The 143356-nt window shown below is 50.8% G+C and overlaps 1 protein-coding gene across 2 annotated transcripts; it reads right to left on the bottom strand.

Annotated features, from left to right (window-relative positions):
- Positions 1–18204: 18204 nt before the first annotated feature.
- On the bottom strand, positions 18205–91361 carry Nkd1 (NKD inhibitor of WNT signaling pathway 1). 2 transcript variants are annotated; one of them, XM_052166882.1, is made up of 10 exons: positions 91107–91361; positions 90941–90973; positions 90206–90339; positions 38411–38477; positions 29312–29418; positions 27531–27626; positions 23615–23762; positions 23082–23166; positions 22078–22205; positions 18205–21481 (listed from the first exon to the last, which is right to left on the bottom strand). In XM_052166882.1, the coding sequence occupies exons 1-10, from the start codon at positions 91129–91131 to the stop codon at positions 20889–20891; spliced, it is 1416 nt and encodes a 471-aa protein (XP_052022842.1). In that variant the 5' UTR covers positions 91132–91361; the 3' UTR covers positions 18205–20888. The 2 variants fall into 2 exon arrangements, with proteins under 2 accessions (XP_052022842.1, XP_052022843.1); XM_052166883.1 differs by lacking the exons at positions 38411–38477; positions 90206–90339; positions 90941–90973; positions 91107–91361 and adding an exon at positions 34532–34630.
- Between the last annotated feature and the right edge of the window lie 51995 nt (positions 91362–143356).

A 143356-nucleotide genomic window follows, 5' to 3' on the forward strand; every position in this document is an offset into this window, starting at 1 on the left:
ATAACCACCTAAGTAATCTTGTATCCCGGAACCCAGATGGGGCCTGGGCCCTGTCCCACTGATGTTTGTCCATACACAGATATGGTTACAAAGCTTACGACAGGACGAGGCAGGCCACCGTGAGAAAGCTGGGTGGAGTGGCTGGTTAAAACCCAGAAGGGTTGTATCTGCCAGGCTGCACACGTAGCAAGGCTGAAGGCATAGACAGTAAGCATTGTCATCTTCCAAAAGATGTCTCAGACAGATGGACAGAGCAACAGTTGGTGTCTTTCCTCATAGCATCAGCCTCTCACCAGGTTCTCCTCAGGCTCTGAGCAGCATCTATTGCATGAGCTGTTGGACGGGGTTTGGGATGCCACTGTGTTATGCTGACTCCTAAGCCGGTGTCATGCTAGACTTCTAAATAGGCGAGTGCTTATTAATTACAGTTTGCAAATCAGCAAAGGGAGCCCTCATTACCTTAATTGCCTCTTCTAGTCTATCAGGAAGTTGTGTTCCACAATTCCTAACCCCCCCCCCCCCGTTCTGATACTGCCAGCTATAAGTATGTGATGCTTGCAGACTGTTTAGAGGGTGCTGTCTGTCCTGCCATCTCCACGCCCTGCTCCCTCCCCACTTACCTTGTGGAGCTGGAAGCACCCATGCCCCGGTCCAGGGCAATCTGGTCTCCAGGTCAGAAAGAACTGGATCTAGGTTGACACGTGTTAGAAGATAGAGAGGAGATGCTGAGGTGACGGCCTTCTGCATCACCATGGACTGTGGACACCCACATTCTTGCCAGTGGCAGTATGGGGATGTCTCTCTCTCCTCATGCTGACCAGTGGCTTATATGCTATCACTGAATGGTAGAAAGACACTAAGATATGCAAAAGTAAAAAAAAAAAAACCTACCCAGGACTACAAAGTAAATGGGTGGCCACGGAAGGTCTCCCTCAGGTAGGGTGTCACCCACAACCTGCTGCATGTGAGACAGAGCAGAAGGCACTGCTCTTTGAGGTCACCCCTCACTTCAGACGCTGTACGCCGGGCCATGTGACCTGCTTCGACTAGAGTCACAGGAGCCAATGAGAAGGCCGTAACAGCCCTCCGTCGACGTGGTCAAGAGATGCTAAGAGAGGGGAAGGATGAGGAAGGCCTGAGAAAGGAGGCTGGGGCGTGGGCACAGATGCAAGCTCATGCCACAGGGCAAGAGCTTTTGATCTGGCTGGGCAATTACTGTGGCTGAGTGATGGCATCTCCTGGTCTGCATTCCTCATCTGTAGAATGCACATGATAGAAAACCTGCCCAACTCAGCCTCTTCAAGGATCACATGACAGGTTTCCCAAGGGCTGCTTTGTCTCCTGCAGGCTTTGGGCACCCGAGGAAGGAAGGACCCAACGGCAGGGTCACGGGCCTGTCTGCCTTCTCAGGCCTGGAATAGGGCATCCCGGAAGCATTGAGTGTTCAATGAAGTGCACCCCAGACCCACAGAGCTGCAACAGCCCAAGGCAGTTTCTTTGTCCTGCTCTATCCAACTCAGCATCTAGTCTTCCTGGTAATTCTACGGCCTTCTTCCCAACAGGAAATGAGCGGGCCACACCCTTAACATCACACAAGTCACAGGCCAGAGTGACAGGTATCTGCAATCATCCTACTTCCAGCAGCTAGGCACCCAGAGAAGTTAGTCCTGGTCTGAGGAGGCCACTGCCCCCAGCGGGGTCCTCAGCAGCACATCCTCAGACTGATTCTCTGGTCTGCATCTTGGAGAACTCAAGCTAAGACCAGGGGTGGGAAAGGCAGGATCAGAGAAGGCAGAGTAGGTACAAGATGGACCGGCAGCTGTGCTGGGATGAGAGTGGGATCAGAGAACCAGAGGAAGCCAGAAAGTTCAGGTGAGAGAGAGGAGGGGAGAAAAGGCAAGGGAGTCACACTCTGGCCCAGCCTGCTGTGTGAGGAGCTGAGCCCCTGTCCCCAGAGCTGTGGGATGAGTCTCTGTGGGGAAACACCATGGGCACATTGGCGTGCAGAGCGTGCTTTCTGTCTGTGGGTCACAAGAGAAGGGAGCAAGCCTCTAACGTAGCTGTCCCCAGGTTTGGAGACAAGGGAGGAACCAGGGGTAAGCTACTGGGAGGACTGTGTTTGTCATTTGCTCAATTGGGAACAAGTTGTAGCCTAAGAGAGTGAGTTCAGGGCACATGTTATTAGAATTCTGTGTTAGAATAAAGTTAGCTGCTGGAGTCGTGGGCAAGACAAGACCCAGGAAGTGAGGTCTGTGGGAAAACCAAGGGAGCTAGGCCTGAAGTCTGAATGATAGCACTATGCCAATAGTTTTTATTTATGAATAATTATATGGGTACAGGAACCAGCAAAGACACCACAGACAGGTGTCATGCACCTGTGGTGGTGTAAATATACTTGGTCCATGGCAAATGACACTATTAGGAGATGTGGCCTTGTTGGAGGAGGTGTGACCTTGTTGGAGGAAGTGTGTCACTGTGAAGGTTTGTAGATACTTAGCTCAGGGAGTGGCACTATTAGGAGGTATGGCCTTGTTGGAGTAGGTGTGTCATTGTGAGCATAGGCTTAAGACCCTCACCCTAGCTGCCTGTAAGTCAGTCTTCTCCTAGCTGCCTTCAGATGAAGATGTAGAACTCTCAGCTCCTCCTGCACCATGCCTGACTGGATGCTGCCATGCTCCCACCTTGGTGATAATGGTCTGAACCTCTGAACCTGTAAGTCAGCTCCAGTTAAATGCTGTCCTTATAAGGGCTGGCTTGGTCATGGTGTCTGTTCATTGCAGTGAAACCCTAACTTTATAAGACTTGCCTCGGTCATGGTGTCTGTTCATATCAATAAAACCCTAAGACAATCACTGTGGGGATAGGCTTTGAGGTCCTATGCTTAAACTCTGCCCAGTGTAGAAGAAATAGTCTCTCCTGGTTGCCTTCAGATCAGGATGCAGAACTCTTAGCTCCTTCTCCAGCACCATGTCTGCCTGAAGCTTCCCACCATGATGGTAATAGACTGAACCTCTGAACCTGTAAGCCAGCCCCAATTAAATGTTGTCCTTTATAAGAGTTGCTTTGGTCATGGTGTCTCTTCACAGCAATGGAAACCCTATCTAAAACACATGTGACATCATGTTGTAAGGAAGTCTAGGTCAAGTCAAATGCTATATATCCCGGGCTGGAAGAAATGGAACAGCCTATGATATCAAGAAGGTGATTTCAGCTGGGAGTTGGTTTGGCTGCAAGTGCGTGTTCAAGCAAGACTGGCGCTGGCTTCTTCCTCACAGAATGGTCTAAACACAGACACCCACCCCTGGCCCCGAGACCTTGCTCCTCTATGTCCCTAGAGACACAGCCTTCTTCCCACCACCCCAGCATCTCTACATAATCTTTGTCCTCATGATCCATTTTGGTGGCTAAAATCGTAGCCATTACATCTGCTTTCCAGATAACGAAATGGAGAGAGGGAGAGGGTAGAAGAGGCGATTGAGCATACTATGCTATCTCTAAGGGAGAATCCCCGGATCTGCCCTATTGACCAGATGTTAGTCACAAAATTTAATTCTGAGGCAGGCTGAGAAGTGTCTTTAGTCTCAGAACCAAAGGCTGCATTACTGTGGCGTGAGGCAGTCTGTAGCCTGGTTGAGCAAGGCCACTCCGGAGACCCAGTAGAACATTCTTCTACAAGGGACAGAACCTGTGAGCCATGCTCCCAGACTGCTGACTCCTCAACTCCATAATCCTGTGGCCACCAGTCACATATGGCCACGCCCCAGGCCCCTAGTGTTCTGGCTGAACTCCACCCCTGCAGTCACCTGGCTACAGCCAGGCTTTCCCTGCCCCTCTGGCTGTTGCCAGGTAACCCAGCCTACTGTAAAAGAAGGCTTCTTGCCCCTCCTCGCGCTCTCTGGCCTCTTATCTCTCTGTCTTCTCTTGTTCCACTTTCTCTGTTCTTTTCCCTCTTTCCAGGTGGTCATGATCATCTCTCATCCCTCTCTTCTCTTTCTCTATTTATCTTTTTATCTTCTTTTCTCTTCCTCCTTTCTATAAGGATCCAGCCTTGCCTCAGTCAAGCTTCCTCAACAGGTACGGGGGGGGGGGGGGGGGCGTGCCAATGGCCCCACCTTCTGGACAAAGGCCTCTCCACAAGCAGCTTCTCACTCCACAGGTATTCAGGTGCCCGCTCTCCCTACCCTGGTGCGGTGCTCAGGCCTGCCAGTGTTCCCCTATCCCCCTAGGCGGGCTCGCCTGCCAGAGTTCTTCTATGTGGGGACCCCCACCCCGACTCCCCCCCCCACATTACTAAAGAAGAGGAGAAGAGAGACAGAGAGCGGAGCGGGTGGGCGCCTTTGTAGACTCTAAGTGCAAAAGATCCGGACAAGCAGTCAGAAGACCAGGAGACCTAGTTACGGGGCGTTCCCACAGGTTCAGAGACAAGGAAGTCCACAGCAACCTGGCCGAGATGATAACCACTGCTCATCTGACCTGAGAGCCCTTGACACTAAGGTCCTTACCCTTTCCAGCCAAGTGTCACGAAGACAGGAAGATGAGGATAATTCTTAAACAGAGATTATAAACGGAGATCCCAAAGACTCCAGTACAGGACAGCAAGCAGGAGATGAAGGAATGGTGGCCACCACAGGGTGGCAGTCAGGAGGACCTAGCAGGAGCACAGGGAGATGGAGGACATTGTGCCTTCTTTGAAGGTGGATCTAGAATGGCGCACAGGAGTGGGTGGCTACAGGAGACAGAATGGGGAGTCTTTGTGAAGATGTTAGGTCATAAAAATGAGACCTGGGGTCCAGGCATGTTGGAAATCCTTAACAGGTTGTCTGAGGGTAGTGGTCAAGGATGTCTGAGGGTGGTGGTCAAGGATGTCTGAGGGTGGAGGTCAAGGATGTTTGAGGGTAGAGATCAAGGATGTCTGAGGGTGGAGGTCAAGGATGTCTGATGGTAGTGGTCAAGGATGTCTGAGGGTGGAGGTCAAGGATGTTTGAGGGTAGAGGTCAAGGATGTCTGAGGGTAGAGGTCAAGGATGTCTGAGGGTAGGGGTCAAGACTCTCCTAAGCCATCTCAGCATCTCCAGCCTGCTGCTGAATTCACTTCAATCTCAGGCTCACTGGATGCCTCTCCAACACTTGGATGGGCTCCCCAGGAAACAGACTCCTCCTTCCCCTGCCTTCCCCCAAACCCCAGCCCTCTGAGCCCACCCACCCACCCTCCAGCCTTCCAGGAAGCAAGGATTAGGATCCCTCAGCAAGGACTCCTGAGCCATCAGCTCTGCGCCGGAACCATTTGTGTGTTGTGTTTGCAGCACTTCCACTGCCCACACCTGTTTAAGCCTCTGCATCACCACAGCGCTTCCTGTGCTGGGGGAGCTAAGCTGCCCTCAACGAGTGACTGACAGGCATCAGTGGATTGACAGGAATCACCCAGCTCCTTGGCTCTGTTAGGTGGGCTGCAGCGGCAGGGGGGTGGGAGTGGGGTAACTCCTAGGAGATCTTCTTACTCTATCGGAGAACAAGGTCATGATGAAGTGACCATCAGCTGCTCCCCGCCTTCTGCCTTGCTTCCTCACTTCCCTCCTAGTGTTTCACCTCAAAGTAAACATGTACTCACATTATTGTCTTGAAACCCTCGCCAGAGAAAAGCCACATAACTGGGCGGCCGCCAGCTAGAGCAGGAGCCATAGCTCAGTGGCAGCCTTTAGGCCGCTCTACCTACTGTGTTCAGGCAGCTGGCCGGGGGGCTGCAGCCTCTGCATTTACAAGTACCTCGTGGGCTGCACCTTTACAACAACTAGGCCGCGATCCGGCCACATGACCATACCCAAATCAATCACTAGCAAAACTAATCCGCTTTGCCTGGGCTGGTGTAGCATGCATATGTACCTACGGACAGAAAGGGTCGCAGGGTCGCCGTAAGTGTGGGGAACACAGCCGTTTCATCCATGGGGGTACAGAAACTCATGGAAAAGTTGACCCTCATGGCCAGGAAGCTCCAGTTTTTCATCTCATCTCATTCATTCGTTCATTCATTCATTCATTGACTGACTGAGCACATCTGGAGTGTTTTGTAGGCTCCCTCTTAGGAACTGGCTAATTGCTGGGGGCGGGTGAAGGAGTAAATCAGGATGATGAAGTGAAGGAGGGAGTCGGTGAAGGAGTCAGTGAACACGGACATGGTATAGAATAGAGTTTATTCAGAATAGGGGATGGGAGTTAGTGGGAGAGAGAGAGAGAGAGAGAGAGAGAGAGAGAGAGAGAGAGAGAGAGAGAGAGAGAGAGAGGAAGAGAGAGAGTGGAGGCCGGCCATGACCACGTGGAGGGGGGGGGAAGAGCCCCAGGGGCAGAGAGGTGAGAGTCTGTGGGAGAGCGGTGAGCAAAGAGAGAGAGGAGGAGCAAGTAGCCCTTCTTATAGTGGGCCAGATCTCTGGGGCGGGGCATACCTGGCTATTGCCAGGTAGGTGTGGGGTGGAGCTTACACAAAACCCCAACAGCGGGGGCGGGGCGCTTCGAGTAGGGTAGGAGTTGGGGGGTGGGGCAGGACAAAAACAACACAGAGAATTGTGTATGGAAGGCGTAGGGTGCATGATCATGCTGCTCCCACAAAATGCCTCTCCCAAGGCTTCCCCAAACCCTTCCCGCCTGTGAGCCACACGGGTGTCCCAGGACTTGTGTTGACACATCCTTGGCTGGCTTAGACGCGTGCAGTGAGGGTACCTTGGAAGCCGAGGCTGTCTCAGCAGAGCTGACCTCTGCCTGGACAGCTTTACATTGCCTTTTCAGACCCCACAGGGGGGCACACACACACACACACATTTGCCATCGAATTCTCATAAAAATCAATTTCTATCCCGTTTTCGCAATGTACATAAAAGGCTGTGGCATCAATTAGCCTTCGGTCCCTCCCATCCTTCCCTCCTGTCTTTTTTGGAAGCCTCTTTGTAGGAAAATCTCATATTTCAGCAATTTGCATCATCCACACATTCCGCTTTGAAGTTCTAAGTTATGGTAAGAAAACGACCCACTTATCTGCCCATAAAAAATGTTCAAAGCTTATAAAGTCCTGAAACAGATGTACATTATCATTGGATTTGCGGCCTTTTTGCTGGAGCGTGCCTAATAGTTTCCGCCGCCCCTGGCCCCTCTCCCACCCCCATGAGCACAGCCTCTTCACAGAAGCCCGTCCGCCCCTCCCCCGCCCGCCCCCAGCCCTCCTGCATCCAGTCCGCTCAGAACCCCGCCCCCAGCTCCTCCCCGCATCTCTTCTTCACAGAAGCCCGCCCCTTGGCCCTGCTCAGCATCTCCTTTCCACAAAAGCGGGACCCCGCCCCTCCCACATCGCCTCTCCACAGAAGCCCTCCCCCTCCTGCATCTCTCTCGGCAGAAGCTGCTCCCCACTGGGCCAGGCAGACTTCAAAGGTCCCGGCCTGCCTGTGAGAAGCAAAAGCACAAAGTCGGAACATAGGGGCTTTTAAAATCCCCCACGTTAAAGTCAATACTGTACCTCCCCCTCCCCCACCTTGCTGACAGAGGGGCGCAAGTCCGTTCTTCCCTTCATGCCTCCTACCGCCAATTCAGCAATTACCAGGTGGATAGGCAGGCTCCAGATGTCCGTCCTTGCACACCCCACCCCCTTCTTTTAAAAAGATTCTGTTCTTTGCCAATTTCTTATGTGTATATAGTGTATTTTGATCAAATTCACCTCCATCTCTCAAGTCTCTTATCCTCTCCCACGCCCTTTGGAACTCTTCCCAGTAACTCACTGAATTTGTTTTGGATGATTGCATGGATATGGCTGTTTATTGTACCAAGGGTGACTTACCAGCGTCTATGTCCTTAAAGAAAAATGACTTCCCCTCCCCCAGCATTCATTAACTGTCACTAACACCTTAATAGGGACTTGGTTTCCGGTACCCTACACCACAGAGAATGAAATGTTGACAGGCTCAATCTCATGCAGGTAACCACAGCCTCTCTCATTTGTAAGTGCAGTGGCCGACCCGGCCGTGTGACTTCCATCAGACAGCATCTCACAGTGCTCATTCCTAATCTCTGGTTCTTAACAATTTTTTCTTGTCCCCTCTTCTGAAATGTTTCTTGAGTCTTAGGGTCAGGGATTTAATGCAGATGTCCTGTTCAGGGGTAAACACTCAACAGTCACTTGTTTTTAACACTAACCAATTATGAGTCCACTTTCACTGCTGACCCCTGCAAAAAGAAGCTTCTCTGACCTTTGAGAGCAGTCAAGATGCTTTGACAGTGTGTTCATTTATCATCTTCATCGTAGGGTTAGCCTGCCTATTAGGCACATTAGGAGGTGTGGCCTTGTTAGAGAAAGTGTGTCACTATGGAGGCCGGTTTGAGGACACCCTCAGCCATGGGCTTTCCGTGGGTTTACAGTACCAGGCATGAATCCCTCCTGTAGAGCAGGCCTCAAATGCACTCAAAACAGTTGGTTATCCCTGTAACTTCATGCCATTATTAGATCAGTAGGCACATCTTCCTGGAAGGTCAGTATTGAAGCATTCAGGGTTCGATGCTGGGTACCACCGATGATTTTTCTTCCCAAGTAGTCTGAGGAACACCCCTGGCAGTGTGAAAGCGAGTCACCAGGGAAGAAGTTTCCAGGAGGTCAGTTCTAGTTTGACTTCTCTGTCTCAAATCTAAAGCATCTTGTGTCTTCTACAATAAGGTATTACTATCCAGTTGTGAAAGCAACCAAAGGCCTTGACAATACCTGTATTTTAGGCTCTCCCAGGCCTCCCTGTCTAACAATGGATAAAGAGGTAGCCCCAAACCTGGCACTTAAAACATTATGGCTTTTGGGAGTGACATTAACCACTCATATATAGAATACCTCTGTTCAAACTCCTTTTTCTTTTCTTTTCTTTTTTTATTTATTTATGTGGGTTTTTTTTTTTTTTTGGTTTTTTGTTTTGTTTTGTTTTTTGAGACAGGGTTTCTCTGGGTAGCCTTGGCTGTCCTAGAACTCACTCTGTAGACCAGGCTAGCCTAGAACTCAGAAATCCACCTGCCTCTGCCTCCCAAGTGCTGGGATTACAGGCATGTGCCACCACCGCCCGGCTCAAACTCTTTTTTCAAAAGACTTATTTTTAATGTTCTTACAAAGCAATGAATTTTTACCAGTTTTTCAATACACTCCTAGTTTTGCTTAACCTTCTCCACTCTCCTTTCTCTCTCTACCTCTGAATGTGGTAGTTTGAATAGGTATGACTGATGTGTTTGAATGCTTGGCCCATGGGGAGTAGCACTATTAGGAGGTGTGGCCTTGTTAGAGAATGTGTGTCACTATGGAGGGTTGGAGGTAATTATGGGCTCAAGCTCTGCCCAGTGTGAAACACAATATCTCCTCCTGACTGCCTTCGAATCAAGATGTAGAACTCCTGTCTCCTCCAGCTCCCAGTTTGCCTCCACAATGCTATACTTCCCACCATGATGATAGTGGACTGAACCTCTGAGACTGTAAGTCAGTTCTAATTAAATGTTTGCCTTTATAGGAGTTTCCTAGGTCATGGTGTCTCTTCACAGCAATAAAACCATAAGACAGAAGTTGGTACCAGGAGTGGGGTACTGCTGTGATAGGCCTGACTGAGCTTTTGTTTGGAGGAGTCTGGATTTGGGAACTTTGTATTAAGAAAGCAATGTAATGCTTTAAGCCATGCTTAATGGGCCATTCTAACAGTAACATGGAAGACAGTTGTGCTGAGGGTGATTTGACCCATGGGGGCTTGACTCAAGAGGTTTCAGATGAGAAGAATTTTAGTAGATTGCCTAGATATCATTTTTGTGATATTTTGGTGAAGAATGTGGCTGTTTTTTGCCCTTGTCTGAAGAGTTTGTCTGAGGCTAATGTAAAAGGATTTAGATTAATTGCACCGACAAAAGAAATCCCCCCAAAAGTCTAACATAGACGTTGTCCTGTGGTTCATGCTCATGAAGAACATTTTGATTAAGCATAGCAAGCCAGTGAGCAGCACCTCTTCATGGCCTTTGTATCAGCTCTTCCCTCCAGGTTCCATGCAGCCATGCTTGAGTCCCTGACCTGACTTCCTCCAATGATGGTCTATGATCTGGAAATGTAAGCCAAAAAAAAAAAAAAAAAAAAAAAAAAAAAAAAAAAACCCTTTCCTATTAGACACCTGAGGACCCAGCTATACCACTTCTGGGCATACACCCAGAAAGTGCGCCTACATGTAATAAGGACACATGCTCCACTATGTTCATAGCTGCCTTATTTATAATAGCCAGAAGCTGGAAAGATCCCAGATGTCCCTCAGCAGAGGAATGGAAACAGAAACTGTGATATATATACACAATGGAGTACTATTCAGCTATTAAAAACAATGAATTCATGAAATTCTTAGGCAAATGGATGGAACTAGAAAGTGTCATCCTGAGCGAGGTATCCCAGTCACAAAAGAAAGCACATGGTGTGCACTCACTAATAAGCAGATGCTAGTTCAAAAGCTCAAAATAAACAAGTTGCAGTTCACCCAGCACAGGAAGCTCCAGAAGAATGACTTAAGTGAGGGAGCTATGGTTCCTCTGAGAAAGGGAACAAAATGCTCACAGGAGCAACAAGGGAGGCAATGTGTGGAGCAGAGTCTGAAGTAAAGAGCACCCAGCGAGTGCCCTTCCTGGAGATTCATCCTATAAATAGTCAGCAAACCCCGACACTACGATGAGAAGTGTGTACCAAAAGGAGCATGCCATGGCTGTCTCCAGAGGGGCCCTGCCAGAGTCTCACAAATTCAGAGGCAGAAACTAGCAACCAAGCTTGGACTGAGCTTGGGGTCCCCAACAGAGGATCTGGAGGGTGTTCCAGAGGAGCTGAAGGGTTATATAGCCCCATGAGAAAAACAATGACTTCGGACACCCAGACACCCCAAGACTCCCAGGGACTAAATCATCAACCAAGGGGTACACATGGTTCCAGCCAAAAATGTGGCAGAGGAATGCCTTGTTGGGCATCAGTGGGAGGAGCGGTCTTTGGTCAGGTAAAGGCTCAATAGAGGCCACAACAAAGGGAAACAGGTGGTGGGGGGAGTTTGGGGGAGGTGGGACTGTGTTGGGTAGAGGGACATATACATGGAGGCAGGGGGAGGGAGAAGGGGGAGGGAATCGTTGGGGAGGGGGGCTTTTGGGAGGGGGAAATTGGGAAAGGTTTTACCATTGGCAATGTAAATGAAGAAGATACTCAATAAAAAAAAACCAAAAAAACAAAAAAACAACAACAAAAAACACCTTTCCTCCTCAACTTGCTTTTTGGTCAGGGTGTTTTGTCGCAGCAACAAAAACCCTGACTAAGACAACCCCTCTGCCTCCATCCTTGCTTAGACTCATCTACGTCTTTATGTTTTCTTCCTACACTTAAAGAGATGTAGTTTGAGATCAGGAGCAGTAGTACTGGCCCAGGATGGAGACAGACAAGTGCACCCCGAGTACCTTCACAGGGAAGCGTGTCACAGAAGCAAGTCCACAGTAGATGGTGTTGAGTCGCCATGTGCCTTGCCTGTCCAGGGCGGTTTCCAATACTTCCACCATGTGTTGCCAGTGGCACGTGCTGTCTCAGCCTGCTGACCTTCCAATTTTTTATGTGTCTTACATTGAAGAGGACACCATCACCATGCCCTCTTCCAGATCCCACCAGCTCTAGATGGCTCCCTTGGCAGCACTGATCCATTCAATGTCTCACCCTCTCATTTACCTCAGGGCCTTGGCTGGCTTTCTGCCTGGGTAATTCCTCATCAGTCTTGCAGTCTTCACCTCCCTACACTTGGTTCCAAGGAACATCCTCCCTCCCTCAGTCTGTTATGTGCTCTGCTATCCTTCCGTGTCCCCAGGGAAGGCATCCAGGATGTACATATGCAACTATGCGAAACCTGCCCCCACTCCGACTAGACCATGAGCTCTGTTATCCCAGCAAGATGGGGTCTGCTTTGTCTGATATGAGCATTTTTGATTGACATGAGCACTCTTGCCGACTCAGCTGTTGATCACTACATATTGGGAAAGTATATATGGACAGAGGCCTCTGGAGATAAATGTGCTACGGGGGTGGTCCAGGGAACAGCCAGCTGAATCTGAGATGGCCATCTCTGAGCATTGAGGCCCAAATTTGGGAGTCATTCTTCCTACCAAATCTTGTACCAAAAGCTCAAGTTGGGCAGCTCCTTATAACCACGGACTGATAAGTTATAAGTAAACTGTAGTTAGACAGTTGGAACATGAACAAAGCAATGCTCAGAGAAGAAGGAGGAAGGGACGGTTAGACCAGGAATCCCAGGACCAACCATATCACAATCAGATGCTGCACTTGAGGTCAGTGTTAGGGAATGTGGGGCAAATGACCTCAGCTAGGACAGCTGGTCTCTCTCCGCTAACCCCAGCACAGGACTTGGTGGGGTCATCCAGGGCTCTTACAACGTGGACCCTGCTAAGATCCCATAAGCTAACACCAAGGCCACACTGTTCCTCTCTTCTGCACCCCAAAACATCCACACCAGAGTCCTAGTTTTCAGCCTGTGCCAACTGCCTGGAAACAGACAGGGCCTGGGTAGCAGGATTCTGTGACAGCAATGGCACTGCCCATATGTGCTTCTAAAGCCAATTAGCAAAGACACTTCTCAGGCTGACACTAGGCCACATGCTGGAACTGGCTGGAGGCTATGCAAGAGCCTAGAAGTGAGAATCCTTTAGTCCCTTTACAAGCTTCTCACGAGTACTCAGCTGGGCCCTTGATCTCTGGTGAGCAGATGGGAGATTTGGTGGAAACCACGTAATTGGCACAAACAGGTATGAACAGAGGGTTCCACCTTTCACAGGCGCCGAACTGTGCTCCCGGCAAGCTGCGGAGCCTCGGGTGCAACTACAGCATGAATATCTACGGCGTTTTCGTGGTCACTCAGGAACATGAGAAAACAGGGAAGTGGAGTTGCCTGGTGCCCATGCCCAGCTGGTGCTGATGCCCTAGTCTCTGATTCTGGTTCGCATCTCATAAACACAAGGTCTTGCCACAATTTCTTCCTGGGTTTTGCTCCACGCTGGGGACCTTGCTGTTTACAATGTCCCCTGGCCCTAAGCAGGGCCACTTGGTTTCTCAGCACAGGGAGAGAGCACAGGCTGGAGGTGTGGTGCTATAGCCGAGCTCAGTGTGAATGCCGATATCCATGGAACCAGTGTCTCGGAGCAGGGACTGCACAGAGTAGCGTGCTAGTGTGCTCTGACCGGATGCTGCCAGCATTAGGATAGGCTGGCGGGAAGCTCGCCCACTGTTGGCCCAGGAGCAGCAGAGAAGCACCCACAAGTTGAGTGCTCCAGGCAACTTGGTAGACTAGCTGCAGAGATGAATGAGCACAGGCTAGCCACAAACAAGATCAGCCCTGAGAGAGAAGGAACTGCAGGATTCATGAGCTCGTGGGCCTCTGGGAAGCTGGCAGTGTCTCCAGAACTTTCTCTTATGGTTGTGTGAATTGTGAGAGGCATGGTGGCCCACGGGGAATGACTGGTCCTGGTTAATCTTGGTCAATGCCTGTTGACCACGCTTGTGAAAGATACTACTGCCCTGAAGAAGGGTCTCAGAGGCTTTGACTCTCCAGTGCTGTCCACTTCTGTGGGCTCAGAGCTGTCTGTCACTCCCTAGGACAGAGGTTCGGTGTGAGGGGAAAATGCCCCATGCACTCTGAGGCAGCCAGGCCAGGCTGAGAAGGCTTGAAGCCAGCTGATGGGCCCCAAGTCGTAGGACGTTTGTTCTCTACCTAAAGGGCCAGATGCTATCTAGTGTCTATAGACTGCTGCAAGGAGGAACTCAGTCTTGATTTTTTTTTTTTTTTGATTCTTATGGAAAGACAAAAACCAACCAACTAATCAACAAACAAACAACAACAACAACAACAAAAAACATGCTAGAAGCTTTGATTTTTAGGTGAAAACTTTAGATGTTAGACATTCATTCAAAGTTTTTGAAACCCCCAAAGGAGTCAAACATGACACACTGGACCTTTGTCGGTCTGCCCCCAGCTACTGGGGGTTAGTGTAGGAGCTGAGTGAGCAGAGAGTGGGAAAGGGAGGAGAGGCTGAGCTCTAGGAAACCTGGGCCCATGTCTGCTCCATCCAGCCGCTGCCACGTACCACATGGGCATGTGGTCTAGGGTCCACTGACATGGCCTGGCCATCGCCAGCGTGGCAGTGACAAGGTCTCCTTAGCCTCTACAGTCCTGGCCAGGCCACCCCGCAGGTTGCAGACACTGGCTACCTGGAACACATGTACTCCTCTGTGTAGTCACTCTGTGAGGGGCTTTAGTAAGAAAGGTTTTGAGTTGTTTTGGGGTTGGTTTCTGGGGACGAGTGTCAGTCTGGGTAAGTCTGCCTACTGAAGTCTCTGTTCTTCTGTCTCTAAAGATCTTTCTTACGCAATCACAATCGCATGTTCAAAAACACAAAGAACACTTGACTAAATTTTCACTGGTTCCCAAGGGTGAGGGATGTGTGTGTGTGGGGGGGGGACGGGTAACCAACCAAACAGGAAAAAAACTGAAGACAACACAATGGTGGCTTGTTTCTTTTTAAATAAACTAAATTATTGCTTTTGTTGTTTTGTTTTATTGGCTTTCTGTTGATGTTCTAGAGATTAAACCCAGGGCCTTGCATAGGCTAAGCAGAAGCATGTTTTAGAAAACAAAATAACAAAATAGCAGTGCTGTTGTTATGTCCTATTCCTAACACCCCAGTGAGAGAGAGAAAGCGGTGGTGCAGTGAGGCCACTGTCTTGCAGCAGGCAAACACCTTGTCTCTCTCTGTCTCTGTGTCTCTCTCTGTCTCTGTGTCTCTCTCTGTCTCTGTGTCTCTCTCTCACCTTCCTCCAGACCATGCTCACATTCCTGTTTACTAACTACCTACTGCACACTGAGCCCTGAAGAACCCCACTTCAGGAGGAGCCCTGTCTTCAGGGACTGCAGACAAGACACGACACTCAGGACCAGGTTCTGAGGTTCACACTGCTTGCTGCCCTCTGCTGGACTTGCTAAGGCTCCAGGAAGAGCAGCCTGGCTAGAAAAGGATGACTAGGTTCGGGGGTCAGCTTTGATGAACACACCCTGAATTTTGCTTTTGAAAATGTCGAGAGAAGAGTGATGTTAGTAACGTCGGCCATCAGAACTCTGGTGAAGGCTAGCGTCTCCCGGTTAGTGCTATGGGCCTCTAAGGTCTTTGACTTTCTCTGCTCCTGTCTCTGAGAACTAAGCCCCAAATGGTGTCCCCATCTACCTTTCTTCCTGTGGAGAGGGGTCTGTTCAAACCTGATTCCCAAAGCAGGCTCTCACCGTGAGTGACATAGCAGTCATAAGCTTAGAAACAAAGCGGTGGTCACACTGAGTTCTGTGCTGCCGAACTGACATTGGGCCCGGGTCCCAGGGCCGAGTGCAGAAATCAGGAAGAGGGGTTTTTAAGACTGCACACATATCTTATTAATGCCAGATCTCATCTCGAGTGACAAAGGGCAAAGACTGTCCATGCCAATGTCACATGGACAAACTGGGGGCCACTGGGTCTCAGTTAGCCCAGTTCTCTGTAATGTCTACGGTTTTGTGATGATGGAGTGGGTGGCCTATTCAGAGCCAATGGCAGCACAGCTAAGAGAGAAGCTTGGCCTATACACATGGAGGTGCTAAGCCCTCGGGTCCTCTGCTGTAGTTATACATAGGCCCTGGTTTTGATTTCTGTGGCGTTTTGGGGGTCTCTGATGGAGCAGGGTCAGGGGGGTCTGTTGTTCTCCTCCCACATCAGCACACACACTCCTTGGGCACAGGCTCCTGGGGTTTTCGGACTGACCTGTGGGCCTGATACCCCACCAACTCCAGGGGTGGGAGCTTGATGAAACCACTGTCCCTGTACCCCAACCCTAAGCCACCTATCCTCTTGTACTGGCTGGGTTTGTGTGTCAACTTGACACAGGCTGGAGTTATCACAGAGAAAGGAGCTTCAGTTGGGGAAGTGCCTCCATGAGATCCAGCTGTGTGGCATTTTCTCAATTAGTGATCAAGGGGGAGGGCCCCTGGTGGGTGGTGCCATCCCTGGGCTGGTAGTCTTGGGTTCTATAAGAGAGCAGGCTGAGCAAGCCAGGGGAAACAAGCCAGTAAGGAACATCTCTCCATGGCCTCTGCATCAGCTCCTGCTTCCTGACTTGCTTGAGTTCCAGTCCTGACTTGCTTTTGTGATGAACAGCAATGCAGAAGTGTAAGGCGAATAAACCCTTTCCTCCCCAACTTGCTTCTTGGTCATGATGTTTGTGCAGGAATAGAAACCCTGACTAAGACACCCCCTAACCCAGGGGGCACCTACGAGTCTATATTTACATGCTTCTCCAGTCCTAGAATTCAGGTATTCCTCTCAAAGGGCCTTCTGACGTCACCTAGGGGATGATGCAAGGCTCTAGAGTATGATCTTGCCCACATAGGATGCATCTTGGATCCTGAGTTTTTAATGTTCAGGCTATGTCCCAGACCCCCAAATCAGCATCATAAAAGGTGGGACCAAGAGCCTGGCCTGTGAAACCTCTTCTAGGTGATTCTGAACGAAGCTTCCACACGACAGGCTGGCCTGTGCCCAGTCACATCAGCAGGAACGCAGGCCTGTGTGAGTGACACATAACTACCAGGCTGATGGACTGCATGTAGCAGCAGGATTACTTCTCTTGCTTGGAAGGCCAGGGGAGAGCAAACTGCCCGCCGGGCCGGCTGGACAAGCTAAACTGCCGCTTCCTCCTTGGAAGCAGATGCCAGGCATTGGAGGCCCTTCAAAGGAAAGGGTTAGTCAGGAAAAAGTATTCTAGAGCACCAGCTCCTAAGAAGGACTGGCTTCAAGGTTCTGCTGGCTCAGAGTTAAGCCAGAGCCTCAAATGAAGGGGGCATTTGGGAGAGGGAGACCGTTTAACGATGATGAGGGTGGCCTTCGTCTGCTTCTGGTACCAAGAAAGCAGGTAGCTGATCCGGCTCTACTGTCTCTGTAGGTACAGCCCTGCCAGAGTAGAAAGGGTAGGAAGTCGAGGGCAGTCACAGAAGATAGGCTGCAAGAGAGCCTGGGCTCAGGGCAAGTTAGCCTTGGAGAATCCGAGATGTGCCAGTCGTGAGGCTGGCAGCCCTGACTTTCACACGGAACTGAGGTTCTGGGTGGCGTCCACAGCTGAGCATGAAAGGCAGGTCAGGAGTGGTGGGGACTGTCATTAGTATGACTTTGGACCGGGCAGCCCACTTCTCAAGTCTAGCTGCTGATCCTCAGGCCCAATAGCAACCTGAGAGGTGCCTGCCTTCAAGGGGAAAAGGAGAGAGACAAACAGGTCCTGGCTATCCCCTTGGCCAAAATGTCTAATTAGCATGGCTGGGTGTGTGGTGCTCCCCAGGCAGGGGAGGCGAGAGCACAGTGGTTATCCATCCTCCACCAAGCAGCTAGTGCTGTGCACATGTGTGCCTAAAGCCGCAAGACCACGATGCCTTACATCCAAAAAACCACTAACACTGCTCCAGGCCCCAGGAAGGCTGGGTGCGCGGAGCCCAGGAACTGGGTCACATCTACACACAGGATCCAACCTTGTTTCTTTTAGCTTCCCCCCCACCCCCACCTCTCTTTCTTCCTCACACTCCTTCTAATTATTTGCTATACCTGCTTTTACGAGGTCACTCACAATAGCTTCAAAACGGAAGCCACACTTGCTCTTGAAGGCGGCCAGTTTTGTGCTGACACCTTCTCCTGCTTTCTGTCTTGTGAGTAGCCGACAGCAAGGCAAGGCGCGTACAGGGACCCTCTGTGCCGTGTGTCACAGCAAACGATGAGAGACGAGACACAGGCTTGCCAGGAGATGACAGCGTCTCCACGCAAGAGTGGGCTGAGCAGCTGTTAGGGGGACAGAGTTCAGTGGCTGGGGAGGGGGGGGGGTCCCCAAGTGCCCCGGGCTGCAGAGAATGAGCCCAAGAATGAACACTATGCTGCTTCTTGGGTAAAAATAAAAGAGCAGGGTGGGGAGGGGCTTGAGCATATCTGCAGGGTTCTCCCTCTTAAAAATAGATCAGAAAGAAATAGTGCAAAATGTCAGCATTTGAAACTTCTGGGTGGGTAAGTTCAAGGTTGCTGTTACACAATTGTTTCACACTGTGTTGGAAAAGAAGTATTTTAGATTACAACATTTAAATGGAAGGAATTCTATAAAATGCTTTTATTCTGGTAACGAAGATGGCTAACATCTGGAAAGTACCCACAAGGGAGAAACCAAGGCACAGCACTTCACTTGCAGTGCGTGCTATGAGGAAGGGGAGTCAGGCCTCGAGCGCCCACAGCCAGGCACCAGTTGGTGTTACAACCACCACACTGCACTCCTGGTCCTGGAGGCCACAGGGACCAGGATGTTGGGCTGGATCTCTGGAGACTGAGCACGTGAGACAGAGCCTGCTGACTTACCTTTGACTCTAAGCCTCTAGGCGCTACCTTGATCTCTTACAGGTGAACGCGGTACTATTTTTATAAGTGACTTTTAAGAGTTAGCAAGAAGTTAACAAAATCCTGCAGCAGCAGGGGACCTCCTTTCCCAGTTAGAGGATCTGTGTTCTAAAACCAGTGGCTTCCAGTCCCTAGGCAGCTGCCCGTGGCAATTTTGGCCCTGAAGGCCATTGGTTTTGTGTTTGCTGGTCCCCCTGTCCCTGTCCTCATCATGGTGACCTTGCCTCCTGTAGCAGGTGGGCACACACTAGATGACCAGTGTAATTGGTCCAGGGGTGACTACCTTCCCCAAGCCCAGTCAAGCCCAATTCCCCCATCAGGTTTTGTCTCCCAGAAATTCTTTCCTCTTGGTCTTGGACCCAGAATGTCAGTTGCTCTGGCCTGCTGACACAGAGTGACTCAGGGACAGAAACTGTTTCATTCATACTGGATCCTGTCATCTCAAACCAAGCTCCCACGATGCCTTGCCCATTTGGTGTGGTCGCAGTCCCGTGGGAGGTGGCAGTGTCTCCTGACTTGGATTCTAGCCAAACAGAGACTCACAGCTTCCCATGAGGAAGACTCGGGGCTCATATCCCACCATGTTAGGGATCCTGAAGGCGAAGGCCCAGCACTGCCACCTACCATGTGTGTCAAGTAGGTTCTTGACCCCTCTGAGCCACAGACACGTTCCCGGGACTTCTACTTCCTGCTTCCTCATGGAGATGTCCTGAGGATGGCACCAACCAGACCCAGGCACACCGGCAGTCGGGGAAACTAACACCATGAAGACAACGAATGCTCACTACCTTCAGAAGCACATGCTCATCAACCGTGCTAAACTCAGGAGACAGGCAGCCACATTTCCTTCTGGGGTCAGACTCTTTCTGGATCCTCAAGAATAAAAGCCCAACCCCTCTCAAGGCCTTCATCGGATGCTACTAGAGAAGGATATGAAACAGGCAAGGGAGGGAATGGGGCATTCACTCCCTCTGGATAAATTCATCAATTCATTCATTCATTCATTCATTCACTCACTCACACAGCCTGCTATGTTCTCTGAATTAATGTCATGACTCCTGGGTGCCTCTCGATCCTTCCCTTCATGTATAGAGGTGCAGTGGTCTCAGTGCTGGGCTGGGTTTCGCTGCCCCTCAGCCTTTGCTTCAGTGTTGGCAGTCATCCTTGCTGAGCAATCCTCAAATTACTCAACCTGGGAGTGTAATCTGATTTTTGTCTGGGCCCCAACTACGTGACAGTGAACCTTTTCTGGTCCCCTGGACTCTTGTCAGATAAAACCCTATTCTGCCAAGGATGCTGCCCAGTGTCTCAGCTGCCACCGCCATTCCATCCTAAGCCTCTATACCCAAGCAGGTTTCTCCAAAACTGCAGACTTCAGACCCAGGGAAGTGAGACGGAGATGGCTGCTTTCGTGTGATGGACAGACAGCCTGTAAAGGAAACACACGGGGTACGTCTAGGTTGCAGGAGCTTCCACAGAGCAGTGCAGTGATTTCTGCATACCAGCAAAGATACCTGAGAGTGTATTTATAGAAAGATAAAGAGACACGGATAGGCAGCATCTACCTAGAGCTACAAAGACTGCTGGAGAGCCTCGAGCTATCTGGTGATGGCGGACTCAGGTTTCACACCCTCCGTCACACAATGGTGCCATCTTGGGAAACCCACGCCTCTTTATGTGACTGCTTCTCTCTGTAGTAGTTTCCAAACTGAGAAGGCTGGCTACAAGGACAATCCTTAAACACAGGTGCATCCTTCAAAAGCCAAGGGGGGCACAGGAAGAGGAGGTGCTTCCACACTGTGCATGGTCAAGGAAAGGAGAAAGCATGGGGCTGGCTTGGGACAAGGACTAGTTCCTTTGGAAAGGGGAGGCAATAACTCTGGGAAACACAGCTAGGGTGTCTAGGTTGAGGCATGAGAACACAAGGGGAGCGAGGGCGCAATGGCAGTCCACCGAAATCTCCTGTAGCATGTTACAATCAATTAAGGGCGAAGTTGAACCAGAATAACACTGAGAGGTAGCAGCTGTTGTCCTCTGGAGCTCTTGAGGGTCTCGAAGCTGGGCCAGGCAAGGGTGCTCTCCTGGAAGAGCCGAAGTGGGGGGTTGGGCTCCTGTGGGTTGGGAAGATCTGTGTGGACCCTGCAGCTGGGGTGTCCCAAGGACCCTTCCAAACCCAGAGTCACTTCTTGGGTGAGTTACACGATCCCCACGACGTATAAATAAAAGTTTACTTCCGTGTTTCCACATGTCTTCTACATGAAGGCTGGCTAAATATTAGTGGAGTAACAATAATTATTAATAACAATAATTGCCATAATAACAATAATTAATAGAATAATAATGCCTTAGGGTGTAGGGTGGGTCCTTCCTGTGGCAGCCCGGGGAGGCCTAGGGCTGATAGAAGTGGTGGTAATGGTGGTGATGTTCGTGGTGGTGGTGGTGCTCATGTCTCTGCACGGCCTGCCCAGCCGGGCTCTCATACACCACCACAGCAGGCAGCTCCCTCCCCTGCTCCCGCCCCATGGCGGTGGCGCCTCCTGCGGCCAGTGGGGCCTGCAGGCCCCGGCAGCTTGCCTGGCTCTCCTTGGCTCGATGCTTCTGCTTTCTGTGCCCCAGGGGTGCCAGGGTGGGGAGGAGGGCTGGGCCGGAGGCCAAGTGGGCAGAGGGGGCCACGACGTGGGTGGTGGGCACCAGTGGGGGCTTGCTTCTTGCACCTCTGGCCCCGTGGCCCATACCCATGTTCTTGCCCTGGGCCTTGGGGGACCTCACAAAGTGCTTGCTCCCATCCTGAGTGGCCCGGAGCCGTGGCTGGAGCTCTGACGCCTTGGCAAAGGGGGTGTCAAGGAGGTGGAAGGAGCCCGGGTCCACACCTTGGGGCCTCCGGTGTGGGATGTGGGCGGCTTCTGGCTCGTGGGAGCGAGAGCGAGTGGGGTTGGAGATTCGAGGGGGCAGCTCTGACTTCTGGGCCACCGAAGGGGAGCCTAGGAACCAATCCAACAGACACTTCATGAGCACCCGCTGTGTGTACTGGGCTACCCTGGGCTACCTCTCTGTCTGAGCTAGCAGCCCTCTAATGCCCTCTGCAGCCCTGCAAGGAGAAAAACACTCCCATCTGCTGAGAGGAGAAGAAGGAGAGGTAGGGAAGGAACTAAAAGAGGTGGGTGGAGCATTTTAAGAGAATAAAGGGAAATGCGGGGCGAACTCAGAGAGAGCTTGGCATGAAGAGGAAGGGCTGGAAGAGGGTGGGGGGAATGGGGGGCACAGAGGCTGGCAGAGCAGCACAGTCCTGGACCAAGCAGCCACCAGGGCTGCGGGTGCCGTGGGACCAGGTTTGGCGGCTTAAGCGGGGCTACTCTGCTGGCTTCTCTAGTCTCTCTTGCTCTTGGACTTTGCCTAGCTTTGTGCAAGTATTACTTTGATTCTGAAAATGTCTTTAGTCTTTAGTTAGAGGTTAGCTCCTCTGAGAAGAGCCCCTGACCTGTCCAGTACAAAGCTACCTATGTCCCCAGTCCTCGGGGTCAGTGGCCAACACCCAGCATTGTGCGTCCAGGCTCTCCCCGACAGTGCATCCTCTTACCGGGTCCAAACTGAGACGTGTAGTTCTCTATCCCCGCCAGGTCTAGGTAGTGGTTTCTCCTCTCGATATTCTCATCCACACAATGGTGGTAGCAGTCTGGCTGCTCCAGGTGGCTGTCACCCTGGAACCTATGACAACAAGGAGAGGATGTAGGAAGGCATCTACTGGGAAGCCATCGGGCTGAACGAGCAGCTTATTACCGTTCCTCTGTGACTTGGGAGGAAGGGTCTGAGGCAGAAACCTCTCGGTCTGTGCCTTCATTTCCCCAACGCCCACCGCAATCTGCCTCGCCACCACAAGGTCTGTTCAATGCACCCCAGCCGCACCCATCTCCTGCCCACCCAGCAGTGCCCTAGCATGGTCTGTCTTAGCCATATTCGCATGAAGGACTAGTCACTCTCCAGCCGTGCCTTCCTTGGCACAGATGTTGAAGATCTCCACACTTGCCTGCTGCCCTGGTGCTGTTGTTAGGTGCTTGTCTTTAGACAGCCCTCTAGCCCTCTGTTTATGCAGAAGTCACCACAGGACAGATCACTGCAGATTTATAAGCCCTTACAATTCTGAGAGCAAGAAGCCTGCAAATGAAGATACGGCCAGGCCATCCTAAGAGATAGGAGGCTTGGGATTTTGTCCCTCTGTCGTGAAGGTCTATGCACACACTCCGCAATAGAAATCTCAGTGTGTGAGACCCCAAGGTGCTACCCTAACCTCATCTATGGTGGATAATACATCAGGAACACCCAATACATGCTGAACCCAAACCACATGGAGAAAAATCTAAAGAATTTTTATATAGAATACAGTGATGAGCTATTTCCAGGATTTTGTTTTATTCCTGTGTTTTGTTTGTAAATTTAGAGTCTGATTTGTAAACCTGTGCTTTCTGAAATAAATCCACGGCCCCTGCGGAGGGCCCAGGATGGAACCCTACTACTCAGAGTCCTTCAGATGTACATATCCAGCTGGCGCTCCATACATGTTCACGGGCACGAGGCGTGTCATACCTGAGAGGGACTCGCTGCTTCTTCTCCCAGCCACGCAGCTCCTCAGCAGGTTTGGTGTCTGCTCGGGGCCTTGTGCTCTGCAGATCTGAGTCCCAGAAGCCCAGGAGAGACTCGTTAGTACCTACTCCAGCTCTGCCAGGGCTTCCTGGCATTGTGTCCTCAAAAACCACTCAAGGTAGCTCACTACAGCTCTGCAGCAGGGTTGCCCAGCGAAGACCAAACTAGCTGCCTGCCCCACTCACCTCTCCAGATTCATAAGCTGCCCACCAAAGCCTGGCCTGCATCCTCTCCACTACGTGTTCACGTAGCGTCTTACTGAGCCCAGTCTTAACTCCATGCCTTTGCTTATGCTGGGAATTCCATCTGTGAGCTGCTCCCTTCCCCCACCCCAGAGGCCCATTCCTTCAAGGGCCTGCTGAAGCCCTTCAGTACACCGAGCAACTGTCTGTGGTAGCTGGGTCTCTTCCCTGCTCCCGGGCTGACTTGGGTCCTCCCTGTCTTTTCCATAGTGGGCACCGCTCTGTCCCTCTCACCGGCATGGTTGAAAAGGACACTCCTCTTGCTCTGGCTTCCGTCAGGGGCCACGGTGAGCTTCACTCGCAGGGTCTTGCTTGATGTGGGGGAATGGTTCACAGAGGAGTCCACCACCTCATAGATGGTGTGCAGCAAACTGGTAATGTCCTGTTTGGGAGGAAGCAGACACTCCGTAGATTTAGTCACAGTGCCCTGCCACCAGCAACCCAAGAGCTGGTGATCGCTGCTGCTGCCGTGCTGAAGGCCCCGGCTCCTTCTGGAGGCAAGATGGTGGGCATGGGGAAAAAGCCCCAGGAAGAAGGAATGAAGAACATGGGGCAAAGAAGGTAAACTCACGAATTCAGGGTGGCTTGTAAAGCCCTGGGCCCTTAACGGGGGCCAGGGAACCTCCCTGGATAGCCTCACCCAGGTAGGGGAAGAGCTCTCAACCCTCCTAGGTGAGAGGATCCCAGAGATGCTACATCCCTGTGCTCTTAGAGGGAGAAACAGAAATGTGACAATGTCTTTACACTTGACTGGACTATGTCCCTGCCTGTTCCTCTACAGGGACACCATAGCAGGAGAGAGAGAGGTGCTGATGGTGATGGAGGAGCGGCGTGTGGGAACAGGTGCTGCTGTCCTGTGACTCCTGGAGCTCACTTGGTCTCTCCCTGTGAGGAGGCAGCTGTCCACAGACTGGGAAGGGAGCTCTCACCAGAACCATGCAGGCTGATACCTCAGCCCTAAACGCCAGACTCCAGGACGTGAGGAGGTCACTTTCTATTGGTGAAGCCACTCCACCTTGGTAGTGTGACATAAGTGTCACTGAAGACAAACTGGTCTGTGAGAAACCTGACCGAGTGTTTCTTCTGGGCCTGTTACCTATTATATTGGAATGGGAACTCCAGCAGTGTTCTGTGAGAAGCCTCAGACACTTCTGACTGGGTTTGGGGTAAAAGCACCCCTTACTAGGACTTCTGTGCTCTGGGTATCTATCTGTGGTCAGCTGTCTGAGGGGCAGCCATTTTTTTTAAAAAGCACTGTATCCCTTGGCACACTTGCAGTTATCTTGGCCAGCAATTCTTCATGAATTTTGACATACTGGGCCCCTCCTCAGCTGAGGCAGAGGTGACCCCAGTTATGCCATAGCCAGGCAGATGTGTGATGGATAAAAGGCATGCAGGGTCTCTGGCAGGGAGGATAGGTGTACTCAGGAAACATGGTGGGCATTTCACTAGGCTGACTCTACAGAACGAGGCCACTCAGAGCACCTAGAAAAGCAGAGTCTTCCACCAACTATTCCAACTCATCGATGTTGACAACTAACTTAGGTTTTAGCAAAAGCCTCTGAAAGACCAGATGGGAAGATGTGGAGACAGATGTGGAGAGCAGCAGTTTGAGACCCAGCCTCCAGCTGTTCACCCTGCTCACTCAGCTGCCTCAGTCCCTCCAGGGGAGAGCAACAGGACTCCTTTTCTCTCCATCCTTCCCAGGACTCCCTGCAGAGCCATGTCACCCATTCTAAGAACTGCACCTTCTTCAGGAGATGACGGTGACATCATCGTGATGGAGGTGACAGACAAGGAAATTGAAGGCCACTGCCAACATTCTTCAAGTGTTGTATGGCGCAGAGGCTGAAGAGGCAACTTTGCCACCATCTTAAAAACCAGGGTCTGTCACACAGAAGTGGGGACTGCTACAGTTTGCTTCTAAATGGATGGAATGGAGATGTACTCTTGGGGTAGCATATTGGGAGCTGGTGGAGCTTTTAGGGAATAAGCTTCTAAAGGCCCTTGTGGTGGGCCTTTGGGTCACTGGCGGCATGTTCCCCAAGGGGACCGTGGGACCTGGTCTTCTCTTCTTTCCGCCCTGTTTCCAGGCCCTGAGGTGACCGCTTTTGCTTTGTGACACACACTGGCCAGATTATGCTGTCTTGCTATTGGCCCAAGCCACAGAACCCACTGACCGTGAGCCAGGCCAAGCCTGTTCTCTCTGTTAATTGAGTAGCTCAGCATTTGCTACAGGGACAGAAAGCTGACTGGCCTAGGGGACCATGACTGCTTCCTGTGTGATGGAGAGCCCAGGTCCACAAGTTCAGAACTGGAGGATTAGCCCAGACATGGGCTCCAGGCAGCAGAGGCAGTCAGGAAGGAACCTGCTTGCCTGCGCACACCAAAGCACTGTGCTCACACTACGAAGAAGAGAGGGCAAAGTGGGAACAGCAGGTTTAAAAAGGCATCTGTGGCTAGAGATGAGGCAATCCGCCCGGCGGGGGGATCCTTGACTCAACCAGCTCTTCAGAAAGACAACTCAATGCAAGGTTCACTTCAGGCCGCGGGCCCACCTCCCACGGACAGCCTGCCTTCCCTTGGCTCCTTCCTCTCATCACCAAGGACACAAGTGGCAAAACAGACCTGAACATCTGCCCATGTCTTCCTGCAAAGCCTCTGCAGTAGGGGACACACCCAGGAGGCCCCTAAGCATCTCTAAACTGGGAAGAAAGGAAGAGGGCAGCCACCAAGGGCTGGCCATCTTTACTGTGGCACGTGTGACCAAGATGCCGCAGATGGTCCCCTATGTCCTGTGACATTCAGGCTGGCTGGCCAGGAAGCCAGGGAGATTGGCTCTGGAGCGTGTATGGAAATTCTGAATGGGGGGGAATCCTGAGAGGGAGGATTAGAGCTGACAGTGGCACGAAGAGTCTGTGCAGTAAGAAGAGACGGGCGAGGGGACACCCACGTGAAAGGCCTGGTCCTGCACGCACTGAGCCTCTGGATTCAGCCTCCCGGGACGGACGTCCAGAGATGCATGAGCCGTTGCTACCTACGATTCCACAACAGGCTCTCCCTCCCGCCTTATTCTCATGTCCCCCAAGTGACAGCCTGGGACAGAGGCATGCTTTGTAACCCAGATCTCCCTCCAAGGACTGAAAGGTGACTTCCTATATATGCTGTGGAAAAGCAAATACTTGTCCCAACCAGGATGGGATAAGGAGATACAGAGGCCTTGCACTAATGCCTCTGACGTTGCTGGCAGGCCCACATGTTGGGCCACAAGAGGACACAGAGCCCACCCACCTGTCCTGCTCTCTCCACACATCTCCACACAGGTGCCAAACTCCATTTCTAACAGGCCTCCTCACGTCATAATGCAGGCCTCCTGGAGAGGCAGAGAGAAGCAGCTGAGCCTGGCCTACCTAGGCTTTCCTGGTACCTGGATGGAATCTGGGTTTCTTGCACGGCCTTAAAGACCCACTATATCTATTCTGCAAAGGAGCCACGGGCCAGCCTCCTTCAGTGACTAACTAGGGGTCAGCTGCGCAGGCACCCTCCCCAGGGCAGTGTGTTGCCCGGCTTAGGTCAGCTTAGCACAGGCTGTCCCTCTGAGAAGCTGCTTCCTCGTGCTCCCTTCTGTCCCATTGGTTGTTTTCTGCCTCATCAGTTGTCAGAGCAACACATGGAGAACTGACCCCCTCCTTCCTGCTGAATGCTCAGCCTGGTGCACAGTTGGTGCTCAATTTGCAGAGGCAGGGACTTGGAGAGGGTGGGAGGATCTCGGGAGGGGTTGTAGGAGGACTCTGAACGGGGAGAGGGGCCTGGGCCCAGTCACTGCAGTCACCGCCTGCTCTGTAGAGCCTCACAGAGGCAGTCAAGGGTGGCTGCTATTGCTCAGAGACCACAGGGAAGGAAGGAGAGAAAGGCTGTTGGAACCTGGGGCTCCTCTCTGGGAAGGCCTTGGACTTTACCACTGTCTCCCACCTCTCCCCAGAGGGGTACCCCGAGTCCTAGATTATGTGAGATGCCAGGATACTCCCAACAACCTTTCACAAGTCCTTCCCTAGCCCCACCCCCACCAGGCAGGATGAAGGGACAGCAGACTCAGGTTAAGTCCAAGCCTTGTGCCTGAGGGCTGCCACCTAGCAGGAAGCAGGCTTACCTCACGGGTGACTTTGCCATTGTTGTCGAAGTCATACAGAGTGAAAGTCCACTCTTGCCGGCTGTCCTCCTCCACAGAAACATCACATTGCAGCTCCTGGACAGAGACATGTGGTTTGTTTAACTATCAACCAGAGCAGCACTGTGGGCCCTGGGGTAAAGCCATGGGCACCGCTGGCTATCCCTGACCCTGGCAAAGGGAGAAGGACAGTGACTAAGACATGACCAGCCGGGGAATGAGGCCAGAGCCTGGGCAAGGTAGCCATGTCCCAGGGCACCAGTAAGCTCTAGTGTTCAAAGACAAAGGAGACGCATGGATTCAGACAGGAGTCTGGCCTCACAAGGCAGGCTTCAACGGAGAAAGAGAAGCTTTTGGAAGGCAACAGGGGACCAATGACTTGAGATGCAAGGCAAGATCTGAGGACAGGCAACTGAACTGGGCAGCAATAGGCTGGACATGAAGAGGTGAAACTCCAGTCTGCCTAGACTCCTCCTGGGATATGTTTCTGATGCTGCATCTTCCTTTCATAGAAGTGACAGAAAACAATCAGATCTATCCTTTATCCAATAAAGTCATCAGAATAGTTAAGTCCTTTGCCACATGGCTCTTCGTCAGCTCAGAGTTCCCAGGTCCCCTGAAGTTATGGGGACAGTCCTCATACTCCCACCTCAAGTGTCCTGCTTATCTGCCAAGGGCAGCGCTACAGGGTCAGGCATCAAAGACCCAGAGGTGACCTAGACAATGGAATGATACCCATACCCTGACTCAGAGCGTGGAGACAGGCCTCTGCACCGTGAGGGAGAATAGCTGCTGACTGGAGTGGTCCTGTTTGCAGCTGCTGCAGCCTGAAGCTGGTTTCCTCTCATTCTCAAGTACACCATGCTGAGTTCAAAGCCAGCCTTCCCCCCTCTATGACATGTTAATCTGACACCTGCCAAGTGCCCACCCCTCCTGAGAAGTATTTGATGTGATACGACACATCACTCACACACACACACACACACACACACACACACACACACACCTGCACGTAAGCATCGCACACTGCATTGGCTAGCTATGCCATTTGTCCGTCCTTGACCACACTGCTCGAAGCGCAAGGGAAGGGAGCAGGAAACACACTCATTTTACTGCTGCTTGCCTGGCAAGCGACAGGGCTCCATTAGCACTGGGAAAAGAAAGAAGCCCAGCTACACCAAGCAAGGCAGCCCACTATATACTGTGGGGTGGGAGTACCAAATGGTCCCAGACACCACCCCAGCAGATACTTCTTAACCCCACAGTCCAGGGAAGGCTGAAATGGGGAAGGACTTGGCCTGAACTCACAGCTTTGTATGAACAGCAGAGCTGTGCCCTCTGGTCTCAGAAAGGAGGCACGGCGAAGGCATAAAGCAGTGAGGGTGAGGGTGGCCAGCATCCTCTACTGCACTAGACCTCACTCTGGGCCTGGTGCCTGGGCTCCACTGCTGGGGTCTGAGACGAGCTGGAGGGTGAGCTGTATGCCCCGGGACTCTGAAGATCCCATAAGAGGGCAACAGGCCCAAGGACGAGGGTCCCATCCCCCCATGCACACTCACTAGCCGTAGGGTCCTGGTGGTGTGTACTGGCCTCTCATGTGGAGAGGCCATGGCTGAGGTGTCATGGCCCAGGGGCAGCAGGAAAGATCTCCCCCGGAAGCAATTATCCACCTAAGAGGTGAGAGCTCCTCCCATTTAGATGGGCCTCAGTTTCCCCCTTCTGGAACACCACCATAAAGTCAGAGCCCTCAGAAGGAAACTCACTTCAAACTTGAGCTGCTTCTTGGAGGCCTGGCCGGGTTCGCTCAGTTTCTCCATTCTCTTCTCATCTCCGCTGCCTAGGCTGTCAATCTTCTCAGGCGGCAGGGCCACTGCGGGAGGCACAGGGAGAGGTGAGGAAGCAGGGATCAGGTGGCTGTGCTGTGTCCTCAGGCCAGGAGTGCTGGCCCCTCCTGCCCGGCCTGTTGGCTGAGCTCCACAGCCTTCCATTCTTTGGCCTGGTGATGCCACAGGCTGCCCTGGAGAAAGCCTTTGAGGTGTAGTTACACCAGTTACTCAGGTTTCTCTGTAGCCTCTCAGACTCCTATTAGGCCCCGGCTTTATAGGCTGGAAGAGCAGCCTATAGGCAGATTCAGAACCTTGTTCAGACAACCAGCCACTCGGCAGGGCAGAGCACACGGAGAAGTATTTGGGGGTCCAGGAGCCAGCCACGCCTTTTGTATTCACCGCCTCCTATATGGACACCGTGGTACCCTCAAAGATGCAGATGCGCTTAGTGGGTAGAGCAGAGGGACAACTGAATTGAGAATCTGAGGATGGGTTTATGTGCACACGCTGAAGGGCATTGGCCTCTTCAGGGACTGCACTCACCCTGACCCTGGCCCCTGGCCTCCGCTCACCTGGAGTTCTCCCCTCTGCCAAAGAACATGGTCTTCTGAGTGCCTGTCCTTCAGGAGCAGAGTAGAAATATGAAGTGCGTGGCCTACTGGTGCCATTTTTCCTGTGTCTAAAAGGGGCCAGCCTGGCAGACCCATCATCCTAGACCCAGAACCCAAGCGATAGGTTCCACCATGTAACAGAATGTCCCAGAGGAATTCTTTGATCCTCTCTGTGTGACTCAAAGAAGCTCCAATGTACTTTTCTAGAAGATGTCCCCACCTCCTCCCTCATTAATGCCCCGTATAGTGACTTCGCTGTTGTATTTTGTAGGGAAACAAATGGAGCAGGGCCCCTGACCTAAGAGGCTGGTTTGCCTGGAAGATTGGGAGGGAGACCTGAGATGGCTAGACCAGACTCAGAGTCCAAGTGAACTTTCCTAGGATGTCAAGATCCTGGTAAAATGAGGCACAGCCGGGACAGTGGGGCTCTGTCCCTGCCTCGCTCAATCCACTTATCCCTGTGTTGAGATGGGTACCCAAGACCCATCAGTGGCTGGGGGTGGGGAGTTCTGTGGGGGAGGGGCACACTGCCTTTCTTAGTTCATATTCCCCAGGTCAGAACTCCCTTCCTAGCAGCTATTCACAGCAGTCCATATGGTGCCCTGGACCCTGTGTTCACAGCATGGGCAACAGGCTCGTATAGTAGTCCTGGGCCCCTCAGTCCTCAGCACCGGCTATTCATGAACTGTGTCTTCACTGGGACCCTTTGAAGCAGTTCCTATTATAGCTCCATTTTCTAGATGGAAAAACCGAGGCATAGGAATACTCTGGGTTCCCAGAAACTTCAGCAGCTACAGACAGACCTGGGGCAGTGGTTCATCCCCCAGGGAGCTTCTTTCTTCCCTCTCTCTTCCTGTCTCAGTACAGCCAGTACCCACGAGGGCCTCCTGCCCACACCGCCAGAGAGACCACAGCTCCCTAAGGTCATCAAGAGTGCTGACTGTGGAATGCTCTGTCATTGCACAGGAAAGCCAAGGGAGCACAAAACCAACAGGGCCACCTCCTCAGAAGTCTCCTGGGGACCGGCACCCTTGCTGTCAGGCAGGCCACTAGTCCCAAGTACTTTATATTCCATCCCGAATTGTCTGATCCTATTGGCCAGACACCCTCCTCCAGCAGACTCTGAATCCAGGAAGGCCAGGCTGGTGACTGGCCAGGGACTCAAAGACAGCCAGGCACCGACAACTAAATCTATTTACTGCCCAAGGGCCACAGATGCTGCCATGAGTCCAGACAAGGTGCAAGGTATATGGCTTTACCATTCAGGCCATGTGGGGAGGTGGTCCTCCTGCTACTCCTTGAACCAAAGAGCTCTGCTGAGGCCCTGGCTTTAGTTGTCACCAGCATGTCCAGCAGACACAGCTGGACTGCACAGGAGCATCATGGGAGAGAGCGGCCCTTGCTCCTACTTTTTCAACCCAGGCAGTTTGAAGAGTCTGTATAGTGGAGGCAAGGCTGTATCTCCCTCACAGGGATATTAGTTCTCAGTAGACAGCATCCTCAAGTAAGTTCCAGAAGAGGGCTGTGAGGGGACTGCTGGTCAGAAAATATGGTGGGTACTCAGTAAGTGTTCAATAAGTGCTGACTGTCCCCTAGTCCCGGCCAGTAGCCCAGGTGTGAACAATCTCCCTCGCCCCAATCTCCCCCTCTTTAGGAACTATAGAGGCATCTCAGGCTGCAGACTCCTCCCCTCCCCCTCCCAGAGAGAGAAGAGGAAGCAGAGAGCAAAACAAAGCCCCGTTCCATCTTCAAAGCTGGCTCTGCAGAGGTCCTGCTGCTGCGAGCTGGCCGGGCTTATCGGAACCGACCGACTTCAAGTTCAAAGGGAAGCTATCAGACAAGCACCTCCAGGTTCAATGTTGCCTTTCATGTTCCACTTGATAAGCCCAAAGACAAGGGGCCGCTGTTCCGTTCTCTCCTCTGGAGCTCTCTTGCTGCCGTGCTAAAGAGCAGGTCTTCCTCCGGACCCTCCCCTGCCCCTTCCTTTCTCCTTTCCTGAGGTGGGAAGCACCCCTCTTCTATCCTCCTGTTTCCTCTCTAGAGAACTGAGTGGCTAAGACTGTCCTCTCTTCCCCAGCTGGTCCATCAGGAGGTCCTAGCTTATCAAGCCTCTAGGAGCACCCCAGCCTAGCCAGGGCAGAACTGAACGGTAGGCCTTGGAGACATGTTGCCAGGGTAAGACTCCTTGACACCTGTGCCTTACCAAAGAAGACCTTTCACCCCTATTGTCCCCTGACCAAGTGAGGGAAGAGGTGACGGAGAACCCAGAGAGAGCCAGGTAGGCACAGGGTCAGAGGCAAGGGCTAGGATTCTGGCAGCCGGCACGGGATTTGCAGATGACCTCTTGAAATCAAACCAAGGCAAACCGTCTTGTAGCCCGGCGGCTGAGCAGAGCATCTCCACCTGGCCATGACCCCTGGCATCAGGGCCAGGCAGCGAATGCTGCTCACTGCAGGCCACCCAAGTCGTACACCCAGGGATCAGAAAGATACCATGCTGCCAAGGCGGACTCTGGTAGCCAAGTCTTCCCTTTGCTTCTTGTCCCGGCTTAACCAGCTGCCAGTCTGCGACATCTTCCAACGGCACTCTGAGCATACCCCAGCTGCCAGGGGGAGCCACAGCGCGGCACATTGCCAGGGTGACTGGAGGAAGGGAAGCCCAGACAAGGGAGCCGAGGAAGGAGCGCGGTAGGATGTTCCAATGCCTGAGAAGCATGTTTGGGTGATAAAGAATACGACGCTGAGTGAGCCTTGTGAGCCCTGGGCCTGCAGCCTGGCTCTCCAAGTGAAGTTTAATGAGACACATCTCAGGTCCTAGTCCCTGGCTGCTTCTGCTGCACACAGGAGAGCTCTATCAAGTCATCACAGCTCGGACCAGCCTGGCCCTCCGTGCCCTGCCCAGGCAAAGGTGACCCTCTACTCCTTCCCAGGCACATGCCTGCTCCGTAGGCCACAGCCTGGAAGGTGCCTGTGACTTATTGTTTGGCTAACCGGAAACCCCATGCAGTGCCCAACCTGTCCAACCATTTATAGTGGCCACAGAAGGGAGACAATGTCATTTCTACTTTCTTAAAATTGCTTCTCAGCCCAGAAGACGACGAGGGGCTGCGTGGTGGGGCTCCCTCTCTTTGGGGGCTGCTCTCTGTCCGGCTCACACTGAGGCCATGGCCAGCGGAGCTGGCTGGCTGATTTAGCAGAAGATTTCTCTCCAAGCATCAGCTCCAGCCTGGCTGCACTCCACCCCCAGCCACTGCCAGATTAAATGCATTACTTGACCATCTTCACCCGGTTCCCTTTGAAGTCCCCTTCTCAAGCTTCAAAATACCTTTTGGAGGGAGATCAGACAGCATTAAACAGAATTACTAATTAATTAAGCAAAGTTAAATTTTAAACACTGTTTGTTGTGTTAGCCAAAAGCCTGAACAGAACAGACTTCTTTCCTCCGCTGAGATCAAAGACAGCCTCTTTCCCTCTCCCCTCCCCCAGTTTAAAAAAGGGAAGGAGGAGGAAGAAGAGGAGGAGGAGGAAGAGAAAGGGAAGAGACTTGGGAAACAGGGAAAGGGGGCAGCTGTGATTAGAACCTGGACTTCCAAAGCATTCCCAGGGCCAATAGGAGGCATCTCTGGGATCACATGCTGGGAGAGGTCCCCCATCACTTTCTGGGGACTGTTTACCCTGGCAAACAGCAGTGACCTAGAGAGCAGCCTGGCACAGCCCACCCAGCCTGAGCGCTGACAGCTGGCGCCACCCAAACAGCAGGGGGAGAGAGGGCTGGAAAGCCTAGTGGGCGCTCCCTGTACAGCAGCTCCATGCTAAGCTGCACGGGCACACGCTCACCTAGGGCTCTAGCCCCGTGACTAGGGTCACTTGGGGTCATCTGAAGTTGTTGGGAAAGAGGCTCCGAGAAGCCCACTGTTCAGTTCCAGAAGTGTCATGCACGTGGTGCCAGAGATACGTGTAGCGTGTTATTTCTGACATGTCCCACGCAGATGACAGGCAGGTGTGGAAGGAGGGGTACTGAGCTGTGCCTCTTAATTGGTACAGATGCGTCTGAGCTGGCAGGGCCCGGTCTATCTCCATTCAGTCTGGCAACGCATCCTGTACAGTCCCAGATGGGCCCTCTGATGACCTCACAGCAGGCTCCATATCTGCACAGACAGAACTCGAACTTTCTGGAGGCTGGTCCCTGCTAGCTGCCGCCCCTGTACCGCTCATGGGGGCTGGCATGTCTATTCATCTATACAGAGGAGGGTTTTCATAAGCATGAACCCAGCTGTGCCGTGTATAGGTAAGCGAAGATAGACAGATGCTGTCAATCCTGGCTTGAGCAACTTGGGGACCTAGTGCAGAAGGAAGTGGTTGAAATACGGGGCAAAAATACAAACTCAGGTGACAGCAGCCAGTGCTGGCTTATTTTAACACAGGAGCCTAGTTAACAGCAAGCTTGGATAAAAGCAAGATGTTGGAAACCAGGTTATGACCAAGGCAGAAAAGATTCAGGCAAAATGCAGAAATGACATCAAGAGTGGGGCACGTGTCTTTCCTACCTGGAGAGCCAGCAAGTTTTCAGGCAGACACGAGAGAAGACTGGGTGCAAGATGAGCTCTCCATGCTCAAGTCTGGACGCACGCCCTAACATGCTCCTGATCCCCTGCAACTGTCCACACAAAGATAGCTGTGACAAATATTCTGGTCTGAGGGTGGCTTGCCAGGATGCTTCTGGGCCTCCAAGCCTCCAGCAAGCAGCTGTCAGGGGGAATGCAGATGGATTTTAATATTAGCCTATGCCAAAAATAATTAGGAGGGTAAATCTGCGGCCGCGAGGAGAAAGATCGTGTGTGCATTCCAGGCCAAATGGTTTCTTGCATGATTGGCACAGGCCTCAGGAGGGAAACCGGCTCCAGAGATTCACAGATGCGCCAGCCTGGCACTGCCAGTCAAGCTGGCAGGTACATGTGTTGTCTCATTAAGTCCTTACTAACGCAGTGGACGCGCGTGTATTTGCACTTCACAGCACTGGGGATGAAGCTTAAGAAGCAAAATGGCAAGCCAGGCAGGGTGGCACGCTGGGCAACAGGGTAGCACGCCCCCGTGTGCCAGTGCTTGGGAGGGGAGGCTGTGACAGGACCAAGGAATCTGAGCCCTCCACCCCAATCTCGCCAGGCTACAGTGCCGAGACTCTATTACAAAGAAAAGAAAAGAAAAGAAAAGAAAAGAAAAGAAAAGAAAAGAAAAGAAAAGAAAAGAAAAGAAAAGAAAAGAAAAGAAAAAGGATCTATTTTTCACAGCCTCTCCCTTCCCCACCATTACACTACAATCAGATCTCACAAGCCTGGAGTTTTCCTGGTTATGAGCCGGGCGATGGTGGCACACGCCTGTAATCCCAGCACTCTGGGAGGCAGAGGCAGAGGCAGGTGGATTTCTGAGTTGGAGGCCAGCCTGGTCTACAGAGTGAGTTCTAGGACAGCCAGGGCTACACAGAGAAACCCTGTCTCGAAAAAGCCAAAAAAAAAAAAAAAAAAAAAAAAAAAAAAAAAAAAAGAAAGAAAGAAAGAAAGAAAGAAAGAAAGAAAGAAAGAAAGAAAGAAAGATGAAAGCAAGCCGGCTAGTGGTGACGCACACCTTTAATCCTAGCACTTGGGAAGCAGAGGCAGGTGGATTTCTGAGTTTGAGAGCAGCCTGGTCTACAGAGTGAGTTCCAGGACAGCCAGGGCTACACAGAGAAACCCTGTCTCAGAAAAAAACAAAATAAAACAACAACAACAAAAAAAAACAAAAAAAAACAAAAAAAACAAAAACAAAACAAAACAAAACGAAACAAGAAAATGAGAGCAGGTCTGCACAGAACCCCACGACCCAGAAGCCATGCCTCGCTTGAGACAGTACCACGCATTCCATGTCCACAGGGTGGAGAACTTAGGGATGGAGTTCTGTGTCACTGCTCCAATTCAGATGAGCGGGGGAGTTGGGCCAAGTGATCCTCCCTGACAGGAAAGAAGTCACTAATGTACCCTTTCATGAGTAGATGTTCCTGGTGTGCTCCCCCAAAACCCATGTGAGACTTTCAGGTACAGAGGACAGATGGAGAGGGTGAGGGTGAGGGTGAGGGTGTGTGTGTGTGTGTGTGTGTGTGTGTGTGTGTGTGTGTATGCATCTGCTTGTACTGTGTGGCCAGCTACATTCCTAGGTCCGACCAGGCCTTTTTAGGCAATCCTATCTGTGAATTTTCAGTTTCAAGAGCCTCAAGTTCAAACAAGTTTGGTTGAACATCCACAGAGCCCAGAGTCCTGGATTAAGGAGCATCTGCTGTGAGCCTCTGCTTTTCAGGGACCCACTACCAGCTCCCAGCAGCAGCGATCTGGCCAGCAGAGCTCCCAAGCATTCCCCGGCTCGCCTCCAAATGTGCACACTGCCCTCCCACATGCCACCACCACTGGGCCCGCATCCCAGCATTCTACAGTTAGAGACACTTGTGGATGAGAGGGAAGAGGCAAAGGGGAAACAGGGAAAGGGGGCAAGTGCCTACAACAGTGTCTGGTCCTCATGCTCTGGAGCCTGAAGAGAAGCCAGGGACATCATGAGTGAAGGCAGGGACCCTGGACAAAGAGAGCAGTAAGAGACCGCTATGGTCCATCCATTGTGGCCCCTGTCCTTCCCCCATGAAAGGTCACAGAGGAAGTTAGCTTTCCAACCTGGCCACTGGAGAGACGGCTAAACCTCCCTGGTCCAGCAGAGCCGCACCTCCACTCAGACTCCAGGCACTGCCAGCCAGCCTTGCCAATAGACCTGCCCTAGAGGAGTGAGTAGAACTGCCTGAAGCCATTTCTTGAGAAGCTCTTGCCTTCCCGCTCCAGTCCACTGTCCCTTAACTGCAGTCCCCAACAGCTAGGTGGCCTGGCCGTCCCAGCTCAGCCCCTCCACTCGGCCAGCAGGTTTTCAGCTTGGCACCCCCAACCAAATGCCCTGCACCCAGAATTTCCTCCTTTTACTTGGGCTTCGCTTTCTCTTTAGCCAGATATTCCGTAGCCTTGACAGCCTCACCAGGTGGGAAAGAAACAATGGCCTGCTAGGTTCTACAGAACTAGGTTTCTGCAGCAGATGCTATGTGGGTGCTGGGGTCGGTAGAAACGCTGCTTGGAGCCCCTGAGACAGAAGGGAGTCAGGAGGCTGGGGCGGGTAGGGGCAGTTTCAAGTGAGAGGCAACAAGGATACCCCGGGGACAGGGGACACATCATAAATCAGGGGAGCCCATGAAGGACTCCCTCGGATGCATCATGGACCTGCCCACCACGCCAGTAGTGACTTTCACGCAGGGCGCGGGTCTCATACCCGTAAGGGGCTGGCCCTCCTGTCCTTAGCTGCTGCTACTGGATGCCCAGGAGGAGGGCTCCTTTCCTTTCCACACCTGCCACACAGGCCTGCGGTCAGCTCGGGACCTCTGCTGTTTAGTTTGTTCTTTCCCAAGTTCAAAAGGAGCTCGGGGCCCTGCACACCAAGCCGGCCTTAATCTCCCGCTTCGCTCCCAGCTGGCCGGTTAAGGCGGCTAAGACTCGGGATTAGGGAAAGCTTTACAGAACAACCCAGGAGCCAAAGCCCTCCTCTCCTGGGATGGCCAGAGACTCCTTTTCATCTCCACGCCTCACAAGGCCCCTTTCCCTCCCTTACACAGCTCCCTGGCAGCCAAGGGGCCATGGGCTTGGCCAACAGAAAGACAAAGATGACATTCAGGATCCAGTTCTCTCCCCTGGCCAGGAGAATAGAAGGAGGCCGCAGCCGAGGCCCGGCAGGTGGATGGCCAGGGCTCGGAGGTATCTGCCCTTGGCAGTCTTCCGTGCACAACCATAACCCTGCCCTAGTGTGGGGTGGGCTTAAGTCACAGCAGGAGAGCCCTGGGTGGGCACCGGGACTAAGGTCCTTCCAAGAGTCTCAAAGAACAGACAGGGTCCTTCTTCTCCTGGGCGGCTCAGCGTGGGCCAGGCTCTCTGCCCATTGTGAGTAACGGGCAGAGGAAGCCCTCTCTGTTGCTGGTCACAGTCATGGGAAGTCACCTGAGCCATGTGGGCAGCTGCAAAGCATCTACGGCTGAGGCACTGCCAGAAACAAACCAGCAGGCGAGAGGCCGGGTCCATGCCACTCTCCCTAGCTCTACAGCATGGCATTTCTGCTGGAGAAAGGAGGGTTCTTGAATAAGGGACCAGTGGAGAGAGGGCAGAGGCCGGCGGCAGACACTCAGTCGCTGTCACAGGCACCTCCGTAGAGGGCTAGCCCTGTGATGGCCTGCTTGAAGTCTGTTAGCCCTGAGCACGGGGTGTGGCTGTCACCCTGAGTGCCGAGAAGGGTTTTGCATCCCCTGCCTACACCTTCTGGGCTCTATGGGCCTTCCCACCACCCGAGTGCCACAGGCAGAGCTACTGAAGCCCACGTACCTTCTAATGGGAAGTCGTCCTCATCCTCCTCACCGAGAGCCTCTCTAGAAGTGTCACCCACGAGTTCCTGGGGGAAGACAGAGCAGCAGGTTACAGGACAGCAGGGGGGGGGGGCAGTAGGAACCTACCTGGCTAGACTGCACAGTGGCAGTGAGGACCCATAGGACCAAGCAGATGAGATGCAACCCAGTCATATGATAGTGCAAGTGGCTTCTCGGTGCAGAGCACCCTGGGAAAAACTGCCCAGGACCTACATCTCCTAGAGGCCAAGTCCACACCTCATTGGAATGTCAGGTAAGATCAGTGTCCCTTGTCCCTCCTGTCCAGTCAATCGCACAGCCACAGACTCAGCAAAGGTCCAAAGAGAGACATCAGTCTAGATTCTTCCTTCAAACAAGGTGGGGCCCCCTGCACTCTCTTCTCGATGGATCCCTAGTACCCTCAAGGCCAAACAGCCAGTGCCCTGGGCCTGCATGCTGTGTCCCGGTGATCTTCACTAGGGCCTCTGGATCTTGTCCACGCCCCATCTTCCCAGACATTAGTCTGATCTTGGCACATGCCTGGCCTGTCCCCTCGATGAGCCGGTGATCTAGGATCCACCACCCCCTGCAGGGGTCCTTCCTAGCAGTCTTGTCAAGCTGCCATTCGGATACTGTCACACTGGCAAAGGGAGTGCTGCCGTCCTGCAGGCTAGAAAAGGTCTGAGACATCAAGGGACTAATGCTCCAACTCTTCTGAGTCACCCCAGCAGACTAGAAACACAGAAAGAACTAGACTGTAGCTTACAAAATGACTATTTTTTGGTACTCAGCCATACGTTTTCAAACCTAAGATTATTTAGATAAAGTTAATAAGACCTTTAACAAGCAAGACTTCCCAGGGCCTTCACTAGAGTCAGCGACACGTGAGTCTCCATTGCTGTATACTCCACTGTGGGGCTCACATCCCTAGGACCACATTACCAGCATTAGGAAAATACTCCTCTCTTGGAAAACGAAGAGATCAAAGATGGGCACGCCATATTCTATTTCCTAGTGCGGTTGGCGTGACGGTGCTTCTAAATCCCAGCAAATGGTAAGCGCCAAAAAGACCAAACACGGCAGCTGCCACCAAAGCCTCATTGTGACAACAAAAACCTTTGCTTTGGCAAGCCTTGCACAGAACACAAACCACCCAAACTCTGCACTGCGGATGCTAAATGAACATCCAGGCTCGCCCTGACAAGGCTGCCTGGAAAGGGCTGCTGCATAGAGAGGGCTGCTCAGTGGTTAGAGCCACGGGGTGGCTTCCAGCCTCGACTTCCGTTGTAGAAACAAACAGTTCTCTGTTTGCATGTAGCGCTCTAGACCATTCTAGGCACTGCACTCCTTCTTCAAGGTGGTTAAGCCCAGCTGTTCCTGCCCTGTCGTCCCATTTACTAAAACCCGGGTGACTTTCTTCACACCCCTTCTTGCCAATTATCATAATCACTGAACATTTCCCAGGCTTGTAACCTGGCTGTTTATGTTAACAGGACCACGTTGACAGGGATCTGCAGGCAGTGACAGGAAAGGGACACACACCAGTGGAATCATCAGATGGCGGGGACGCCCCAGCAGCCAATTAAAGTCCAACTTTCATGCCACAGAGACTGCTGCCATCTCTTCAGTCCCAAACTGCTGGCAGGCAGCGCTTGTGACAGGAGCAGGTGGCAGGCTTTAAGGGGGACAAAGGCCCTTCATGCTGAGTCCTCTAGGAGAGACTGGGCTCGGCGCTGACCTCAGGAGCCCCGATAGCACCACAGCCAGGACGCTGACAATGATGAGCCTTTGAGGTCCTGTGACTTCCGACTGGTGTTACTGCCACATCACCCCAACAGAGCAGCCGAGGAAGCCAAGTACTGATGCTACACACCCACCAGCGTGACCGAGAATGACAGACCCAGCAAACCCAGCTCAGTGAGGACTGAGCTCACACAAAGTATATGTCCTTAACACACTGTGGTGCTTCCCTGGGCCACTCCGGGGTCTTAGTATAGAGTGTTCGTGGTCTCAGTGAACAGAGGAATGTGGCACAGTGAACCAGCCCAGGGTTACACCCTGGCTTCTGGGTTCTCCTAGCATTTGAACTCTGGTGGACTTATCTGTACAATGGCCCCCAGTATAAACCACACCGGACACTCCCTAAACAGCAGGCAGCAGGGACGTGTGTGAAATAACCTCCTCTGGCCATCACAACAGTCCTGCTCTGTCCATCCCTCAAGAGATGAATGATCCACAAATACCGCGGTGCGTGTGTGAGCACCGTCATCACGTGGCGATGGGATAAAGAACAAGGGTGCTGACAGTGGCCGAAGTGGTGGCAGCCGCCACGCATGCAGCGCTTGTGCAACACGCCCAGCGTGTGCAAGGCCCAGGATCTCAACAGCATTGCAAAAAGGGAAGGACTGGATGGCAAGGAGAAAGGAACGGAGCAGAACCCTCTCTACTGTAAGTCCGAGACCAGCCTGGGCTACACCTTATCTCAAAACAAAGGAACAGACAAATGCACGCATGAACCAGGGCCTGGCCATCAGCTCGGGGGGGTCAGAGGCCAAGTGCTCCCACCTACTCAGTGGGACTCTGAACAGCTCCTTGCTCTCTGGTACTTGGTCCATGCTCCAGTCTGGCCACAAGCCCAGTCCACACAGCCACAGACCTGAAGCATCCTCCTGCGGGAACGTGGGTGCCGCTGGAACTCTGCACTCTGACTCATCCCTGTAAGGAGCCACCCCCCAACCCCCCGAGGGGGGGCGGAGGACTGCAGCAGAGGGAGCAGAAGAAGGATCAGGAGGGCCTGGGCGGGGCAAACACAGCTCACTGCCCACACTAAGCCTCGGAGGCTCAGTTCTACCTCCCAGGGTGGCTCGGTTCCCCCTCCACTGTCTCAGGGTGATTCTGGGGGGCAAGGACGTGCTCCACCTCTGTGCTGAAGATCAATCAGCAGTCATTGCTCATCGCGTCCTCTGTGCTCACCATCAAACAGCTATGGGCAAATACCGGAAACGCCGGAGCTGACCAACCCTAGCTGCCCTCCCGTGACAACCACCGTGTGGCATGCTGCTATTATACCCACTTTATGGATGAGGAAACTAAGTCACAGCAGTCCTGTGACTTGCCAATGCTACAGTTCTTACATACTAGAGAGTCCAACCCTTACCACTGCACCTTCTTAAGAGGCTTGAGTAGGACGCCTCCCCAGAGAACGATCTAATTCCTGGGCTCCAGGACCTAGGTCCCTCTCCCCTGGCCGCCAGGCCTGTGGGCCTCAGACGTACTCTGAATTCTAAGACCAGAGGCCTGGCTTGGGAGTCTGTCAGGACATATGGTCTACATGTGCCTCTGAAGTTCCAGCGCTGTCCCTCTGCTGCCCCTGGGAGCCAGTCTCTACCCCTCCCTGGGCCCCAGGAAGAGCAACTTCTCAGGTCACTGGTGTGCAGCCGGCCCAGCCCTGAGCTAAGCATCACAGGCATACTGCCTTATAAGGCCTCGGGGACGGAAAACCACATCAAAGTGGAGCCTTAGGGAGCGTTGGCGCGGGCTAGGGGTTTTCCTCTTTGTCACTGGGACTTCATACTCCTGAACTCAGTCTCCCCCACGCAAGGCCCCAGCAGGTCTCTGTCAATCTTTCTGTTCCCTAAGAGGTAACAGATGTGGGTGCCATACACTTTCCAAGCAAACTCTTGGTGCCCACAGAACACGGTACCATATAGACTTTAGGAATGCACAGAGCTGAGACATTCCAGGAAGAGGGGGTACAGCCCAGGCCACCCCAGAACCCTTAGATCCAAGCAGCCTGTCCCAGTTAGCCCCTGAAATGAATGCACAGCAAACTCTTTCTTCTATGAAGTCTGCAGACTCAGCCCAGCCCCACTAATAGCAAGCCCCACCTTCTGTTGTCAGAGTCTGGACAAAGCCAGTCCAAGCTCCGATGCCCAGGTGGGCCCAGCATGGGCTCCAGCCCCTCTCCTCATCTGAGTGGCAATAAGTGTCACTACACTTGTCTGCCCCTATTTTCCTCCTCTGCGAAATGGACATTTTTTATGTCAAAAAGAAGCCAGGGGAAAAGTGGGGTCAAAATGTCCACACATTTTGTGGCATCTGTTACAAGATGAGGTGACATCTTGTCAAGAGTCGAAATGCCAGTTTCTCCCATTCTTCTGCCAAGGCTTCCCCTTGCAGGTGCTCCCAAGTGTTCTCATGGCCTCTCCTGATATCCAACTGACTAGTGCCCAGCAACTCCACCCCCTCCGAGAGCCTATCCAAGCTCAGCAGCATCTGGGGCTAAGATATCCCCCAAAGGCCATCGAAAGCTATGGTTCAATTCTTCACAGTGAGCCAGTAGACTCCTCTCTCTGCCTGCCACACAGTACATCCCCTGGGGGGACTGAGGGAGCAATGCAGGGGACCTGACACCACTACAAGGACCACGAGGCACCCAACAGGCCAGAGAGTATCCAGGACAGATGCCCTCCCTGGTCACTCACTGGAAAGGGAAAGAGAGAGAGGTTCAGTCAAAACCCAGCCTTATCAGAATCCTTCCAGTACTCAAGGATAAGGAGAGCGGTCCTCTGGGCTCCATGGGGACCCAAATCCTAGGACTGTGAAACCCCTTAGATAAAACCGCACGGTATCCGTACAGAGCCTGGACACCTCCCTCGGAGTCTTTAAGTCATGACAAGTGCAGCTGTGTAAGCAGCTGTCACACGGCTCTGTTTAGAGAATCACAGCCAAGGGAAGAGCCTGTACTCGCTCAATACAAAGGCTGTGTTTCCATGTGTGTCTTCTACAAGATGAGTGGGTGGGCGTGGAACCCACGGGAACAGAAAGCCAGCTGCACATCCACGGGTCGCCCTGACTTAGCAAGACCTCGGATGACCGTCCACCTCACAGAAGAGGGGCCCGGAGCTCAGAGAGACAGAAAGAAGGGTTGAACCGGTCAGAGAAGGTGGCAGAGAATGCAGGGATCTTCTGGGCCCCTGTGAGGCTATGGTCTCCTAGTTCCAGGAAATCTGGGGGATGCAGCCCCCAGGGGCACCAGTGGCTGGTTCTTTTCTGTGGCACATCCAACAGAGATTGGAAAACCAAGGCTTCTCACCATCTGACCCTCTACTCTCTAAGTTCTCAGTCCCCCAGGTTTCTCTACCCTCAGAGTCCACTCCTGAGCACCATTAGGCCATAGGTGCTAGAAGCTGCCGCTCAGGCTAACGGTGAGTGACATTCAGGCCCAGGAGACAAAGCCAGTCACCGTCCTGAGGAGCTGGAGATGGACAAGTCTCCCAGAAGCACGGGCTTCCGTGACAGGAAGTTGGAGAACGCCCTCCCCCAGGGACAAGAACCCAAGTTCATTCTACCCCCAAAAGAGGATCAGAGCCAAGATCTCAGCTGGCTGCTTCCAAAGCCGGCAGCATCTCCCCTCAAGTATACAAGAGGAGAAGGCAGAGCCCTCCGCTCCTCCAGCAGTCTGCCAGCCTCAGGTCTCAGCAATGGAGCTGAGAGGGATCAATGCCTCCCTGGCTGTATCTTGCCTCTGCTCCAGCTCCTAAAGTCCACCATTTCTGCCCAGATGGAGATCAGGGAGAGGCCAGTGAAGAAAGGCTATGAACCACCTCTGGAGGCAGGCTCTACATGAGAGGACCTGGCTGGTTTTGTTCTGGAATTGTACCTGCTATTCATTCATTATGTATGTGTCTAACCTTTGACCATCTCAACACAATGTCAACCAAAAACACTCCTGTGATTGTTCCAAGTAAGTTTGCAATTTCGCTCTCGTCAAGCTACATACATAGCTCCCCGGGATGTGGACAACAACCTGTGGGCCATGGGTTGGGGTTGGACATATCTGTTAGGTGCTGGCCTAACGTGATTAAGTGTGTTTTGGGTGGACTGTGGCTCTGGGAACATTACCTTTGCCCATCCTTACACATAACAACCTAGGACTGCAACAATTCCAACTCATTAACCTCTTCACTTGCAACAACATGTCAGGCTGAACTCATCCATGGCTGTTAAAGTCCTGACACTTCCAGACCCAGGACCAAGTCACAGCCTTCTACAACTGGAATGCAAGATGCCCGCCACGCTCGGAGCTAGGAGAGGCTTGTGTCACCCCTTGCCCACAGCCGCTCCCGTGTCCCCAGCTGGGTCAACTGTGCTGTTCAGAGGAGAGAGGCAGCTCTCAGGCACTGGCAGGTCTGGCTTTCTGCCTAGGCTCACAAGGAACAGCCTCTGTGGCTCCAAAGACACGGAGTGGTGATTAAAATTCTTCCCCTCACTCCTATTTTTATCTGCCTAGAATGTAATCAGAGTGGTCCGTGCGGCGCCCCCAGCTGGCCCCCCACAGCTAAGCATGCAGCCTGGACACCTAGTCTCCTGCTAGGGAGATGGACATCAGACATCTGGGAGGACCCCACGGGACACAAATGATCCTCAGGGATGGTGGCCTTGCCAGCTTCTGGTATCAGCCAGCCACAGATTAACAAAGTATACTCCCCAGGCTGTCACTCGGCAAGTAGTGGATATCTGTATGGCAACTGCATGCCGCCATCACCACGGTTTCCTTCAAGACAGTCCCTACCTAAGCTACCTGATACTTCTCCTTCTCCTCCTCCTCCTCCTCTTCCTCCTCCTCCTCTTCTTCTTCCCCTCTCCTCCCCTTCCCTCCCCTCACTGGAGTACTGAGGGACAGAACCCAGGGTCTCTACATGCTAGGCATGCTAACTACTGAGATTCCCAGCCTTTTTATATTTATGCTTTTTAAAAAATTTATATATTTGATGTATATGAGTAACCTGTAGTTGTCTTCAGACACATCAGATTCCATTACAGATGGTTGTGAGCCACTATGTGGTTGCTGGGAATTGAACTCAGGACCTCTGGAAGAGGAGTCAGTGGTCTTAACCACAGAGCCATCTCTCCAGCCCATATCTACACTTTTATTTATTTTGAGGTAAGAGTTTCAGTTGCCAGGCTAGCCTTAAACTTACATCCCTCCTGTCTTGGCTATTGAGTAACTGGGATTACAGATATGCACCTGGCTAATGCTCAAACTTCTCTAAGTATGTTAAATATTCTTATCCTCTCTCTTCCTCCCTCCCTCCCTCCCTCCCTCCCTCCCTCCCTCCCTCCCTCCCTCCCTCCCTCCCTCCTCTTCTCTGTCTCCGTCTCTCTGGGTGTGTGTGTCTCTCTCCTCAATCTTACAAGAAGATCAGCGAAAGCAGGGATATGAGTCCTCATTATATTCAGGGCTTCTGAGGCATACTGTACATTAGACCAATACAGCCATTACAATGCCTGATGTCCACTACTTACCATCGCAAATCCTACCCCACAGAAGAGTGATGCTGGACTTTGAGGATGAAGAGAAGTGACTAGCCCTGTGGTGCCCCATGGCAAGGCTGGCTCTAGCAGGAGAGGGAGAGGGGAGACACGGAGAAGACACGGAGGGGTGCCCAGGCTCTTCCCACATGACAACAGCTACTACATGGGTCATGTGATGTCACAGGTGGAGAAAAGAAGACTGAGGGGGAAACAAGCCCAAACCCAGAGGTGGCAAACTTTGTATGCTTTCGTATGGTGACGTCAGAGTTTAAAGCAGAAGTCCTAGGGCAGGAGAGGCTGTCCGGAACAGCCAGGGCGTAGACCTAGCCAAAGTGCAGCGCCCAGCATGGAGTTCACAGGCCATAAAGACAAAGGACCAAGGATGACAGCAACGGACACGTACTGAGCACAACAGCTGCCTATTGTTCTGCTGCGTCCAGTACCCTCACTGACCCCTCCACAGCACAGGGTCTGAGGCCCATTGCTGTCCCAGCATGACACCCTGAAGTCACCACTGTGTGCTCTGAGACAACATAAGCACTGCCACCTGCTGCCTGCTCACCGGTGTCCCCAGCTGCTGTAACAGGGAAATGACTTGCACACAAAGCAGTGAGTTCACATCTGAAACAGTGGCTGTTATCTTCTGCTCCCGGGTCTTCGCTGTCACCCCCACTGCACTCTCCTCTCTGAGGTCTTTGGGGATCAGACAGCTGTGCCGTCCCAAAAGGCACATGTTCAGGCTGCTGCCTTTCCTACCTCCTGGGCTTCCCTGTCACACTGCTCACCTGCCCAGCCACTGGCCTGTTGCTACATAGCTGAGACCGGATGAGCACCTGAACACCTCTGACCACCCGGCAGCTGTGGCGACTGCTCTAGTGACCTCCAGCCTGCTGCCAGCATACAGCCCCTGTGCCTTGTGGGCTAGGGTGGCTCTGAGCCAGGCCACTCGTGGCACGGTCATCTGTTAATCTGAGCACAGTGCCTCTGAAGCCTCAAGCCACCTTGCTGAGGGGAAGAAGGTGTGCTCTGGCCTAAGACAGTAGTCAGTAAGGCCAGGAGCTTGGGGAGGGGAAATCAGAAGGCGGGGTTCCTCACTCAGCCTCAGAAGTGAGACACTAGGCTTCTAGTTTGTTGAACAGATGCACACATTTAGTAAGAACTTTTCTTTCTGCCCTCACCAAGTGCAAGAACATCTGGAGATGACAGGCAAACAAATGTCTTGGTCAGACTCTGGGATTATTCTTATCTGTACAGACACACAGATGCAAAGAGACAGACAGTCTCTCACACACACACATACACACACACACACGGGGGGGGGGGCTATCCAACTTGAAAAGGCTCTGGGATTGAGCCTGCAGTGGTCACTTCCTGCTGGTCTTGCTCCCAACACCCCAGATGTTCGTTTCCAGCCACCCATTTTACAATCCATCCTGGCCTACAATCCAGCATTGAAAAGCTTGTCAGGCAGGCTCTGGTGGTGCACATCCTTTATCTCAGCACACGAGGCAGAAGCAGATCTCTGTGAGTTGGATGCCGGACTGGTCTACAGAGTGAGCTCCAGGACAGCCAGGCCTATGTAGAGAGACCTTGTCTCCAAAACAAAAACAAATATAAAAAACAGAAAAAGAAAAAAGAGAAAAGAAAGGAAGGAAGGCAGGCAGGCAGGAAGGAAGGAAGGCAGGCAGGCAGGAAGGAAGGCAGGTAGGCAGGCAGGCAGGCAGGCAGGAAGGAAGGCAGGCAGGCAGGAAGGAAGGCAGGTAGGCAGGCAGGCAGGCAGGCAGGCGGGCGGGCGGGCGGGCGGGCAGGCAGGCAGGCAGGCAGGAAGACAGGCAGGCAGGCTTCTTGTCGCTCTCCCACAGGCCAATGTGCCCAGCCCACCCAGGCTGTGCTTCCCAAAGGCCTCCCTCCACCCTTCATGAGAGCATACGTGTCATGGCTCCCTGCCCTGGTCAGGGTGTTCATCCTATTGTCCTGGCCTCCGAGCCACCCATTTGGGCAGAATCAAGAGGCTCCGCCCTGGACTCCCTGAGGACTGATCTGAGCCTCAAAGCCTACTCAACCTTACACATAGGTGCACTAGGCTCACACCACACAGAGGCGAACAGGAAGGACTGGTGGCTGGGGACAAATGAGCCCCAGGCTGGAGCCCTTCCGGCTAAGGGACAAGCGGACAGCTTAAAAGTGCCTGTGTGGACCGGGCAGACCAAGCACCTGGTGCCTCCTCCAGCAGTCTCCACGACCTGTGAGAGATGGTGCGCTCTCTCCCCACCCTTTGAACATGCACTGCCTTTACACTAAAATATTGAATTTTTAAAGGTTTATTTTTTTAAAACAGAGCTGGAGCTTCTGTCAGATTCACTTCACGCTTCCTGCATCCCAAGCCAAGTCACAGTCTCTCTGAGGCATCTTCCCCAAGTCTTCCCTTCCTTCTTGTGTGAGTGTATCTGACTCCACTGCTTCTCGGGCCACACCACAGGAGCAAGCTGACACTTCTGCAAGCTTTCCTTCTGTCCATCCGCACATAATGTGGGCTCCACCTTCAAGCCGCGGGCTGACACTGTGAGCTCTTGCCTCCTTCGCGTCCCCAGTGTGTCCCAGCGTTGGCATGGCACCAGGACAAGATGATCATTTTCTGCCTTGTGCTCCCCACCTCTTCTTTATGATGTGCACCCTCCACAGCACGCCCCCCATGGCTTCCCATTCCCTGTCTCCTACAGTCATGTCACTTACACACACACACACACACACACACACACACACACACACACACACCCTCGCCTTGCTACTTCTGGTGTTTGGCATATCGCTTACTCTGGCCACCACACCTCCTCTTCCTGGGCCGTTCTTTCTCGAGAAAGCCCCTCTCTCCTTCAGGGTTTTACTATTAAATCTATTTAAAACCTCACCCCCTCCCATGACAAACACTCGCCCCATTCCTTATCCTTATCTGGGGCTCGCCGCCATGTGTAATACTATACCAGGCCCAACGGGAGGCACGCAGCAGGCACGTGCTGAGCAACGGAGGCAGATCTCTATTTACAGACTAAGAAAACATTCCCTGCATTTTCTCCCAAGAAGAAAGCACTGGCCCAAGAGCCCAAAGAGCGTGATTGCCTCTGCTAAAATTATCCACGTGTTGCCATACATCAAGGTTACAGAGATGGCACCAAACATGCTCTCTGAGGCTGTGACAACTGGCATGTGGGGTGCCTGATGTTTATCACCAGCAGGCAGAGAAAAGGCAAGGTACTGTGCCAGAAACTCTACCTATGTGGTAGGCAGGGTCTACCTGTACCTATGTGGTAGGCAGGGTCTACCTGTACCTATGTGGTAGGCAGGGTCTACCTGTACCTATGTGGTAGGCAGGGTCTACCTGTACCTATGTGGTAGGCAGGGTCTACCTGTACCTATGTGGTAGGCAGAGTTTACAGAAGTCAGCTGGAAGGGTGCTAAGCTCGAGGTGACAGGGTCTTTAGCCACTACACAGTGTAGAACTCCTCCGTGCCCTCAGCCCCCTGGGGGGGGGGGGTCCTGAACACCTCATCTGCTTCTTGCTCTTGGCTGCACACACTCAGGAAGCTAGGGATTAACTTCTGGCCTGTTAGATATTGAAGACTTGGAATCCAAGTGTCAGGAGACCAATGGAGCCAGCCAGGGAGGAGGAGGGAACAGTCACCCCCACACACCAGGGAGGAGGAGGGAATAATCACCCCCACACACCAGGTTTTATTGTTACATTCCAGAAAACCCAAAACCCAGAAGAAGAATACCCTGGCTTCAGGAAGCCACTGTTTGTCCTGGCATGTATGCCAGGACCTCATGTCAGGAGGACTCAGGAGGACTGTGAGGTCTGGCAGAGGCTGTGTGGCCAGCAGAGAAGGAAGGAGACTGCTCAGGTCCAGGGATGGGAGACACCCACAGCTGAGGCCGTGTGTATCATCTCTCCAAGTAACCCAGAGAGACCAATGGGCAATTATCTCACACACACACACACACACATTACAGCTTGGGGAATGAGGATTGCAAGGGGAAGCAAGAAAGAGATGTAGCTGGAAAGGACCACGTCCTCCTGTGCAGGCCCAGGCCGAAGGACCACAGTGATCCAGGGGAGACTCCAGCAGAGGCCCACACAGCCTCTCATCATGGACTGCCATCAGCGCAGGCAGGACCAGAGGCCCACTGAGTACATAGGGTTTTGTGAACCTCCCACTACCAGGCTATTTGCAGACTTTTTCTCTATTTGTAGACTTTTATAAGAACCTAAGTATAGGTGGGAAAAGAGGCCACAAAAAGAGACAGGACTTGCCAGGGTTACAGAGCCCAGTAGCAGACCCACCATCAGTACCCCAAAGACCCAAAGTAGGAGCAAGAGATCAGCTCAGGATCCCAATCGATTCACAACCAGGAACAGGTTCTGTGCGCAGCCAGTTCAGCCCCGGCAGTCAGAGAGAGCACAGAAAGTATCCAGGGGTCTCCCACATGGACAGTCTCCCACACTTTACTGACGTATGTGTTAGCACCTTTGGTAGGGTGACTAGCCCACCACCCTGGAGGCCCAGCACACTGGGCTCCTTGAGGCCTCTCAGGTACCACTCCTGTGAGGCTTCCTCACAACCCATCCTAGCACCTGATCTGACGCTAGAGCCCAGAGTCCCACCCAGAAATGGAACCTTTGCATCTCAGTTCCTTCATTTGACTGCCTTGGGACATCTTCAAGGTACCAGAGACAATTCTTGCCTTAGTCTGCTTCTGGGGTACCATGACCAAAGCTGAATTCCCACTGAGTTATGTGCAGTTGGGGAGCTCCGACCCCACATGGTGACTTCCCAGACAGTGGACAGGCCACTGGAAGGCCAGCTGCTCGGTCTTGTGTAAACCAGGCCCAGAAGTCATAGTAATGACAGTCTAGTCAGTAAAGGGCAGGATCTCACACCAGGACTCAGCCTCTGCCGGCAGAGAGGAGGAATTTCCACCCTTCATCTTTAGGGGGTCAAACACACCCAAGCCTTCCTGAGCATGTCATTCCCAGAGCTTCTCTCTCTCTCTCTCTCTCTCTCTCTCTCTCTCTCTCTCTCTCTCTCCAAGCATCCATCTACAACTCTAGGGTAAACTTCAGACCATTCTCTAGGGGACCCAAGACTGAAGGGTATCTTTGTCCCTTCTTTTGACTGTATGCACTATATAATCTGTGAGTTAGAAACTCCTGTCCAGCCCCTCCCAGTGTCTACACCTAACCCTCTCCAGATCATCTTTGGATGTCTATCCTGGGCTGTCCAGACTCCACCCAGTGGAGGGCATCTCATACACAGCATATAACTGCTTAGTGTGAGGCTCTCCTGTGCAGGATTTGGAACAGATTTAAAACAAAACTCCTTGGTCTTCTATCTGGAATGCCTACCTAACGAGGACATCCTGGCTCTCCCCTACTCTCATCCACCTGTAAGTCAGGGTTGACCTCTCCTCCTAACCATGATGACAGGCACAGGACGTGACCTAACCAATGAGAACTGTGTAGTGTTCCAAGCCAGGCCAAGGAGACCCGGTGCATTCTCAGGACATCTGTGATAATGAGGCTCGGAATTTGCAACTGCTGGAAGCATTTACTTCCTTACGGGAAGATCCCTGCTGAGTAAGAAGTGAACCCAGGAAACCAGGGTTCAGTGAAGCAAGGAAAAACAGCTTACGCCACCATCTGAACCCCTAGATTAAACCATGGCTGAAGCTGGGTCCCCTTAGGCACTTCGGTGATGTGAACTGCTAAATCTCCTCCTTCCTACTCACCTATTTGAGCCTGTTTTCTGTCATGGCTGCCAAGTCCTAGTTAATGTACCTTCCTCTCGCCAATACATTCTGCCAGGCCCAGAATGTATGTCCCCAGAACACCCAAGTTTACCCTTTACCATAGTAAAGTGTGACAGGAAAGCTCGGGTGACAGAAGGACTCAGCTCACCCACCCTCACTCAGGGGCCTGAAGCCACAGCCTTGGCCTTCCCTGCTATAAACACACACACACACACACACACACACACACACACCACTTCCCATTACTATCACAAATGACAAGTACAAAGGGAAAAAGTGCATTTAGGCTCATAGCTTATAAGCACATTCAGACAAGGGTAGCCACAAATGAATGCATGTCCCACAAGGTCATAAACTTTCTTGAAACATTAATCTTTTTGTGATTTCTTTGGGGGGGGGGTACCTGACCGAGCAGCTCCTGAGCATGAACTTTGTGAATGACAGATATCACGAGGGCGGGGCCCATCGGCTACAGAGTCCAGGCTGGTGAGGCTCAGGCTCCTGCTAGTGGGTGGACCCTGGCTAAGCTGCCCTGGGGACTGAGCGCTCGACATGCAGGCCTATGCACTCACCCCAGTTATGACAGTGTCCCTCGATTATAGCGCCTTAAGTGGAACATCGTAGAGAGAGAGAAGTGTCATGACCAAGGCAAGGAACACAGAGCGACTGGCACTAGGGTAACAGACCTGGGGACGCACCGCCCATCCACCGCTTTCTGCACCTTCCCTGAGCGGGCACCCCCACCGTGCTGGCCCATCTTGCTTACTGTACCACACTCTGCACGCATCCTCCCTTCCTCCTCTTGCCACCTCCTGATGCCTTCCTGCAGACTTCCAGAGAAGCCGTCCTGAGCTATGGCACGGTCCCCGCTCAGCCCTCTGCTCTGGGATGTCCAGTCCCCTGCTTCGCTCCCTCCCTATGCCGGAAGCCCTTCAGACTCCCAAGCCTGGCACGCGCATGCGCATGCGCACGTACACACCACTGGCAGTGGAGACAACAGCCCTCCTTCCTTCGTGCAGACTGAATTTTCTGTGTAGAGGAAACCACTATCAGTGAGGTGCTAGACAGAGGCAGAGACTGGGGACAGGGCATCGCGACTTAGGGCGGGCAGCAGAGGCAGAGCCCTGGGCCGCCAACAGTCTTCACTGACGTGAGGCCAGGGACAGGCACCAGCTGGCCAGGCCAGTGATGCTGGTGACGCGGCCAGCCTCCAGCAGCCCGGCGCTCTGCAGCAGCCAAGTTGCTGCCCAAGAATGCAAACAAGACAGAAGACCACTCGTGGAGGCCAGCACCCCATATGGAGACAAACACCCCAAGCCTTAGATTCTGCTTCCAGGCAAGTGGTTATCTCTAGGGCCTGGTTCTTCAAATGGCTATTTGGGGCTAGCCTCTACCTGCTTCTAGTTTGGCAGGGTTATAGCCTGACGCCAGCTACTTGCTCAGAGGGGAGGGGAGGGGGATGATCTCTGCATTAGCAGGACCCCTCCACTGCTTTCCAGACTGAAGGGCAGAGTGGGCATGGCTGAGAAGCCTGCTTCTAAAATGCTTGGTGTCAGGTTCCCAGGCTGGCCTTGAGCTCACGGTTCTTCTGTCTCAGCCTCCTGAGTGGCTGGAATGGGCCTTCACATAATACCCAGTTTTAGATTTCTTTTTTGCAGTGAAGTCACACGGCACATGAGGAAGGGCTCAAATGTGGGCATTAAATGTGGGCGCTGTATTGGACTCTGTCCTGGATATCAGAAGTAGGAAGTACCCCCTGAGGAAACAGACAGAGAGCAGCTCAAAACAAAGGAAACCCTCCTGCAAGGGGCTGAGAAGCACAGCAGGCTCCACACTCTCTTGAGGCTGTGAACTAGCTGCCTTTGGGACGGAGGGCCAGTGCAGCTGAAACAGCCCTGTGGCCCCTGAAACAACTCAGAAGCTAGGGCCAGCACTGCAACAGGGCAAGCTAGCAATACGACAAGCTGGTAGCAGAACCCCCACTGTAGGGTCCCTGTCCCAACCTGGGCTGGCGTGCTCAGCCTAGCCATTCACAGGAATTTCCCTTTTGCAAATTGTTTTCCTTCCCGGGCAAGCATGCTGCAGAACCTCGTGGGACACCAGAACCCCTACAGTCCAGATGTCAAAGGCTGGTCCACCCACTGGCCACTCAGATAGACCGTCCCTGAGAAGGGGCACCACCCTTCAGGTCCCATGTGCTCTGGTTTGTCACTTCACCCATCCCAGGTCCTGCAGAAGGAGATAAGTGATGGTCTACTCTGAGTCTGTAGCTATGATGCAACACTATGGCTAAAAGCAAATCGGGAAGGAAAGGTTTATTCGGCTCACGCTTCCAGGTCACATCACTGATGGAAGTCAGGGCAGAAACCTGAGAAGGGACGGGGGTTCGAAGCAGCAACCGTGGAGAAATGCTGATGCTTAAGCTTAACTAGCATTCTTTTAAGTAGCTCAGGACCACTTGCCCCAGGAATGGAGATGCCTACAGTGGCTGGGCCCTCCCACATTATTTAACAATCAAGACAATCCCCCATAGCCCACGTAGAGGGATTCCTCCATTGAGACTTCCTCTCAGATGACGAGCTGACAGTCAAGATTACCCAGGAAAAGCAGTAAGCCCTCTCTCCCTATAGAGACTCTTGGATACATCAAGACATGCAAACTGCAGAACAACTTCCCCATGGTGACTACTTCCAACTCAGAAAAGGAGTAACAATTACCTTACTATCAATAATTAGCCTTTTAAACAATATACTCTAAGCATTAAAATAAGGATGGTAGGCTCTGGATTCGGAGAGATCCTCTATTAGGTAGATAGCAACGTGGACAGACGTCTAGTGTCAACTTGGGGCCTCCACATACATATGCAAACATGTGCACGCATGCACACACATGCATGCAAAGGTGAATACACTCATGCATGAGTATCCCCAACATACACACAGTACAACAGCTATACCATCGGAGGTGATGACTCTACTACTGTGGCTTAGAGACCTCATCTGGATTTCTCTCTTCAAAGTCTGAGCTGAGGCCTAGCAGTCTCCACAGAGTCAAGGAATCTGTCGGGCTCCTGCCTGATCCTCGTGCAAGTCATGAATTACCCCCCTGAAACTCATGCTCGTTCCAGTTGGAGAAGCCCTGGTGGAGGAAGAGCCCACATTCTTACCCTTACCATGCATGTGCCCATCTCAACTTAGTACACAATAGGACTTTATATGTCCTAGCCCATTTGCTAGTCATGAAAAGTCTACGGCTAGAACTATTGAAGGGGGCGGTGCTGATGCTAAGGTCCTGTTCTCCAATTGGTTCTTAATTTGTCAGTAAAGAAAGCCAGGCGTCAATTGCTGGGTGGAAGGCAGAAGCAGGACTTCTGGGTGCCAGGGGGAAAAGGCAGAGGCAAGGAAGGAGAGAGGAGTTTCTGCTGTGCATTGGAGGGAGAAAAATGCAGCAGCCATGTGAGGTCTTAGGACCAGGAGCTGGGGCCTGTGGCCACCACGACAGGCGGGTGGCCAGGGATGTTTGACAGGGCCTATGTGGGACGAGCCACTGAAGTTTAGGGCAAGTGGAGAGACGGAGATAATAAATTGGTAAGGGCGTGCTTTTCCAGGAAGGAGATAGCAGCACCCAGCTACTGTGCCAAGAAGACAGGTTGTAAAGAAACAAACTGTGTATATGTGTGTATCCAAGGATTCCAGGGAGGCCACATGGGGGCTGGTAGCACTGCTCATTTCCTGGAGCAAAGGCAGGTAGAGCAAAGGGGAAGCTGGGAAGGAACTGGTAGCACAGTTGATTCTCAAACAAAGGCAGTAGCATAAAGCTACATGCAACAACTATAGCTATCTCCATTTCATTTGTTCATTCATTCATTCATGATTGTCTGAAACAGTGTTTCATGTAGCCCAGGCTGGCCTCAAACTGCTGATCCTCCTCTGCCTCTCCAATCCCGAGATTACAAGTCTATGTCATCATGCCCAGCTGCCATCCCTATCCCGTAGATGAAGAAGCAAAGACTCAGAGAGGCTAAGTTAACTCCCTCTATGACACAGAGCTGGCAGACAGATGAAGACAGGGACTTAAGGAGCAGCTGGACAACCCAACGACCCAAGAGTAGAAATAGCTAGTAGCCTGCTTCCCCATGGGGAGGAATGGCCCCTCTGAAGAGGAAGAAGGCCAATTCAATGCCTCTTGAAGCATTGGTGGGAGGGAGGACCCAAATGCTCTGTTGCTAGCTCGAAGAACCAGAGCAGTCCAACAAGGAAAGAACTGGTCAAGTAGTAAGCTCTCTGTCATAGGAGGCATCCAAGCAAAGGCAGGAAGCCTTCTGTTTAGGATACATGGGAAGCAATTCCTAGCTTGTCAAGGAGTGTGTCTTAACAGATCGGGCTTTCCTCTCCAATCCAAAGCCAGGAAAAATTCTGTCTGTATCACTGAGATGAAGCCAGAGGCAACACGAAGGAGATTAAGAGATGCTACAAGCTTCAACCGCCCTTGAGAGCACGCAGAAGCCTTAGCAGCTGGTCTTTTAACACTTTAGCTCAAACACCATCCAGATCCCTGACACGGGGCACAGGTGGCCCTCGGCGGATCTGCAGGCCTGTGGTTTAGCTGCTTACTCTTCTTAAACTGAGTGGCCAAGGCTGAGCAGACCCCACTTGCTGGCATCTGCAGTAATACAGTGCCATTCTGGTACTCCAACAGGAACCTGCCTTCCAAGAAGTCAAAAGCAGGAAGACGCTACTACACAGGTGTGCATGGAGGAAGGGAGGGCTGGGGCAGGGCCAGCCACAGATGAGCCCAGTCCCACAGAGTAGTGTGTTGGCCTCAGCCTCTGTCCCGCTGAAGATGACTCTCATCCCTGTGGGGACGTGCTGGTCTGAAGAAGCCCACCTCGCCAAGCTGGAAGGAGCCAGAGGGCAGCTTTGAACAAGTGTCTGCTCCAATAATGATGTAGATGATTAAGCTTGTGTCTGCTGCACAAGCAAGCCTGTCCTTGACGGCAGCTGTCATTTTCCAGTCACTGCCAGCTCTCACTGGAGACGAAGCAGTACTGCCAGGCCAGCGTGGTAGCACATGCCTGCAACCTCAGCATGTGGGGGGTTCCAGGCCAGCCTGGACAATATGGTGACCCCCATCTCAAAAACAAACACACGAAACCCCAGAACACTTCCAGAGTCACAGACCCCAGCATCCTGGCCAGGCAGAGTTCTGGAGCCAAACATCCAGGCCTGGAGTCCAGCATCAAGACTGGACTAAGCCATAAAGCCCAGGGTCCGGGTCCAGCTAAGCACAGGGCCCAGGGTGTGCACTTGAGGGCAAGGGGCAGGCCTAGCTGTGTAAACGTTTGGCTGCTGGATTCTGGAGGCAGGGAGGCCTCCAGAGAGCCAGCACCACAGTGTTAGAAGGCAGGCCAGGTTTCCATTCCCAGCATTCCAGCCCCAAGTCCCCGGGCAGGCCTGCTGGCCAGAGCTCTCAGCTCCTTCCAGGCCTGGACATACTTCCAAGGCAGCCTCTTCTCAGGCACAGGCCAGAATTCTTTGGCCGGCTACCCATGCTGACAGACCCCAGCTGCTGGGTACCACTCCTCTCTCCTCCCACCCTCGCAGAGCTCCTAAGCAGACGCCCTGGAAAGGCCTGCTCAGCCTTATCCCTGCCCAATATTCAGTACCAACACTTGAACTTCAGTGACTCTGATTGGTCCTTAATGTCACCGGTCAAAATCTGAATAATGATTGGTTTTACCATCTACCCACTGGGACTCTCTCCAAAGCCTAAGAAGGAATCCCATGAAGAGAGGTCTGAGGTCATCTGTGTCCTAAGACACTTGGGGTTCAGTACTGGCTATATACATTGCCAACAAACCCTCAGGACAGTCAGATGTGACAGGATGTGTTCGAGAGAGAAGGTACTGATAGCCATTGCTGTCCGGTCACAGAGGACTCAGTAGGCCCTTGGCTTTCCATGAAGGCCAAAGAAAAGAAACCAAACAGCCCCAGTAGAGACCAAATATCCATGTGCCTGTGACCTACAATGGCTTCTCTGACGGCTGGTCTTTGAATAATTGGTCCCATCTGCCACACGCTCATCTGGCCAGACACTGCTGCATGCCTTTACCCTTGCAACACCCCAGATTCTATGATCACACCAGTTTGGGGTTTTTTTTTGTTTGTTTGTTTCATTTTGTTTTAAATTGTATGTGTACGACTATTTTGCTTTGCATGTATCTGCGTACCACATGCATGCCTGGTGTTTACAGAGGCCAGAAGAGGGCATCGGATCCCTTGGAACTGTGAGTTACAGATGGTTGGTTGCAAGCTTCTATGTGGGTACTGAGAATCGAACTCAGATCCTTTGGAAGAGCTCTGTAACCACAGAGCCATCTATCAGCCTCTACTACACTGAGAACCCAGATAAATAATGGCCAAAGCCACATTCAGAAAGTTGCCAAAACAAGACTCTGCCCAACCCCAGAGCCTGTGAGCAGTAAAGGCCCTCCCTCCCCCCAGCGGGAGCCGACCCCCAGGTCAGTGGCCACATCTGTTCACATCTTGACTCCACTTTCTTTGCAACAGCCTTACATCTAGGTCTTTGCTTAGCAACCTGACCTGTCAGCAGGACAGGGATAAAAGTAATACAAAACCTGACAAGGGACAGGGGACTTCCCTTTGTCTAAGGCCTGTCACTGTGATGAGAGGCGTCTGCGAAACATACATGAAGCAGCGACTGATCTAAGTCAATCTTACTCTATTCCAGGTGCAGCCAGCCAGCTATCAACTGTCCCCAGATGCTAAAAGTCCAAACTAGTTCAGTCCAGATCAGCCCAGCTCTACCCCAATCATGCCAGCTCAGTCAACCCAGCTCAGCTCAGTCTTAGACAGCCCAGACTAGACCAGCCTAACCCTAGTCGACCCAAACCCTAGCAACCCAAACCATCTCAGCCCAATCCGGATCAGCCCAGTTCAATCTGGACTATTCTAAACCAGCTCGACTGGGCCCCATCAGATGTGCCCCACCCAGATCAGCCAATCCTCCTCAGCCCAGAGTCAGCTTCCCAACCCAGACCAGCCCACAACAGTACAGCCTAGACCAATGATACCGACCCAGCCAGTTTGCCCACGTGAAGAACGAATGGTTGTTTTAAAACACTAAATGTTAGGATGATTTATTACATAGCAACAATTAAGAACTAAACAAACTATAATCACCATCCTCTTCTGACACAGGAGAAAAATCTCTTTCAGTTGATCTTAGCCAAAGGCCATAAGCAATGGGAGAATGTCCCTGGAAGCGACAGGACAAACGTCACTGTAGCCAGATTGCCCCTTGATTTAAATGAGTGGAAGCACCAAATTGTTGTTTTATTCTTTAAATATTTTAACAATTTACGTGTGTGTGTGTGTGTGTGTGTGGTGTGTCCACTATGTGTGTAGAAGGACCCAAAGAAGCCAGAAGAGGGTGTTGGATCCTCTGGAGCTGGAGTCGCAAGCAGTTTTAAGCTGCCCAGTGTAGGTGCTAGGAACCAGCTTCTCACTGCAGAAGAGAGACAACAGCAGCCTTAACTGCTGGGCCACCTCTCCAGCTCTAAGAGGCATTTTTATCTTTTATTTCTTTGTTTTGGAATGTTTACATCCATGTAGGTAGATATTCTTGGAAGGAGGCCCATGTGTAAACATGACAGAGTTCCTTTGTCGTGCATACATGCTCATACATAGTCAGTGTTCTTAGGGTGCTGTGTTTCAAGTACAACCTGCCCACGTGATGAGAAAGTTCCCCATTGTGGCACAATGCTGATGCTCAAAAGGCTTCAGGAGTAAGGAGAAAGCCCAGGCTGTAAATTGTTTGCTCTACCAGTATGAAAACCTAAGTTCAATCCCCTTAAAAAAAGAAAAACATATAAAATGTCCAGGAATGATGGCTCACACCTGTAGTCCCAGTTTTGGAGGAGGAAAAAAAAAGACAAAAAGAGGCCCTGAAGCTTACTGCAGGGCTGCTTGGACAGCTCCAGCCAATGGAGGACACTGCCTTAAAAACAAATAAATAGATAATAAATAGGTTTGACAGTACCTGAGCACTGGTGCTTGAAGTTAACACCTCTCTCTCTCTCTCTCTCTCTCTCTCTCTCTCTCTCTCTCTCTCTCTCTCATTCCATCTCCTCTGTCTCTCTTCCATCTCTTTCCCCTACCCAGTCCTCTGAAACACACACACACACACACACACACACAGTTTCAGATTTTGAAGCATTTTGGATTTCAGCTCTCCAGACTACAGATGCTGCAGCCATTCCCTACTTAAAGGATAAACGTGTTACATCACAGAGGGCTTTGTGTGTGTCCTGGCTATACGTATGTCACAAGAAGAGGTGATCTTCAACCCTGGCACACGTCTGTGCACACATGTGCACAGTCCTGAACTAGAAGCATGGGTTGCTCTTGCACTCTCAGTTACTCATGAAGCAATGCTGCCCCACAGGACAGGTGACAGGACAGACACACTTCTTCCACACCCTGCTGACATGAAGCCATAGGTTTCTGGATCTGTTGTACAAGAACCACTTCGAACCTAGAGGCTTACCCCGGCCCTGTGGCCATCTCTGGATGCTTCAGACCACTGAGCTTTGCTGAGAAATTCTGCAGGTTCCAGCTGAGTCACTGGGAGCTTGGCCTGACTGGCACACTACTGGGACAGCCTAAAGACTGAGACACGTGGGCTCCTCTCTGCTCCATCCAGCCTTGGAGTCCCCCACACGGCTTCACTACTGGCCACTAGGATGGCGGGAGCACCAAGCAGAGTGCTCCCAAGGGTCCCCAGGCATCCCTTTCCACGGCCTCCTCCTATTGGTTAAAATAGTTCCAGGTCCGCCCAAGTTTAAAGCAAGTGAGAACATCCTTCCGAGGACAGCAAGTTCCTCAGCCACAACTTCTGCCCTCCTGCATGTAGTCTAGCCCCAGGTCTTTACAGCCTGGGCCCTCCTGCACAGCAGTAGTGCCTTCTGTCCTCTCATCCCCACCAGGCAGAAAGTTTGCATCGAGTCCACAGCATATTCAGTTTAGTGAGTAATTGATACATTTCCATCTGACCCGAGATGAAGCCAATGGCTTCAGCCCCTCAAGACAGCTGCCAGAGTCCTGCAGAATGAATTCCTACGAGGACCATTAAGTAACAGTGAACCCCAACCCAACACACACAGGTGTCTAAAGACAATGCACCTCTGTGCTCTCTGCCAAGACCTCGATCTGGAAATGAGTGCAGCAAGATCTAGACTCCTTGGGGACCTGGAGTAGGGATCTCTCTCCCAGGACAAAAATGACTCCCCTATTGGCCAGGCTCTGGACCTGGCTGAGGGTACCCACGCTGAGCAGCCTGGGAGAGCTTACCGTCAGTTAACTACAACAGTCAAGGGATAATTAGCAATCGGCTCCAAGTGTGAGATCTGAGGTTCACTTGGTTCTAATGGACTAATTAGCTGAGATATCCTTGGGCAGGCAATGCACTCTGGCCTTCCAGAAACAGATCAGGGAGACCTGCACATCCAGACCAGCATTCAGTCATGAGGCACCTTCCTATAGCTGGGCAGATAATGCTCTCTGGCGTGATCACCAGGCAGCCTCGCCAGCACTGCTCCCACTGCCGCCCTGAGCCACTCACTGGTCTTGCAGCATCTGAGTGTTGAGCACTGAGGGGTACACCTCCTGCCTCCTGCTCTACTTGGCCTTCTCCAAATCAATGCCAGTTAGGATAAGGGATTCACACCTGTACACAACCATTCTGTCTGCCCAGGTCCCAGTTTGCTCCTGTAGGCTCACAGCCACTAAGAGCCATTACATTGTCATGAAGTAGAAAACGACTCATCAGGCTGGACAGGTGGCTTAGTGGTTAAGAGCACTGATTACGTTCAGAGGACCTGAGACTCCTAGCTACATAGTGGCTCACAACCATCTGTAACTCCAGTTCCAGGGGAGTCCACACCTTCTTCTGCTTTCCATGGGCACGTGGTACACATGCATCCAATCAGGCATTCGTACACATAAAATAAATAAGTCTTTTAAAAATAGGAAAGACTGGCCAGCTCTGTGGAACCCAATAGCACAGAGCCCCAAACTCAGAGAAGAGCAGGCACTTGCTGCTCGATTAGCTCTCTCAATCCAACTGCTGAGTTGGGGGGAGAAATCCTCCCTTAAGGCAAGAAGAACTGGATACCTCCATTGTAAGGGTATAGAAGACGGAGGGTCCACAGAGGTGAATCTGGGTGTTTGCAAAGTCCTCAGTGCAACTGGAACCCCAGCAGACACACCCGGAGAACAACGGCGGCGCACATGATGTCAACACAGTATCCAAGGGGGAGTACTCTGGCCCTGTGCTGCTGTTTCAGGGGTTCTTGGGCCAGATAAGCTTGGGAAAGGAGTCACTAACTGGGAGCAACACTGAGTTGAGCTAACGCCCCCATCTAACATTCACAGCATGCACTGACACGATAAAGGTTCTGAGAAGCCCTGCAGGAAGAATTTAATTGATCATTGTTTCTGATGTTTCCCAAATTTATTTTCACGCAGAATCTGCCTTTCCCCAGAACATAGTGGGATCACATATTAGGGGAAGATTGTCTAGGAGCTAAGACAGAATTGGCAAGCTCCACTTCAATCCTACAGGAGCTAGGTTAGACACAAAAAGTGGAACCTTAAATACTGCTCAGGAACCAATATGGTTATTTTCAATAAATAAAATATTAACTATTTTTAATTAATTAATTCTAATAAAGAATTAATAAATAAATAAGAACATTTTAAAAATAAGGCAAGAATTTCTTTTCTAAAGAAAGAACAGAGAGAGAAACAAGCAATTATGCTACTGAACGCCATGGCCTCAGAGAGACACAGGCCCACAGGGCATGGCTGCCCTCAGCTCCAGCTTTATCTAAGGAGGCTTAGAAATGAGGGTGTGGAGTGCAATCTTAGCACTCAGGAAGCTTCAGCAGAAGAGCATCCATTCAAGGCCAGCCTGGGCTACACTGTGAGACATTTAATGCTGGGGGTACAGCTCCGTGACAGAACACTTGCCTTGCAGGCCCAGGCTCTGTGTTCCCTACACATAGGGTGGCACAAAGGAGACGTGTTGTTAAGGCTAGAGATAGCCGCCTTCCTGTCCTCATACAGAAGTCCCAAGTCTAGAAGTCTAAGTAAACTCAGCATTTTAAAATGTGGGTCGCTGGGCGGTGGTGGTGCACACCTGTAATCCCAGCACTCTGGGAGGCAGAGGCAAGTAGATTTCCGAGTTTGAGGCCAGCCTGGTCTACAGAGTGAGTTCCAGGACAGCCAGGTCTACACAGAGAAACCCTGTCTCAAAAAAACAAAATAAAACAAAAAAACAAAAAACAAAACAACAAAACAAAAAACAAAGTAAAATAAAATAAAATGTGGGTCAAGGGGCTGGAGAGGCAGCTCGGTGGTTAAGGGCATCTGCTCTTCTTGCAGAGGACCATGATATGGTTTCTGTCACCCACATCGTAACTAACAACCACCCATAACTCTTTTCCTGGGGATCCGAAGCCTTCTTCTGAGGAAGGGGCAAGTCAGGACAGCGGCACGCAGATGACCAGTCCCATCATGGTGCCAGAGCAACACTCCTGAGGTACTTGTCAGAAACATGATTTGTTCTCAAACGCAAAGTAACAGACAAAATCCTGAGAGGCCATCAACGGCAATATTACACACACACACACACACACACACACACACAAACACACACGGACACTGTCCTTAGTCAGGCGGTTGGACAGTAGCACAATGCACAGGGAACACCCTGTGGGGACCTCTTAGTGGTCAGTGTAACACACGGCCAGGGCTTCCAATGCTCTACTCCCCCAGACCCGGCTCTGAGACAGACTCTCACCATGTTGCTCAGGTTGCTCTCCTGTCTCATCCTCCTGTCTCAGTCTTCTTACTGCTGGGATTACCGGCATGTGCTGCCTTAAATCTTAAATCTGAGGTCATGGATATAAAGTAATTTTCCAGGGAGTCCCAATGGTATCTGCATTTCCAGAGAGAAACAGGGTTCCTCCAAGGTGAGGCATTTCCAAAGGAGTGAGCCAACAGTGGCTGGGTGGTGCCATGGCAAAGCATTAGCCAGCTCTGACACACAGTGCTAATGGTGTGCCCAGGCAGTGTGGAGACCGAGGAGTCCCACAGCAAAGCATCAGCAGCCTCAGCGGCGATGCCACACTGTGTGGTAGAAGAGGTGGCGCCTCCTACAATGTAGAGTTAGACATAGCCAGCTGAGAAAGCCACAGAGGAGGCCCAGACATCTGCAAAGGGAAAAGTACCAAACTGAGTCTTGAGAAGTAACTGCAGCCCTACCACGATCCCCGTTTCCCTGCATAAGATGCCGGTTCAGATCGATTATCACCTAGCCCATCCTGCAGCTAAGTGGGGCTGGGATTAATTTCCACTTAGGGAATCTGGACAGAAATTGGACCTGCACCCGGTGGCCATGAATCTAAGCCGATGATGAGATCTGGCAACTGAAAGAGAGCAGAATGAGCCACAAGATGGAAGTCACCTGGGCCACCAAAAGCCACCTTCAGATCCACACACTTGCTTGTTGGGGCTGGTGCATGATAAAATTCTAACGTCCTCAGCCACTGCATTGCTAAGATTTATTTGTGCTAGTGTTTGTTCATCTAAAACCAGAGCAAAAAGGAAAGAAACATATCAGAGGTGGAGAGACAAATTCTCAGAAGCAGAGAAGAGTTCAAGGCAAGAAGCAGCGAAGGAAAACTCTGCTAGAGAGGACCAGTCCCCACCACCTCCCTGCAGCCCTCCCAGAACAAGGTCAGCTCCCAAACTCCAGGGTTCACTTCTGCCTGCCTTAATCAAAAGTGACTTCCAGGGACAGGGAGATGGCTCAGCTAGTAAAGGCTTTGCTGCCCAAGCTTAAAGATGGAAATTCAACCCTGAGCAGCCAGGTAAAATGTTAGCATGTAACCCTAGTCTAGTGAAGCATGGACGGGTGGGTTCCTGGGTCTTACTGGTCTAATAAGAAAGCCCTGATTACTCTCTCTTAGCTCTTACTCTTACTTCTTATCTCTCTCACTCTCAGCTTCTCTCTTGCCCTTCTTGGGCTCTCCTCCCCTCCCCCCTCTCTCCATGGCCGGCCTCTGCTTCTCTGCTCTCTCCCTCTCTCTGCCTTTCTCTGCCTCCACTACCCCATTAACTCCCATCCTCTGCTCTGAATAAACTCTATTCTATACTAAAACAAAACAAAAGAAAAAGAAAAAAAGAAAAAGAAAAAGAAAGACCCGGTTCGAGGGAGAAGGAGAGGGAGAGGGAGAGGGAGAGGGAGAGATATCTTTTCGTTAAAAGAAAACAACAAACAAAACAAGGTAGACCTCACTGGAGGAATGATACCTGTGGTTGATCTCTGTCTTCAACATGCACACACACCCCAACACCAGCAGCTTACAGAGAAAAGGTGAGGAGGTGTCTCCTGAGATAGACACTAAGCCCACAGACTGAAATGAGGATGGTGGCTGCCAGGGGAAGGGGCAGGGTGGAGGATGCGATCTGTTACTCTGTAACAACATTGTATCAAGATTGTCTAGACTAGTGTATCAAAATGAACAAGAGCTAGCAATATTGTATCAAAACCTTAAAATTTCTGAGCTTTCGGGGCTGGAGAGATGGCTCAGTGGGTAAGAGCACCGACTGCTCTTCCAAAGGTAATGAGTTCAGGTCCCAGCACTCACATGGTGGCTCACAACCATCCGTAAAGAGATCAGATGTCTAAAGACAGCTACGGTGTATTTGCATATAATAAATAAATAAATCTTAAAAAAAAATTTCTGAGCTTTCTGACAGGTGTTATTCACCATCCAGATCTGTATGGTGGGCCAATGTGGGTGTCTCTTGACTATATTGGGGCTCACACCCTAAATCTAGCCCTGAAGTGTTAGAACAGACAGACCCAATCACCTCCTGATCACCACATGATCGAAGCAAATAGGCAAAGAATCTACATCTCACTAGTGCCCAACCAATGTTAAAGCCAGGGATTCTCATGTCTGGAGTCTTTCATCTCCTTTGTCACCTGGAGAAGAAGTGACCAAATTCCTTCATGTCACTCAACTTGGCCACACAGAGCAGCCCTCCAGGCTCTCAAATGGGCTCACTCATGCAAAATACACGTGATCAAGAACCTGCAGCTTGTTCAAGGCAAGGGTAGGAGGGCGCTGAGAGGCAGGGAGGAGTGGGGCCAAATTCGTATAGAATCCCAATTTGAATAAAAGGCAGCTAAACACCACGAAGCTAGCAACCAATCGTAAGGATTCCAATTTTTGAGAAAAGTCTTAAGTCCCAGGGAAGTGGGTGGACACCATGTGGGCTCTGCGGGCAAGTGGAGGCCAGGTGCACCCCAAATAGACTTTTCAACCTTGGCCCTTCTGAAATTAGGCACTAAAGCATTCTGTTATGGATGGCTGTCCTTGGCATTGTAGGATATGAGAGAATCCCCTTCCTTTCCGCCAACTAAATCCAGGGTACTCCACCCAGACAGGACAGAGCACCAGCCCACGGCTCAGGCTCCCCTTGTGAACCCTGCTACAATGGGCACAAAGATGGATGCCCAGGCCAAAACCTAAACCTGCTGGTTTCTCTCCATTTGTTAAATTTGGGTAACTAATTAAATTCACATTTTTTCGTGCTGGGGATTGAATACAGGTCCTCACACAGAGACCAACACCTTTACCACAGAGCGTGTTCCACTTCAAACCCAATTAAACTGTTTTATGCAGTGAGAGCTATAAAACACACAGATGTGACACTAGCCGCCACCTCCACCAGCTCTCTGCGGGCTCCACAAGGAAACACAGTGTCTACTTCCCGACATCAAGTCCCCGAAAGGCCACGCTGAGACCCATGGCCCAGGAAGAAGACAGGCCGGTGGGGATGCCATCCACTTCTGGGGATGCCACCCCAACCTCCACCATTTTCCAGGACTGCAGGCCCACAAGTCCAAAGCCAACTCCCCTTCTCGCCTTCTCCCCCACTACGACCTCCTCGTGCTGATGTTCTGTAGCAGGCCTGGGCCAGTGGCACTCTGAGGAGCAACTGACACTGGCCCATGAGTACATGGACAGGCCTCCCTCAGGAAGGCTCTCTCTTGCCGTCCCTCCCGCCCTCCAAGCTGTAGAGCCAGAATCTGGGTTACTAGTGAGGAGGCAGAAGAACCTAATAAATCTCAGACTATACTTCTTGGCTTAGACACACACACACACACACACACACACACCACTTACTGAGTGTTGAAACAGCTTTGCAGGCCTCTGAAGCGTGGCCCTCAGAAGTCCTTACAGTGCCCAGCTGCATTAAATCAAGCCACAAGGAGCGCCAGGCTACGCTTTTCAAGCGTCCCCTGAGCTGATCTGATGTTTAAAGGAAAGAAAAGGGGAAAGTTTCCGAGGCATCCATAAATCCCGAGGAGAGGAAGTTTCAAACTTGGGTGTTCGCAGTCCGCGGCTCCTGCGTGGAAACAGCTTGGTTTCATGTATTTGGTTTTACTGTTCAAACTTTAGGCCTTTTAACTTTTTATTTTTACAGGGCTCAGAAGAAAAGAGAGACGGAGCCATTTGCTCACTGAGTGCCAAAGAAAACCCTAGCAGCTCCCTCCCAGGGCCTCTGCCTGAGGAGCAGTGAGGCAGGACCTGGGGGGCTCCTGCCACACCTCCTATGGCAACTCCTGTCCCCAGAAGGCCAGGCCCGGGAGGCCAGCTACTCATTAGCTCTGACAAGACTAACTGAGGCCAGTCCTGGGGAGCAGAGACCAGGCAAGGCTATCACGGAGCTGTGGCCACCAGCTCCAGCAGCAGGAACAAAATGGAGTCTCTCCACAAACAGGGCAAGGCCTGCCTGGCCCCAAGGAATCCTATATTTAGTCTTCGGGGAAAGACTGCTGTGTGTGCTCAGCCAGAGCGGCCCAGAGTCGGAGCTAAACCAGCTCCCGGGGCCCTTCAGCCCCAGCCTCAACGTGTGTGTGTGTGTGTGTGTGTGTGACTCAAACCGCTTTCCTATCTTCCCTCTTCCTTCACTGTCCAGGTGCTGCCTACCCAGGCTGGGTAAGTCTACCCATTTGCTAGCTGAGAAAACTGAGACCCCAAAGTAGTAGTAGTGAGACAGGATGGGCACAGGCAGCTCAGGGTTCACACCCGATCAGGGTCTACACCGACCGATCCAGGAAGGAGGCGCTCTGCCACCCAGTGCCTCAGTTTTGTGGACTGGGAAATGGAGGCAAGAATGCCCACTCCGGGATGGTATAAAGGGGAACATGTTAGGATGCATGTGCACATACATGCCTCTTGTTTGTGCACATATGTACATATGTGGGTAAACTTTCCCACAAAGCAACTTTAGCACAGGGAGGCTCTCCAGCGTCCTCCTACCTTGAGTTCCCTGATGACCAGAGGAAGACCTGGAGGTCAGGGATCCAATGTTCTGAAGGGCTGGAGCAGGTGAAACACAGAAGGAAGGAACATGTGATCACAAGGACAGCTTTATTGAGCACCTGGGGTTTACATGTTACACCACACACACACACACACACACACACACACACACACACACACCTCAGTTGCTGCAACTTTTGAGGAGGCTGTGGAACCTCAAGGAGGTGGAGCCTGAACAGGAGAAGGAGGGCACTGGGCCAGGCCTTTGAAGACTATACCTGCTCTGGTTCCTAGCTGCCGCCTCCTCCCAGGCTGTGCTGATGTGAACAGCCTCCTCCACACACTCCATCTACCATGAACACCCAGGTGTCCAGCCCCTCAGGGCAGGCCCTCGCACTCCTGGGTTCATGTGGAGCTGCTAGGGAGGGCTCAGGGGCAGAGACCCACAGAGTTCAAGTGTGATTCTACAACACACAGGCTAACGTCACGGGTCAAAATCAAGCCTTCCGTGTCAACAAGGAAGTTTAGAGTGTAAAGGTGCTTGCTGTCCAAACCTTTCAATCTGAGTTCAATTCCCACACTTCACAATAGGAAAAGAGACCAGCTTCAAAGGTTGTCCCTTGACTTCCACACACATACCACAGCAGACACGCACACATGAGCACACGCACGCGCATCAATACAACGTGAGTTTTTATTTCAACAAATCTTTCTTCTTTAAAAGTAACACAAGCTTGCCCACAAAGCAACTTTAGCACAGGGAGGCTCTCCAGCGTCCTCCTACCTTGAGTTCCCTGATGACCAGAGGAAGACCTGGAGGTCAGGGGTCCAATGTTCTGAAGGGCAGGAGCAGGTGAAACACAGAAGGAAGGAACATGTGATCACAAGGACAGTTTTATTGAGCACCTGAGGTTTGCGTGACCATCTGAGTAACCTTATGTACACCACTGCCCAAGGAGAGGAGGTCCACTAACAGTCTCATTTCACAGATGGGAAAACTGAGACCTCAAGACAGTAAGGCTGCCTAAGCTTGCATTAATAGGCAGCAAGCTCTGGATTTAAATATATACACGTGTAGAGTCCTCTGTCTGCTTCTTAGTGTGGGGAGGCCAGCATCCTTCTCACATCTCCCCCAGTAGGAAAGCCTGGTGGTAATACACCCATGCAGTGAGGAACCATGGGCTCACTGGTACCCTCCAAATTTCTCTGTTTCACTGGGTCAACCAACTGACCTTTGACACACACCTCCTACTCATCTAAAGCATGAAGGACCAGTACAGCGAGTCATTTCCCAGGGGCATCCCACAGACATAGCAAAATCTATGTAGTCAGGAGCACAGAGAGGGAACTGTACTTGCTAAGACACACAGCAAAGCAAGTTCATTTCCTAAGTCCAAATCCACGCCTGTCACACATCCAGCATCCTCGTGGGCTCAGTGGCAATAACGTGTCAGCAGCAGAGTGGACAGTTCCTTCAGCTGTCACAGGAAGAAGTCACTCGTGGCCAGTAGTGACGACCACAGAGAAGTGGAGAAGTAGGTCTGATAAGGACCCACTGTCCCTCAGGCTCTGGGGAAAGCTGCTCTGGCTAAACCCCAAAGGGTGAGCAGGGAAATGAGTGAGAAGAATCAGAGACAGACATGAGCATGCGCAGAGGCTCAGGGGCAGGACCAGAGGGTCTGGGCAGAGCGATGAGGAGCTGCCTATGGGAGGGGTAGGAGAGGAGCAGGCACTGGAGGGTTGCAAGTGACCCCTCTCCCCCTCCTCCTCTCTCTTCTCTTGTTTGTTCCCATTTTCCTGAGTCTTGGAACTCACGCTATAGACCAGGTTGGCCTGAACTCAGATCCTCCTGCCTCTGCCTCCCAAGTGTTGGAATTAAAGGTATATGCACTACACCCAGTGGTGATGCCTTTCTGTACAGTGAATATGCCCTGCCTGGAATGCAGGTGGGGACAGAAGAGTCCTCCATGGGCCATTTGCCAGTGGCTGACACTAGGCTGGGAACAGTGTGGCCATCTGTTGCTCAACCAGGAGTGGTGCCAGGTGTGAGCCCAGACAGGCCTGTCAGGCACTCAGAGGGGTGTGTTGGACAGGCTGTGTTCCTATGTGTGAAGGGAGGAGCCTGCAGAACTAAGCCCCTCCCCCAATCTACAAGCCTGATACACACATGTGTCCTGCTTCCACCAGGCTGAGGACAGCAGACCGAGTTCCTCCAGGATGTGCTGTGACTGGCTATCTCCAGATCACATGTCTGCAGGAGGCACACCCTTGGCATCTCGCAGATAACGGCAGCATATAGCCAGTTTATACAGTGAGGCTGCCTCTGCATCTCCAGGACAGGGTCCAAGTCACCACCAACTCTCAAAGCCTTGATAAGGACCTTGAATCCAACTTCTGGACAGAACAGTCAACAGTCAATGGCCCACTTCTGCAACCTAACACAGCCGCCCCATCGAAGATAGCCCTGGAGACAATTGCCAGCATATCCTGGCCCAGAGAAGCTGGTCGGAACATAGCCAGGAGGTTCTGTCAGAATCAAATGTGGAAATCTAGAAACATCCCAGCAATGTGCAGGACCTTCCCACAAATGCTCTCAGCAACCCGTTTCCCACACGGGAACACAGAAGCTAACAGATGTGGTCGCTCGAGAAGCGGAGTCCTCCCTTCAGACCTGTATGAACTGTGAGTAACCACCTGGAGCTGCCATCTTTCCGAGTGACTCAGAGCTGCCTACACCAGAGCCCTGTGCTCACCCCAGGGTCTGGGTAAGCACAGGTATATAGAGATGAGAAGACATTTGCCCAAAGTCACACAGCCAATGAGTGGTGGGGCTGGCGCCAGGCCTGACTGTGGAAGCCCTGCTTCTCACTGTCCACCCTCCCCAGTATGAGGCCCGTACACATCCCCAGCCTCCACAAAATGCAAACATCACAGGTGACTGAGCATTTGTTTGATAATGACATGTATAGCTGTCCCTTACAGTTTGAGTAGACAGTAATGCTTTCCAAGAGATATGTTCTCTTGGGATGTAAGTTCAAATTCCTATAAGCTACATTTTTTTTAAGTGAACTTAATTCTGATGTTATTAAAGCCAGCGTATCCAAATGTTTACATTTCAAAAGTGTCACCATATATAAAAAAAAGTTATTTTAAAACAAATGTTAGTGCCGGGGAATAGCTGGTGTTGGGAGATGCTCGGTACTTGAGGGCACAAACATCTCTTGCAGAGGACCTGAGTTCAGTTCCCAGCACCACTGGTGCTCAGGAGCAGCTGCCTTCATATGAATACACACAGGAAAAGTAGTAAAAATAATGTCCCAGGTAATGGGCAGAGAGACACCTTGGGAGTGGCAGTGCTCTTATGTCAGTCAGGGGCAGAGAAGATGGCGGTCCTTTGTTCATCCTGGCTTGGTAGCCAAAGCGGACTTACGCCAAGGACTCCTAAAACTCAAATCAAATCAAATCCAGGCAGCACAACATGGGAAAAGGAAGACAGACACACAGAGACCTGTGGACCATCATGCCACCCTTCGCCGTGGCCGCCAGTGCACACAGCACATCTTATTCTCTTAAACTGTAAGGGATGGCTATACATGCCATAAGACCTGTTTGCCACCACACCATGCAGCACGGATGGAGAATGTCACCCAGGAGCCCACCAGCCACATGGCCGGCCCGCAGCGGGACCCATCACAGTGTGGTCAGATGGGAGAGAAGTGGAGCAGCTTGAGCACTATAAAGAGAGATGGAACTGGAGACTCGAAGGTTGAGAGGAGGAGCCAGCTGTGAGAGGCTAGCCCCGCCCCCTGAGGCCGCGGTAAGGTCCAGCCCAAGCTGCTCCTGAGAGCCATGTCTGAGGCTGAGGCTATACAACAGCAGGGGTTGACGTTGATGTCCATACTCATATTACCACTAGAGAACAAGGTTGGGGCAGCCTCCAGGGACTGTGGATGTCCAGAGGCTGTGCATAACTGGCCCCGCCCCTCACTGGATGCTGCACTCTGGAGAGCTTGCCCCATGTCTCCTTGGTATCAGTGGGCCCTGTCCCTCACACAGGCAGCACACTGGAGCCGACCCTGGAGGCAGGGGTGTGGGCAAGCTGGCCCCAAGAGAATGAATATGAGCTGACCCTGCTACTCATCTGGCATGGGCACAGGCACACAGGCGATGCCCCCTCCTTCCTACCCCTTGCCACCTCTAGCAGTCAGGAGAGTTGCCCAGAGTCATGAGCTCAGGAGAGCTAGAGCTAGCCCTGCACCTCACCAACTGCAGTACTCGGGGAACCAGGCCCGGCACCTCATCTAGGCAGCACAGAAGAGCTGGCCCTGATGGAGTGGGCACAGGTGAGCCGGGGCTGAGAGTACAAAAGGGGATCCCTGACACTTATCTGGCATGAGGTGGCATGGATGTGGGGTGATGCCTTCCACCTCCTCCCCCCTCACGACCTGCAGTAGTAGCTGGGAGAGCTGGCCTTGGGGTCATGAGAACAGGGGAGCTGATTTTGCATCTCACCGGCTGTAGTACTCTGAAGAGCGGGCCCTGGCAACACAATGGAGCTGGCACTGAGGGTGTGAGAGCGGGAGAGCTAGCCCAGCCCCTCACAGGCTCCAGCACTGGCAGAGTGGGGCCAGCATCTTGACTGGACACCACAGTGGTGTTTGTTCCGGAGGAGTGGGTGCAGGTAAGCCAGTGCAAGGTGGTGAGGGCAAGAGGGCTGACCCTGACTTCTGCCAGTGATGCAGAAGCCTTTCCGGAGCAGTGCGGGAGAGCTTACCCTGGTGGTGTGGATCAGAGAGAGTCAGCAGGCTGACGGGCTCAGATCCAGGGCTCTGAGTTGACCCACCTCAAAATCTGTATCATTTGGAAACGGTGACAGGGCCAGTCCTGCTGATCCAAACCTACAGGATCTCCATAACACAGGGCATCAGGACAACCAGGAGGAGTCCCAGTGGGGATCTAATATCGATGCTATCACAGAAGGCAGAGATCTCGAACCACACCAATGATTTGTTGCAATGGACATTTGCAAGTGAAGCTGTGTGGACAGAGGGACAGACTGTGGGACACACTGTGACACACTGCAGCTTCCATGGTGAGATGTTTTCTATGCTTTGTTGTTGTTGTTGTTTGTTTGTGGGTGTATTTAATTTACGGGGTGCTGCAAGGGCAGATATGGAGGATGGGGAGATGAGTGGGATTAGGGTGCATGATGCGAAACCCACAAAGAATCAATAAAAGTTCATAAAAATAGGAAAAATAAATCTTTTAAAAACTGTTAACTAGGAACTCTCATCTTTCCTTCCCACACAAAAGCTTTGGGATACCCTGGGCCTCTGTACCCTGAGCCAGCCATATTTCTTTGCCCATCAACCCTGCAGAAGACAGAGGAGGCCTTCATAGTTGACACAGCCCATAGACTCCAGACGCTCTGCTGAAGCTAGGCTGGGTATTTTCCCTAAAACTCTCTATAGTCAAGCTCTGAGGGACCTTTGACACCTAAGAGCCCTGGATAGAGTGTCTCTTTCAAACCCCAACTGGCAGGTTCCACTCTGGTCCTTAGCACCTGCCGTGGGCAAGACAACATGAGGACCAGTTCTTGGGGAGATACAAGGAATGCAGGACACCTCTGCTCTGCAGTGTCCCTCTGCAGGGAAGAGATGAACTGCAGGGCAGCCAGAGACCATCCCGGGAGGACCCCGGGAAGCAGCTTCTCTGAGAGCATGCCCACACTGTTTTTTATCACTAGCCCCTAAACACAGGGAGACAATCGCTTCAGGCATTTCCCTTGTCTCTGTTATTACAAATCATCGTCAGCGTTGGTTAAAAGAATAGGAGGGTGTGTCTATCTTGTCATTTTGTATAAGGGACTTGAGGAGACACCCCAGGGACCAATGTTACAGGAAGGCTGTATTTACTAAAAGCTACTGGTCACCAGGCCCCAAGGTTCCCTGCTCCTCTTGTCCTGGTCAGGAAGAAGGAAGCAGGTCCCTGGGATAAGGCAGGGTACACGTGCTCAGGAAATACAGGACCAGGCAGGCCTGATACAAGCCCAGGACCCACGGAACCAGGCAGAAGCAGGAATTCTGGTGCTGACGCAGGTGTCCTAGCACCAGCCTATTCCCAGGCACTGTGTGAGAAGGGCCCAGAGTCAACCACCTAGTCCTGAACAGCACCCACTACCCACTCCTGGGCCATGATGCCAGCTGAATCCAACTTCCCAAAATATTTACCAGAAGGCTCTGGGCACAGACTCCATTCTGTAAACTTGGATGCGATTCCAGAGCTGAAGAGACAGATCTCCCGGAAAACCAGATAAACTTTCCCTCACATTCTAAATAACGAGGAGGAGGTGGGGAGGAGAAGGAAATAAATCAACCCTCCCCACTGCCCAACTTAAAAGGGATTATGGTCTGGAGCAAGGAGGGGGCAAAGATGCCGCGTCCTTATCGGGCACAAGGCCGCTACAGACACAAACAGAACGTTTGGCAGGCATCCTTCTTCCTCATGGGAAGGGGAGCAAGCCGTCCTCACGCACAGGCTCAAAGCCGCCACCCTGAGAACACTGCAGGCTGATCTTCCCCCAAATTTCTGAAAAAAATTTCTGGGAACCAGGACACCAGCTGTAGCCTGAGCAACAGAATGAGGCCTGTGGGCCTCCAAGGCCCACTGGTAGCTAACCCAGAGTTCAAATCTCTCCCTGCTTGGGCCCTGGTAATAGGAAGAGGAGGGGTGAGCTGACTCAGTAGTGTGGGGAGAGGAAGTCATGGTCCCTGCCTCTGCCTCAGCATCGAGGGTGGAACAAAGGAGACAACGATAGGCTAACAACCCTCTGCCTACCAAGAGGCAGGTACTGCTGCTGTCTCCAGATGACAGATAAGCCAGAGTCCTACAGCCAGTAAAGACAGCACCAGATCTGACCAGGCCTCCAGATCTCATCTGGGCCCTCCCTGCTGGTGTACCCTCCCCCAGTCTCTGGCTCCATCTTCCAGCTCAGCCTGTCTCCATCCCTGCCTGACACCCTTAAGTTGCACAGCCCTAAATCCCCCCCCAAAAGGAGAAGAGACCATGGTTGTGTGACCACCCTTCCCCCTCCCCACCCCATGCCATCTCCTGGCACCCACTCCCACTCTAGAAATGCAGCCTGGCCTCCCTAGTGGCCCATCCAAGAAGCAAGCTTTCCAACATAATATTTTCCTCCCACAGAACGTGAGAATAAAGGGCTCCTTGCTTGTCTCCTGAAATAACTGGCTCTCGCCATAAAGCAACCTCTGCCCAGTAAAAATATTTCTGTAAAACTTGGTAACTCTATCTGCAGCTCCTTTTCTGAAACTCAAAAACCTTGGAGAATGAAATACGGCCAAGGCAGACGTTATGACAAGCTCATGAAGTCATGTCTACCCCAGGCGGTCCTCCCGGGCACAGTGATTAATTTGCTGTTAACCACAGGGACTTTGTGTCTTAATACACTCAAAGCAAAACACCAGTTCACATTTCTGCTGAAACAATACCCACCACCCCAGCTCAGGGGCCAGCCAAGTGGGCAGCAGAGCCATGGCTGGGCTCAGGGGCCTGGAAGGATTCTGGAGAGCAGAGAACTTCTGAGTGGCCATGACACACAGGTGAGTCACCCTCTGTGGCTTGGCCTTGCTCACAGAGGCAGTGAGCATTGGAAAATAAGTTAGGGGTACTGAACTGAGATTGGGGGACCCCTATGGAAGAGTTAGGGGAAGGACTGAAGAAACTGAGGGGATGACAACCCTACAGGAAGACCAACTAACCTGGACCCCCTAGGAACTCGCAGAGGACTGAGCCACCAACCAAAGAGCACACAGAGGCCGTTGGAGGCCCCAGAGATCCTGTACATACACCAGAGGACGGCCTTGTGTAGCCTCACTGGGAGAGAATGTGCCTAATCCTGTAGAGACTTGATGCCCCAGGGAAGGGAGATGCTGGGGGGGGGGGCGCACTCTCAGAGGTGAAGGAGAGAGGAGATGGGGGGAAGAAGGGCGGAGGGACCAGGAGGCGGGGCAACATTTGGGATATAAATAAAGAAAATAATTAATTTTTTTAAGTTAGGGGTGCTTAGGCGAGTATGCAAGTGCTTAGCCTAACTCCCTCCAGGACACTCAGGAAGGCACAGTGCTTCCACAGACCTCAATCTTCCCATTTGTCAATGTGGAAGGCTCACTCTGGAGAAACAGGAGCCCAGCTGACAGGTCCCTCTGAGCCTCTGCACCCACCACACAGTAGCTGAGACTTGCAAATGCTGTTTTAGGCCCAAAGAGATAGAAATAGGCGTACCTATGTGACTACCAGCACAGGCATTACCTCATTGAATCCTAAAAACAAGATGGGGGCTGCCCCCCCACACTACACAGAAGAAATGATGTAAACCCCAGTCCGAAGCTGCACCCCAAGCTCTGTGTCTCCTAGAATTGGCATATCCACACATATGAAGGCAAGATTAAATAAGGTGTGTGTGTGTGTGTGTGTGTGTGTGTGTGTGTGTGTGCATGTGCGGGCCTGTGTGTCAAGAGAGGATAAAGAGAAGAAGAATCAAAACATTCTATTACTATTTTATGTTTACTTGTTCGTTTGTTTAAAGAGGGTCTCACTGTAGCTTTGGCTGGCCTGAACTTTCTGTGTAGGCCAGACAGGCCTCCACTGGCTTGGCCTCCCAAGTGCCGGGATTAAAGGCATGTGCTACCATGCCTGGCGCAAACATTTCAAACGTATATATGAAAATGTCACAATTAAAATCATCTGTTGTTTGGGTGTGTTATTTGCAGTGCAGGGAATCAAATCCAGGACTAGCAGCAGCCTCTTATATCCTATGCAAATCAAGGGAGAGTTTCTGACCTGGGAACTTCGGCTACACTAACCCTACAGTAAGGACCAAGGGGGAGAATACACGGGCTTCAGAGGGCTGCCATCGGCACTCAGAGTGGAGGGATTTCCTGGTATCCCCATACACACAGGTTGGGAACTGGGAAGGAAGAAGCTCCTGTGGACCACATGGGGGAAATGACAAACTACCCAGGCTTTCTGAAACCCAGTGGCCAGCCATAGTTCTCTCCAAAGCTTGGCTATTTTACACAGTAGCCCTGTCCCCCACTGTTAGCCATCCTTTGTTTGGTGAGTCTCCGGCCCGGGGAACTGGGCATACACACTCATGAGCCTCTACCCACCGATCGGCATGTGCAGCCTTCCTGCGAATTCCTATGGAGTTCTCTTATGGACACTCCCAAGGGTCTCAGCATGAGACAGAGGGTCCCGGTGACTCAACTCTGCAGGAAACTATATGGCCCGGGTCAAAACAATGCAAGTGTAGCCTGGAGTTTCCTGAGACTTTCAGGCAAAGGGAGAACCTTGAACTGCTGACAAGGACTCACGCTGACTAGGGAGACAGCCTATGTATGAATGAAGCCAACTTGAAGTGGGCAGAGACAAACACCACCATCCTGCTCTGAGGTAGGGGGCTCTGAGCACCAGACCAGCCACTTTTACCCAACAACACACCTAAGCAACAGATGATTTTAATTGTGGCATTTTCATACATGCATTTGAAATGTTTGGGCCAGGCATTCGGGAAGCCAAGCTAGGTGGATTGCCACAGACATGAATTAAGGTGAGGCCCTCTCTGCAAAGGCCCAGAACAGAAACTGGGGTTGAAAGGCACAAAGCCTGAATCCCAGCCGCTGCACACCTGACACCTTCTCTCCACACTACCGGGATCCTCCACACCTCAGATATTCTTTGAGTCTGAGTATCTACCGCCTGCCAAGCCGGGCCCAGCCCACACAGGACTGCTCCATGGGATCTGAAGCATGAGCTCAGTTTCCCCATGCAAACAATCCTGGCCAATTAATGTATTACTATGAACAAGGCTTTGGGAGCCAGAAAGCCTCTGGTTGATTCCAGTTTGGGGGGCAGCTGCTCCAGCCTAGGGGTTTGCCTTCCAGTACCCTACAGCAAACTCTGTGGTAGGTACCCACTCCAGTCCATACTTGGAAAAAGCCTCACTCACCTCAGAGCTGTACAAGGAGTAGTTAGCACACAGGAGCTCCAGAAGTAAGTATTTGTAATGTGGGGCACAAGTTCTCCCTGTCACTCTTCTAAAAGGAAGTCCAGGGTCACTGAAAACCATAGCTGTGGCTCTCAATGGCCAATGGGACTGGCTTCTCCTGCCACCATACATTCATGCCTCTGGTGGTCCACAGGGAGGGTGGACCAGGGCTTCCTTTCAAAGGTGTAGAGGACATTCTCATCCCATCACCCCTGCTGCAAACATAACTTAGGCACACACACGCGCGCGCGCGCGTGCACACACACACACACACATGTACACAAGCGCACAGGGGTAGGGGATAAGGATAAGACAGATGCAAGGTAATGTTTAGCGGGGTGCATGGCCCCAGTCTTCCTCCTCAGACCAGAGTTGGGGGATGTAGGCACCAGCCATTTTTCTGGAGGTTCCTCAAACTTACATGCCCATCCACTCAAACCGATCTTATCTTATTAGAGCTCTGTCGCTGGACCGTGCTCCCACACAGCACGCACACCACAGCCCAGACTACTCTAATCACAAGAAAATCCATCAGACTGAGCTCCGCCGCCCACTTTTCCTCCGACCACCCCCTTTGGCCCTCCGGTTCAGAGCAGCTCCGTGCCCACTGTCTGTGGAGGTCTAAGGCCTTCTGGAGGCTTAGCCCCAGCCACAGGAGCAGGACAAGGGAGACCGACTCATCCACTCAGAGTCTGACGCCAGTCAGAGTCACCCATTGGTGGGTGGGGCCACCCATTGGCTGCCCTACACCCGGCACCTGCCACTCTCCTCATTTGGTCTTACCCAGGCCAGCTCTGAACTCACATGATCCTCCTGTCTCAGCTTACCAAGTACGCAAATGTGTACCACACCAGTTGGACTCTGCGCTTAAATCAGCACACAGGAGGCTCAGAAGCCATGAGTCGCCCAACCCTCCGCCCCTTCTGGCACCTCCCAGGCCCTTCCAGAGAAGCTCCTGAGGTGCTGTGCCCCTCCCCCTCCCTTCCCTTCTTAAATGTATAGTTTTTCTGAAAAGTGTGAGCGCTACACACTCATTTACCTAAAAAGACAAAGAAGGTAGTGTGCAGCGTGAAAGTAAAAGTCTCTGATCCTTCCAGAACTTTCTCTATATATCTAACTACACTCAAAAACAAGCCAGGGCAGACGTGTGCATAGCTGTCCCCCAATCATCCCAGACTGGTTTTAGGACTCCCCTGCTGTAGACACCAAAACCTGCCACCACCCAGGCCCTTCTTCACAAGGCCCACTCGTCCTGCTGTCAGTGAAACGGCCACATTGCCACAGACTGACCTGGTGAGGGACAGGTGACTTGTAACCAGTTTTCCTCACCCCATGCACATTTCTGAACATGCATGCCCAGGCACACCTCAGTTCTGCTGGGACTCTCTGACCCCTGACCTCTCTTCACCAAATCAACACCTGTAAAACCCAACTGTGACAAAAGCCCAACAAGCCCACCCTACCTGCATCTCATGGACACTGGCCCCTCCCCTTTAAAAACAAGTTGCCTGTCAGTAGTGTTCTCTCCACATACACTGATAGGCTGCAAGCCCTGATAGAGACCTCATGTCCAGTATTTACATCCTGTGGTTCCTTCCCTTAAATCTGGGCTAAAGCTGTGACCTGTTGTATCAAAGAGGATATGGAACCACCACCAGCTCTAGCCCTGAGCTCAAGAGTACTGGCTAGGCACTTGGAGAAGTCACATAATAGCCAATGGATACCGAAGGCTCCTCAAGTAACCATCATGGCTGCTCAGTCACATCCCCTCTGAGATGTGGCTCCTGCCTTCAGGCTCAGATGGTGACCTCAGTACAAGGCCTTCCTCTTCCTCTTCATCCCCAGTGAGAAGGGGAAAGGCTCAGTGTAAAACCATTCACACAATCCCTAGGGAAGGAATCCCTGCCTTGGGAAGAAAGATGGACTCAAAGGCTCTGAAGACAAGAAACCAGAGAGAGGCACAAAGAGGTCAGGAAACTTGGCCAAGGCTCACAGCTTGTGAGAGCTGAGCTAGGCTTGAGTCCAGGTACTCACAATCCCAAATCTAGAGCAGTGACCAAACACTAGTGTTTCTCTAACACCTTGATCACGGTCTAGCTACCATAAGAATTAGACTATCACAGGCTTCTGTATATATAAACATGGGTGTACACATGTGTGTTTAAACCAATACAAAAAGTAATACAGAACAGTAGTCTTCCTGTAAGTGATAGTTTGTCTTACTTTTGTAATTTTTCTATTGCATTTTTCTGGCCACCAGTTGATTTCAGGAATGGAGCTGTAACATATAATTTTGGACCCACTGGCATGTCTCTGAGACGACTCTACAATTTCCCAGCCTGATCTGAGCCCCGGGGCAGACTAGCTCTGCTGTCCCTAACCGGGGTGTTCAGAAAGCCACAGAGAGGGCAGCATCCAGAGTCGGGAAGGTTTGCAGTAGACACCTGATCTCCCCACAGGATGCAACTCACATCACCACCCACCCCAGCAGGCAGGGCCCGCCCCTGTGCCCTGTAACCAGCAGCCCACCTGCCTGTCCTCAGCAACAGCACTGGCCCACATCTCTACTTAAGTCGATGTCTACTCTCCTGTTGTCCTGCCCACCACAGAAACAAGCTTTGGCTTCCCAGCTGCTGGCTACTCTGTTCTGTTTGCAGCCAAAGCCAGCTTTTCCTGCCAGGCCAGCAGTTTTAGCTCAGGAGTAGCTGCTTCGTCTGCATGATGAAAGTGTCCTCAAGAGGCAGATACAAGGATCTCACAAGGAGATGCAGGTGATTCTGTTGCATGCATCATCTAGCCTGCATGCGTGTCTTATCATCACTAACTCCCTGCACCCACAGGGCCAAGTTGGAAGCAATTATAAGCACAGTGTGCAGGCCAAATCCAGCTACCTGCTCATCCATAGGAAGGGATCCCTAAAACTTTCTTTAGTAGACTTGGTTTTTGTTTGGGAACGAGCGCTCATATATAGCCCAAGCTGACCGCAAGTTGTAATCCTCCTGTCTCAGCCTCCTGAGTGCTAGAATCACAGAGGCATGCCATCATGCTCCGCAATGTTTTAAATTTAGACATCTGGATTTTTCTAAACCACCAGATGACAATGTCAAGGCCATGTTCCCCCAGAGGCTGAGGACTGGCTGGGCCTAAGTGGCACTGCCCTCTTGAGGCAGGGTGTGTGTTCAGATGCAGACACCTTCCACCCAGCCTGCTGCACCTAATCAATGTGACTTCTCTGGCTCTGGTTACTGAGATCAGGATTAGCATCCTACAAAGCCTCCTTTGTGTACCCCTACATCTAACCGCACCCCGAGCCCCACCCTTGTCCAGGAGCTACAACCTAAAGAGCCCCAGGTGGGATTCTTCCGAACCGTTCTAGGAAGTGAAGACTATTACCACCCCAGTTCCCAGTAATGAAAACTGAGGCAGTCCCAGTGATGCTACTACCACAGCATATATACCCGGTCCCTACCTTCTCTATGGTACCCCAGGGAAGCTGACCCCTGGGCACCAGTTCCCTAGGACCAGTTTGCATGCTGGCTTCTGAATTCAGCTGAAAGACCGACCTGGATGGTAGAGAGAAGGGGAACTAGCTCTTCCCACACTTTGACACCCCCACATTGTGGCTCTGACCCCAGTTAATCACCTGGGCCTTAGCGGAGGCTGGTGCCAGACCACAATTGTTTCAAAACCCTGCAGGTCTCTCCCAACCTTGCTTGCAACTTTCAGACCTCAGGAATCTTCTCATTTAAACTATCGACAGCGTATCTGTTCCCCTTCGCATTCACCGGCTGGCTGACGCAGAGGCCCGGCTTAGTACCTGAAATCTCAATGAGAAAGCTCACAGGCAGAATTAGAAGCCAACTGCGGCTCCACAGCCCCTGCTCACCTTGATCCTACTCTAGGTCTCCTGGCTTCTTGCCTGCCTCCCCAAGGACCCCTGGATGTTCTCCCAGAGAACCAAGAGCTGTGCTCATCCCAGTGCAGACCTGTGATTCTCACGAAGCCCCAGGACCCTTCTGTCCCTGGCTTCATCTTCCAAAGTGCTTTACAGAGCATCCTTCCTCACACTCTTCCTCCTCCACAGAACAGATCACAGGCTTCTTTCATCACACCGACCTCACACAAGGCTACTTCAAGTTTTCCCTCTGGACAAAGACCTGAGTCTGTAACACAGTGGGAAGGCGGCCAGGGGCTGGCTATGGTGCCTTGTGCTTTAAGCCCCGGCCCTCAGCAGGCAGATCTCTGTGAGTATAAGGCCAATCTAGTATACAGGGAAGGGGAGCAGGCCAGCCACAACTTCCACCAATATCTCCAACTATGCTCTGTGGCTTTCTCCCCGACGCGTATCACACAGGCACCTTGGCACCAGGCACCCTTCTGCTTCTATCCCCGACTCGCCTCTGTTTAGCTCAAACCAGGTTACCTCTGACCCCAGCAGTTCCTGTTCTAGACTCAAAGCTTCCAGCATGTTCCCTAACCTCCCTTTAATATCTCCACTATCCGACATGCACCTTCCAAGTGTGGACCAATCGAACTTAGAAACGCCTGCAAAGGCCCAGGGTACGGCAGCTGTACTGAAAGATACAGCTGCATTCTTCAAAGCCCACAGTACAGCATCTGTGTAACAAGCACAGCTGCATATTAAAAAAATACAGCTGTATCCTGTGGTAGCTATAGGGCACCGGTATAGAGCACTCCCTCACCCTCACTCCTGAATACTGAAATGTACTGCTCAAGTCCCTTATGTAACTAGGGCCATGCATATATATAACCTGTGCACACTCTCCTGTATACTTACATCTCCTATAATACCTAAGGTGGTGGTTTGAATGAGACTGGCCCTCGTGGGTTCATATGTTTGAATGTTTGGTCCCCTGTTGGTGGAGATGTTTGGAAAGGACCAGGGGGTGTGGCCTTGTTGGAGGAGGTGTGTCACTTGGGGTGGGCTTTGAGATTTCCAGAAGACTCAAGTTGTTTTGAGTTAGCACTTTCTACCTCCTACTTGTGGATCAGGGTGTGCGCCCCCAGCTGTCCCTGCCGCCATGCCCTTGCTCCTCCGCCATCATGGGCTCCAATCCCCTGAAACCATAAACCCAAATTACGAGTTGCCATGGCAACCGTATCCTATCACATCATAATAAACTGCTGTCTAGTCATCAGGGTATCTTGTTTAGGAAACAAGGACAAAGGAGGGGGAAAACCCTGATCAACTCAGATGCATTTTTTTCCCCAAATATTTCTAGTTTTCAGTGGAGGCGGGGCCCAGTGTGGGCAGCTGACACCATAATGTATCACCATCAATGGCCTTCCTTCAGGAGTGGGAAGAAGCTGATCACCAAGGAGCTCAGTGCTGTGGACCGCAATAGGTATAGTGGCACTCACTGTCATCTCAGCAATCAAGATGTTGAGGCAGGAGGATAATGATTTCCAGGCCAGTCTGGCCTACATGGCAAGACCCTGCCACAGAATAACACCAGAAACCTAAATCACACACCACACCATTAGGAGAGCTTGGAGTCGAAGCAAGTTATTTTAGCTAAAGAAATAGCACACGTGGCATCTCACTGTTATTAAAGAGAACTTAGGCAACACTCTCATTAAGTTCCAAAAGCAAGGACAGAGGTGTGAGCAGGACCTGCCATCATATAAAATGAACGAGCACACTGACCAGCTCTGAGCCTCGAGGTACCCTGTACCTTACTAAGCAGCTGGCCAACTTGTATTTTACTATTTGCATTTTAAGACATTTGTCTTCTACCAGGCTCTAAGCCTCACAGAAATGGCTTTCGCAGGGAGCATGTAGAGATGTATACTCCACATCCCTGCAGACGCACGAATAGCGGAACAGACGGCGTCCTACACATACTAAGTTAGAATGACATCATCCCACTTCTCAGATGGAGAGGTCAAAGGTCAGGGGAGGGAATGGCCCTTTAGTTGATGTCATGGGATGCAGCAAAACCCACCTTACCCTGGGGCCCTCTAATAACCATCAGCCACATACAGGGCCACACGCCATAGCCAATGTGGCTCAGCAAGCCAGAACAGTGACGCCCAAGCTAATTCCTCAGGGCTGCTAAGCAAACATGGCCCCTCGGATAGAGCCACACTGGTTGGCCAGGGTTCCTGCATGCCCTGCTGAAGCCGAGGGTGACTTCAGCCGAAGGACCTACGGCTTTCCTCCTGAGCCTTGTGGCTGGTGCCCACATGGATAAACATCCCTCAGCTTGCCCAGGCATCTATCAAAGAATTACTTATGCCTCTGGAAGTGCGTGTTTAGAAAAGGCTCCCCACCCACCTGGGCTTGGCAGGGTGCGGCCTGGCCGGATTCTCGGGCTACCCTTTAGAGAGGACTACCCTTCATGGAGTGGGTATGCCTCTCCTCTGATCCAGCCCGAGTGCTTGCCCCTGTCCATGCAGAGAGGCTGAGGCAGCTTCCCAGGATAAACGGAGCAGGGTGACATCAAAGCCCAGCTTCCAGACCCAACAAGCGAGGCCTTCAGCTCTCTGTGGCCTTTCGTCCAGGGTGTTCCGAGCTCCTTCCTCACTTCTCTCTGACAGGAGGGCAGATATTTGGTTTGTGAGGGATTAGAGTCTTTCCTTTCTCAGGAAGAGAGGGCCAGGGAAGAAGCCAGGGGAAGAAAGCAAGAGGGAACCCTAACTGTGAGCACCGACCGAGCTTTAAGAGGAACACAGGAGCCGGCAAGAGAGGGAAGCCCAGAGGCTGCCGCAGGAAGTACCTGAATCCAACAAGCCACCAAGAAGATTTCAAAGTCTGGATAGCTACGCAGTGTAAATTCACAGCTCGGGGCACCTGACTCATCAGCACGATGGACCCCGCCGTGGACTTCATCCCTGACTCTGGGAAACCTGAGCACTTGTCCCTCAGCTCAGACTTGTACTCCATGACACAGGGAGCTCTCGGGGTGGCCTCTCAGCAGCCTCTTTCCCCCAAGCCCTTGAGGTGATCTCCTCCGCCCTCCGGCAGCCAAAGGCACCCCCCAGGTCTCTACCGGCACAGCTGAGCTTCCGACCCTCAAGCTGGCCCCCACCTACAGCCTGCCCCCAGAAGCCACCAACCCAATTGACAGCCGGGTAACGGACCATCCACAAACTGCAGGTTAGCAAATTCCAAGGAATAAGCCGGTGGCCTCGCACACCTGCCTCTGGACAGGGAGCTCAAGCATGCCAAAATGCTGAACAGGGCTTTCCAAGGCTGCGTTCCAGGGGCGCTTCCACTCTCCATGAGCTACCAAGCCGCGGTCTTGGTATAAGGCTTGGCTCTATGATCCCACTAAGGATGGCGGACTCAGGAAAGATAAAGCCTCGCATCAGGAATAAAGGTTTAAAAAGTTGGCTTGAAGGAAAGGAGGCAGCCAGGATCGTGATGAAATTTTCTTTCTTCATTCAAACCCAGCAAGTGCCTGTTATGTACTTCAGAAAACAAATCGCATTTGGGGGCTCTTTTGTGAATGACAGTTCAACTTTGACCACTGTGTCCAAGGAGGCAGGCGGCTCCTGATGAGGGGTGTGGGAGAGGGGGAAATTGGGTTTCCCATTCCAAACAAGGATGCCTTCACCATCCCATCACCTCTCCTCCCCCCACTAGACAAGGACGTAACAGCCTCCAACTCTACCCTTGGCCACATGTAGGAGATGCTGCCAGGATTGCAAATGGAGAGAGACACACGCCCATGGCTCGTAGGGTACAGTCAGCACATACAGATGGGCTGGTTCAAGAAGACCCAATGTCCTTCTTAAAGAAGTTTCAGAGGAAGAAGGGTACTCGTTACGGTGCCTCTAAGAAGTCCCGTCACACAGAGGTACCACCGCAACAGGTGATGACACCCACTTGGCACTGATGTATGGCACCTGGTACAGCTCAGACTTCCCAGGCCAGTTCTTGCTGACTCCCACGGACAGGTAGCTCTCAGGGCTGTGAAGCTGTTCCCAAGTGCCATCAACCAAGGAGACCCTCCCTAGACCACTCAAAGATGCCTGTGAGTGAAGGCACAATGTCTCTACCCTGAAGCTCCCCCCACCCCACCCCCACCATCCTCAAAGCAAATCATCTTTCGATTCTTAAACACCGAGTATTTAATTTATGCTCTACCTCAAATGTCAAGTCCACCTCCCAACACATAGCTTTGAAACCACGTAAGGAGGCCTAACACTTTCCATATGGTGAAGACGTGGGGCCTTTTAATTGTGCCAACTGGTATCATTCAAGGGTAATTCCCCTGGAATCCAGGATTGAGGCAGCAGCTGGGCCAGCTCCCAATCTCATCACACAGCCCCACCTGGCCCCAAGCAGCACGCCTGCACCCTCCTAATCTCCTCCAAATATCAAAATGTGCTAGGTGCCCCCTAATCAAATTACCCAAGTGCCTGGCAGCCGCCTTTGATCTACAGGGGGCTTGCCTGCCCCAAGCCCCGCCTATTTCTGCGAGCAGTCTTGCTATAAAAGAACAAAAGGAGCACGGTGCGAGGGGAAAAGGCTGTTCGGAGCCTGGTTGCACGCATCTGTATATACAAGCGTGTCCGTGCTCACGGCGTGGACACAGGCAAGGTGTCCTCCCTCACGCCGGAGCCTATTGCTCTGCCTACCTAGGGAGGCTGCACCATGAGGCTCCTGCGCACCTAGCACCTCCACTGGGCCTTCTCTTGCTGCCTGGAGCTTTGTGCCTGCCAGCTCTCGGAGACCACTGTCTAGCCTCTACTACTGCTCAGAACATTTGTCTCGGCCATGCCCTGGGCTCCGGCTACTGTCCTTCGTTCAGATGTTCTTCTGCGTCCACTCATTTACCACTGCTCTCCTTTGAGCTTCTACTCCCTGGTACCTCATCAAGCATCCATGGAAAAGCAAAAGCCCAGACCTTAGTCCGGGTTCCCACCAGATGCGCCTGCCGTAGAAGGGTGCGGGCGGAAAGAGCAAACACATCAGGATCCCTACGCAAAGATCAACTCTCAACCAGGTTCTATTCTCATCAAGATTGATCTGCAGCAGCTCAGCTGTGGATGAGAATATTACTGTGCCCATTTGACAGATGTGCTAACGAAGACATGCAATGTTAACGTGACTTGCATAAGGTGACAATGTCCTGTGCAGGGCCTGACCTCATTCACTTCTGTATGTGGGATAGACTGAGTTTCGGGCCTGTGTGGTTATTTATCCTCACACTTCATGGCTCCGTGTGCAACTCGGCTCCTGTCACAGACACAAGGAAGGCAGGGCCCCTCTTGCTTGTTCCTACCTCACAACCAGCTCATGTGGACATGGCGGCAACTGTCTGTGAGCCCGACTGGAAACAGAACAAGGTTTTGCTTCACACAACTCAGTCGACACCGGCTAAATGCAACTCCAGAGGGTTATGGGGAGATTCGGGTCCCAGAAGCAATGTGCTTGGCACGTAACAGGCGCTCAGGCAAGAGCAGTTCTCATGGCAACAACAATGTGGTCAGTTGGATAAGCCAGTAAGGTGTCCTCAGCCTCTTCGGTGACAGGACAGGTAGAGAAGTAGACCCAGAGTCCTTCCCTAAGATAGGCCTGGTACAGGCTTACAGGAAACTGCCAGCCCTGGAAGCCGGCAGACTGCTAGAGCCCACACCCATCTACATCCTGATGATATCATTGTGGGACCCTGCCAGCCGCCCCTCCCATGCCAGTAGGATCCGTGGAAGTGGCAGGACTTCACGGTGCCACCTCATCACTGGCCTACCCACCATCCTCCGTGCCCCCCGACATGTGGGCATTCCTCCTTACATTCCCAACTATGACCACCAGAACTCAGTATTCCACCCCCCCTCCCCTCATATTGACTTTGAACTCACCTACCTCTTTCAACTTTGATTCATCCTAAGTGATATAACATCCAGGAAATCATGCGTTTGATGTCCTAGTTATTTTTCACTGATTAAAAAAGATAAGTATCTAGAAAGATTAAAGATATTCCCTCTAAAGACCACCTGAACTGCCTGCTTCACAGGCCACCGCCGGTGCAGCCCCATTCTTTGACTCAGCCTGGTCCTTCTCTAGGTTGATGCGCGACCCCCACTGCTGTGGCCACCGCAGGCTGGGACCCAGGCGTCCAGGTCTGCTATTAAGATGGACTCTCAAGGAAACAGAGACCTCCCTCCCCCCACTCAACATCTTTGATGGCTGGGCCCACCCTCTAACTATCCAACACATGTCACACTGATGGCTCTATGCCTCACATCTTCAAAAGGACTTTGAACAAATATTAATGACCCCTCCTTTTCGGAGAGGGGGGTGAGGCGGGAAGGCGAGGAAGCACATCCATCCCATGCTGTCCTCAGCTGGGGGAAGAAACCAGGCAACAAAATTCCGTGACTTCAGCAAAGCCACAGGCTTAAGCACGCCCCTCCCCCTGCTTCCTTTCCCCCAATGGCAACTTTTACTGGCTCGAATTCCTCTTGCTGGGAACACTACTATTTAATTAAAAACGACAGACTTTTGTTTTCCTCTCCTTCTTTCCCCCTCCCTCCCATCCTCCCAGCCTGGATGCCAAGGAGACCCACCAAGAACATGCGGGTAACATTTGTTATGGCTTTGAAGATAAAAGTCAGTGGATGCAAGCCCTCACTGTATTTCAAGTTTCCCCTCTAGCATGAAGTAAAAGCTGCCTGGCAGTGGAGAGAGAGAGAGAGAGAGAGAGAGAGAGAGAGAGAGAGAGAGAGAGAGAGAGCCTAAATAAATGTCATTCTGCAGGAATACTTTATGAAAATAAACAGGCTGAAAAAAAAAAAACAAAACTTGATTAATGGAAATCTTCTCTGTCGGCCTGTATTGAGCTGCAAATGCATCTGTTCATATGTCTAAATTGTATTGTTTTCATTGGTCCTTAAATAAATAAGTACATCAAAAACTGGGAATGGGGGGGGGGAGGTTTGCGGTTCTGTTGAAAGGCTCCAACTGCAGTCCCCCCACCCCCACCCACCTCAGACCAGTTTTGACCTTTCCACTAGGATAGCAGCTCCAATCCCAGCCAGCAGCAAACTGGAAGGCCCGGAAGAGGAAGCGCGAGCCGTGGAGTGGAAGGAGAAGGAGCTTATCCCAGAAAGAGAGAGGACATTTAACACACATGCACAGACACACACACATGCCACCTCCCAGCAATGGCACTGCCAGGTGCCAACACACACACACACACTCACTCACACACACGCTCACACTCATATCCAAGACACCGCTCTGCGGTGGTGCTGCCAGGTGCAATACACACACACCTGTACACACACACACACACACACACACACATCTAAAGACTCTACCACCGTCACCCAAAGAACAAGACCAAAGAACTAGCCAGACCTGAGGCTCTGTCTTTTTTCCCCCCTCTAAGTTAAAAAAAAAAAAATTAAATGTCACATCAAAAAGTTGATTCATCCTTTGATCCTCCGCTTGCAAGAGTTCCACGCAGACCATCTGAAAGCCCTGTGCAGAGTTCTGGAGCTCACAGGACATCTGTGAACACCAGTCCCGGGCCAGGCGCAGGGGTTGGTGTCACAGTCACTCACTCCCCTACCCACTTGCTCCTGCAGAACAACTGTAGCCTCAAGAACCCCCTGGGTGAAGAAAGAGGGTGTACCCAGACCCTACAGAGACACCCCTTCCCTCTCAGGGCCACACTAAGGCGACAGCCAGGTCTCGGTGCCTCCAAACTCTATACTCAGATGGCAGATGGCACTGATGAATGCCACAGACACAGTTGGAGGTAGCCACAGATCCTGGGCCAGCAGAGCCCTGCCCTCTACCCAGACACTCCTGTCCCCCTTTAGTCTTAACCCCTCTCTGTTGAAAAACTAGCCACAAAAGCAAAGCAGAGGAGCCCCCCCCCCAGCCCCCAACACACACACAGACACACCACCCCACTGGACCTGTGTCACCTCCTCCCTGGCACTTCCTCCCTAAGCAACTCTCTGTGCCCGGCTGGGCAGGAGACTGGTGCCCACTTAATGGACAAGAGTCCTCCAATGCATGGGGCACAAGTAGGGCTAGTGGGGGCACACAGTGGCTGAGAAGGGATTTTTGGACTTAAGATAACATGCAAGCGGGATGCTAAAAGTTGGCGTGGGGCAGTTCCTCAGACCCTCCCCAAGGCTGAAAGGGGTAAAAGGAGGGAACGGAGTGGGGGCCATACCCGAGTGCCTCGGCCAACAGTGCCTGCCAATCTCAGCTGACGGGGTCCTGAGACGCTGCCTGGACAGCGCTGCCTTCCGATCCACTCCTCGATGCCTTTCCTTGCCCAAGCAGCGCTTACAGCAAAGCTGTCACCTGAGGCGGGAAGAACATGAAGACATAGAGTCCAGTGCCCCCGCCCCCCCCCAGCTAGCAAAAAGTTACCTGAGAGTGAAGGGAAGGAGTCAAGGCTTTACAGCCCGGAGAGTAAAGACTTAGCAAGAAGGGTCAAGCGCCAGACGGAGCAGAATCCAAAAGAGCGAAATAGCCAAGAAGGGGGTTCGCAAGACCCTAAGTGCAAGGAGGATTCAGAGGGTGAAAGGGAGGAGGCAGTAACCTGACTGAAGGAGTTCGGGGATGAGAGGAAGGAGCGCAGGAGGCAGAGACTGCAGAGGAGAGAGCTGAGGGGTCAGCAGAGAGGGTGCAAAGGGACCGGAGACCAAGTTCTCCGGAGAAGGGGCTGGCGGCTAGACGAAGGCGCAAGATCTTGGGGATCTGCCGCCGCCAAAGTGGAGGGGGTTAGGGTCAACAGTGGGAGCACTAGGCTATGGGGAAGGGGTAGGAGGGGCAGAGGGGCCCCAAAGAGCGCTCCCGGGGCGGGGCTGGGGGCTGAAGCAGCCCTGGTAATGAGATCCAGTGGCAGGGCGGTCCGCGCCGCCTCCCTCGCGCCCCCCGGGCCGGTGGCCCGCGCGCCTACCTTCCGGGCTCTCCCTGCGCTTGCACACAGCAGCTGCGGGCACATCGCGCGCGGAGGCGGCGGCGGCGGCGGCGGCGGCGGCGGGAGCCGGAAAGAAAGGAGAGGGAGAGTTAGCACCGGCGGGAGGACTCGGGGCCGCGGCCGGCGCGCAGGCGAGAACACTGACCCGGCTTCGAGTGAAGTTTCCCCATGCTGGGGCGCGGCGGCGGGGCGTCCTAAGCCATGCGTCCGGCCGCCGACCCCGCGCCAGCCTCGCTCGCCTTCTCCTCACAGTCCGCGCGCCGAGCGCAGCCTTAGGCGGCGCCGGGACGCGCTCCTGCCGCCGTCGCCGCGGCCGGACTGACGCCCGGGCGCGCCGAGCCCCCTGCCCGCCGCCGCGGCCCCGCGCCTCCCCAAGCGCCCATTGGCCGGCAGCGGCCCATCAAAGGCGAGGCGGACGCGGCGGGGCGGGTAGAGGCGGGGCCTGCGGGTAGGGGACGGCCGATAGGCGGGCCCTCAGAGGGTTTGGTCAGTGGGCAGGGACAGGGGTGGAGCCTCGATGGGGCGGGGCTTTGGGTCTGCTGGGCCCCAAGCCCCCTTTGCGAACCTCTGGGCGGGAGTGGGGACCGGGCGGAGGCTCTGGCCGCTGCGTGGTGGAGCAGCGCTGCCCTCGCTGGTGACACTGAGACTTCCCTCTTCTCTCCATTTCCTCGAAGCTGCAAGAGTGGAACTCGATGACTCGAGTTCACAGGTGGGGAAACTGATGTCACAACTGGAGACCTCAATGCCCTAGGGCACGCGTCTACTGCTCTCCCACAGTGCTGTCGCTTCCTAGACTTACAGCTCTCAGTCTTCTGCAGAAAGTGGTCCCTGTTTTCAGCAACCTGCCCTTCTCTTTGACTCCTCTGGGTTTTGGGTTTGCTTAATTTTGTTTTTGTGGTTTTTTTTTTTTTTTTTTTTTTTTTTACCCCATTTGGGAGTCCGGTAGAAATCCACTGGGCACCTCGCTGGCTAGAGCGAGTTCAGCCCACTCCTGTTAATGACAAGTGTACAGGAACCCCGAGCTGTCCCCCTAGTCGTTCGCAACTCTTATTCGCCCATGGGCTCCTGTGTGCCCAACTGGGGTCGGGGCGAGCTGCCAAGCTGTGAGGCCGGGAGCGGTGAACCGCCAGATCTTTGATCTTTCTTAGTTTCCGTTTCCCCCTCCCCCCTGCAGTTCTGCAGACCCCAAGGGCCTGTTTGTTTTGTCTGGGGAGGTCTCTGCAAAGGGGAGGGCGACTTAAAGACTTCCAACAACACCTTTGTGGTCCTCAGAAAGATGTCTCTGCTGGCCCCGCGCTAAGCTTATCCTGGTATCTTAGCAGCCTGGGCGTGGGAAAGAACCAGTTCTACTCTTACAGCTAGACTCGTTGCTTCAGCCTCAGTTTTATGATCTGTACAATGGAGACTTAGTTCTTCTCAGTTTTTTTTTTTAACCTGCTCCCCCGTGCTATGCTACTCAAGATAAACAGGTGGGCTACAGTGATTGGTCGGTTTAGACCTACAAGTAAGCATTTTGTGGAAAGGGATCTGGGAGTCAATCCCAAGGCACTGGTTTGACAAGCCAGGACTAGGCAAGCAAATGCTGTTATTGAGCTATGTCCTCAGCCCTAGGCACTACAAGGTTTAAAAAGTTAAACAGGTGTGTCATCCAGATGGCTCAGCTGGTAAAGTTGCTTGCCACCAAGCCTGAGGATCTGAGTTCCATCCTCAGAGACCACATGGTGAAAGGAGAGACCCATCTGCTGCAAAATTATCCCCGACACACACACACACACACACACACCTCCACACTCATGTGCCCTCATACATATTCACATACTAAATAAATGTAAATTTAAAATTAAAGATAAAGGGTGAAGCTGGTTTGACCCAAGATAGCCAAAATAACATCAATACTTAGTAAGTTGTCACTACTAAGTATTTTTAAGTTGTTTTTTTGTTTTCCACTGTCTTTAAGATCTGGTGTGCATTCTACACTTAAAACACATCTGGAACAGAAGAACCGCACTGCAAGAGACCTTTGCATGAGGCTGATGACCACTGTGCTGTGAAGTACGGCTCTGAGCATCTACCTGTCTCAAAGAACAAGGGAACCAAGAGCTGTGTGACCCTCCGAAATTCTTCACGCCTCTTCTTGTTTATATACCCTATCTGGAGGAAATAAAACCTAATCTAAGCACACCCCTAAATCTCATGAGCATGCATTTGTCTAAGCATGGCTGGGACCTTGCAAAATAGCAAACTAATACTGTTGAGGCATCGGTGCTTTGTTTGTTTTGAGTTAAGGGCTCAAACCAGGTTAGCCCAGAACTCACCATGTTGGCCAGGCTGATCTTGGAATCGTAGCAGTGTTCTTGTTTTAGCTTCCTGCAGCCTGGGATTGTAGGTGCGAGCCACTGCACTTGGCCTGTTGTCAGTTGTATATGCCACATCTTCAGTGCCTGTTGTATTTCTGTGCCCTCAATGAAGGTTTTTGTACTTGTAGACAGGACAGATGCTGCTAGGTAGGCTCAGAAAAGTGGGGTTACCTGCCTAAGGAGTTACCCATCATGCAGCTGATTAGTGATCAGCTAGTTAAGAGCCAACCTCAAACTGATCCTTTGCTGGCATGCATTTTCACTACCCAAGGTTGCCAGCGCATTCCAAGCATAACATCTGGAAAGGAAGGGTCAGAGCCAGATGTGCGGTAGCCACGGTCCTAACACTTCAGTGATCAGAGGAACAAACAGTACCACATGCATGAACCTGACAAAAGCCAGCACCCACAGCAAAGAACAGGGGGATAGAAAGCAGCTCACATCCAGGAAAGGGTTAATATTATCCAAGACAGCCTGGCAAGCTGCTAAACCCCTACTGTACCCAGGACACCCCCGGAATCACTTGGCCCAGATGTTTAGGGTGCAGGGCAGAGCGTGCAAGCTGTGTGGAAATGGAAGAGAAGACCCAGGGACTAGAAGAGAGCGGCCCGGGTCACAGGTCCTGAGCTGACAGGGAACATCCCGCAGAGCGTCTGCTATAGAAGTGGAGTTCCTGTGGGGTCCTGGCTTGTCTTCCTCACCCACACCCACACCAGTGCCAGGGGCTTCGAAATCAAAGCAAAACCCTTTCTCACAGAGCTTAGAACGCTGGTTCCTTCCTTAAACCTGTCATGGCTTTCTTCTTTCATGAGAAAACAGTATCCCCTCTGCCCCTTGGGAATGTCTCTTTGCAGTTCAAAAAGAGATAAAAGCAAAGACTAAAACTCTGTAGTTACCAGCTTGAGTCTTAGGGGAAGTAAATCCCAAGCGTCTGGCCAGACACAGAGGCCCCACCAGGCGCCTGGGACTTTGCTGCTGTCGGACCCTCACGGCTTCTACAAACACGCACCTCTGACCCTGGCATGAGACGCCAGAGAGTGGGCCGGGTGAGGTCCGGATCACCTGTCCAGGATTGGGCGGATGAACTCCCTAGCGTCCACCTAGAGTGGCTGTTTGCCCTCTGCGGACACCCCACCCCATCGCTTGCTGTCTTTTTCTGTTTTAATAATTTATCTGGCCCATTTTCTTGGGCTGTATACTTACAGTGACACATCGCTTTCTTTGAAGATTTCCCATCCTTTGGGGGAGGAGAACAGGAGAAGAAGGCCATGAAGAGATAAGAGAGAGAGGTTAGACCCACCGCCTGCATGGGGCTGCAGATTTCCGAAGACTGATTTGGGGAAATCTGTCAGATGAAAGGCTAGGAGATTTTTTTTTTTTCAAAAGCCCCATCATCCTGGTTGGCTGCCCATAACCCAGGTTAAGCTATCTGATCTGGCCCCTGTCAAACACCGCTTCCTAGGTTAGAAACCCTTCTTGGCCTTCCGTACACAAGACACGCTCTCTAAATATCAAGGCACCTACCCCTCTGCATCCAGTTGATACTCCTTCCTTTTTAATACGGAGCTGCCTTCCCTTCTGAGTCTCCTTGAGGGTAGGACTCATTGCTTTACATATCCTGGTGTAGTCCCTAACACAACTCCATCCTCAATAAGGAGCCCAAGCCCTGGGGAGAATTGTCATCCATAAGAAGTAGAACTATAATCTGGAGACAGGCACACTGACTCAGGTTTGAATTCCAGCACTCAGGAAGCTAAGGCACGGGCATTGTGAGTTGGGGACCAGCCTGGGCTACCTAATCAGACTATGATCAAGGGAATGATACCAGTTCCCTGTAGTTTCTTGCAGGCCCCTGCCCTTGCTGTATTTCCATGTCTCTGGGAAGCTAGGACTTCTGGGGCCTGGAGACCTGCAGGGGCGGGGGAGGGGGAGGGGAGGTGGGAGAGGGGTGTAACCCAGGAGGAAGAGTGGAGGTCTCAAGATCAACAGAGCGTGAACTGAGAGTGCTCCTTGGAGGTGGAAGGCGGGTATATCCAGGGACGTGAGGAGGCAGCTGCTGCCGAAACCTCTCTCTGCTGCTCTAAACCTTCCATGGATCCTCGCCACATCCCTGAGCCAGTGCCAGAGCTCACCCATGGGACACTAGCCACAGCTATCATCCAGGGAGGCAGTTGGCTGAAGGAACGATTGGGAGAGAGGCAGCCAGGAGCTACACGGCCCCAGCATTGGCTCCTGGAAATGCAATGGGAGAAAATGGGGTGCCCAGATCAGGCACGGCTTTTCTCTGTATTTGGACCTTAAAGAGGCCGGAAGGCAGCGACCCATCTCCTCTAAATGCTGGCTGAGTTGAACATTTGCGGCAGGAACTCTTCCTGGCCTGGAATGCTGTCCCAAGCTCAGAGCACAGGTATCCCCTGACCCTCTGAGAAGCTCTCCAGGCACTCTTTTACAAGACAAAGAAAGCCTTTAGGGTTTGTTCATTTTCTATTAAATGCAACCAACACAGGCTTGACCCCCCCACACCCAGTCTCCCTGTCTGTAACCTGAGGGACAAACAGGAAAGATCCACAGTTCTTTTCTGTGCATTTATGTAAACATGGTGCATGCGTATGGCAAGGTGTGTGTGTGTGTGTATGAAAGGGATGGGGAGGCAGTGATCAATGTTGGTGTCTTTCCCCAATCACTCTCTACTTTATTTTGAGACAGGATCCCTAGGGAACCTGGAGCTCACCCATTCTGAGAGACTACTGTGTGGTCAGTAAGCTCCAGGCATCTACCTGTCTCCCTTGGTGTTGGGATTATAGGAGTGCACACCTTTGCACCTTAAAAACAAACAAACAAACAAACAAACAAAAACCAGTTGCTGGGGACAGAGCAAGTCCTCATGCTTCCACAGGAAGCCCTCTACCAGTTGAGAAAGGAAGTGTTAGATTACCAGCTAAACTATCTCCCCAGCTCTCTCCACGAGTTCTTCATCTGCTGGACTTACTTGTTAGGGCCCTCCACAAACAACCACGTTTTGTAATTCCCTAAGAAAAGGGGAAAGAAACAGAGTTTCTTGAATTTGCCAGACCAAGGAACCTTTTGAGAAAGATCAGTGTATACAAGCATTTCTGGACCATGCTGGACGAGCTAACTTCTAGATCTCCTTCCGGATTGCACATCCCAGGCTAAACTGAGGGAGTGTGTTGGAAGGTGGGGTGGGGGCGGGGGGGGGGGGTGCAGCATAAGGTGAGTGGGGACAGAGTGGACATAGAAAGGGTTCCTGGGGTAGAGAAGCCATTCATGTCTAGTTACCATATCCTTGGGATAGCCTTCATCGCTTACAGCCTCTGAAACACTGTCTGAAATTCTGTGTTGGCACACAGGCATCTTCAGGGCTCAGCCTGGGGAGTGTATTAGGTTTCTTATTTCCATTGCTGTCCTAAAATACCATGATCAGGACAACTTAGAAAAGGAAGTTTGGAGCTTACAGTTTCACAGGGACAGAAGTTCATAACCATCATGGTGGGAGCATGGAGCCAGGACAGCATGGTCCCAGAATGGCAGCAGAAAGTTCCCCTCTTGACCCCCAAGCAGGAGGCAGAGAAAGCCAACTGGAAATGGTGGGAGGCCTTTGAAGCCCAGCGCTCATTCCCAGTGACACACTCCCCCCAATAAAGTCACACCTCCTAATCCTTCTCAAACAGTTACACCAACTTGGGAGCAAGTATTTAAACTTAGGAGTCCACAAGGGAAGGGAATATTCTCATTCAAATATCACAGGAGGTGAAGAGAAAGTTCTCACTGCTGCAAGGATCACTAGCAAGGGCCTAAGCCACCAGCCCTCCCTCCTGGCTCAATTTCTTCTTCCTTCCATGCCACAAACAGGGATTTGGGTGGCCCTAGCCCCATGTTGGCAGCATCTAATACTTCATTCCTTGGACACAACTGATTGGATGCCTCACCCATGAGTCTGACCAATGGGATGCTTTTTGCAGCATTTGAAGGGGCAGTGGCAGCTGTCTGGGTACCATTAGGCTGGTGGAGGGAAATGTATGGAGAGGAAGCAGAGATGGGGACAGAGGTGATATTGGGGTTTGGCTATGAATGGGTCTCTAGCTGCTGTGAGAGGTGATTAGTTACATAGATGCATTCTTAGCTGGACAGGCTGTTGAAAGCCTCTGGGGAGGTGTCAGGGGTTCGCTGCTTGTGTGGCTCTGCTTCCTGGATGCCACACAGTAAGCAGCTTCTCCTACCATGCCCTTTGCCTACCACAGGCCCAGAAACCTAGAGTCAAGTAACCACAAAATAAATTCTCAGAAACAATGAGATAAAAATAAATCTTCCCTCTTTTTTTTTTTTTTTTTTTTTTTTTTTGTTGTTGTTGTTGTTGTTTGGTTGGTTGGTTTATCTAGACAGGGTTTCTCTGTGTAGCCCTGGAACTCACCCTGTAGACCAGGCTGGCCTGGAAGTCAGAGATCCACCTGCCTCTGTCTCCCTAGTGCTGGGATTAAAGGCGTGCGCCACTCACTACCACCCAGCCATCTTTTCTCATTTAAATTGCTTATGTTCAATATTTTCTCACAGTGACAAAAGGCCAGCTGACATGAGTGGAGACATATAGAGACAGGCACATAGATAGATGACTGTCATGGTCCCTGAACTTGCCTGTGTCTTTATCTTAGAGCCCTAAAAGCCCAGAAATTCTTCTTTGTTAGGCTAATGTCAGTCACTGAAGGCTCTGGTATGTGTGGTGGAACATGTATGCCAGCCCCCAAGGCCTTGTTAAGATGCAATACCAGTGTGGCCTGAAGATTGAACTTCCGACAGGTACCAGATGAGTGGGAGGCTCTAGAGTGGCGAGCCATCTACCGGAGCCACGGACGCACGCTTGCTCTCAGTGAGTGGAAGCAGAACAGGCAGCTAGGGCTGTGACCAAAGGCACAAAGGGACCAAGAGACGCATGCTCTCCTCTTCCCTTAATTCCACTGTGTAGTGAAGATGACGAGATGCCTCACTTATACCAGACTCCCATGGGCACAATGTGGGTAAAAATGTCTCCCGTCATGAAGCTCACTGCCTGATGAGAACGGCATCAGGCTCAGGTAAACCAGTGAAATAGACGGTAAAAATAACATCAAGTGAGAGGAAGGCTCAGCAGGACATGCCACAGATGGGACAAACTGGAAAAAAAAATCAAAATCTTGGACCAGGAAGATGACTCGGTGAGCAAAACACCAGTCACGCCAGCCTGGTGATCCCATAGAATATTATTAAATTTCAAAATGCTTGAAGGCAAGCAATACCATCCGCTACCCCCTCAGCATCTCCTGGCTTAAGTCAGGCCCTTTCTATAGATACAGCGCTTTGTTTCTTCTCATTGTGTGCCCAAGAAGAGGGCAAAATATTGAGAAAGTAGATCTCAGCACATGCAAAGGGCCTGAGGTCGCCATAGACTGTGAACACTTGGAAATAACCGGTGCAGGCTCTGCAGCAGGGACTGTGAAGTTGAAGTTGGCAAGGGATGAGCGTGAGTCTCTTATGGGCCACAGCGAGGGCTTTAGCTTCACTCAAGTAAGACAGGAGCCACCTGAGAGGGGCTAGACTGGGGGGGTGACAGTAGGAGGCTAACCCCAAGATGACACTCAGACTAGAGTGTGACCGTGGTGGAGATGGAGGGACTGTATGCTAAAAGTTCTGGGAAGATAGAGGTCACAAGATTAGCTGACATAAAGGACCTGGAGAGGGAGAAGAGGGGTGGGGGAGGAGCCTTAAGTAAGACTCAGAGGGTGGAGAGAGCAGCTTCCAGTGGCTGATGGGACAGACACACCCAGTGTGGCTGCTGGAAGAAGTCTCAGACTGAGGAGGGTGTTCTTCGAAGCAAACTATTCTGAGAGCACTAGTAGGTGCCTGAGTGCAGGGATCTACAGATAGACGGTCGGAACCACAGAGTTCAGGTGCAAGCCTGCTGTCAGCGGGTGTATAAAGCAAGAGCCAAACAAACCTACAGAGATTCCTGGGGAGTGGGCGGGGACAGAGCCTGGGGCTGCCAGTCCCTGCTCATCCGCTGTTCAGTCTCTCCTGTCTCCTCACAGCCCCACAGCAGCTTCTGGAGCCTCACTCAGACCTTGTGGAGTCCGTTCCTGGTGAGCCTTCCCATGCCTGCCCTTCACCCCTCCTCTTCGGCGGGCAAGTTCTAAGAAGAACTGAGCTCTGAAAGCAGCACTTTGTTCTGTCCTCTCTGGAGACAGATAAGAACCTGTGTGTGACCTCCGCATCTGACAAGGGGCAGATGGAGAAGATGGCAGCTCATTGTAATGCCCAGCGTCCTGCCATCACTGGGGTCCTGATCCAAGTCCACTCCCTACAAGCCTGCCTCACGCTATGACTGGCCCAGGACATGGTAGCCATGCCGTGGGATAAATGGCAGGAAGGCAGGCCACCCAGTCAGAGGTGACAGCGTCATCCCTGCCCTCAGCATCTCCATGCCCTGCTTGAGAGCTCTCTGCCATCCCCACTTTCCTTCATCTTGCTGTACCATCCTACGACTCCAAGACTCCAAGGAGCCAGTGCTGATAGCACAGCGTCTCAGAGTGGACGGGAGAGCAGATGGAGGCTGATGCTCTCCAGACCACTGTTGTCTCCCTCGCCTGGGAAACCCGAAGGGACCAGAGGCAAGGACCGTCCATCTGCAGCCCAGCAGCAAGCCACCCGGCCTCCACGGCCTCCACCTGGCGCCTTTTTAACACCATCTTCCGAAGGCTTCTCCCAGTGACAAGTATCTTTGTGCAGAACCCCTCCACCCCTCCCTGTCTCCTTGGATCCTAACTCTCGCTGGCTTCCTTCTGCACAAAGGGTCCATTGAGAGGCAGGCAGTGGGGTGCTGCCTTTGATCTGGGCTTCTAATAACGTGTGTGTTTGCGTCCCAAAGCAAGGCAGCAGCCTGGCTGGCTCAGAGAGGCAGGGAAGAGAAAGTCTGGAGATGGTACCCCAGTGTGCACATGGAGGGCACTCTGCAGATTGGTGAGGGATGCCCGTTGCAGAGAGATGCAGCCACAAACCACCCAGACAGTGCTGCAGCTATCCCCAGGCCTATCCTGAGCTCCAGATGCACCCCAGGAGAAGGGGCCGTGTCATTTTGGGAGCAGCTAAGTGCCACGTCCAGCATAAGGGGATGACACTCCCACACTTTCCAAGGGCAATCTGCAATTGGAATCGGGGGAAGGGGCAGCTACATTTTAAAATATGTGGCCAGGTGTTGTGGTGCATGTAATCCAGCACTTGGGAGGCTAAATTAGAGGAAATCACAAGTTCAAGACCAACCTGTGCTATAGAGTGAAACCCTGTCTTGAAAGAGAAGGAAAGTGGCCAAGCATGGTGGTATACGCCTTTAAACCCAGTGCTCAGGAGACAGAGGCAGATGGATCTCTGAGTTCAAAGCCAGCCTGGTCTACAAAGTGAGTTTCGGGACAGCCAGGGCTACAAAGAGAAACCCTGTCTCTAAAATAAGATAAAATAAAATTAAAAACTAAAAAATGAGAGAGAGAGAGAGAGAGAGAGAGAGAGAGAGAGAGAGAGAGAGAGAGAGAGAGAGAGAGAGAGAGAGAGAATGGGGCAGCAAAAGCAGTGAGACAATGATCCCTGTGGTCCTCTGGCTGGTCCATGATCATCAGCTCCTCCCTGATCCCAGAGAAAAAACATGAGGATTAGGGGGATTGAGGCAGAGGGCCACGGAGAAAAGCACTGCCTGCTCTCCATTTCCCAGGAGCCCTTGCCTCCCTACCACGCACCCTTCCTGGCCCTCAGGATGGGAGTTCCTCTTTTCTTCCACATTCTCTGAACCACGGTGTCCTGTTTCACAGCAGGCTCAGAAACAACAGCCAAGCCATCATAGAGCCAAGCTTTTTGAACCATGAGCCAAATACATCTCCTGCCTCAGTTCTTATTTCTCAAGTATAACGTAAGAGCTAGTTAACACGCGGCCAGGTTTATGGCATATCTCTCCTGGGCGTGTGCAGTATGTGCTCTACACTATCGCTGCCAACCCTGTGGCAGGACAGACTGATGACAAGATGAGCATTCATCAAGGTACGCATCAAGTCTCAGCTCAGCCCAGGAAGGGGAGGTGCCCCACCCCCATCCCTCTCCCTAGCGCAGATCCTGCTTCCAAGGAGAAGCATCATTCTCACTTGCCCAGACCTTCTGCCTGGCATGGGTTTCATGTCAGCTACAGAGCAAGTTCCAAGACAGTCAGGGAAGGGAAGGAACAGTAGCTCTCACAGCTCTCAGTCCTCTCATCTGTCAGTGGACATCTTCAGTCAGCATCACAGACTTACTGCTAGAATGTGAACCAAGCATCCCTGGAACTACTGGAGAGTGAGTCTAGGCTGCCGAGAGGGCTGTTGTCAATGCCTGTCCTCGCCCTCCGGCTGTACACGTCACTCACTGGGACGTCTATTACGTCACTCACTGGGGCATAGTAGGAGCTAGCAACCATCACTGCTAGTTCATTGTTATAATTCCATCACTTACAATGCACCTAAGCCCATCTCCTACATACAATCCCCCATGGCTCCCTCTTTCTCCAGCGATCAGGCCGGTTCCTTCCAGAGCTCACAGGCAGCATTTGTGACCCAGAAACAAAATGGTACACTCCCATACCACATGGCATAAGACAAGTTCACACTGCCTGGTGCTGTCCATTCTTGGTTGATAGACCCTGGGCAGCTGGAAGCAGCTAGAATCTTCAACCTACTTACCCTGGGGCATCCACTGTCTCCCGGGACTCAGGAGCTCTATATGGCTAATAGCAGGTGTAGGCAAGACGGCTCAGTGGGTAAAGGCGCTTAGCTAAGTCTCACCATCTGAAGTCTCACCAGGACCTACATGGTAGAAAAAGAAAACTGATGCCCAAAAGATGTCCTCTGACCGCCACGCCCACCATGACAAATAATAAAAATGTAATATAAAAATTGTTAAGATTAATATTAGAGGCTAGATAGTTCTGCCAGTAAGAGCACTGGCTGCTCTTTCAGAGGATCCAAGCTCCTACTCCCCCTTCTGTCTCTACAGGCACTGCATACATGTAGTGTACTACATACAGGCAAACAAAACATTCATACACATAAATAATTTTTTAAAACATTTAAGATGAGCTAGGAGGTGGTGGTGGTGTGCGTGCTTTTACTTCCAGCACACAGGAGACAGAGGCAGGCAGATCTCTGAGTTTGAGGCCAACCTGATCTACAGAGCAAGTTCCAGGACAGTCAAAGCTACACAGAGAAACCTTGTCTCAAAAAAAACAAGAAGAGGGAGGAAGTGGAGGAGAAGAAGGCAGAAGATAAGGAAGAAGAGGAAGAGAAGGAAGGAGAGGAAGAGAAGGAGGGAGAGGAAGAGAAGGAGGAAGAAGAGAAGGAAGAGGAAGAAGAGGAGGAGGAAAAGGAAAAGGGAGAGAGAGAGAAAGAGGAAGAAGAGGAGGAGGAAGAAAAGGAAAAGGAAGAGAAAGAGGAAGAGGAAGAGGAAGAAGAGGAGAAGGAAGAGGAGGAGGAAGAGGAAGAAGAGAGGGAAAAGAGGAGAAGGAGGTGGAGGAGAAGTGGAAGGGACAAGGGTGTTACCCTGCACTGACACCCCATCCAATTCACAATGGATGCCACATTCTTCACTCTAAGGTGATTTATTGAGGGGCTGTCAGTAGGCTCCCAAAGGTTCACCAAACAGCGCTGAGACAAATCTAACCTCAAGGAAATCAGGTGCAGGGGGAGTGCCACCATGCACACACATGAGAGATGGGCGGATATCAGGAGCTGGTGTCTGCCAGCACTTGGCACAGAGCCAGGTAAACAGCAGGCCTGCGGTAAAAGTGACTCTTCTTCTTCTTCTGTTATATTTAGCATCAAAATTTTTTTTCCTTAAGACTCTTTGTTTGTCGGGTGACATGATCTGAGTGAGCTGGGACAGCGGAAGCATAGAGGAACTTCATGGGGGTCACATGACCAGGTGGTGGGATCGCATGACCAGGTGGTGGGAGGCCAGTAACGAACAGCTTCAGGCTAACAATCTGTGTGTGTGGGAAGAGTGTGAAAACAGATCTTTGGGGTTTGGTTTTTGAGATGGAGGGTCTCATGTAGCCCTGGCTAGCCTTGAATTACAAATCCCCCTGCCTCTGTCTCCTGAGAGATGGGATTACAGGTGTGCGCCCCTACACAGGGCATAAGAGAACAATGCTTCCCCAGCCTCTGGGAGAAAAACCCCGGGAAAGAACTCTGACTGGCCTCGCTTGAATTGTGTGCTCATTCCTGAACCAATCACAATATGAGTTTGATCATTCTACCTTAAGGCAGATGCCCAGCCCTATGACCAGAGTGATGGGCAGCCACATCTCAGTCAAGTACGAGATGGGAAGGAGGACGTGGTCTAAGGGAAGGGGTATCGAGAGGAGCGTGGTGGGATAGCCTTACAGCTCAACCCATTTTACAGGTAGGGAAAGTGAGTCTTTAAGTTGTGGAGTAGCTTGTCCACTGTCATGTGACACAATGGTGACCTTGGAACTCAGCCTAGATGTGCGGGCTTCCACTCTTCCCTAGTGTGGGCCTTCTGAGGAGAGAAGGGTGACCTGAACAGGATGCAGACTTTCCCTCCATGCCACTGCCTGCCTCTGCCAGCCCCTGCCCTGTACACCAGCCTTTAGTGATCCTGTAGGTGACCGTGACAACAGAACTGCGATCCAAAGGAAAGACAGCTTTGTAAGGCAGCGATTACTTCAACCCCAAAAAGACAGGACCAGAGGGCCTCAGAAAAGTGACTTTAGAAACTTTTCCCTATGAACAGAATTCTGGCCTGAGGTATCTCAGGACCAAGGGAAATCTTGAAGGGACGGTGCCATTAAGGCCACTGGATAGAAACCACTGTCTCAGTCTTTGATAGCCGTGGGGTCCGGGGGTCAATGGAGCCCACCCTTCCCATCCCCCGACTTCTCACATCCCATCTCATTCTGACTCCTGTAGCCCACTTCTCTAGGAAGAGCCTGAAGCTTTCCTCTTCTGCCTCCCTGTCATCGACACTTCCCGTTCTTCATCCTCACTATGAGTGCTGAGGAAAGGACACAGCTCCTCGCAGGGGGAGCCCACTTCCCACCCTGCTCCCCAACCCATAATGGCAGAATCAATCGCCTGTGACCACATCCGGTGGCCTGAGAAAGAGAGGGGAGCTATGACTGGGGGGTGATGAGACCTCAGTGGGCGGCGAGCACGGAGAGAAAAGGCTCATGGGAGGCAACTTCATTAAGACAGCCCTTTAATTAGGGGGAGCAAAAGCTTTTTAAACCTTTGGGGGTGAGTAGGGGCTATTGGGGTGGGTGTGCACCGTTGGTTGATAAGGAGGAATTGCAGGTGCTGCTGGACATGACCTTATAAGGAGAGAGGAAGTGTGACCTGGCTGTAACTATGTGACCTCCTCTAGTCAGCACAGAGGAGGGAGTGGCCCCACTCCTACTGCTCTCAAGATAACACTTCAGGAATTGGTCACAGCTTGACCCCATTCCTGCTCCAAACCAGCTCCTGCCGGTTCCACAGTTCCCTGGCCCCACACCCGGAGTGACTGTGAACACCTTCCGGTCTGAGGACACACGAACACCAAACTGAGGGGCCAACATCAAATGCTGGAGCTCCTCGTACCTGAGAAAGTCAGCTTCAGAGAAGGAGAGATGTGTTGGAGCCCGTGGTCCCAGGGCCCCAGGCAGGGGGTCATTCGGCTCTGTTGCCTTTGGACCTATGATGAGGCAGAGATTCCTGGTAGACGCCCAAGGTGAAGGAAACTGTTTGCTTACCTCATAGCGGCCAGGAAGCAAAGACAAAGGCAAGCCTGGTATCCCAACATTCCCTTCTGTGGAAGTTCCAGAGATGGAGTCCTAGCTGGACGAAGTAGCCACTAGAGCAGCCTGGGAAGAATGCATCTTATGGCCTAGTCCTCCAAGTAGGGTGACTCCTGGTATTTCACTACCTCCTAGTGACACAGTTAGGACCAAGCCTTTCACTACCTCCCAGTGACACAGTTAGGACCAAGCCTTTCACTATCTCCCAGTGACACAGTTAGGACCAAGCCTTTTACTACCTCCCAGTGACACAGTTAGGACCCAGCCTTTCACTACCTCCCATTGACACAGGACCAAGCCTTTCACTACCTCCCAGTGACACAGTTAGGACCAAGCCTTTCACTACCTTCCAGTGACACAGTTAGGACCAAGCCTTCCACACATAAGCTCTAGGGCAATGATCTTCAACCTGTGCGTCTAGACCACCTTGGGAGTCTCATATCAGAATTCTGTATATCAAAAATTACAAATTCATAACAGTAGCAAAATCATAGTCATGACGTAGCAACAAAATAACTTTATAGTCGGGAGTTGCACGAGGAACCGTATTAAAGGGTCAGAACGTTAGGAAGGTTGAGAGACCTTTAAGATCCAGGTTTAATAATGACCATGTCCAGTCTGGCTAAATCTCCCGTGAGGCTGCAGCCACTCCCCTCTGCCCTGCACTGCCCAGCTGTGGCTGATTAAAACAGCTAAAGGAAATTACCCAGGAATCCCCTGGGTCAGTGCTGGCCCTGTAAGCACAGAGCCCAGGAAGTAAGTGAGATCCAGGGGACAGTGGATGCCCTAGGAGTAGTTTGAAGATTCTAGTGTTTCTCAAAAATGGATGGATGCCTGGATGGATGGATGGATGGATGGATGGATGGATGGATGGATGGAGATAGAAAGACAGACAGACAGACAGATGGATGGATGGATGGATAGATGGATGGAATGATAGGATAGACTGACAGACACAATGATAGATAGACTGATAGATGGACAGACGGATGGATAAGTGGATAGATCAACAGACATACAGACAGATGATGGACAGACAGACAGGTGGAAAAACAGAAAAATGAGTACTTTTGCTGTTGGTTAGTCAAAGCTGGGATTGAGGGGCTGAGGATATAGCTGAGTTGGATGAGATCCTACCTAAGCAGGCATAGCACAGGAGAAATGGGTGGAGCATAAAGTCGGGGCTCCCTTTCTGACCACGGAAGTTGCTGACAGAGGTAGGAATGAGGCTGGGCAAAAGCCCAGGTCCCGCCTGCTGACAGATGAACCCCTGTTGTTCTCCTTCTGTAGATGCCAACTTACTGGGCATCCTCTCTGAGAACCCAGCTGCCAGGCTGCAAGTCTGGTCTAAGTGGGAAGGTCATGCATGGGTGTCATCCATTAGCTCCAAGTGAGCTCCCACTGCCAGCCAGCAACATCTGCTCACCACGGGCATGTGACACCTTAAATTCTGAGCTCCAGCAAGTCCCCAGGTGACTGCATCTGAGGGTACGTCACAGGGTACACAGCTGTCCCACTGAATGACCCTGTGCCCCAGATCAGCAGGGGAAAATCAGTTGGTGTCTTAAGCCACCAAATTTTGTGGATGAAGAACATGAGGTTCAAGTTCCCAGACTCCACAGCCATGTGCTCCAGCCATCTTGCAAGCCCAGTACTGGCCACGTCATTCTTCTGCCGGAAGCCTCCCATGACTCCTCAGTGGCCCCAGCACAGTCTTTTTGTGTGTGTGTGAATGCAGGTCAAAGCCACTAGGGCAGCTTGCAGAATGCAGGCAACTGCTCAGAACCTTGGAAACGGGCATCACACTGCAGCAAGCACCACACCCCCTCCTCTCCCTGTATCATGACTCACTGTGAGCAGGGGGACCGTTCTACACCCGTGTGTTTGACTCAGTCACGTGACCCATTTGTTTAAATGAATACAAGCAGAAATGACAGCGTGCCAGCTCCAAGCCAAAGACTTGAGAGGCAATGCACACTTCTGAACCTTCCTTTTCCATTCTTGCTATTTGCATGAAAGGCTCTGTTCAGGCAGCCCGGGTCCAAATATGAAAAACATACATGTGATGATTTGAATATGCTAGGCCCAGGGAGTGGTACTGTTAGAAGGGGTGGCCCTGCTGGAGTGGGTGTGTCACTGTGGGCTTTAAGACCCTCATCCTAGCTGCCTGGAAGCCAGTATCTACTAGCAGCCTCCAGATGAAGATGTAGAAATCTCAGCTCCTCCTGCACCATGCCTGCCTGGATGCTGCCATGCTCCCACCTTGATGATAATGGACTGAACCTCTGAACCTGTAAGTCAGCCCCGGTTAAATGCCGTCCTTATAAAAGATTGACTTGGTCATGGTATCTGTTCATTGCAGTGAAACCCTAAGACAATACAGAAGAGTTTCAAACCTGGACCCTGTCCTAGACCCATGTGTCACCAATTCTAGTCAAGTTCATTAGTTACTTCAGCCGATATGAAGATCTATAAAGAGGAAAAAAAAATTTAAAAAAGCTTTTCGCTGTATGTTCTGAGAAGGCTCACTTGTTATGAAGCATTGCTGACCGATACAACAGGTAGCTCTGGCGTGCATCCCTGACGAAGAACCGGGAGAGCAAAGAAACTGCTCACTGCGCACTGAGCATCCCTTCCTCGGTCGAGCTCCTGTATGCGTCTAGCCTCATCTTTCACCTCCCCCACCCCTTCTGAATCAGCTATGGTTCAGATGCCAAACCCAACCATCACTACTCCTACCAAAAAAGGATTCAGAAGTAACTATAAAATCAGACTTTTAAAAAAAAAAGACAAAAATGCAAAAATGTTAGGAAGCTGGGGCCAGAGCCACAGATATGTGCCCTGATGTATAGATCTAATGTATAGGCGCTCATCCCTGGGGACCTACAGACCTGGACACTGGGTCCTGAAGCTTCTGTTTACAAGGCTCACCACCTCCTCCCACATGTCTGCTCCCTTCCTGTCTTGGTCAGGGTCCCTATTGCTATGGTGAAACACCATGACTAAAAGCAAGCTGAGGAGGAAAAGGCTTGTGAGGCTTCCACTTCCACATCCTAGTCCGTAAGTGAAGGAAGCCAGAACAGGAACGCCAGCGGGGCAGGAACCTGGAGACGGGAGCTGATGCACCGGCCATGGAAGAGTGCTGCTTACTAGCTTGCTCCCCATGGCTTGCTCAGACTGCTTTCTTATAGAACTCAGGACCGCCAGCCCAGGGATGGCACCGCCCTCAGTGAGCTCGGCCATCCCCCTTCAATCACTCATTAGGAGGATGCCTTACAGGTCTGCCCACAACTAAGTCAGTCTCCTGGATTTTATGGAGGTATTTTCTCAATTAAGGCTCCCTCCTCGCAGATGACTTGGGCTTGTGTCAAGTTGTCATAAAACTATCCAGCACACTTCCCAAGTGGAGAAGCCACTACACCCTAGCTATTGCGAGGAAAGAGAACATATGTAGGACTCCCAATGAAGACAGAGGCACATGTTGGGCAGACCGAATCCCCACAATTCACACTGTATACAAGTAAGAACTCGATCTGTACGTATGCACAAGAACTTTCTAGAATAAGTAATCACCATGCAGATGCTTCACCAGTGAAAGTGACAGTAAATTAATGAACCACAGAGATCCTGGGCGGGGCTAAATCTGTACCTCTCCCCTTTGTTTTTCTAATATTTTAATTTTCAAATTAAAACACAATGAAATCTTTGTTCATCTTCCCTTTCATCTCTCACTCCTTCTGTGTGCCCACCTTGCCTCTTCATGGCCTATTTTTGTATAAATAGAATCTACTCAGTCCATATGATGTTACTTGTATTACATGATTTCAAGGAGACTACTTGGGAAACTTAGCTAACTACCCAGGGCTAGTAACAGACCTTGGAGGAGAATCTATCACCACTTCTTTACTAAACCAGCACAATCCCTAACTACATTCTAAATATTTGTCCTTAAAGCCACTAATTTATATAGTTCTCTTCTCTTGTCTAAGAAATGTCACTTTGCTACACATGGAGTCCACTGCAGAAACCCATCACAGATCAAAATACACAGAACAAGCGACCTTGTGCTGCACTGCTGGGCTGATCTGTCTACGGCACATCTCCTACACCTAAGGCTCAGGGATTGTGGTAGTCTGAATAAAAATGGCCCCATAGACTCATAGGTAGAGGTACTATTTGGAGGTGTGGCCTTTATGGAGTAGGTGTGGCTTTGCTGGAGGAAGTGTGTCACTGGGGGTGGGGCTTTGAGGTCTCCAATGCTCAAGCCAGCACTTGCTGCTCACTTCTGCTCCACTTCTTGATGTCTGAGGGTCAAGATGGACAACTCTCAGCTCCTTCTCCAGTACCATGTCTGCCCTCACATCTCCATGTTTCCAGCCGTGACAGTAATGGACTCGATCTCTAAACTGTAAGCCAGCTCCAATGAAATGTTGTCCTTTATAGGAGTTGCAGTGGTCATGGTATCTCTTCACAGCAACAAACCCAGGCTAAGACAGTGATCATAGCAGAAGTGGGGTCAGAAAAGATTTTAAGAGTCAGAGGAACAGGAAGTTTGCTATGAGATTGTGTCTCCTAGAAATGTCGCAGATACTACACCAAAAGAAGTCTCATCAACACGGCTGCCGAAATGAGACCTGAACAAGGAGGATGCCACAGAATTCACTTAGAATTTACATACATAGATTCACTTAGAATACATAATACATCACTTAGAATTCAGGGGCCTAAACCCCAGACAAAGAGCAACAAGGAACTAATGAATGCTAGTGATAGAGAAATATCCTTGCACAGGGAGAAGCCCCTCAATTGGTTATTCTCTTTCTTTTAAAAGCAAAACTACAGAGCCCAGGGTGGCCTGGAACTCAGAACCCTTCTGCTTCATCTTAGTACTAAACCAACAACCATGGACCACCCTGCCAGCTTTGCACTGGATTTCAACAAACATCCCTGGTTTCCAGTTGAGTCTGGAGCATCTGGGTTTCCAACCCTCCTGTTCAGAAGTGCTTGGCAAATTAGTCATTCCCAGGAAGGGCACCCTGGAGCCTGAGTATGTGACCTGGGGGCGAGGGGGCGGGGGCTAGCCAACACTTCTGTGTGTACTTCCTCACGAAAGTCTTTTCCTTCTCTTCCAATCTGTAGAGCTGAGAGCAGCACACAGTCTGGTGATGCAGCCCTGTTTCCAGAGTGCCATTCCCTGACTTGATGTCCTTTGTCCCCCATTCTCAGCAGGCTGCCTCAGTATTCCAGGGTCCTCTATCTAGCATGGTAGAGCTATCGATACCCCAGGTCCCTTGGTCCCTGACTGTGTAACCACAACTGTGACGTGGCCTCTCCCAGGCACACTTTGTCACTCACTCACTGCATGTCGCCTCCTCTCTGAAACTTAACCTGAGAGAGGAAAAGGGAAGAAAAGTTAGCTGCTTTAAAATCCCCATGTTCGCTGCCCTGCAGGCTCAGCTCCTAGACCCTTCACGTACTCGCTGCTTTAATTAGCTCATTTGCCCTATAAGAAGTCTTGATCCCTGCTTTAAAGATGAGAAAACTGAGTCTCTGGGAAGCTAAGTAGCTTCCTCGGCACAATATAGTTCATAGGTATTGAGGTGAGGCTCTATGAGTTACCTCCCACTAGGAACATGTCACCAAGAAGGCCTGTACACATTTTTCTGTGTTAACACTTGGAATAAAACCACAATCTAGGGCCTCAGAATCCATGTAAAGAGCCAACTCCATAAAGATGCCCTCTGACCTCTGCTCTTGAGCCATGACACACAAACCCACACATAGGCATAAATACAACAACAAGCAAACAAATAAAATTCCATCTGCTGGGTATGGACCCCTGTGGTAGAATACTTGGTTAGCATGTAGAATACCCTGGGTTCAGTCCCCAGTGCTGAAGATAAAAAAAAAAAAAAAGGCAACCCAAAACCCTACTAAACAGACCTGAATAACAATGGTGTTGGGATCCCAGGTTTGGGGATTGATGTCACTGTTGCAGCCCATCTCCCCAGCGCCCCCCACCCACCCAGAGTTGATTTTTTTCCAATCCCATAGGATAAAGCTTTCTCCACACCCAGTCCCGGTGCTGAGACTTGGAAACTGAGAACAGCTTCTCTGGGATCATCAGAGTGGGAGGTGGCATGCCCTGGCTCTGGCCCTGGCATCCTCTGGCATGAAGCTCTATATCTGCCCCCTCAGCCCTTCCCTCCATTCTTGGATCCATTCCAACAAAAGCCCAAAGGGCTCAGATTTTCCTCAGCCTGCGCTGCTGCTATTGACAAGACACCACCAGTGACGGAGGAGCTGGTGGCAAGAATGGCCAAAAGATTCATGAGTGGCATATGAATAGAGAGAGGGCAGGGCAACCTTCTGGAAGCCACGGTCCTCGGCTGCTTCTCGTGATGCAAGCATGACCTTTGCTGTTTAAAGTGTGCTAACACCCATCAAGGTGAGCACCCCAGCTCTGGCTGGCTGGTTGTTACCTCATTCAGACAGGAACTGGTCTGATACATCATCATAGACAACTGGGGGAGGGGAGGAGACACTGGCTCTAGCTATACCCTGAGAATGCCTGCCTGGCATAGATCATTGCACACTGTATGGATGGGAAGAGCCCAAGTGGCCACCTGCCTGGGGGACAACCGTTGAGACTTGAGAGTCCATTGGTGCCATGTTCCTATTCTTCAGTTCTTTCTCAAGATCCTGCACCTATCCTCCTTGGAGGAGGGTGTCTGCCAACATCCAGTCTTCCCTTGCTCTTTCCTAGCAATGGTTGGTCCTGTGGTGAGATCCTACTTTTTGGTCTTCCTAGCAGTGATGAGTGAATAAGAATGTCCCTTAGAGGCTTCCATATTTGAGGACCCAATCCCTAGCTGGTGGGACTGTTTGGGGGAAGTTCAGGAAATACAGCTTTGCTAAAGGAGGAGAGTCACTGGAGATGGGCTCTCAAAGCTAAAGTCCTCCTGCCGCTAACACTTGGATATCTCTGCTTTGTGCTTGTGGTTCAGGATGTTAGCTCTCAGCTTCCTGTTCCTGATGCCCCGCCCACTGCCTGTCCCCACCCTTACGGACTCAAATTCTCTGGAACTGTCTGTAAGTCCAAATAAACTCTTCCTTCTATAACTTGTCTTGGTCATGGTGTTTTAGCTCAGTAGCCAGAAATAACCATCACACTGTGCAAATGGGACCTGAAAAGCCTGTGTCTAAGTTTGTGTTTTACTCTTGCTGTGAAGAGACACTGTGACCAAGGTGACTCTTATAAGCCCACGCCCACTGTGACACATTTCCTCCAACAAGGCCACACCTCCTGATAGTGCCGCTCCCTGGGCCAAGCATATTCAAACCACCACAGTGTGGGCTATGTCAGCCTTCCATTCCTTCCAAGGCGTCTTACAGAGTAAACCCAGCTCCACTTCTGGACTAGGCACAGAACAGCATGGGAGCTCTTAGGGTCTTGGCCCACAGTATGGACTCTTAGCACCCTCCTGGCCCCTCCCTTGGAGCTTTGAACAAGAAAAAGAGCCTCTTCTTTTGTCTAAGTCACATGCAGGGGACTCTCCTCCCAGCAGCTCACCTGTCCCTAGCAACTCATGCCCAGTTCTCAAATCTCCTACCAAGCCAAAGGGCCAACCTGCACCAAGTAGACAACGGGGAAGGAAGGGGGGGACCTAGGAAGACAGCAATTGGTGGATGCCTGTCTCTATTTCAGTCATTAGTACTGTTATCTTAAAAGCTATCACGCCATCCTTAGATGCAACAAGCCCACCATTTTTCTTAAAGTGACAGACACTGTGTTCACTTTTGAGAAAACATCTGCTCAGGTCTGACAACCATGATTTCTCAGCCCTTCCCCCATCGCCTCAGGCAGACAGAGCTGGGGGGAGCTCAGCTCACACCCCAACTACACCAGCGATTTGCTCTGACGCTTCAGTGTCGGCTGCAGGAAGAACGCCGGGTGTGAGCTCTGCTTGGCTACGCTGAATATTGAGACAGACTGCCCTCAAATACAGAGAAAGGAACAAATTAACCCATTTTCCAGCTTCGGAGACACTGCAAGCGAGTCTGTCTCCTAGACTGGTTTTTGTGTGACCGAAACCACCTGTCCACCTGACACGCACCACACCGCAGGTGTGCCTGCCTTTGTTCCTGCGCCTTCCATGCAAATGACAACTGCTGAGGAGGACAGAGGACACCTCACTGCTGTAGGGAGAGAATGTGGCCTTAGCAACCTCCTGAAAGGGCTTTGGGGTCCCCCAGCCATGTTTCAGTAAGCCATGTTGCAGTCTCTGCACACTGTCCTTTGTCACCGGCATACACATGCACATGCACACACGCGCCCACAGAACTTCACTCATTTGATTCTTAAAGTGATATTTGAATATCAAAAAGAGCAAGGACGTCATTGCAGAAGAAAGGACAGCCTTTAACATAAGTTCATTTAGTGTCGCAAACAACTCCACATTGTCTTCGGGCTTCTGGTTTGCCAAGGCCAGGGGCAGATGTTGGCATGGAAGGCGAGCATTTGGAAATGGCCTTCAGCCGCCCTGGCATGCCTCCCCTTGTGCATAGGAGGGTACCAGCAAGGCACAAAGCTGGAAAGGGCTCAGCTGGCACCTCTAGCCAGAGTACTGACCCACAGGACAGCTAGGGCTCCCTCCTCAGTCTCCCAGGAATGATGGAGCAGACCCACCTGTTCCCGTGTGAGTTAGCAGAAAGTAGGCTGAGGCTGCAGTGCTGGGGCCTCTCCAGGCTCCTGGATCGGGGTCATTCATGAACTACCACACAGCTGCCTCAGCCCAGTGCAGACTCTGAGTCACACTGGAGGAACCATACACCCAAATGTCCCCTCACACACCATCCCGCTTACCTTGCCTTCCCCAGCCCACATCCAGTGTCCTTAGAGACAGTCGTAAAGACCAAACTTCGAGGAGTAAAAAGAAAAAGGAGTGTGTGTGTGTGTGTGTGTGATGTGTGTGTGGGGGGTTGTGAGTGTGGTGTGGTATATGTGTATGTGGTATGTGTGTGTATATGTGTGTGTGGTATGATGTATGTGTGTATATGTGGTGTGGTATGTGTGTGTGGTGTGTTATGTGACTGTGGTGTGGTATATGTATGTTGTGGGGGAGTATGGTGTGTGTGTATGTGTGTGTGGTGTAGTGTATGTATGTATGTGGTGTGGTGTGTGTGTGGTGTGTGGTGTGGTGTGGTGTGTGTGGTATGTGTGTTTGTTGTGTGTGTATGTTTGTGTATGTGGTGTGATGTGGTACATGTGTGTGTGTGTGTGTGTGTGTGTGTGTGGTATGATGTATGTGTGGTGTGTGTGTATGTTATGGTGTATGTGTGTATGTATGTGTGGTATGGTGTGTGTGTGTGGTGTATGTGTGTGCATGTGTGTGTGTGGTATGGTGTGGTATGGTGTGTGTGTGGTGTGGTGTATGTGTGTGATGTGTGGTGTGGTATGTGTGTGTGGTGTGTGTGTGGTGTAGTATGTGTGTTTGTGTGTGTTATGGTGTGGGGGGTGGGCAGTATGTGGTGTATGTGTGTGTGTGTGTATGTGTGTGTGTGTGTGTGTGTGTGTGTGTGGTGTGGTGTGGTGTTTGTGTGTGTGTGTGTATGTATGCCTTCAGGATGTCCTCCTACCCAGATATAAGGCATTTTCTTTTCTTTTCTTTTCTTTTTTCTTTTTCTTTTTGTTTTGTTTTGTTTCAAGACAGGGTTTTACTGTGTAGCCCTGATTGCCCTGGAATTCACTCTGTAGACAAGACTGGTCTCAAACTCACAGAGATCTGCCTGTCTCTGCCTCCCCAATGCTGGGCTTAAAGGCATGTGCCAACACTGCCCAGCAGGCATTTTCTTAATTAGTTATCAATGTAGGGGGGCACGGCCCATTGTGGGTGGTGCCATCCCTGGGCTGGTAGTCTTGGGTTCTATAAGAGAGCAGGCTGAGCAAGCCAGGGGAAGCAAGCCAGTAAGGAACATCCCTCCATGGCCTCTGCATCAGCTCCTGCTTCCTGCTCTGCATGAGTTCTGGTCCTGACTTCCTTTGGGGATTGGGCTATGACGGGGAAGAGTAAGCCAAATTAACCCTTTCCTCCATAAACTTGGTATTGCATCAATAGAAACCCTAAGACAATGTTTCTTGGGTATCCTTCTCTCTTAAACACAGAAGTTATTTCTCAGGTGGCTGTGGTGGCACATTCTTGTAACCGTAGCACTTAGGAGGCTGAGGCCAGAAGATCGGGAGTTCAAGGCCAGTCTGGACTAACTGGGAAAAACTTGGTCTCAAAACAACAAAAGTTATTTCTCATGTTATGGAACAAATAGCACAGGGTGAGTGCCTCAGATAGTTCTGGTCAGCGCAAATCAGAAGCAACAGATGGGGAAGAGTACAAAACAGGTAGAAACTCATCCTTAGAAAAACCTAGATTAAAGAATCCTGCCCCAAAGAAAGAGCAGCCCTGTTTGCTATGTGACCGGTACATCCGGGACACACGTGGGAAGGTTCCCACAGAAGCAAGGTCCTTTGAAGGAACAAAGAGAAAGCAGAAGAGTACATGTTATCCCTGGCACAAAGACACACACACACACACACTGCAACACTGCAACTGTCCCTAGGGAGAAACATACCAGACAACTATGGTATCAGAAGGAAGGAGCCAAGTTCCTAGGAGATCTCTGTCCATCTAGATGAATCTGATATGGCCTGGGACAGAAAAAACACTCTTTGCAGTCTTCCTCCGGTGAATCGGCTCACCAGTTTATAAATGGCGAAAGCCTGCCAGCCCAGACAGTGGGAGTAAGCCGGGTGACAGATGCACGGTCCACACTGTGGCCTTTGGGGGTCCAGCTTCTCAAGCTCAGATATGCACAGCCCTGCTTCCCAAGTGTGCCTGAGCCTCACTGACTCCATCGCGAGCAGGTGGGTGCTACCTGTAACGACACCCACAGGATTCGCGAAGGATGGACCTCGAGACACACAAAGCCACGAGGTGTCTGCCGGATCCTCCCTTGGTACTAAACACCTCAGCAGTGCTGTGTCCTGAGCTGGTGGCACAGAGGGACAACCCCAGGTAGCTTCACTTCCCCAGTGCGAGCAGCTTCTTTGGGTGATGTCTAGCCCTCCTAGAGCCTCAATTTTCTCATTTGGAAACCAAAGAAGGCTGTCTTCCAGTTTTGAAGTCATGAAGAAAAATGAAAGTATGGGGGGAAAAATCATTCCCTGGCTGTCTATAACTCTTCCTGTGGTTATGCAACACATAATCTGAGCAGCCCGAAGATTATAAAACATCCAGCATACCGGAAGATACTCCCTCATCCCTCTGTCAACAGATCTAGCAGGAAGCAGGCAGGTCTTCCATTCTGCAGTCCTGGACTCCACCTGGTTGCAGAAAGGCTAGGAATGCAAAGGCAGAGACATCTTCCAGAGGAAGGTCTTTGGGGACAAGCCTGCACCGTACCAGATGAAGGAGGGTCACTCCGGCACAGGTGGCTACATCAGCCAAGGCACAGGGTCATGCTGCAGCAAATGGCACTGCTGTCGTTTCCGGTGGCCCCTCTGTGTGCACTCAGGGTACCTCACCCCAGACTAGAGGAACTGAGAAGGGTCTGGAGACTGGCCCCGCCCCTTCTCCCACAACAATTGGTTAATCCACTTCAAATAGGGCCACTCAGAGGGAATCCAGAATGACACTGTTTTTCTATTACCCTTCATTACGAGCACTTAGATCTTTTATTTTACTGCAAACATTCTTCAGCCCAGTCACGGGCCAATCTCCTAATTGGAGCGGCTGCCCCCACCCCCACTCAGATCAAAGCTGCCCTGTTTGTTTGTGGAGAATGGAGGATGAACATCTTGCTGGCCTTTGAGCATGAAGGCCCCTTTGTCTCTCAGCTGAAGTCATCCCTGGCACCAGGCAGGGGTGGAGGGTGCGGGGGACAGGAATTATGTGGCCCTGTCTGAGGCTAAGACCAGACTGAAAGTGGGAGCAGCTTTCAGAGGTAAGTCCTTAATATCTCTGATGCATCTGGAGACAGGTCTTATCCTGGTAGCCCAGGGTACATCTCATTTGACCCCATAACAAAATTTTATTTAAACATTCATTCAGATATTAAAATGTTTTTTGAATGGATGAGAAAATGTGTCAGATCCCTAACTGCTTCTTAAAGAAATTGAACATATCTGCTATACTAAACCTACCCAGACAGAATGAGGGACCAGTTTTCTGAGGCCTTTCTTGGTCCTTGGGAGTATTTAACTTTAGCATGGAAGAGGGCTTGTTTGCTTGTTTTTGACTGTAACTGTAAACTATTGATTGTCTGGAAGGTCTTCCCTTTGTAGCCTCCCCAACTGACCCCACAGCCTCTTACCCTAACATTATTCCTCTGCACTGGTGATGATGAATGTACCCTTTTGCACAGAGGAAAACTGAAGTCCTGCAACATTCAGACAATTGACCTTAGATCACACGGAGGGTAATGATGGACTCAGAAAAAGGAGTGCAAGACAGAAGCCATTAGGACTTGTTTGCCTTTTGTAGTTTGGTAAAACAGTCAATTGGGAGAGCTTGGAAAAGAAAGGTACAATGTTGCTTCTGTGACCTCAGGAACCTTGGCGTTCACACTGAAGATACTAAATGGGAGGGGCTGGATAGATGTCGCCCCTTGACTTACATTATATAAGACACTCAAGGCTGTAGAGGCTGACACGAGGCTCCACAGTGAGGCAACTCTATTTGGCTCCAACCCCTCCCTAGCAGTTCTGCACTGGGTTCATGATGAGCTGGACTGATCTTCCATGGAGGACTTCTGAGAGCCTATGGTGCACCAGCCTTTCAGCCTTAGGTGCCATCCCTTCTCTTGCCACTTGGACCAGTGGTTGACACACAGGCCAAGCTCGGCCAGTCCTTCTTCCTCCGGAGTTTGGTATCAAACTATATGAAGCCGTAGCAGGGTGAACAGACCTTCCCCTAGGCAAATGAGACAATAAATCATGGTGGATGAATGTGATGCAGAGAGAATCCAGGTTCTGGGGCCGGCAAAGACAGAGGTCTCTGATATCCTAGTCAGACTCCCTGTGAGGCAGACAGATGAGGAGAGAGTTGTGGCTAAGTAAAAAAGATGGCAAATTTTCTAGATGGCCAGCTGCTCCCTCACCTCTTGACTTGAGACAAGCTCTTGTCTCCCTCCAGCAGATCCCTGCAGACGGATTAGCTCAGCGAGTTGAAGCCAGATCAAGACTTGTCACAAACAGTTGTGGCTTGATCAACCATCCTATCTGTCTTCAAACGTCTGACCAACCCTGAAGTAGACGAGGAAGATTCTTCAGGTGCTGTAAAAGCCCAAGACACCAAGAAGAGACTGGATTTTTCAGCCCCGAGCCCCACCTCTGCTTTGCAGAATCTTCTTCTCTCTGTGTGTAGCATGTGTGGGTTTCCTTTCCCCTAATAAACTCCCTTCTTAAGCTGCTGATGTTGTCTGCAGTGCTTGAGATGTCTCTGCTTCCCTATTGTGTACCAGATTTTTGCTGTCTTTTAATTCTTTAACTGCAGAGAAAATGAACCTGATCGAGACTCCCAGACTGCATAAAGAGGACCAGTGTCCCCTCTAACCTTTACCTTTGACACCTTCTGTGGTGGTTTGAAGAAGAATGGCCCTAAAGGATCCTAGATTTGAATGTCTGGTCCTTCGGGAGTGGAACTACTTGACAGGGATTAGGAGGTGTGGCCTTATTGGAGAAGGCGTGGCCTTGTTATAGGAAGTATGTCACTGGAGGGCAGGCTTTGAGGTTTCAGGTACTCAAGCCAGGCCCAGTATCTCTCTCTTCCTGCTGCCTGTGGATCCAGTTGTAGAACTGTCAACTCTTCTCGGGCACGGTGGCTGCCTGCGTGCTGCCAAGCCTCTTGTCGTGACAACAACAGAAGCTGTAAGCCAGCCCCACTTAAAAGCTTTCCTTTATAAGAGATGCCATGGCCGTGGTGTCTCTTCACAGCAATTGAACACTCACTGAGACATCCCTGTACTGCCAATGTACTGAGGTCAAATGGCTTGCCTGGGTATGCCTTAGGAAGAGATTTTTATTCAAGTCATTGTGGTGTCATCAACGAGATGGGAGGAGTTTCAGCAAAACCCCTCAACCCCCAGAAACACAGTGTCAACAACAGTCCCTACATGCTGTGCCTTCACTGGGACAGAGGAACACAAGTGACAGATTACAGAATTTAGGTGGGACACAGAAGACACTAGGATGAGGCTGGCTTGGACCAGTTCATGCCACCCAGTCATGCTTCCCCAAGCCTAGGCTCCAACTTTACTTAGATCTGATATGCTGTGTTCCAGTCTTTCCAGTTGAAGTTAAATGTTTCTTCTGTGCCATCATATACTGGAAATATATATCTTTTTTATTTAATTTTATTTTATTGTATTTTATTGGCATTCACTCAGAAGACACTTGGACTGTGGACTTTTAAACAAAGTCTGACCTGTTTAAAAAAACTATGGAGACTTTAGTTGCAGTAAACAAATTTTGCATTTTGAGATGGCCATGAGTCTATGAGAACAAGAGGTGGTAGGATATGGTTTAAAGGTCATATATTTGGGGGGAATGAAGAGATCACTCAATAATTGAATGTATACTGTTCTTGCAGAGGGCTGGAGTTTGGTCCCCAGAACCCATGCTGCATGACTCGCAATGCCCTCCAGCTCCAGGGGATCCACCCTCCTCTTCTGGATTCCACAGACACCTGCTCTCACTCACACACATACAAACACAGAGAAACATACATACATACATACATACATACATAATTAAGAAATTTTAAAAATAAGTTACAAAGGGATATGTTTGGGTGTCAAATTGTCTTGCGGCTGTCAATTTTGATTATCAATGTGACAGGATCCAGAATAACCTAAGAGACAAACCTCAGGCTATGGCTCAGGGAGAGTTTCTAGACTGGGTTAATTAAGAGCTGCACCAATATGGAGTTCTAAACTCATTCCCTCTCCCTCCCTTCCTCCCTCCCCCTTCCTCTCTCTCTCTCTCTCTCTCTCTCTCTCTCTCTCTCTCTCTCTCTCTCTCTCTCTCTGTGTGTGTGTGTGTAAGTGCCCCCAACTGTTGTAATATGGTAATATGACCAGCTGCCTCAGGTTCCTATCTCCATGCTTCCCTGCTGTGTGAACCTTTCTTCTTAAGTTACTTTTTCAGGCATTTTGACACAGTAACAACAATAAAAAGTAACCACTCCAGCCTCTGTACTTACATCAGACAAAACAAACCTTGAGTTAAAAGTATCAAAGAAACAGAGCTCATGGCAGTAAGCTCATTATATAATGCCATCAGAAGGACATAGCAACTATAAGCATGTGTGCAAACTGAAGGAACACCTAAATATATATACAGCAAATACTAACAAAACTCAAGGACAATAACTCTAAGAGTAAGGGAGCTCAATATCCCCTACTTTCAACAATTTCATTTAGATGGGAAACCAACACAGACGGACTCACAGACTCCAATAACCCTGACAAGTGATGGGTTCCACCTCATAGTTTCAGAAGACAGATTCTTTTCAAGCAGGCAGATCATATGTTAACCCATGAAGTAAATCTTCAGATATTTAACAAGATCAAAATCGTATCAAATATCTTTCAAACCACAATGCTATGAAGTTATAAATTGATAACAGAAAGAAAGTTGGAAAAATCACACAGTTGTGAAAATTAGCAAATGCATTCCTAACCAGTAGGCTAAAGAAAAACATCAAATTGCAGTGTGTGTGTGTGTGTGTGTGTGTGTGTGTGTGTGTGTGTGTGTGTGTTTAGATAAATGATATGTAAACACTATTTATCCTATAGAATGCAAGGAAAATTCAAATGGGGACATTTGCAGTGACCAATGCCTCCATTAAGAGAACAGAAGGCCTCAAACAACATAATTTTGCATCATAAGGAAGTATTAAAAGAATAAACTAAAGCCAAGCTTGTCAGAGACAGGGAACATTGACAAATCCGTACAGATTTGACTGAGGCTGGCACCGAGAACATAGAAACTCTCAGTGAAGGCTTAAATAGGAGTAGCATGGACTCTAGCCATCCCAGTTCTGCATACATAAAGGAATAAAGTCCATATCTTACAGAGATCTCTATACTGTGTGTTCCTTGATGCAATGGTCACCATAGCCAAGCACAGAGCCAATCGTGGTGAACACCATGGGGGCAGGGCGGGGCGGCGGGTGGGGGGAGATTATACCAGCCCATAGAAAGACACTCAGTGTGACTAACCATGGAGAAAAACCACTCAGTGTGACTAAACCATCACAGAAAGGCAAATGGGAATGGCAAGCTAACACCAAGTGGCCTCAAAGACAGATTATTCAGCTAAGAAAATCTGCCGATACCAAGTGCCGATGAGGTGGGGAGCCAGAACTCTCGCTAACAATGAGAGTGAAAAATGGTCCCCTATTATTTTTTAATGGTTTCTTTCTTCTCGCTGTCATTTATTTTTAAAAAATTTCACTAAGAGTACAAAATAATGTGCGTGTCAGTACAATGAGCGCGTATGTACTCCGGTCCTCCTCCCTGTTCTCAGGGGACCCTGTCCTCTCCCCAGATAGTACTTCTTGCACTTTCTTGTCACCCCTGTCTATGACAATAAATAGTATGTATTTACACACTCCTGTGTTTAGACCTAGGTTTCACGCAGGAGAGCACAGGCAAGGTCTGATGCTCCTTTCCGGCTCAAGTCTAGTCTCCTCCTCCCCACCCCCACTTTCCACCTTAGTGTGTGTCATTTTACATCTGAGAAGAAAACAAGATATTTGACTTTCTGAATGTAGTTTATTTCCCTCCAGCCATGGAAGGTGACTTGAGGCCTGCGGCTCTGTAAGGAAAGAACAGTCTGAGGGCAGCAGAAATTATCCCAGTCATGAAACTCCTTATACATGAAAACTCCTTCCTTATCCTGCTCTGCAAATGCCCGCACTGGTGAGACACCAGGCCTCCTGGCCTCCTTCTCCATGAGTCCACAAGGCAGGGAACAGCCAAATACCAGTGCCCGCTCCACCCCCTGATAGAGGGCACCCGGGCACTGCCCTAGAGGCATATGCTCTAAGTGACCCCAGGCAGGACAGGCCTCAGGCCTGGAGCACTCAAGCTAGGCTAATGCAGCAGCTCCTAAAGGAAGCAGGTCCTGCAGCCTTGGCACCAAATTCCCCCTGTGAAATGGAAGCAGACGCCATCAGCACCAAACTCCATCAGCATCACAAAGGGGTTTTTTGTTTGTTTGGGTTTTTTTTTGGTTTTGGGTTTGGGTTTTTTTTGTTGTTGTTATTTTGCTTTGTTTTGTTTCAGCTTACATAATTGTCATGTGCTCAGCTTGGTAACAGAACCTAGTCTCAGGAGCCAGTTGGAATCATACTAACGAGGTCTTTCCTGTATTAGATGGAGTTTATCTCCAATATCATTCAGCTCTTTGAGCCCTTTACCTCTGAGCTATTTACCTATCTTGCACCCGATGCCAAAGGGGGAAAAAATTAAAAACCCCAAATAATCAAAAATCCCTCATGCTGAAGTTTAATCACCAAAGTTTTATCTTAAGATAAAAGAGGGTGGAACTGTCATCCCCATGATGTTTAGAGAAGGGTTTTACAGAGTGGTCAGATTAGATTAGCCCAGTAGCGGAGAGTCCTGTGATTGAACCTGGGTGACTTCATAAGGAGCAGAAGAGACACCACCCAGAGAGAAGCAAACACATGCTCCTACCACAGTGCCGCTCAAACAAAGGGAACCCACACCAGGAACAGCCTTCCAGTCTCTGGAATTGAGTGCTAAAGAAACTCATTTCTTATAAAATGGCCAGGCTCTAGCATCTCAGTATAACAGCAAACCAGCGACAAATGCACCCCGTATTGTTTGTTTTTGTTTTGTTTTGTTTTTCTCGGCTAGAGAAGCTGGGTCCCACTGTTCTAAAAGACTCCCACCAAGTGACTAACCTCTCCCTCATCTCCACAGGCATCCATGTTAAGACCCCATCTCTGCCACTGACTCGCTGAAGTCGTCTGGGGAAAGTGCATGGTCCTCTCTGGCCCTCAGTTTCCCCATCTTGATGATCACTGGCCAGCCTCCCAGACCTTGAAGTCTCATATAAGACTTCTGGCTGTGAAGCACAAGATGCCCTTCTGCTCGTAGGGAGCCCTCAGCTGTGCTCTGGCACTGTCCCCAGGGAGGCACCCCAGGTCTGAGCACTGGGCTTTCTGGAAGAATAACCCCATTCTGTCTGCTCACTGCTGCCCAGAGCTACAGAGGGCTCTTCCTCCTCGCTGCCCCTACAGACAATACCCCAGGCCAGGAGGGCCCCTTGTTTCCTGCTCAGCCCTCCCCCACCCTGATACACACTCCCTTAGCTCTCAGCATCAGGCATCTGCTGCCCTTCTGGAATCTGTGACAGCCAGGGCAAGGCAGGCAGGCCTCCAGCCCCAGAGGCCCAGGTCCCCTGAATGCCCTGTGAACCCCAGGGGCTGCCCAGGTTGCTTAGGAAACCATTTCAGGTCATTGGAGACAGTGAGGAGTCTCATCTCTGTTTAGAGCCAAACAGCATAAAGAAAGAAGGCAAGGACATGGAGGGGTTCTGCAATGCCCTTCAGGCCCGGTGCTCACCTCATGGCTGAGCGGCCGGCTCTCCAGTCGGCTGTTCTTCACTCCACAAATATTCACACAGGAAATGGCTACTGGGCTAGTAGCAGTGTTGAGGGAGGTTGATGAGGGCATGGGAGGCCACTGGGAGGAGAGAGAGGACCGCTGGTAATGCAGATTTAGTCTCCAATGGAGGGACTGCTTTCTCAAAGCATAGCGTCTAACATCTGTGGCATGAAAAGCCTGTCCTTATCATAGTTACTGTACCTCAGAGTAACCAGAATATCGAAGGGAAAGGCCTGAAGTAATACCCATCTTTTCCTTCCGGAAAGGGAACTGTCTTTAGAGTTTTCATGGCTATGATAAAACATCACGACCAACCACTTCCATCCTGGGAAGGAAAGGTCTTATTTCAGCTTGTAACTCTCTGGTCGTACTCATCACTGAGGGAAGTCTGGGCAGGAACCTGGAGGTTAAGTACTGAAGCAGAGGCCTTAGAAAGGTGCTGCTTACTGGCTTGTTTCCTCCCCACGACTTTCTCAGCCTGCTTTCCAGTACATTCCATGACCACTTACCCAATTACAGCACTGCCCAGAGTGAGTTGGGTCATCCCACATCAATCATTCATCAAAAGTATGTTTGACAAGCTTGCCTATGGGCTAGTGTTAGGCAGACACTTTCCCAATTGTGAGGCCCTCTTCCCGAAGGATTCAAGCTGTGTCAAGTTGATGAGAGACTAGACACACAGAGGCACCTTGTTTTCTCCTGGGCTTTCCCTCTTTGTCTGATGAGCAATCGCTCCTCTGACAATTAAAAAGCGGTCCTCAGGCTGGTCCTTTGTCTGCTATGAAGATGATTTATTGGAGGAAGTTGTAAGAAGTTATTCTCATCATAAAAAAAAAATAGCCAAGTGTGGTGGCACACACCTTTAATTACAGTACTCAGGAGGTAGTGGGAGGAGGAGCTCTGTGAGTTCGAGGTCAACCTAGTTCACATGGCAAGTTCTAAGACAAACAGGGTTCCTTGGTGAGACCCTGCATGAAAAACAACAGAAGATGGAAAATAGAAAAAGAAATAGCGGAGAAGGTGCAAATCTATCCTTAGCCACAGGTCTGGGGTGGAACAGTGCTTGCTCTCATCCTGAGCTCAGGTGATGCAAAACAGAAAGAAACTTGAAACTTGGGGACCGGGGCTTTCCCAAGAACCTCTTCCACCACTGTGGGAACCACAGGTGAGGGCCTGCCTGGCCATTGCTCACCGGGACCGTTTCCCAAGGAGCCTGGGACCCCCATGGCCACATAGCCAGGGCTGGTCCATGCTGCAAATCACCTGAAGCCAGAGGTTTCCACATGGGATGGCCAAACCTCCCATATTGGTTTTGTCAACGTGATATTGACAGTTTAAAAATAAGTGTTTTGTGCCAAGCCAAACCATTTTAAAAGGAAGTTGGTAATTATCAGTTATTAGGATTTAACAGAGGCGTGGACATCTGAGGAACCAGAATAGGAAAGTCTTGCCTCGAGGAATAAAAATATGAGAACCTCAGCTCTCTGCATTCAAACACAGTCTTCTGCAGAAGCTGAAAGTTTGAGGTAGCATGCAGCTCAAGCCAGGCTTGGAGGTGCCCAGTCTCTCTCTCCCTCTCCTTCCTGGGCTTTCGCCTCCTTTGTGAGTATGTGGGTACATGTGTTGTATATGTGTAAACATGTCTGTGCATGTACACATGTACATACAGGAATGCATATGTGTCTGTGCATGTTCATATGTGCATGTGGGAATGAATGTGTGTGTGTGTGTGTGTGTGTGTGTGTGCACGCACGCACGCGCGCGCACGCACTTGTGGAGGCCAGAGGGGCTAAGTGTATTTCTTAGTCACCCTTTACCTTCATTTTGAGACAGGGTCAAGAGTTCACTTGGCCAGGCTGGCTTACCAGCAGGCTCCGCAAGTCCAGCTCCAGCAGGCTCTGCAAGTCTAGCTGACTCTGCTTTCCCAGCTCTGGGATGATTGACTAAGTCCTCTTCCAATCCCACCCCTTCCTCATTTGTCTAGCTGTCTCTTGCTTGAAATTTCTGAGTCTCTTTCACCCTCTATCATTTCCCCCCAATAACGAGTAGCTTTATCTTTACAGTCACATTGCACGTCTATACCCAGCAGGCTTTTAAACAGCATCGGCGCCTAGGCAGAAAGCAGGTTGGCAACCGAGGCGAAGCAGGGGAGTGGGGGGCGGGGATAGGAAAAGGGCAGGCAGGTCTAAGCAGAGAGAAGAGGTCAGAAGCTGTTCCTAGCTGGGGAAGAGTCTTGTGAGCCTATAAAGAGAACAAGGTAGGCAATGACTGGCAAGAACACATCCCAAAGGCCATGTGTTTTCTGGATGGTTGTTCTGGGTATAAAAGTAGTATTCTGAAAGTCAGTGGGGCTGGATCTCAGGCCTTCCCAGCTTGGAAAGAAGGACAGGAGAGGAAAGAGTCCTGCAACACCCCTCTGTCTGTCGTAATTCTGCTTCTTCCCCAGGGACCTCAGGGACCCTAGGACTTGTCTGCTCCCTCTAAAACTGATCTGTTCTGGTGGGTGTATGGCAGGAGCCAAGAGGGCTCTGGCACCTGCTTTTTTGCCTCTGGCATCTCTTCTCCTCAGCAGCCTTTGAGACTGACCTAGTCTGAACCCTCACTTCATCTCAGAAATACAACCCTGCAAGTTAAAAGGGATCTAGAAGTCAGGACCAAGAACAATTGGATCACCTGACTCAACCATCGCTCACTTTCAGATGGGGAAACTGAGACCTAAAGAAAGTTGGCTTCCCATGTCAACAAACCCACGGCTGGGTATAAACAGTAATAGTCCTATTGACAGTAGTGTTGGATTTCAGTTGCCATTTCTTCCTCCATGATGTCGGCTGAAGCCCTTGGTGTGGGGGCAGACACCTTCAGCCCCACCTGGACCTTTGAGGTGCCTGAGGGTCCTCTACATACTTAGGGACCTTTCGGTGCACAGGAAGCTGCCGGTGCTGTATAAACAGCTCCTGAAGTGGACAGTTTAAACAGTGAGATCTTCTGTTCCACCCCATTCCTGCCCCCCCCCCCCAGCAAATGGATAACAGGAAGCTTCTTAACTTTCTTTAATCTTCCAGCAAACTGAAAAATCAAACGATAATTGTCTGGGTGATCTCATTATTGTCAACAAAATCCAAGCCTTGAAGTCCGAATCCAGTGAAGCGCTGACACATTAAGCACAAAGGGAAACTGTGCTTGCATGTTGTTCAATAAATAAATGAGACGGGTGGGAGCTTGGCGCAGCCGGGCAAGCAGCACCAGGACAGTCAGGTGTCCACAGAGGTCCCGGAATCCTGGCATCTCAGAAAGACTACATCCAGGAAACCAATGTCCCAGCTTTCCTTTTTTCAAGGACTTCTGCCAGGCAAGAAACAGAAGGTCTCAAGGGTGACTGAGGGCAGCTTAGTGGTGGGCTAGTCACAAGACAGAGGACACAGGGGATCAGGACTGCTTAGAAAGCACCCCAAGACCTGAGAGACAGGCTGCGGCGGCAGCAGAGCCAAGCTGGTACCTGGACTAAAAGCAGGCAGTCTTTGGAGAGCAGAGACTTGGAGGCATGGAGGACTCAGCTGCCAGTTGTGGTCTGACATTGAAAGGGCTATTGTCTTCTACTGCCTGGCCTTCCACTGGTACCCATGTCAATCAAATCCAGGCAGAAGATGGAGGTGATGGGAGTCAGGGCAGTTAGAAGGGTGAGGATGTCAGGCTCAGCTCGTCTGATCACAGAGCAGGTTGTGGAGGAGCAAGGAGATTGAGCATAGTCAAACACCCCACAGCATCCCGCCTGGGACGCGCTAAGTGAGTTAGGAGCTTGTCCCTGCCTCCACTTGCTGCTGGTCATTGAGGTTTGAAATCCAAACCTCAGTTTCTGCAGAAACAAATGCTGGACCTGGGTAGCAGGTCACCCTCACACTAAGGAGGAGGACCTATGTAGATGTCAGGGGAGGGTCAGAGAGAGCTGCATACAAAAGGGTCCCCTGTTTGTCCACCTTGTCTTGATGAGTCTTGGTCCTGATTATTTTTTAACCTTACACTCTTAGTAAATGCTGTAATAACATGTTCACCACCACCTTTATGGAAGAGAGAGCCTTTGGAAAATGAAATGCTGTGGGCCACTCCTCCTCTTCCTGCCTTGCTGTTTTAGGTCTTTAGAATGGGGATAGTGAAGCCACCAACGGAAGCTACCATCTACACCCAGAACCCTTGAGCTGCCTGTAATTTGGAGCACACAGATCTCCCTGCTCTGCTCCAGAGGCAGCAGTAGAATGAGGAAGGGGGTGTGTTTGGGGGGCTGTTTCTCTCCTACACAGGCCACTCTCTAGAAATAAAACCCTGAACAAACCTTCCTGCTCCAGAGCTCAATGTGTCCCACCATACAAGGACTTTGATCCTGATCTTGATTGTCCTTAAGATGCTCACTTAGAGGGCTCATCCGAAGACCTTCCTTCCTTCTCAACTATCCAAGATCTGGGAGGGGAGCCTAGGGGGTAAATTTACTTAGCAACTGGGACTAGAACCCTGTGATGATTTGTATATGTTTGGCCCAGGATGTAGCACTCTTAGAAAGTGTGGCCCTGATAGAGTGGGTGTGGCCTTGTTGGAGTAAGTGTGTCACTGTGGGTGTGGGCTTTAAGACCCTCATCCTAGTGTCTGCTAGCAGCCTTCAGATGGAAATGTAGAACTCTCAGCTCCTCCTGCACCACATGCCTGCCTGGATGCTGCCATGCTCCCACCATGATGATAATGGACTGAACCTCTAACCTGTAAGCCAGCCCCAATTAAATGTTGCCCTTATAAGAGTTGCCTTGGTCATGGTGTCTGTTCACAGCAGTGAAACCCTGACTAAGGCAAACCCTGAGTATGATCCTCAGCACAGCAGGGGCAGGGAAAATAAAAATAAAAAAAACACAAAACAAGACAGCTGTTCCCATTTTTTTTTCATTCTTGAGAAATTGCTACAAGCACCGGTGGATTTTGCAGAGATCCACTGTACATTGTCCTGTGTGGTATTTTGCTAGTAACTCCTGTTTTCCTTCTCAGCTATAACTTGAGCAGAAAGGTGGAGGGAGGAGCCGATATCTCTGGCCCAGCCTTTGGCTCAACCCCTCTGCCTGTTGTTCCCCACAACCTGAGTGGCTTAGCTCAACTCTGAATCAATGTCCTCACCGGTAAGGCTGGGTGTTGGTAATAGCTCCAGAACAGACAGCACAAAGGACTTAGCCAATGCCTGGTGCACAAGAAGCACTCCACAGACAGGAGGCTATCACTGTCCATCTGCCTATCCCTACAGGTCTGTGAAGGGTCAGTCCCACATTCTCCTCAGAGTCTGGGTACAGAGTTCTACAGAGATGGCAGGTCAGCATGTGCCTACAGGTGACCAACAGCCCCATTCCCGAATTCCCTACTAACATCCTGGGTCTAAACAGGAGAAACGTTCACCAGAGAGCCATGGACACGTGACCATACAGCCTCTACAGCGCACAAAGGATGCCTGCTTCTGAGGAATTAAAAACATGCTGATCATTTTATCTGTAGATGTCCCGCCACCTTGAATAGCTCCTCAGCTCCTTGAAGGCAATAAATAAAAAAGCAGAAAGTGACAGTTTCGAACATTGTGACAGATATCACAAGGCCTCCCCCAATACCTGGACCCTTGCTTTTTTAATTCACGAATGCAGAGACTCCATCGTTCCTTGTCTTAAGCACAACCGCGGATCCCGCCTGGGCCAGTTCATTGAGAGCAGAAGCATCTGAAGTGCTCTGGCAAATTCCTTAGTTGGCTCCACCTGCCACAGAAAGGGTGGCGGCTTTGTGTTGGAACGGTGATGCCAGACTCCAGTCCTCTGGAGCATTATCGTTCGTGAAGAAGCACTGCCTGAGGAAGGATCTGGACGTGCAGTAAATTTAGAGTACAATTAAAGTCCTATTGTGCTAAACATGGAGGGATGTATGTTACTGTACACATTGCCTTACCTGGACTAGCTGGTACCAATGCTGTCTTAAGGAAGAACTCTTCCTATGGTTGTTTGAGTCTGATCATTCCTATCTTCCCCTTTAAACCTGTTTTTATGATCACACATTGGTCATATATGATAATAGGTTTATTATGACACTGTCATGTATGATTGGATCACATTTATTCCGTTACCCTTTCCCATCCATTAATCTCTTTTCAACTAGCCTCAGTCCCCTTTTACTTTTCTTCCATCCTTTTCTACTTGTTTGTTTGTTTGTTGGTGGTCAAGTGAATTTCATTAGGGTTGCTTACGTGAGCATGGTGAAGGTGTGTTGATAGGAGCACAGCATTTTATCAGTGGCTAAACCACTGAAGATACTCCCTCTTTCTCCCTCTGTGTGTGTGGTGTGTGTGTGTGTGTGTGAGTGTGTGTGAAAGTTTCAGAGTGGGGTGGGATCCCATGAACCCCTCCTGCCACTATGACAGTGGTAAGGGGACCAGGGTATGCTGGCCGTCACAGCTGCTGGGAGTTCAAGCGTGTAGCAGCCGAGGAGTCATGGCTAGTTTTCTGCTCCATGCACTCACTTTCTCTGCTCACTCTTTCAAGACTTTTAAATATATTATTTGTTTATATTTGGACGAATATGCGAGTGTGTATATGCCATGACATGTATGTGCAAGTGTGTACATGCCATGACACACATGTAGAGGTCAGCAGACAACCTTTACGAGTCAGGGTGGGTCCCTAGGATCAGGCTCAGGGCAACTGGCTAATTATATATCAACACAAAGTAGAGTCATCTGAGAGGAAGGAATGCAAACTGAGAAAATACCTCCATGAGACTGGGCTATCCATAGGACATTTTCTTCATTAGTGATTGATGGGGGAGGGCCCAGCCCATTGTGGGTGATGCTGGTGCTCTTAGATTCTATTTATAAAAAAGAAGTAGGCTGAGCAAGCCATGGGAAACAAGCCAGTAAGCAGCACCCCTCTATGGCCTCTGCATCCGCTCCTGCCTCCAGGATCCTGCCCTGTTTGAGTTCCTGCCCTGTCTTCCTTCAGTGATGGACTTTGATGTGGAGGTATAAGCCGAGTTAAGCCTTTCCTCCCCAACTCAGTTTTTTGGCCATGGTTTCATCCCAGCAATAGGAACTCTAAGATTCCAGGCCTGACAGTCCGTTCCTTTCCCCACTGAGCTGTCTAGCCAGTGCTCACTCCTTATGTTGTAATGTTTCCCTGAGCCTCGGAGGGAGTGATAAGATGTCACATTAACAGCTGGGCTTTCACCTGCCACTTAGTCTCGGTGCTTTGACTAATTATAAGTGTCTATTGTATGAAAACTTCCATGCATATTATCTCATTTAAAGTTCACCACAACCTAAGAGGTGGATGTGACTATTTCCTCCATGTTCCAGATGAGAAACCGAAAGACATACTTAGGCCATTAGTCTAAGTTAGGGAGAGCTCTGTCTTTACAGGTAGGCAGGTTCTACCACCCCAGGAGAAAGAGAAGAGAAGCAGGCCCTTAACCAGTCAGCTCGATGCAAACACACCCTTAGGCAGCATGGGACTCTACTTCACCCTGGGAGAAAAATGTTCCCAGCTAAAAGTAGCGCCATAGAACGCCCCAGCTAAAGTGCAATTCCAGGCTGGCAGAATTCTTAGATGGCTTGGGATTCCTGCTGGCCAGGGCTCTGCTGGCATGGAAGTGTTTACACTATCCTCAGACTCCATCTCCCATGCTACTTAGAGCACCAGCCCATATTTGGGATGGAAAAGGAAAAATTCCTTCCAGTGGGGGATTCAAACGCAGCAGGAAAATCCTACAGGGGCCTGCAGTCTCTTCACAAGGCCCAGGCTCTAAGCGATTCCATGTCCCAGGCTCTCACACCTGAACCCTGTGCCCAGAAGGGCAGTCAAACCAGAGGGCGTGAGGCCTCTCCACACTGATCCAAACCGAAGGCAGTTCTGGAAGCAGTTAGAAAGGCAGGACAGCTACACAAAGGGAACGCCAGAACTGAGCAAGAAGGAGGAATGTGCAAACCTGCATTTCTCATCTGTCGAAAGCTCCTCCCTTCCTCCACTCGAGGATGCACGGTGAGATCTCACTGCCCGCCGGTGTGAGGACCAGAGAGCCTGAAAAGCGTGTGCATGCAAAGAGACTTCCCGAAAGCCCACGCAGCACGTGTGCTTTTCATGAAGCTCAAGGTCAGGCAAAACAAAGCAGTATGTGGTTCAGACAAACATTTCTATATGATAAGACCACATGCAGACCCACACATGGGAATGCTAAGCAGACTGAGGATGGTGGAGAGGAAGGGCTTAGCCAGGGGGTGAGTCCTTTACTCTTGACGACTTTTCTGCAATCAAGCAACCACCCACACCGTACAGGTGTTTGTCATCTTAATGGCACAACAGTATGTCTTATGCCAAAGCTTATGTTTCATTCAATCCTGTATCCCTAAGATCTATTTTCTAACGTGGAGCTAAATAACCACCAACACTTACCCATCAGATCCTGAGCACTGGGCACTATGATCATTGGCACGTAGATAACAGGCATTTCCCTCAAAGAAGCCTTATGAAGCAGGTCTTATGCTACGTCCATTTTACAGAGGAGTCAATGCCACAAAGTTGGTAAAGTGCTAGTCTGCTCTCTCCCCTTGTGACAAGTCACCTGGGGTGAGCCACTTAAAGGAAGAAAAGCTTCCATTCGGTTCACAGCTTGAGAGCTTTCAGTCTATGGTTCCTTGGACAAGCGGTGACCCTGGACATCACAGTGGAGTCCCTTAGAGGAAAAAGTTGCTAACTTCATGGCTCCAAGAAGCAAAAGTGAAAAGGGGGGAGGGGCCAGGTTCCAAGCATCCCCTTTAAGGTCACAATCCCAATGACCTCACTTCTTACCACTAGGCTCCACCTCTACAACTTTCACTGGCCAGCAGTGTCATAGGTGATAATTAGCCTAAGGGAGCCTTAGCCTTCAGGGTTACCTAAGGTCTAAACCACAGCATGAGGCTTTCAGAGACCCGTTTCTTAGGTGCCATAGAGTAAGAATGCTAAGTACCTCAGAGGCAAAGCCAACATGGGGAAGCTAGTCCTATGGGCAAGTGACAAAAATGTCACCTTACACCTGCAAGGTTTTCAGGTGACCACATGTGGTTGAGTATAAGCCGCCTCCTCCTCCTCCTCCTCCTCCTCCCTGTCCTCCTCCTCCTCCTTCTCCTCCTCCTCCTCCTCCTCCTCCTCCAAGGGTCTTCTCCCAGTCTGACATTGAGGCTTCCACTTAGGGCAAGAAAACAAACTGCATCTTGTGCCAAGACTCAAATAATTGCTAGCCATCAGAATGGCCTTATAGGGCATTCAAAATTTACTTTCTGACAATGCAAGGTGAGGAAGCCATGGAGAGTGTTTGCCTTCACTACTAGTGGAATTTCTCAGAAAGGTCAAGAAGGAGGAGGAGGAGGAGAAGGAGGAAAAGAAGATGCGGAGGAGGAAGAGGAAGAAGAAGAGGAGGAGGAAGTAAGGCCTCACTAGACAGATAGCTTGGTTCAACCTACCCCCATGCCAAGTGTCTTGGCCTGTTTTCTGTTGCTATAACAAAATACCTAGTGCTGGGTAATGTATAGAGTGAAAGAGTTTATCTCATTTTGGGGGAGACATCTGCTTGGCTGTGGTGGAGCCATCTGGCCCCAGAAGTGCATAGAAGATGGCATTATGATAAGAGTACACACAGAGAGAGGATTCACACGCCCACTACAGAACTAGACAGAGAGCTAAGAAAGCCAAGCTTGCTTAATAGCGACCTATTCTTGCTGGAGACCAGCATTAGTCAAGAGCAATGACCAATCAATACCATGGCATTGTCACACAGGGGTTAAGCTTCCAGCACAAGAATATTGGGGAGCAAAACATATAAACCACAGTACCTAATGGATGTCCATCAAACAGTGGTCCCCAGTGACACTGGAAGGGTAGGTCCTAAGAGGCGAATTCCCTGCTGAAGGAAGAGGTGACAAATAGCCTTGAAGCTCAGATAGTCAATGTCTGTCCCATCTTAAATCTGGACGATCGAGAGTCAGTCACCTAACCAGGTGTGGTAATGCACACCTGTAAAGCCAGCCCTTCGGTAGCTGAGACAGAAATATGGCAACTTTAAGGCCAGCCTGTGATACATAGTGGAACACTGTCTCAGACTAAAAAAATAAAAGTCATCTGATGAAAGAGAGCTATACCATAGGCTAGCCAGGCATCCATAATCTCATGGTACAAAAATCTCCTGCCTGAATGGAGCTGGTTTAGGAGTGCTTTAATCTGGAGACCCTGGAGGGACTGCTTGTGAGCTTACACATGTGCACAGTAAGTCTTCCCATCTTCCATCTACTGTCTTCCTTAATCTCTTTTCAGTGTTGTAAATTTTTCATTATAGAGATTTTTGGTTAGGTTTATTCCAAGGGGTGGTATCTGTGTGTCTGTGTGTCTGTGTATGTCTGTGCCTGTATCTGTATGTGTGTGTGTGTGTGTGTCTGTGGGTATGTTTATATGTGTGCCTATGTGTGTCTGTGTGCTTGTGTCTGTGTTTGTGTGTCTGTGTGTGTGCCTGTGTGTGTGTCTTTCTGCTGTGTCTGTGTGTCTGTGTGCTGTATGTTTGTATCTATGTGTGTGCCTGTGTATGTCTCTGTGTGTCTCTGTGTGTCTGTGTGTCTATAAAAAAAATTAGTGCTTCAGAAATAGAAAAAAAACTTAAAATAGGGAAGCACAAGAGACCACGGATAACCAAAGAAATCCTGAGCAAAAAGAACACTTGCTGTTTCAAAAAGAATCACCACGCCTATTTCACACTGTACTATGGAACCACAGTAATGAAAATAGCACCAAGTAGCTCAAAAACAGATGCAAAAATCAGTCAGTGGAAGAGAATTGGGGACCCAGATACAAAGCATCCAATTGCATTTACCCAATGCCAAAAATACACACTGGAGAAAAGACAGCATCACCAATAAATACTGCTGGGAAAACCGGACATCTACATTTAGAAAAATTAAACTAGACAGTCTCTTACTGAGTGTAAAAGTCAGCTCCAAACAGATCAAAGGCTTCAGCTTAAGATCCAAAACACCAAAGCTGCTAGAGGAAAAAGCAGGAGCAGACGTCAAGATGTAAGTATCCATGTGGCTGGACAGACGGCTCAGTGGTTAGGGGCATGCTGCTCTGTCAGAGGACCAGCATTCAGATCCTAGCACCCTCATCAGGGAAGTCACAAACTCCTGGAATGCCAGCTTCAAGGGATCCAATGCCTCCTTTTGGCCTCTGTGTGCACGTGCATGCACTCACTCATTAATAAAATAAAAAATAATGGAACAGGATTGAAGATCCAGAAATGAACCCACACACCTATGGCCACTTGATCCTTGACAAAGAGGCTGAAAACATCCAATGGAAAAAAGATAGCCTTTTCAACAAATGGTGCTGGTTCAACTGGAGGTCAGCATGCAGAAGAATGCAAATTGATCCATCCTTGTCTCCTTGTACTAAGCTCAAATCCAAATGGATCAAGGACCTCCACATAAAGCCAGACACTCTGAAGCTAATAGAAAAGAAACTGGGGAAGACCCTTGAGGACATCGGTACAGGGAGAAAGTTTCTGAACAGAACACCAATAGCGTATGCTCTAAGAGCAAGAATTGACAAATGGGACCTCATAAGGTTACAGAGTTTCTGTAAGGCAAAGGACACCATCAAGAGGACAGATCGGCAACCAACAAATTGGGAAAAGATCTTCACCAATCCTACATCAGATAGAGGGCTAATATCCAATATATATAAAGAACTCAAGAAGTTAGACTCCAGAAAACCGAACAACCCTATTAAAAAATGGGGTACAGAGTTAAACAAAGAATTCTCACCTGAAGAACTTCGGATGGCGGAGAAGCATCTTAAAAAATGCTCAACTTCATTAGTCATTAGGGAAATGCAAATCAAAACAACTCTAAGATTTCATCTTACACCAGTCAGAATGGCTAAGATTAAAAATTCAGGAGACAGCAGGTGTTGGAGAGGGTGTGGAGAAAGTATTTTAAAAAGATACACCAGGACTTTTCAAAATAAAACTCAGGAAATGAGGCCAATAATCAACAAATGGGATTTCTTAAAGTTGAAAATAGTTTGTGCAGCAAAGGAAGCCCAGTCAAGGGAAGAGGGAATCCATAGGGTGAGAGAAAGTCTTATCCAGCTAAGTCAGAGGATTAGTGTCTAGAATATACAAAGAACCCAGGACATTAAACATAGAGAAAAGAAACAAACAAAAACAAACAAACAAAAACCCCACAGGTGATGGAACTGAACCGGAGAGTTCTCCAAAGAAAGAAATAAAGTCAGGTAATGAGCATTTTAAAAAGCATTTTTAAAGTGTTCAACACCATTAACCGCCAGAGAAATTCGAATCCAAACTGACTTGAGGTTCCATCTGATTCCAGTGATCATGGCTATCCTCAGGGAACCAAAGAACCAGGGAACACATGATGTTCAGCATGTAGGAATGGGTACACTTACACTTACCCACTGTTGCTAGAGTAAGTGGGTGCAGCCGCTGTGGAAATCATTGTGGAAGTTTCTCAAAAAGCTAAATAAAGAGCTATCATTATGACCCCACTGTGCCACCCCTGGGCATTTATGCAAGGATTCAACATCCTTCTACCGGTATCTGCTCCTCCAGGTTCACTGTTGATCTACTCACAGTAGCTACGAACAGCAGTCAATCTAGACATCCACCAGCAAAAGATGGATGGTGAAAATGTAGTATATATGCACAATATATATGGGATTCTATCCGACTGTAAAGGAAAATGATAGGAAATTATTTACAGGACAATGGTCAAAGCTAGAGAATGTTACATGAAGGTGACCCAGGCCCCAGAAGACAGGTACCCTGTGCTCATATGGGGAGGTGCAAGCTTTACACTTTACAATTTGGTATTTAATTTGGAGTATTCCCACCTTTGAATTTTAGAACTTGGTATTTAATTTGGAATGTCTGTAGAGGTTAAGAAGCAAAAAGAGCTGGCCCATGAGATGGGGTATGGAAGAGCTCTTAATAGTGTGACTGGAAAATAAAATATACATGAGATGAGAGCAGGGGAGGGGGGATATTAGGGACAAAAGGGTCAAGTGAAGTGTGAAACAGACATGGAAACCAGCAAGAGGAGGGGGAGGTGACAGGTCAACAGAAAGCAAGATGAAAGCCATTAAAAAAGGAAATAAAAAAATATAAATACAACGGAGTTTGAACACAGGTACCCTGAATTTGTAATCAATGTCCCCAAAGCCAGTATTATTATATCAAACTCTCAGCATCTATATAGGATACTTCCCTATGGGTTGTTGGTCAGAGACCAGGCCCCCTCCAAAATAATACAAGTTCTTCACATTGCTCTTGGTTGCTTACCAGAACCAGATGTAAAACTGTTTTGCTAGAAACACAACATGCTGTAGCTGCAGGACTTAGAGAAATTAAGCTGTAACCGAGCTAGCTGCAAGCAGCCTGCTACTTGCTAGCTCACAGTTCCAACAGGTCCTATGCAGACGTCTGGGAGGGAAAACCGACCAGTGATGTCATCCAGCGGTGAACCTTGCGTCGTACAGTTCTGCCAGCTGAGACAATGCCCACTTGGTGCAATAGTGGCTTAAAGTTATGAGGGTAACCAACCACTTTCTAAAGCTTTGAGGTCTGCTCCATGGAAGTCAATTCATGGCTAATACTGTAAACTTGGTCAAAAGCCTGTGGCTCAGCAGGTCATAAACCCTAAAGAGGAAGCTAATACTTCTCACATGCTAAACGGATGTGTTGTCAGACCGTCTTCTAAATATTTGTGTTGGGACCATAAATGAATGCTGTTCTCAGCCTCGGCCAGAGATGCTGCTCGGACGGCATTAATGCAGAGCCCCATGACTGGACACATTGATGAGGAAAAGTGGCTGTTGAGAGCTGAGCCCCAAGCAAGATATTTATCTTAACGCCCCCCAATCCCAAGGCTCAGGGAGCACCCCAACAGTGGAGGATGCTGGGAAAGGAAAGTGGTCTGGACATGACACGGCCATTGTGCTCATGTAGTAAATACATGCAGCTGCAGTTACCTGCACAAGATCAAGCCAAGAGAATCAGTAAACACCACTGCAGGCCAGGGGACAGGGCAGCAGAGAGGATACGATCAAGATACAGTGTATACAAGTACAAAATGGTCAAGGAACAAATAAAAGCCATCCTTACAGTGGACAAAGGACTCAAGACAATATATACATGTTCAGTAGACACAGGGGAAAGATGTGACTTTGTCATCATGAGCTAGACACAAACTGGAAGTCTGAGAATTGCATCCGCCCTGTGAAAGCGGCTACTGTCGGGTGAAGAGAGAAAACAGGCGTTGTTCACCGGGGCAGGAGCGCCGGACTACGATGCCACAGAGACTCATGGCTCACAAAGGAGACAGCTCCGTGAGCTGACGCAGTCATCCCACCTTTCCACATACACACCTGAAGCAATGAGAGCAGAGACTGGATCAGATGTGGACACACCCACACTCACAGCATCCTTATCCACCGGGGACAAGGGGTGGAGGTGGTTGTGACTCATGTACCATGAACGAGAAAGTGCTCTGTTATCCTCTGCTATGTAGGGAGTTAAAGGCTAGTCTGGGCTAGAGACCTTGTCTTGAAATCCCAACACAAGCTGCAGTGGAGATGAACTTTAAGGACATTACACTGAGTGAAAGAAGCCAGACATGAAAGGACAAATGTCTTAGGATTCCACCTACATGAAGTACCCAGAGTGACCATTCTCAGTGATCGAAAGTTAAAAGACTCGATTATAAGCCTTTATACATTTACAAGAAATGTCCCCACTACAGGCAGTGAGCATTTCACCAAGGTGGCCAGGTACACAGTGTGATAAAGCTACACCCTGCTTATGTGGTTCCCCGTCTTATTCTCTCCTGACTGGGACCTAGAGCCATTCACATACACCAGAGGCATCCTCTCATGCCCTTTGACAGTAGCTTCTCCTTGAGCCTATCTATCTATCTATCTATCTATCTATCTATCTATCTATCTATCTATCTGTCTGTCCATCTATCTATCTCTATCTCTTTCCCTCCCTTCCTCCAGGCCTACAGGCTTCCATGAACCTGTTTAGTTGAATCTACTTCCTTGTCATCTCTTCAGTGTGACCTCCAAGGGGAGACCTCCTCTCACTCTCTGGGACCTGTGAATCCAGTAGACTCTTACCACCACAGGCTTCTCTGACTGTAGTGTCTGTGGTCATGTTGAAGAGACCCTTTAAAGAGCTCACAAGTGGGACTAACTCCCCATTTGTCTCACAACAATAGTTACCAGAAGCTGGAGTGGTTGTTGACGAGTAAAGAGTTTGTTGGGATTCAAGAAAGTTCTGGAACTGGATGGTGGTGATCACACAACAGAGTAAACTCATTTATACCACAGCTACCAGCTTTCAAGTGGCCAAAGGAAGCCAGAACTATGGTTCAGGAGGTAGAGTAGTGTCCTACAATGCTCAAGACCTGGGTTGGAGCTCTAGCACCACAGAAATCAGAAATGCATACCTATGAGCCCAATGTGCATGAAGATCAAGGTCACCCTTGGATATGAAGGAAATTGAAGGCTAGCCTAGGCTACAGATCCTGTCTCAAAAAGAAAAGATCAAATGAAAAAATGTGCAATTACTACTGTGTTTATGTTTGGTTTTGCTACACACCTCTGACTAGTCTTCAATTCCTGCTTCTCCTGCCGTAGCCTCATGAGGTCTGGGCTTACGGGATGTATTACCACACCTGCCTGAAATATTAATTCTTATGAAAAGCCTATTTTACCACAACTTGAAAAAAAAAGGAATCAAGTGTTTAAGCAAGAAAACTTGTAGTCCCTGAGACCATTGTGTGGATAGGATTCATTGAAGGAGAAATTATGACAGCAGAGGCCAGAAGGGAATAAGATAGCTTTACACTCAGGTTCCCAGCAGGAAGCTCTCGTCTCAGGCCCTGGGACATACATCATACCTGCTGCTGGCATGTCCGGCTCTTCTGAGTTTTGGGATCCATCACCAAGCCCATCAGCGTCAGCACCGAAGTCTCAGGGCTGGGGAAAAAGCAAAAGAGACACAGCTCCTGTATCATCAGAAAGAGTCTCGGTATAAAAGCCCTCAGGAATACCCATTCTGTCTGTCACCCTGAAGGGCCCCGACAGCAGTCCACTGAGGAACTCCTGGATTCCTTGCATCTCTCCAAAGGCTTCCTCTGGGTTTCATTTCTTCAGCCATCCCAAACCCCCATGTCACCTGCTTTCCAATGGCCCCTCTGACATCTATTTGTGGATGACAAAGTCTTGGCACATGCACTACCATGTGCCCTCCAGAACCTCTGCAAACAATGCTGATCCACAGAGTGCCTGCTCTCTGCTGAGCATGATAAAGACCTCAGAACCTCTGTCCATTCAGTCAGCCCGAGCAGTTCACCCACTCAATGCTGACACACCCAGGTGGAGCCCCTTGCTAGTTTTTCTTCCCACTGATCTAAGGCACTCTTCTCTCCCAGGTAGCACAGTGGAGCTGGCCCTGGTGGTGAGGGTATGGGTACGCCAGCACCAAGGGTGGGAGTGTGGGAGAGAGACTCCACCTTGACTCATCTGTGATGGGCTAGCACAGTGATACCTCCTGCCCCTCGACACCTCCGGCAGTCAGGAAAGCTACATGTAGCGTCACATGCTTGGGAGAGCTAGCCCTGCCCCTTGCCAGCTACAGAACTCAGGAGAGCAGGACAGCTGGACCTGCGCTTTGCCTGGACAGTAGAACAGAGCTGACCCTGGTGGTGGGGACACTGGTGAGCTGGCCTGAGGGTGTAAGTAAGGGAGAGCTGGCCCGGTCATTTATCTGCCATGAGGTGGCTTAGGTTGGGGTGAAGATGCCCTTAGTCTCCTTACCCATCCTACCCTCACCCCTCAACACATAAAGCAGTTGGCAGAGCTGACCTCGAGGTCATGGGAGCAGCTGAGCTGTCCCTGTTCCACACTGGCTGGAGCATTTGGGAGATCCAGTCTTACTGATCCAAACCTACAGGGTCTCCATGACACAGGGCAACAACAGGATAATCAGGATGAGTATCTATGAGAATCCAAAATTGAGGTGTGTCACTGAAGCCAGAGATCACCAACCAAACCAGTGATTCATTGCAATGACCATTTTGCAAGTGAAGATGTGTGAACAGAGGATTTTACTGTGGGACACACTGTGACTACTACAACAGCTTCCACCATGAGATGTTTCCTATGCTTTGTTGTTGTTGTTGTTGTTGTTGGTGGTGGTGGTGGTGGTGGTGGTGGTTGTCATCTGGTGTGTGTGTGTGTGTGTGTGTGTGTGTGTATGTTGTGTGTGTGGTGGTGGTGGTGGTGGTTGTCGTCTGTGTGTGAGTATATGTGTGTATGTGTGTGTGTGGTGGTGGGGGTTGTCTGTATGTGTATGTGTGTGTGTGTGTATATGTTGGTGGCGATGGTGGTGGTGGTGGTTGTCGTCTGTGTGTGTATGTGTGTGTATGTGTGTGTTGGTGGTGGTGGTGGTTGTCGTCTGTGTGTATGTATGTGTGTATGTGTGTGTGTGGTTGTGGTGGTGGTGGTGGTTGTCATCTGTGTGTGTGTGTGTGTGTGTTGGGGGTAGGTTGCAAAGACAAAGGGGAGATATGAGGGGACGGGGAGATCAGCAGGGTGGGGTACATGATATGAAACTCAACAAATTAACACAAAGTCTAAAAAATATATTTAAAAAAGATTTCTCTGCTGTGATCATAAACAGAGAAAGGTGTGAAAATGTGGCATACGTGGGGTGGGAGAAGAGGGTGCCTCAGCGGGCCCATGCTGAGGCATCCCTTCCCCCCCCCCCCCAAGGACCAGACACACACTGGCATAGTATAGAATAGAGTTTATTCAGGGCATGGGGAGGGGAGTTAAGAGGATAGTAGAGGCAGAGGAAGGCATAGAGAAGGAGAGAGTAGAGAAACAGAGGCCAGCCATGACCATGTGGAGAGAAGAGGGAGAGGAGGAGAGCCCAAGAGGGGGCAAGAGAGAGGCTGAGAGTGAGAAAGGTAAGAGAGGGAGGAGGGGCTGAGCATCCCCCTTTATAGTAGGCCAGGCCTACCTGGCTGTTGCCAGGTAACTGTAAGGAGGGGCATACCTGGCTGTTGCCAGGTAACTGTAGGGAGGGGCGTACTTGGTTGTTGCCAGGTAACTGTGGGGTGGAGCTTAGACAGAAACCTAACACTCTTGACCTCATTCTTTCCACCTGTAATGTGACGTGAGTTTTATGCTCCTGCTGCTCTGAACCGTTGGACCCTTAACAGACCTGGAGGATACAGAAGTGGACAAGTCTATATTGCAGACCACTGATCTCAAGGGAAATTCCCGGAGTGTTAAATATATTTTTCAGATGTAAGCATGTCTTCCATGTCTTATTGGTATTCCCCTGGGCCAAGGCATTATGGGCTCTAAAGATGCTGGAATGTGGCTGAGGATTTAGGGTTCCCCATCCCCCCAGGACATTAGGCCAGCTGAATCATTTGCGTCTCTCTGAGAGCTATTTCTCCCTTTCTGGAAGGTCCCAGAGCCAAGATAACCCTCACCCTTAGAGTGAGACCCTACTGCCTTATCCAGCACTTCCAGTAAGAAAGCCCAGGGCTGACCCCGGGTTCCAGGGCTGGAAGGGTGACTGCATTCCTCAGACGGGGACAATGACAGCCTTCCTCAAGTACTTCCCTGCCATTCACCCTCCAAAGTGAAGGAGATGCAGCAGAGGGAGGGGACACTGTCAAGCACTATAAAAGAGAGAACTTTAAATCTTGACTTCTACAGGGACCAGCCTTAATTAGGATGGCGCCGAGTGTGCTGCCGTAATTAACTGTGTGTCTGTGTTTCCACCCCACGCCCAGCTCCAGAGTTTTCTGATGCAGCCTTCTAGGGGAGGCTCCAGCGGAACTTGGCCCTCAGAAGCCCCGGTGGGAGGAGGGCAGCCACTTCGCTCCAGCCTTCAGAAGCCAGAGTCACTCACGGACCTGCCAGAGGAAGTCATTAGAGGAAAACATCCGAGAAGCCCTTCAGGACATCGGCTGGGGAAAAAAAAAGTTTGGAGAAGCTCTCAGACAACAAATCAAAACGTGACAAAGAGGCAGGGATGCCTCCAATGGATGTGCTTCTGCATAGCAAAGGAAAAATCCACGGTGGGGGAGGGGGGCAGCAGCCACCACACAGCAGCCAGCTGAGCATGTGACAAGGAGGTCGGCCCCAGAATGCATAAGGAATTAAAGTTAATAGCAAAAAGACAAAAGGGAAATGACTGAATAGACACTTCTCAAAAAGAGGATTCACAAATGGTCAGGAAGAGCATCGCGTGGGCGGGGCGGCACTGTCAATCACCCAGGAAACTCAAGGCAGAAAGACCGAACCTGGTATCAAACCCCAAACAGAACGCCTGGTGCCAAAAGGCAGAGGGAAAATGCCTTCCGAGGTGGAG

Source organism: Apodemus sylvaticus, chromosome 21 (assembly GCF_947179515.1).
Source record: "Apodemus sylvaticus chromosome 21, mApoSyl1.1, whole genome shotgun sequence".
Taxonomy (NCBI): Eukaryota; Metazoa; Chordata; class Mammalia; order Rodentia; family Muridae; genus Apodemus; species Apodemus sylvaticus.

Bases quoted from the DNA above. Each gene is read 5' to 3' on its own strand.
- Nkd1 (XM_052166882.1), bottom strand. From the start codon at position 91,131: ATGGGGAAACTTCACTCGAAGCCGG. The intron at 23,763-27,530 runs GTAAGCCTGCTT...CCTCCCAAACAG, and splicing joins ATGGCAAAGTCACCCGTGAG to GACATTACCAGTTTGCTGCA. The intron at 23,167-23,614 runs GTGAGAGGGACA...TCTGGGACTCAG, and splicing joins TGTCCTTTTCAACCATGCCG to ATCTGCAGAGCACAAGGCCC.